Here is a 144179-nt window from a genome sequence, read left to right on the forward strand (position 1 = left end):
TGAGTCTATTATTGTCATATCTGTTGATTACTGAAGCTTCTAATCCTTTGTAACAAAATATTTTATCTATTTATTTCCTAGAGACAAAGAGAAATCAAGGGGAGATAGGGAGAGAGACAAAGATAAAACCTGTGACATTATTTCACTGCTTGTGAAGCTCCTCACCTACTTTTTTATATGTGATTGATATCACTCAGACAAATTAACTTCATTGAAGAGATTGTCCTACTCAAAGCAATATACAGAGTCAATATAACCCCTGTCAACAAAATAGAACACGTCCTGTAGAATTGTGTGTGGAGAGGTCAGGTGGTAATGCACCTGATAGCATACACATGTTACATGCACAAAAAGTTGGGTTCAAGTCTTCACTTGCAGGGGGAAATTTTCATGAGAAGTGAATCAGTGCTGCAGTGCCTCTCTCTCTCTCCCTCTCCCTCTCCCTCTCCCTCTCCCTCTCTATCTCTCTCTCTATCTCTCTCTTTCCACACTTCCCCATCACCTAACAAATAAAAAATGACATATTTAAATAGAAGTTTGTGTGGAACCATCAGAAAGAAGAATAAAAGAAACCATGAAGGAAGAAAAATAAGAATGAAGATGCTAAACTTCCTGACTTAAAACTATATTACAGGAGTCAAACAATATGTGGTACTAGAATAAAAAAGATGCATTGGAATGAATGAAATAGAATGGGCCCCCTTGGAATATACCTAAAATAGACTTCCTAGCTTTTCCAAAAGGGAGACCCCCAAATCTCATCTGTTCTATTCTTACCTTTTGGTTCCTGACCATTAAGCAATTTGTTCTGCTTTATATTTTAAAGCTTTTCAGCCACCAAGTTGCAGGTGTTACCAAGATGCCAACCTGATTTCCTTGGGCAGATGACCTCACCAATGTGTCATCTGGAGCCCCACTTCCCCAGATCCCTGCCCCATTAGGGAAAGACAGAAACAGGTTGGGAGTATGGATCGACCTGCCAATACCCATGTCCAGCAGAGAAGCAATTACAGAAGCTGGACCTTCCACCTCCTCCACCCCATAATGATCTTGAGCCCATATTCCCAGAGGGATAAAGAATAAAGAAGCTTCCATTGGAGGGAGTGGTATGAAGAATTCTGTTGGTGGGAATCATGTGGAATTGTACCCCTCTTATCCAAAAAAAAAATTAAAAAGAATTAAGAGGGGAGTTGGTGCAAAGCACAAGGACCAGCGTAGGGATCCTGGTTCGAGCCCCCAGCTCCCCACCTGCAGATGAGTCGCTTGCTTCACAAGCGGTGAAGCAGGTCTGCAGGTGTCTGTCTTTCTCTCCCCCTCTCTGTTCCCCTCCTCTCTCCATTTCTCTCTGTCCTATCCAACAATGAGGGCATCAATAACTACAACAATAAAACAACAAGGGCAACAAAAAGGAATAAATAAATATTTTTTTTAATTTTAAAAAAGAATTTAGAGCTCAGAAATTACTACTCACCACTATGGATAGTTAATTTATGACAAGTTGGCTCAGAACATACAGTGGAAGAAGAAATACCTTTTCTAGTAAATGATGTTTAGTAGCTACATGTAGAAGAATGAAAGAATCACTACTTTTCTTGTGCACAGAAGCCAACTAAAAATGGATCAAAGTCTTAGATTTTAGACTGGAAACTATATAACACATGGAAGAAAACATTGGTGGGGCACTCATGAGTATCTTCTTTGAAAATGCCTTTTCAGACAAATGACAAACAGCAATGAAAATAGAAGAAAAAAATCAGCCAATAAGACTAAATCAAACTGGAAGTCTGCCCTGCTAAAGAAAACATCCCTGAAACAAAAAAGACCATTGAACAGAAGATACTTACAAGCCAGATACATAAAGATGTCACAAAATTCAGCAGCAACACCAAAACAGCTGCATAATTGATTTGCTTTTGCAAGTGAAAAATTAGTAGTTTACTACATGGTTACTATTTATGAGACTTCTTGATTTGAAAATTACTTAAGTCCGGGTTTTTGCTTATCACAAAAGAAAGAGTAGCAGAGCCATTCCTTTGGTTTTTAGAATTTCTTATGATTTTAATTTTAGTTATATATACATATATATGGAGAGAGAGGGGGGAGAGAGGTAGAGATACAGAGAGAGGGAGAGAGAGAGGGAGACCAGAGCACTGCTCATCTCTGGCTAGGGTGGTAATGAGGATTGAATCTGGGGCCTCAGATTCTCCAGCATGAGAGTCCTATGTATAAATCTTTATGCTGTCTTCCCAGTGCCATACTATTATTTTCTATTAACATGTTCTGATTTAGGTTTATGAAACTTTAAAATTGTGTTTTTTATCAGAACTAAGATTAAATTCAATTAGGCTTCAGTAGCAATCAGTAGTCTTCATGACATCTCACCTAGAGATCAGGCTATAGGTTGTGGGGTTCTAGGATGGCCTTTTACACTCTGGAATATGCCCTGGGGATGTTATGATTCTAATGTATCAGGTAATACAAATCTTCTTGCAACAATGATTGTATAAATGTGAGTGAAAATACTATACATCATGAAATGCACAATACTCCAGCATCTTCAGCATGTGAACAGCTTCTCACACCCCATTTTTTAATATTACATTCTTCAATAATGGATTCTCTCCCAAAACAAAACACGTCACTCAGCCATATTGGACCAGTACCTGAAAAAAGTCAGATACAAATGTATTAGTAAGTGTAGCTTAATGTTTGTGTTTGAATGGGACAAACTCATTAAAACTAGGTTTACAAATATCTATTGATCAGTTTTGTGCTATTAGGAATCAAAACTTAATTCCCAACCTGAGTAAACATTATACTTGTATACTGCATGTGTGTATATGTATGTGTGTGTGTGTGTACACTTCTAAAATACAAATAAAAAAGCATAAAGAACCATAGATTAAAAAGTATTTTTTTCTTTTTGTTATAAAGATATATTTGTAAGAAAGAGAGAGAGAGAAACAGAATATCACTCTAACACAGGGTGATGTCAACAAACTCAGAACCTCATGAGTTCAATTTGGACTTTTCTGCTCCACCTTCCAAACTATAAGAATTAACTTTTTTCCCTAAGGATTTAACAAATTAGTTTTTTTTTTTAAAGTAACAAAGGAAATATGATTCATAGAAATGAATAAATGTCATGGCCTACTGATTTAAATGGGTTTATATGAGGCATAGATATGTCCTGGAATTGCTTGATTACTTGCCAGTATTTTTCAGCTTACATGTGCCTCGTTTACCAACTTTGTTATCTATGTTTATTAAACTTAAAAAAAATACCATCAGTAAAGTTTTACAATGAAAACCAATGATTATTAATTGTAAGCATGAGCAAACAAGAAAATGACAAGACCAACACTTACACTCTGTGAGCTCTGTTACAGATTCATTAGAAAGGAAAAATAGAGGTGTCAGCAGTTAGCTCGTTAACAGATAATTAACAGGAAAAACTAAACTAACTTTTAAGATAAAGACATTACTTTACCACTTGCAAAAAATAAGGAAAGATAGAGAGAAAGAAATAGAGAAAGAAAAGAGAGAAAGAAAGGATACACCCTCCCCCCTTTTAAAAAGTAAGTTATTCCAAGAAAATATAATTAAAAAAATAATGTTTGGAAATACTTTCCTAACATATTCTAAAACTTCCTAAAGCTCACATATAAGTTTTCCTTCCTCCTATGTTTAAAATGTAAGTGAATAGAACATTTAAAAAACTTCTAAATGAGGCTAACAATGGGCTAGCAATCTGCTTTACCATGTGCACAATCCAGGCTCATGTCTGACCCAGCTCACTGGGGAAACATTAGTGATGTGGTGTCCTCCACCCACTGTCTCTCTCTGTCTCCTTCTTTATATCCAGAAAAGATGGCCAGGAGTGCTAGCACTGGCAATGGCAACAACAGCAACAACAACAACAAAAACTTCTAAGTAAAAGATTTTCCCTATGTCATATGTTTTGTTAAAGAACTAATATTGAAAACCCCCAATGAATTTTGCAGCTATCCAGTAGATGATAATGAAATGTAATACTGTAAGCATAATCAATATGGCATTTTCTTATTTCAATCAATACACTATTGATAAATCATCTTTCAGTTCTAATAACTAAATAAAGGTATTAAATACATTTAACTTAAAAACAGAACTTTGGTAGTTATAAAACAACTTTTTAACTTTAATTTTGTTTTATTTTGATATGAAAGAAAGAAATTTAGAGAAGGGGAAATAGAGAAGGCATGAGAGAGATACAGCAATGATTCCCTGCTCATGAAGCTTCTCCCCTGCAGGTGGGGACCAGGGGCTTGAACTCATGTTCTTGTGTGTGGTAATATGTGCTGAACCAGGTGCATCACAGACTGACTTTTCCTTCTTTTCAGGTTTTTTGTTTTATTTTTAAAGGTGTGTTTATTATGATAGAGACCAAAGTACTGCTCATATCTGACATGTGTAATGCCAGAGATCGAATAATGGCTTTTGGGGCCTCAGGCATCAAAGTTTTGTATTTTAGAAGACCAAGCTATTTTCCTGGCACAGAACAGAGGTTTTCTTAACGCACAAGAAAGACCTTATTCTTCATTGTGTGAGATGCATGGAAATATTTGATGTATTAGAACAATTACTACTCATGTGGCATCTAAATCCCAGTTTATTAATGAGGGGAGGGTGACTCATTGAGAAGACTGAAGGGAAAGTTGGGACCATGTTATAACTTTTCAAGTTTTATATCATGAGTTATCAGTAACTCACAATGTCTGACAGGGTGCCCAACAACAGATGAATGGATGAGAAAGCTGTGGTATATATACACAATGGAATACTATGCAGCTTCTAAGAACAATGAACTCAACTTCTCTGACCCATCTTGGTCAGAGCTAGAAGGAATTATGTTAAGGGAGCTAAGTCAGAAAGATAAAGATGAGTATGGGATGATCCCACTCATCAACAGAAGTTGAGAAAGAAGATCTGAAAGAGAAACTAAAAAGCAGGATCTGACTAAATTGAAAGTAGGGCACCAAAGTAAAAACCCTGTGGTGAGGGGGAGGATGGACAGGCAGCTTCCTGGGCCTGTGGGGGGAGGGGAGGTTGGAATGGGATGGGGGTGGGTTGGTGGGATGGGACACAATCTTTTGGTGATGGGAATGGTGTTTATGTACACACCTATTAAATTGTAGTCATATAAATCACTATTTAATTAATATGAGGGGGAAAATTGATTGTATGTCTAACAAAGAGACTTTTCAAAGCTAACCCAATTACCAAATAATGTGATGATAACAATAACTATCCATTGTCTTCTTGCACCCTAAGATAGCAGGAACCTCACATTTCCACAATAGAGCCTAAACTTCCCCCAGTCCTGGGACCCTAGGGTAGGGCCCACTTTCCCTCATGCTTCTCTCAATTCTTATCAAATAATATTGCATCCACTGATTGCAACCTAATCAATGCAATGAGTGCCACCCCAGCATGCTTCACTTCAGACTGTGTCCAGAGACTTCAGGTGTGGAAAGATAACCCTTCAGCTTCATCACTTGGGTGAGACCTTTCCTTTCATAGTATTTGCTAATTCCATCCCAGGTGGTTCACTTCTTAACAAAGTCCCAAAACCTAGATATAGACCAGGTTCCAGGAGATAGAGCATATGTTCACAGGTATCCATAAACTAGGGCAAATATATACCTGAAAGCAATAGTACACTAGAGTTTGCAGTGAGTACCCCCCAACACTTCATCTCCACTATTCTATTCTTTGGGTCCATGATTCTTCAACAATTTGTTTGGCTTTGTATGTTAACTCTCTTTTCAGGTTCCAGATGCCATCAGGATGCCGACCAGGCTTCCCTGGACTGAAGACCCCACCAATGTGTCCTGGATCTCGGCTTCCCCAGAGTCTCACCCTACTAGGGAAAGAGAGAGGCAGACTGGGAGTATGGATCAACCAGTCAATGCCCATGTTCAGCAGGGAAGCAATTACAGAAGCCAGACCTCCCACCTTCTGCAACCCACAGAGGGATAGAGAATGGGAAAGCTATTGGGGAGGGGAGGGGATATGGAGATTGGGTGGCGGGAATTGTGTGGAGTTGTACCCCCATCCTATGATTTTGTTAATATCTCCTTTCTTAAATAAAATAAAAAAAACATTATCAGAACTGCACTTTAGAGTTGTTTGTTACAAGTGTGGGAGTTGGATCTTTCACATATAATTTTTAAAATGTACTTCTTATATAAGAAGTATAATCTTCTAAAATAATAGTAGGTATTTTCTCTATAGGTAAACTGAGACTCAGAAAAGATGAGCTACTTTCTTAAAATAGCAAAGAAAAATGTCAGGAAACAGAACATGATGGTATTAAAAAACTTTTTATAATTCACTTACCAAAAATAGACCAGGTAGACTTATAAAAATATTTTCCAAATATTTTTTTATTATTATAATAGTATATTCAGGACTATTGAACCTAAGAGGAAATTTATTTATTGTACATTTCCTATTTCATTTCAAACTGTTTTCTATATTAAAAAGTAATGCAAAGGTAGCATAAAGTTTTTTGGGGGTATTTTTTTTTCCTCCTCCAGGGTTATTGCTGGGCTCAGTGCCTGCACCATGAATCCACCACTCCTGCAGGCCATTTTTTTCCCCCTTTTGTTCCCCTTGTTGTAGCTTCGTTGTGGTTATTATTATTGCCCTTGTTGACACAATTCGTTGTTGGATAGGACAGAGAGAAATGGAGAGAGGAGGGGAAGACAGAGAAGGGGAGAGAAAGACAAACACCTGCAGACCTGCTTCACTGCCTGTGAAGCGACTTCCCTGCAGGTGGGGAGCCGAGGGCTCGAACTGGGATCCTTACGCCGGTCCCTGCGCTTTGCTCCATATGCGCTTAACCCACTGCGCCACCGCCCGACCCCCTTGGGGGGTATTTTTTAAATTATTTTAATTAATTTATTTATAAAATGGTAACACTGACAAGACCATAGGATAAAAGGGGTACAATTCCCACCACCAGAACTCTGATTAGCATAAAATTTTATCTTCATGTAATCCCTAATGATTAAAAGATAAATTTGCTTTTCTTTAGGTAATAATTATTACTCAAGTTTTTTTGCTGCTGCTGTCATTGATTTTTTACTTTGAACTTTCCTTTTTATTTGGTGGAAACTTATGCAAAATTTATGTGTGTAGTTTATATGCTTTTATTATCTTATTTTATCTATCAAATATCTCCTTTTTAAACTACCTATATACTTATCATTTCTGTTGTAATCTGAAAGTTAGAGGGACACTAAATTGATCAACTTTGTGCTTCTGAAAACAAGTCTCCAAAACTTTATGCACAAACTTGGTCTGTGATATTTGAGGATACCTTGACAAATAATACCACTTATACCTAATCTCTTTTTAAGAGATAGTGATATATCTTTAAGAATTAGGTTCTCTTTAATCTGATCTTCAGTATTCTATTACTTTTATGAAAAATGTATCAGATTTCATACATTAGCTAGATACACAGTGAAGTGATGAAATTTAAGATTAGCTACTAGATCGTTTTCTGTAGGTTACAGAAAATGGAAAGCAAAAATCACTAATGATTAAAAATTTCAGAATGAATTCTACTTATATTGACCTAATGGTTTAGTGATATGAGAAAATAGCACTTATGAGATTTCTTATGCAGAGGGCTTTGTCAACAATTTCTCCTCCATACAAACATTGTATTTGGAATTGAAGTTAAACATGACATGAGCATCAGATTAGAGAATGGGTAAATTTAGGTTATAGTTATCAGTTCTAGATTTGTGGTCCTAAATAAACCACTTATATTAAAACTCTATAGTTTTAAGATTCAATGAAACAAATATTTTAGAGCTGAAGTTTTTTTTTTTTGTTTGTTTGTTTTTTGTACAGAGTGAAGCTCTGAAGTGTCCTTCAATATGGTGGGGACTAGGTTTGAACATAAAGAATGCTAGTATTCCAAAATCAATATTGTCTTTGTTACAAGGAACAAAGCAGATGTTAATAACTCCATATTAGGTTCCATAATATACAATAATTAAGCATGGATTTAAAAAATTAAGTTTTCAGGGAACATTATATAAAAATTTTAAGTTCTGATCCATTGATATATATGTATATATATTTTTCTTTATGAATAGATGTTTTTCTTTATTGGGGAATTAATGGTTTACAGTTGACAAAAAAATGCAGTAGTTTGTACATGTGTAACATTTCTCCATTTTCCACATAACCAGCTAACCCATTCTAGGTCCTCCTTTGCCATCATGTTCCAGGGCCGTCCCCTACCTCCCACCCCAGAGTCTCATACTTTGGTGCAATACACCAACTCATTGCTATATTTTGCTTATGCTTGAGATTATGTTTACTTGACTCATTAAAGGTACTTCAGAAATGCAGTTATATACTTCATGTCCTTCATCTTATTCTTTTTTAAATACTTTTACTTATTATTGTTTTCCATTTTATTGAGGCACTAATGGTTTGCAGCACAATTGTCTACAAGTGGGCACATTTTTTCACCTTATTCTTTTATTTTATTTTATTTTTAATCACAGCACTGTTTAGCTCTGATTTAGAGTGTTTGTAGAAACTGAAGAAAGTTTCAGACATGAGATTTTGTTGTGCACACCATAATGCTACTTTCCAGGCCCCAACTTAATCTTGTATATCTTGCAAATCCGCTTAGAAAACTGAGGAGACAGAGCCAAAGTAACTTGTAGAGTTAGCTTTCCTTTACCTTTGCAATAACAGCAAAATTACTAGATCCATGGAAAACCCTTGTAAGAAATGGGCTTAGATCCCAAACTTCTTCAGCAGAAAACAAAATCTCAGCATCTAGATGGTGAGAATGAAGAGAGAAACTCTCACCAAAGAGACACTCATACCAGTCAGCCCTACTCTTCATAATAAAATCCACAATCAGGAAGTGACCCATCACAGAAAGAACTTTAACTGGGCAAGAAGGGCACAGGCTGAATTGAAATCCTGGTATCCTAATCCTATTTCAGTTTTTAAATTTTTTATTAGCTTTATTTACTTAGTGGATAGAGACAGCCAGAAATTGAGAGGGAAGAAGAAGATAGAGAGTAAGAGAGACAGAGAGACAGCCTGTTTCACCACTTGTGAAGCTTTCCCTCTGCAGGTGGGGATCAGGGGCTCAAACCTGGGTCCTTGTGCATTGTAATATGTGTGCTCAACCAGGTGCACCACCACCTGGCCCCTATTTCAGTTTTGTGCCCAGAGTTTTTCAACGGTGGCTACAGGAAACAAAAGTCATAAACTACTTGGAGATGCAGTTGCCTTTTTCCCTAGACCACAGTACCTTGCTAGAGATTAGCATACAGATATTTTGGATTTCACTTGCTCAAATGTCAGATCCTGTGGGGTACAGCATGAAAAAAACTTCTATCTGCTCTTGCCTGTGAGAGTTTATTTCTAGCCAATTTGCTGTTCCTTCACAACCACAAACCTCTGGTCACTATCCAAATCAGGAGAGCCTCATGCATCAGCCTCAATCAGGCACTTAGAGACAATCCCTGCTCATTGCTTGAGCCCACTGGAACACAGGCCCGAGGCTCTGATCTTAACAGATGTAATGAGGAGACAGAAGAAATCACCAAAAAAGATGGATCAATAAAGCAACTTGAGAAACTCCATAATTTATCAGAGATATTTGCAATTCTGTCTTCTCTCTAACCACTCTAGCCCCTTCTGCCAAAAAGCAGCTTTAGTGCTGTAAACCTGAGAGTCCTCACTGGAAAATGTTTATGGAAGACGAAAACTTCAGCAAAGTCAGGAAAAGTATGAAAAAAGTTCTAACAAATCACATAAAGTATACTGAACTAAAAAGTACAATAGGGGAAGAACAAAACAAGTGATGAATGGCAGGACAAGGTAGAGGAAACTATAAAAGAATAGCAAAAAGAAACTAGAGCAAAAACAAATGAAGATAATAAAAGAGGTTCATTAAACAACATCAAGAGAGGAAATATTTGCATCATGGAGGTGTCAGAAGGAAAGGATAAAAGATAGAGAATGGCTAAAATATTTGAAGAAATATTAGCCAGGAATTTTCCTATATTTAAGAAAGAAATAGAATATCATTACACTGTATATTTCACCATAATCAAGGGTACTGGCTTGAGCCCCACAAACACGCTCTCCCATCCTCATCACCTTTCCTTGTCACCATAAGGGCATACCATACAAAGGAGAAGCTTCACAAATAGTAGAATAATGCTATCATGTCTCTCTTATTCTCTGTCTTTCCCTCTTTTTCTGCCTCTTTTTTTTAAAACCCTCTAAGAAAATGAAAACTAGAGAGAGAAATAGAGAGGCAGAGAACACTGGAGAACAGTGGAACTGTATAGACAGAAAGTCCCAGAGAAATCCTGGCAAAAAAATAAAGAATGCTGGATTCAGGAATAATTATGACTTTAAATGATTCACTGCACGGATGCTAGAACCAAGATAAGAGACATGAGCAGTCACATGTAAATAAATAAATAGAGAAAAGGAACCCTTTGAAATAATAAAAACTGATTATGAAATGAGAAAGATAATGTATAAATGAGGCACTTTAATGCTTAGAATTATCTTTTCTCTTTGTCATGGCCTAGTTTTCACTGATTCAGCTTAACTTTTCAGGAATATATTTATATATATGTAGAGAGATGGAGACAGAGAGACATAGAGAGCCAGGGAAAGACACAACAGGACTAAAAGTTTCTCCAGTGGGCCAGGCTCAAATAGGGGTATCTAGAATGGCAAAACAAACACTATCCAAGTGAGCTGTTTTGCTGCCCCTTATTTTTTGTAATTAATTTTCTAAAAATTATTTATTATCTTTACTTATTTATTGGATAGAGACAGTCATAAATCAAGAGGGAAGTGGTATACAGAAAGGGAGAGAAACAGGGAGACACCCACCCAGGTCCTTGTAACATGCACACAACCAGATGCCTCACCTCCCAGCAATACTGCCCCTTAATTTTCTTTCCATTTTGCTTTAACGGTTGACATTCCAGAGAATAAATACAGTGAACTTGGATAAGACAGTAACTCCAAGACTAGTTCATACTTCCTGCATAAGTTTACAGTCTCATCTACACTTGTAACAAATTCCCAGAGATGGCACAATTGTCTGATGAAACTCATCCAAATTTGCTACAAGGGCAACCTCCAGTAAACAAGAGGTTGGAAAGTCTACATAGAGAGAGGTAACTCACCCCAGCTCCCCCACCCCACTTCCCCATCCCATCCAGTGACAAATACCAGCAGTCTCTCAGTGCTTTCTTTTGGTCTGCTGGGGGTAGAGGTTGTGGGGGGAGGGCATTCCACTTTATGAAGAAGGTGATTCCAAATGAAAGAACAAATTTAAAGGAACAAACTTTATTCCTATGAATCTTTTTGCTTGCAGTTGTAAAACTAACTGTTCCTAAAACTAACAAAGATTATCTCTAGTAAGCCAGATTTGCTATTTTAAAACTAAAATAAAAAAAAAGAAGAAAGAGAAAAGGAAAACTGTGTACAGAAAACTATATTCTTTAATAAGGAAATTATATACAGGAGATAAAGTTAATTTCTTTTCTTCTTGCTTCAAATTTAGTAATGACATCCATTATAGTATGTATTAATTTTATTCTTCTGAAGAACAGTGCCAAATAATAGAAACTATAATGTCTTCTTCATTTCTATTTCTAAATCGTCTCACTTGCCTTTACTACTGTATTCAGAATATCTTTTGTTTCCTTCACTTTCTGAGTGAAATTACAAATGTAAGTTAGATGAGCTTCTTAACAAAAGTAAGGAGTTTGAACAGCTTTACCTGAAAAGATTTCTTTATTGTTATTATTATTATTTTTTACCACATCTAATCTAAAATCTGTTTACCATTGTAGGAACTGTTCCATTTCCAAATGGAGGTTGGACAACATATTCTACCACTCGAGGAAGGTGGGTCCTGAAATTAGTGCAGCCTGGAATGTTCCTAGCTGTGACTACGGAATGTGATCTCAGACCTACAGGGATACAGAGGTTATACAATCTCCTGTGCTGAATATCGGCCTCAGGATCAAATTGATGGGGTTTACAGTTAACAATATTTAAATACTTTTCCTGGGGGTCTGTGAAGCAGGTCTGCAAGTGTCTCTTTTTCCCCACCCATGTTCAGTGGGGAAGCAATTCCGGAAGCCAGACCTTTATCCCAGAGGGATAAAGAATAGGAAAGCTGTCAGGGGAGGGGATGGGATGCAGAGTTCTGGTGGTGGGAATTGTGTGGAGTTGTACCCCTCTTATGTTATGGTTTTGTCAGTGTTTCCTTTTTATAAATAAAATTTAAAAATAAATAAAAGAACAACAACAAGGATAACTACAACAATAAAACAACAAGGGCAACAAAAGGGAATAAATAAATAAAATAAATACTAAAAATAAATAAATAAAGAAAGAAAGAAAGAAAGAAAAGAAAAGCAATTACAGAAGCCAGACCTTCCACCTTTTGCACCCCATAATGACCTTGATCCATACTCCCAGAAGGATAAAGAATAGTAAAGCTTTCAAGTGAGGGGATGGGAAACAGAGTTCTGGTGGTGGGAACTATGTGGAATTGTACCCCTCTTATCCTATGGTCTTGTCAATATTTCCATTTTATAAATAAAATTTAAAAATCTGTTTACCATAGACATGTATTTCTTAAAATATAAAGACAATAAACAGATAATAAAATTTATTTTTCAGGTTCTTTTACTCTAGCACAAAGAATCTTCATTCTATTATTTCTCCCAGCTCATTGTGCTTTAATGTTTTAAATTGTTCATAATTAGTCTTTAATTGTTTTCTTCTGAATGAACAAGAAGAGTGCAATAAGAGCTGGGTCTATACCAAGTGTGTGTGTGTGTGTGTGTGTGTGTGTGGTGGAGATATTAGAGGACCTAAACAGTATGTTTCTTTAATTCTAAACTGAGTACAAATGTGTACACACACACACACACACACACACACACACACACACACACACACACACCACTGTTAAGATCCTTGGAACACCACCCATACCATCTCCAATATCATACTGATCTGAATCTTGTACATTTCAAAGAGAAGGCAAATAAATCAGTACTGTGGCTATTTAAGAGGTAATGCAGTAGATGAAGCATTGAATTTTCAACCATAAGGTCTTGAGTTCAAACCCTGGCATTGGATGTGCCAGGGTAGTAGTCTGGCTCTCTCTCCTTTTTCCATGTACATAAATAAGTAAATCTTTTAAAAAAAATGGTTCTGGTACTACCACCAGCAGTGACATCTGCTACTAGAGCAGTTACAGGCTCAGCTTCATAGTGGACCCTTACTATATGCCACCTCATTTAAAATTCAAAATAAACTTGCTGGGTTGATATTATTTTTCTTTTTTAAATTTTTTAATATTGATTTATTTATTTTCCCTTTTATTGCCCTTGTTTTTTATTGTTGTTGTAGTTATTATTGTTGTTGTTACTGATGTTATTGTTAGAGAGGACAGAGAGAAATGGAGAGAGGAGAGGAAGATAGAGAGGGGGAGAGAAAGAGACACCTGCAGACTTACTTCACCCCATGTGAAGCAACTACGAGCCACCCGCACTTAACCCACTATGCTACCGCCACAACTCCCCATACAGTTTTCCTTTTTTGTTGGAAAGTAAATTTAAGTCTAGGTCATAAGTAACAGAGCGAAAGTTTCAACTCACAACTACCTTGTTATAAAAATCCTAGCTTCCCAGGTTACTTTATTAGACACTAAAAAAATGTTAAAGGAAAACATGAAAAAGCAAAATACTAATATATCTTTTTTTATAATAAAACTCTACCACAATGTATAGAATCTCCAACTAACATAAAAATATAGTCTTACTAAAAATACTGAAATATTAGAAAGATAGTTATCTGAAGAAAAGAGAGATCTCCATATAGCCAAATAAATATTTTTCTTGTATGGCTAACCTCAATTTCTTCATTATTTATTTAGAAAGAAAATATGTCTTGCCAGTATTTCAAAATACTCACTTGCTTCCTGTATTTTAGTCTAGAAATTCTGAGAGATTTAAATTAGTATGACAAATTAAAGTTACGAGGAAAGAACGTTTTACTTCTAGACTAGGCTTTAGAGTTAATATAATTTTAACATAATGGGTTCTAATTTTTTATATATTTAATGTATTTTTTTTAATTTATTGTTTGGGACTTCAGTGTAAAAACACAGCTTTGAAGTTCACAGCAAGGCTTCATGTTTAGAGGATAAATAAAAAGGAATCTAGTTTATTTTCCTACTATAGATGTTTGCATTTTTATTAAACTTTATCAGTTTACTTAGGTATACATGCTACTTCTGTTGCTCTATTGCTTTATCCTTTGTAAGAGTAATATTTACTTTAATATAAAAGATATTAATCTAATATCTTATCCAAATAACTATCTAGGACACAAAGCTAGTACAGAATTGTTATTATTAACTCACTGTCTAAGATAAGATAGAAAGTAGTGGGACTCCAGAGGTAGCACAGAGGCTTAAGCCCATGTGGTGGAAAGCACAAGGACTGGCATAAAGATCCCTATTCCAGCCCCCTGCTCCCCAACTGCAGGGGAGACACTTCATAGGTGTTGAAGCAGGTGTCTGCAGGTGTCTCTCTTTCTCTCCCACTCTCTGTCTTCTCCTCCTCTCTCCATTTCTCTCTGTCCTATCCAACAATGACAACAACACTAAGAACAACAATAACTACAACAAGGGCAACAAAAGGGAATAAATACTTCCTAAAAAGAAAGTAGCTCATTTTGATTGAAGATTGTTTAAGAATTTTTTCTGTTTTTTATTTTTGTTTGTTTTTTTTCTGTTTTTATACAATTGAACTGTTGAGCTATTCAGCAGTAGCTAAAGTATCTGAATTAGTGAGCTGCATTTCATTTTGAAAAAAAAAAGACACATTCTAGCAATTTGATATTTATCTTTATGTTGTTATCATCCAAACACAGATTTTTGTTTCCTCTAGATGAGTAGTGTATGATGAAGAAGACTTATAAGTCTTTTTATGAGAACTTTGGCTGTCCACTTCATAAATATTGGCAGTGTGTATTATATAATTTTATATTTTAAAAATGTCCTTTTATGCTATAAATCTTAGTTAGCATAGAAATATATTCTTTTCCCACATAACACTGTAGAGTCTTAGGCTGAATATTTAGTCTTTCTAAATGATTGGCATTCATTTGACACTAGTGACCAAGAATAATTATATTTTCTTCTTTCTCCTTTTTCTGGAAAAAAATCTAGCTTATTGATGTTTGAAATATTTTACTTTATGTGTGTGTGTGTGTGTGCGCACTTGTGTGTGTAGTGGGCGTGTTTGGTGCCTGGACCTTGCACATGTGTGGTTTCACTGCTGATTTCTTTTCTAATTTCTGTCATTCAGAATAGAAGAACATTTATATGTTTACTTATGCTTAATTATCCATAAGAGCTTTATTGTGTGCCAATTTCCTAAAAAATGAGACATTGAAAATACCATAAGCATATTCTGTCCCCTGAAATTTATCTACCTATGTTTCTCAACACATTCATAGCACAGTTTCAGAATAATCAAGGTGAAAATACACAAATAATGCATACAATAGTATAATCCAACTTTTTATTAACCTTAAAAATGGGAAATATCCTTTCTCTTATTTCCTACCATACTTTTTAAAGGAGAATAAATGTTAAGGAATCAAAATAGATATTCTTTCTTGCTCATAGCTTTCCTCTCTTCTTCAGAGAACACAAGTGCTTTGTCATGATCTAGTGATATGTCTCTTTCCTGTGGAACTTCGCTGAGGTAAATTCAGAAGTTAGCACTCAGCTCAGAAATTTTACAGATGAAAGAATACAAATGAGAACATGGATATCCACAAGACTCAGCTAACATAAACTGAGCTTTCTAAAATATATCATGACTTATGAATAATGTAATTAGTACTATTTCACTTATTTTGCTTACCCATAATTTTCCCCATTACTACTTTTCTCCCAATTAACCAGTTTAGTTTAAATGAAATTTAAACTTTAAAGGTCATCCAGAGCATAAGCTCTTTATTTTTAATATTATTTTTTCACTTCTATTTTTAGGAAAATCCATTTTAAAAAAAAGTCCTACATAAATTTGTGCCACTCTTGTATAAGCACCATTTTCTATCTGGCTACTTCTAGTTAGACAATAGCTTCTTTTCATGTTGCTAAGAAAGATATTGTCTTTACAGTACCTTCTCCAAAATAAGCTCCTTTGTGTACACTTCGGACACCTGAGTATCCCAAGCTCCTACAGATGACTTGTCCATTACGTAATTCCCAGTGGTCATCACAAATTGTACCCCACTGACCATCATGAAAAACTTCCACTCTGCCCTCATGAGGACCACCACCACCAACAAGGCGAACTGTTTTGGATGCAGCTGCAACAAAAATAGCCAGGATTAATAATACAATTAATATCTTATAATGCTCTTTTAAAATCACATTTTTTCCAATAAGTTCAACTACTAAGACAAATGTTAAACTTTCTAGCACCACCTATTGGTAATAAAAAGTGCAAACATAGTATTAGATCTGAATAAAATCTCTGCTTTAACATTTATGTAAATGATTTATGTGAACATTTCAAAGATTATGCTTGAGTGATTTTAAATTTCAACAGCCACAAGTTTGTTAGAGTCAAATAGATTTTTCATGCTTGCTAGAAATTTTCACAATAAAGTTATTTTCTTAACAGAAAAACACAAACGAAACTACTGACTGTCAGTGATATAGGAGGTTGAACAGAAAGTATTTTATAATATAATCACAAATCTAGATGAAGAGACAGCCTATGGTTCACCAAAGGATCCAAATAATTAAATAACTACCAAAATTATACCTATTTAAAAATGCCAAATAATTCCTTTATATAGACTTCTGAATTTTGTCCTAATGTGACTTCCCCCCCTTTTTTGAAGAAAAGAATTAATGATTTATAACTCAGTATGTTTGAATACTATGTAAAGTCACCAAAGTCATATTTTTGTGAAAAAAATATAGGCATTTATAACTATAAAAGTAATTTTGTCCAGCAACGTCTAATAAAACTGTCATATCTAAAATAAACTTTCTATAAAATACTTATCATGAAAAAAGATGTGCATAAAGGTGAGATAGCTCTTATTTATATAATGAGAATATGCATTGTGAATCTAGGCAGCTATAAACAAAAATTTATGATTACTCTTATAAAAAGTAATTCTGTGTAGCTAGGAAAAATCATTCAGATGGTAGGTCTAGTGCATGACTTTCATGTCTGAGGATCCTTGTTTGATCTAAAATGATTCTCTGGTTTCTTTCTCTTTCATGGGAATCTCTCTTGTATGAGTTAAGTGATAAAATAAACTTGAAGAATATAAAAAAAAAATACTTGGGATTTCAAAAATTTATAAAAAGTACACTGTGCCCATCAATAATAATTTCTCATAATTTGACTAAAGAGCAGAGTCATAATTTTAAAAACTATAAAATAAAATAAAATAATAATAATAAAAACCACTATATAGTTATATTATTATTATTTTGAGGATTATACAGGAACACTAAAGTATAAAAAAAAAGTTGTGATCATTACATAGTTACCTAATGTAAAAATGTTTCAGAATAAGGGTTTTCAGAGATCAATAAATTGATCTGTTTGCTTCTAGGTTTTGGCTATTACAAATTGTGTTGCTAAGTATATATGTGTACACAGATCTCTTTGGATGGATGTGTTGGGTTCCTTACGATATATTCCCAGGAAAGGAATTGCAGAATCATAGAGTAGGTCCATTTCTAGCCTTCTGAGAGTTCTCCAGACTGTTCTCCACAGAGGCTGGACCAATTTACATTCCCACCAGAAGTGCAGGAGGGTTCCTTTGACCCCACAACCTCTCCAGCATTTGTTGCTGTTACCTCTTCTGATGTATGACATTCTCACAGGAGTGAAGTGGTATCTCATTGTTGTCTTTATTTGCATTTCTCTGACAATCAAAGACTTGCACATTTTTTCCTGTGTTTCTTGGCGTTTTGTATCTCTTCTGTAGTGAATAATCTGACCATGTCCTCTCCCCACTTTTGGATAGGGTTATTTGTTTTCTTGTTGTTGAGTTTAGCAAACTACTTATATACTTTTGACTATTAAACTCTTATCTGATGTAAGCCCTCACATCTATGGACATCAAATCTTTGACAATGGTGCCCAACAGTTAAATGGGGAAAGCAGAGTCTCTTCAACAAATGGTATTGGAAAAAATGGGTTGAAACATGCAGAAGAATGAAATTGAACCACTGTATATCACCAAATACAAAAGTAAATTCCAAGTGGATCAAGGACTTAAATGTTAGACCAGAAAATATCAGATACTTAGAGGAAAATATTGCCAGAACTCTTTTCTGCATAAATTTTAAAGACATCTTCAATGAAACGAATCTAATTACAAAGAAGACTAAGGCAAATATAAACCTATGGGACTACATCAAATTAAAAGTTTCTACACAGCAAAAGAAACCACTACCCAAACCAAGAGACCCCTCACAGAATGGGAGAAGATCTTTACATGTTTAAAGTATTTATTGTTTAGTGGCAGACTGATGTTAAAAGAAACTCTTAGAACTAAATGTCAATTCAACTTACAATGATAAATGTAATTGTCTCAAAAACTGGAGTATTGACATCTGTTTAACAAGGTCATTTTCTCCCTGTGCACAAACTATACAGGAAGTCAAGTCACAATGATTGAATTTTCTGTTTAATATGTATTAATGTAAGTAAGATTTTGACTGTTTTAGTTAAAATTGCATTTCTAAAAAAATAGATACATAAAGTCTGTATCATAAAATGTCAGCATCATTAATTTGCAGGTGGCATGTACATGACAATGTCTAAGCTATTTATATTAAATGTTATTTCTTTGTTGTACACTTGAAATATTTTCAAGATGAAAATAACGACAGTAGTGCTGATAGAAATATTTAAATTCTAAAAAACTTACAAAAGGGTTTCATATGTAGTTCTTTTCCTAAAGATTAGAAAAAAATAGGACTGGAAAAATAGCTCACTTAGATAGATTGCTGCTTTGCCATGTGTGCAACCCAGAATCGAGCCTACTCTCACCACCACTTTGAAGGAAGCTCCAGTGCTGGTTTTTTTTTTTTTTTTTTTTCTCTTTCTCTTTCTCTTTCCCTCTCAGTCTTTATCTGGAAAAAATGTTTTGGAGCAGTAGAGCTCTAGATATGACAAAAACAAATTATAAAATATAAATTTACTAAACCCACATAAATGAACAAAATCCTACTTTCAAAAAGGAAATGAGAAAGGACATGAACTCTGGGAGTTTCTTTGCATATGTCCATCCCTATTATCTGAAAAGAAGTAAGGAACTAAGATTAAGTGTACACATTACAGTGTGCAAGGACCTGGGTTTAAGACCCTGGTTCCCATCTGCAAGGGGAAAGCTTCATAAGTAGTGAAGCAGGGCTATAGGTGTAGTGGTAAATACTCCTTATACTTTCCTGTTACATCCAGTCCTTTAGTAAGTTCTCTGGGGGTAATGAAGAGAGAAAAGTATTCATTTTAGGAATGAGTAGTGAAGATTAAAAAGTAGCAGCCAAAATGACTGCTTATCTAATTACTGACTACTATTACAAAGAATCCCAAATTGTGTGATGTAAAACAACAGAGGTTTATTCTCTTACAGTTCTGGAGATTTGATGCTTGATAAATGATTAGATGTTTGAAATTAAAATGTCAATAGGTTTAAATTCTCTTTGAAGACTTTCAGAAGAAAGCTTTCTGCATCTTCTTTTTAGAATAGATATATTTTATTTATTATTGGATAGAGACAGAAATAGAGAGGGCCGGGGAGATAGAGAGGGAGAGAGATAGGGAAACACCTGCAGACCTGCTTTACCACTCATGAAGTTTCCTTCCAGCAGGTGGGGAACAGGGCTTGAACCCAGGTTTCTACACATGGAAACTCATGTGCTCAACCAGGTGCACCACTCCTGCCCCCTCCATATCATTTTTAGTTTATAGTGGCTCCTAATTCTTGGATTTCTTGGGCTTGCAGCACTTCAATCCTTGCCTCCATCTTCTCATTATCTCCCTCACTGTTTCTGTGTATCTCATTCTTATAAAGACCACAGTCATTGTACTTAGGTTCCAGATGAATCCAACATGACCTTACCTTAGCTTAATAATATCTGTATAGATAACACCTTTAAATAACAGCTCATGTGGACATTTAAAGTGGCCATAAGTTTTGGAAATACTTTTAAATGTCCTATCATGGAGGTGGCCATGACTTGACTAAATAAACACAAATGAATAAAGAATGTTTTCATTGTTATCAAATTGTTAAAAGAAGCATTAGAATTGTCTTAAAAATGGGATTGATTCTTGAGTAATTATATTTTCATGTTAATGAACAAAATGAAGCCTACTTTTTTGAGTATAGTTAAGAAGTATTTTGCTTACATAGAAATTAGCAAAGAAAAAGAAATTCACCAAGTCAGCTATTATTATATTGAATGTCCATATTTCATATGTTGAAAAAGTATGATAAGTATTAAAAAATTGTTTCAATATGAACTGTACTAACTCAGATGATCAGTCTAACTTAACTGTGAAGAGTGTGATTTTTAATTCAATTTTTTACTATTTGTATTATTTATTGGATAGAGACAGCCAGAAATTGACTAGGACTACTCTGAGAACCCACCAAGTAACCACCACTAGGTTCTCGATGATGCCAGCTGTACTTCCCTGGGCAGACAACCCCAACCTCACCAATGTGTCCTGGAGCCCTGCTCCCCAGAGCCCTGCCTCACTAGGGAAAGAGAGGCAGAATGGGAATATGGATCTACCTGCCAATCCCCATGTTCAGCAGAAAAGCAACTACAGAAGCCAGATCTTCCACCTTCTGCACCCCATAATGATCCTGGGTCCATGCTCCCACAGGGATAAGGAATAGGAAAGCTTTTAGGGAGGGGCTGGGATAGGGAGCTCTGGTGGTGGGAATTGTGTGGAATTGTAACCCTCTTATCCTATGGTCTTGTCAATATTTCCAGTTTATAAATAATAAATAAATAAGTATAGGTGATAGACATACAACCGGCAGGGAGGGGGACAGAGGGACGATTAAAGGTGAAATCTGGACTGAGTATGATGTGCCTCAGCAAAGTAAAGGACTCTGGGGAGAAGGGCATGAGAGTGGGTAGAGAGGGAACTAGGGTCCAGCTGCAAAATGGTGAAAAAATACCTAAGTTGGGACTGATGATGTTTTGTAACTTTAAAAAAAAAAATCTTTACTTATTAGATAGGAACATTCAGAAATTGAGAGGGAAGGGTGTAATAGAGGGGGAGAGAGAGACAGAGAGACGCCTGCAACACTGCTTCACCACTCAAAAAGCTTTCCACCTGCAGGTGAAGACCAGGGACATGTACACAGGTCCTTGTGCATTGTGACAAGTGTTCTCAACCAGGTGCACCACCACCACCTGGCCCCAGAATAAGAATTTTTTGCAGATGAGAAGAGAAAAATTGAACTCATGTGTCAACAACTATACTGTAAACAACTATCTTCCCAATAAAATGATTTGGGAGAAAAGTATTTTTGAAAGAATATTCTTAGCATGTGGAATAAACACTATACACTTATATAAGAGGAAGGAGGAGGGGGAGGAGAAAGGAGAGGAGAAGAAAGAGAAGATGAAGGAAAATGTAACATATCAAACACAGTAGGATTTGAGCTTCCTGGAGTGTAATGGAGACCAGACTTGAACCTGGGTCACATCCAGGACAAAGCAGGCTTTTAATTTACCTCCCAATACATTTAAAGGCACAAACAGTTACTCTAGAAAATTGTTTTTCTTTGTAAAAAGTGAGGGAATTTATACTGACTTGTCAATTCTGCCAATAACTACAGAGATTAAACTTTAGTGGGACCAATTTGGGACATTTTTCTCCGTAAGATTTTCAACTCAAATCCCCCGTAGTCTATTATGTCACAAGACAACAAAGTAACTTTAAAATATTTTTTTTCCAAAAACTGTCATATTTGAAACATCAAATGTAGGGTCTATTATTTACTTTATAAATGTATAAGTGAAAGATCAGAGAAGATACGTCAATTATCAAGGTCTCAACATAACATATAAAAGGATCTGAGGACTTTTAAGAGGTTTTTAGAAATCAGAAAGAATTATAATGCAATGTATGAGTTCTATAATCTGAATTTTCTAAGCACCATTTAAATATATTAACAGTGGACTTGATTATCTTTGCACCCTAGTGTTTTAAGTGGGAAATAAAAATCTAAGAACTCTAAAAAACAGGTCATTAAAATTCCTTTTTATACAATTTTAAAAGTTCTCCTTGTAACTTTAGATTTACAAATAATATATTAAGTCATATATTTTTTCTAAAATTATAATAGCCCAATATATAAACTCTTGAAGAAGGCAATAGTCTCTCTGAAATACATATATTTTTATTTAATTAGATGTTTAAAAATTCAGTGGTAGAAGTATAGAAACAACATAGTATAATTAATGGCATTCATGAGAAAACTTACAGTAATAAGCATAATCTGCTTTTCTTATCTCACTGTACTTCTTAATTTTTCTTTCCATTCTTCAGTCTCCATAGACTTTTCAATCATTACATTTCCATGGGGATCTGCACAGCTACAGTGATGGGGTTTTGTTTGGTTTGTTTGTTTCATTTTTAACACTGGGTTCTCTAAAGAAGAGATACACATGACCCACAGACATACGTGGAAATTCTCCAATTCACTCATCACCAAAGAAGTGCAAATTAAATTACACTGAAATTCTGCCTCACACCTGTGAGAATGGGCTTCATCAACAAAGCAAGAAAGTTAAGTGTTGGAGAAAATATGGAGAAAGAGGAACTCTACTACACTGCTGGTAGGAATGCAAACTTGTGAAGCCATTAAATGGAGAACAGTATGGAGACTCCTTAAACAAATACAAATATAAATACCTTACAACTCAGCAATTCTACTCCTAGACATTTACCCAAAAGATAGAATAACACTGGTTCAAAGGGATATATGGTGCGCACCCCCATATTCATAGCGGCATTATTTATAATAGCCAAATTTTATAAACAACCAAAATGCCCATTGGAAGATGACTGGATTAAAAAATATATATATTATGGCACATACAGAGTATTACTCAGCATTTAAAAAGATGATATTATGTCCTTTGGGATAAAATGGATGGAAATGCAGAAGATTATATCTAGTTAAGTAAACAAGGTGCAAAAGACAAACTCCAGGATGGTTTCACTCATATATGAAATATAGAAAATTGAACACACTAATTAAATTTTTAAAAAGTAAGCCTAAATCTAAGACTGGTAGAACTATAGTGGTTATCTAAGGAGATAGGGGTATGGACATAGACTTTTGGTGATGGGACTAGTGGAAAACTGTACTCCTTTCTTTATTTCTTTTTTTTTTTAGAAGCTATACTTTTTTTTTAAAAAGATTTTATTTACTTATGACAAAGATAGGAAGAAAGAGAAAGAACTAGACATCACTCTGGCACATGTGCTGCCAGGGATTGAACTCAGGACGTCATGCTTGAGAGTTCAAAGCTTTGTCACTGTACCCCAGACCACAACTAGAAACTATAGTTCTAATGAGGAAAAAAAAAAACTCAGAAAACTGAGAAGTATTATACATGTACCAACAACTGTATTTATTATAAATCATAAATCCTGTCCCCCCAAAAAAAACCCCACATACTTTCACCTTAAATATTCACTGTTTCTCCTAGCAAGATTATTTAGTGATTTAGCAATCCACATGTGATGATTCAATCCAAAGAAATCTCTTTTACTTAGTACTCTGAAATTCTAAATGGATGATCCCACTTGTCCATCACTTTGAGTGGAAATAGATGTGCATTATTTCCTAGACACATTAGTAGTCAAATGTAAATTTTAGAATCCAAGATTAGAGTTAATTTGAAGGAAAATGGATGCTATTATCTACAATGAATGCCGTAAGGAGGAGAATGACAAATATAGTTCAGAGAACATACTTTGAGCTAGAATCTGCCATATCTGATAAAAAAAAAATGATCTCTTGGGTCCTTAATCATATGAAGTGATACAGTCTGTTTCAGCACATTTTGTTAATTTCTCTTTTAAAAGTTCTTACAAACATATGTGGTAATTATTTGATAAAAAATATTAGAAGTTATTTTCCAGGTCAGGTCATTCTCTTTTTCATCAATCATATTTTTATTAATCATATTACCACAGGCTAATGACTATAAGCTTAATGTTCTGGTGAATTTATCCATTACATATACTGCTGAAATGTGAAAATATAATATTGACAAAACGAAAATAAAAGTTAAGTTATACTAGGATGACTTCTACTTATTTAGAGTAAAATTTAAGTGCTTTTAAAGATTTTTGACCTGTCACCTAAAGAAACTGAAAACAACTTTTTTTTTTTTTTTGTCTCAAGGGTTATTGCTGGAGCTCAGTGCCTGCACTAGGAATCCAATGCTCCTGGAGGCTATTTTTCCCATTTTGTTGTCCTTGTTGTTTGCTTGTAGCTGTTGCTCTTGTCATAGCTGTTGTTGTTGTTGGATAGGACAGAGAGAAATGAAGAGAGGAGGGGAAGACAGAGAGGAGGAGAGAAAGATAGACAGCTGCAGACCTGCTTCACTGCTTGCAAAGCAACCTCCTGCAGATGGGGAGCTGGGGCTTGAACAGGGATCCTTACACAGGTCCTTGAGCTTTGTGCCATGTGCGCTTAACCCCCTGTGCTACCGCCTGACTCCCAAGTACAACTCTTGAGTGCATATTGCTTCATATTACACAACTAAAATATAGCCTACCAAGTTCATATGCTAAAGTCCTAATCCCAGTGTGAATATAGAGTCTCTAAAAAGATAGAGTTCAATAAAACCATAATTACAAAATATTCTAATCCAATAGGATTATATCCTGACAGCTCTTTGGTCTTATATCTCCAGTATTTCTGAATTAGTATTCTTAATAACATTATTAAGGATAAAATATAAGTCACAATTTACAGCTATTTACTGATATTAAAACTATAGATGTATAATTTATAATATATTATTAAGCTGTCCTATGATTAATTTTTAAATTTTTTTTTGTTCTGAAGTAATGTTTCTTAGTACAGGTTATATAGTAGGTTGTAGAGTTAAGTAGGGGTATAACAAAAGAGTATAGGGCAGAAAATGTTTTCTGATGGAGCAGAAAATCATCTTTACAGAGGATAGATTATTCTGTACATATTTTATAAAAATATAATGCACAAAAACTCAATATTTGTATTTCATTAAAACAATTTTTTTGTCTTTCAGAATTCCTAGGGCACCTAAGTTCAGAATTATTCTAAACATCACTGAGAAATAATTTTCTTTCAATTTTGCTGAAATATTCATATTGCCATTTCTTTAAGTAATGTCTGTAGTGAGCATCCAACCAAGTGTTGAGATCCTAATCCAATGCATTTTCAAGGAATCAAACAGGATTTAAAAGTAGGAAAACTGAATTACTTGAACATCCTAAGAATGATTCAAGAATCTGTAAGCTAAATCACTATTAGCAATATTTCATAGCTTGAGAAGTTACACAGTAAGTAGAGCATAGGACTTGCAGACATGTGCTCAGACTTATACCTCAACATCTAGTGCGTCAGAGTGATACTCTGGTTCTCTCTCATAAACAAATACATATATTCACTTATGCATCGATGCAAACATATATACATGAAGTTTCCAAAAATCTGTGCTTAACAGAGTTGTTATTCAAGCACAAGTGACTGTGTTGTTCTAGGAAATGTTATTCGGGGAATCACATTGTAGGTAGTCATTTTTGGAGGAAAGGGTAAGTGATAAACTATGAGCCTATCCATACTTGCAAGGTGTTTCAGCTAAATATAAAAACATATGATCTTTCATAAGTGTATTTTTCTTGCTATAAAACAGGAAGCCAAAGTACACTTCTTCAGAGAAGAAAGATGAGTTATTTGGTCATGTAACATTATGGAGAAATGAGAAGCAGAGTGTCATGTCTGCGTACTAGTATATATCTGAATGAAGGTCCAATTTTCCTGGTGGAGTTCTGTAAGTAGAGCTTTACTGATTTTTTATCACTTCTGATGGTTTCTGTTGAATCAAGTTGTGAAAGTCAGCTGGGATAGGTGCTAAACATACTAGAACTGTAATGTACTTACATCTCCTTTCAGTTTCTAATATGTATTAGTTATATATGTTATTAAAGGACACATCTATTGTCTTATGGAACACTATGTTTTTTTAGTCACTATTTATGGAACCATATAAATCTGTAAAAATATATAATTATCAAGAATGAGCAGCATTTACCTAAGTTTTTGTGCAGTCTTCCCTGTTCAATTGTACTCTATTCTGCTAAATCATAACCAGCTACAGAGAAAAGCACAGAGTAGATTTTTTTTAAAGGCACAATAGAATATAAGTGACACCAAAACAGTCAAATTATATTGAATAATGTTCAAAGTGAACCAGTTACTAAAAGAAAGGTAGAACATTAACAAATATTTCCTTCGCTTAGAGCACATAAATGATGCTCATTACAGATAATGGCAATTCTGTGAGAATTCCAGGAAAATTATGCTTTTGATACTTGGGGGACAGACTGGTAATAAGAGACAGAGTAGCATTTGATGCTGGAAACATAAATATCAATGCTTTTTCAAAAAATTTTACTAAGTCTAAGTTGTATTATAATATTTTTCTTCTTAGGGACTTCAAGTTACTAAACACATGTTAAAAGTTAAACTTCTGGGGTCCAGCAGTAGCCCAGCTGGTTAAGCACACAACATTCAAAGCACAAGGACCAGCTTAAGGAACCTGGTTTAAGCCCCGGCTCCCCACCTGTAGGGGAGTCGCTTCACAAGTGGTGAAACAGGTTTGTAGGTATCTGTTTTTCTCTCCCCCCTCTGTCTTCCCCTCCTCTCTCCATTTCTCTCTGTCCTATCCAACAACAACATCAATGACAACAAAAAGGGGAACAAAATGGGAAAAAATGGCCTCCAGGAGGGAAAAGGAAGGGGGAGATAGAGAGGGAGAAAGACAGAGAGAAACCTAGAGCCCTGTAAAGTGTGCTTAGCCAGTTATGTCGCCGCCCAACCCCTCCTTTGACTTATAATTGAGCTTCTTTGTTCAATTTATAGATTTCTGATAAGTTTTTATTTGAATTCTCTATGTAGGGTAAAATGTTACTTGTGGTATTTACATATATATACATTTGGATAAGGATATTTAGTGTAATCCTAGTTACAAACAGGGATAAGTGCCTTTGAAATTTTGTTCTTCTGTTTAATTGCAGCCAGAAAGCTTCAGTTTCTAAATTGATGAAATAGTTCTCACCTCAAAAGCTTTTCTCAGGATTAGATGTCAAATTCTCTTGATATACAGCAACTTTATAATGTTATTATAATGTTAATCATAATAGTTCTCTATTATAATTATTTAGTGACTGGAAATGGTTTTATTTTGGCAAATGGAATACTTTGAAAAAATCTGAAGTCTTCTAAACTTGAGCTGAGTCCTCATTAGAAGTCAAATGACATAAAGTAATATATCTGGAAGGCATGATAGCTCACCAGGCCATGCATATGACCCAGGTTTGAGCTCACAGGAACTAGGGAAAACCTCCAGTGAATATGAGAGCTTTCCCTCTATTTCTCTGTCTCTGTTGTCTTATTTGAAAAAAGTCCCAGAGCAGTGAAACTCCAGGGATGACAAAATAATGGCACTATTATGAACAAGTACAACAAAATACAGATAGATCTTTGTATGAGTTTCAAAATAAAATACTCTATTCACATCCTAGTTATCGTCTCATTGGACATAAACAATGCACTTTAAAAAATACAAATTACACACTAGGAAAATTGTATGTTTGAGATAGAACTTCACGCAAAGTATTTAATTATATGGTTGAAACTTTTTCTCTTGATTGAAACACCCTTTCAAGCAACCATAGAGACCATAGCAGGTAAACTATTGTGACTAATGTTAGATTTTGGTATAGACTTAACTTTCTCATTATGCATTATTAAAGTTGGTACAAGTTGTGCATTTAAACAGAGCACTCAACATATTTTCTGTTTGTTTTTCTCTAAAATAGATGAGAAACAAGCCCTTTTTCATAATGTGTAAAGTTTGAATTAGTATTTAAGAGTCTATCTCTAGTCTTTCAAATTGAATCTCTGTATTTTTTTCCCCAGGAACTTTGGGATCAGGATCACAAATGTAAACCAAAACCTGCAGGCAAGAAGTAAGAACTTCCAGCTGAAATCTAGTGTTAACTCAAGTAGGAAGTCACATCTAATTAAACCAAAAACAAAAAGATTCAGCTAATCTCTAGATGTTCCATTAACTATCTAGAGAACATTACCAGTTTGCTAATATTGACGTTATCTGGAAGATTCAAAAATGCCATCCTCTCTCCTTTTGAGACTTTGATATCAGCCAGGCATAAACCTGGAGTACAGCTACAAATTGAATTTGTTTCAACCTTTCTTAAAGCTTTCTCATCAGCAGCATCTCGGGCTCATGTTTTGTCCTTCAGAGCCTGGGCTCTTGTTTTATTAGCCTGACATTTTGTTCTGACCTCTGTTGACAGCTCCTGGCCTCTGGCGTGTGCTCTTGTTTAGTCGCTCCATTTATTTTTAACTTACACTCTTCTGCTCAGCTCAGGCAAACTCATTGATTTGTGATCTGGTCACACTTGCATTGCTCTATCTAATGTAAAGTTTTATCTTATTCCCTAGCATATTTTCTTTTGTCCATGACATTTATTTGGCTTTTTGTGTTTTCATTTTCTTGCATCTCTATTCTGATTACATATTTAAAATGTCTGCATTATATCGACATAGTACAGCAGCTCCTTTTTAGAGAGTTCACTATGAACAAAACCTTATATGTTAAAAGCACTTTATGATTTTACAGAGCATCTTTAAACATATTGCATCTTAAAGCCTCACAACAACCCTGTGAGGTAGGTGTTAAGAAGTCCGTTAAATAGGGGAGAGGATAGAAGTGGTAAGATAGAAACACATAAAAGTGCTACTTAGAATTCACAAATGCTATGAATCCTGGGACTATGTTTTAAACCTTGAAGTAATGAAGACTTTTGAAAACCTTGCCTATTAATAAGTAAATGATAAAATTAATGTGGAATTCTTTATTTTTCATATTCCTTTTTTTTGTTTTCTCTTACTATAGCTTTAACCCTTTCTTTTAATAGACAGAAGAGCTCCAGTTACATTGAAATACATTTTTTCTAGAATTGTGTATACTTAACACATAAAATATACACAGATTTTTAGAATAGAAAAAAGCATTATTTTAATGACCAAAATATCTTTGCTTGAAATTACCTCAAAATTTAATAAGTTAGACAGAGCAAATCATTTCTTTTTTTTAATATTCTAAATAATTTGACATTTTGATCTCCTCTGGGCACCTACATAGATTTATTTTTCCTCCAATATAGCTCATTATAATATAAACTTGCCTTTTGCATGTCTATGTTTTTCAGACATAATGAACTCTGTAAGGATAGAGAAAATAAATACATTACTAGCTGTTGTGTCTAGTTCCTGCAGATATAGAGTGAAAATACGTGTAAGGAGTGAATGTATGAATGAATTTTATGGTATGTAACTCCTATGTGTGGCAGAGAATAATGCTTTTTTAAAAATATCAAAAGCCACATATTACCAGTGTCTGTAAGACTTCTAGAGCATATGGATTTAATTGGGTTCAGCAAAACACCAGGATGGGTGCTGGATGAAATAGCCTGTCAGTCAGTACATGAGAGGTGTCCCATCTGGTAGGGCTAGGGGATAATAAAGATGTTGAATATTGGAGTAGGGAGAAGAATGAGCACAGGAGCAGAGGTCTAACAGCACCAAGGATCAGAAGAGGAAGCGGAAGTCTGGTACCACAGGAGAGCAAAGGTTGTTTGGCGGAACCACAAAGGGATCTTGGATTCAGCTGTGCTGATGACTTGTCCAGAAGTGAAGGGCCTTTTAATGAGATGACAGTAGAAGGTGTCCTGCCCAACCCCCCTGATCTTTAAGGGCCCTGCCCTAATTGGATCAGTGGGCTGTAACTTGGCCTGACATGTATAAAAGAGGAAATCAACAATTACTTATGTTGTATTTAAATCATGCTTAAGTTATAAAAAAATGCACATTAAAATAATCCATTATTAATGTTCATATCAGAATTAATAGAAGATGTGGGGAATTAGGTACTTTCATACAGAGAAGATGGATACAAGCTTTTAAGTGTGATTCGTAAGAATCTGCTAGGTTGTAAAATATATATTACTTTGGAACATCCTCTGCCTAAAAAATCCTCTGAAAATATTGATACATAATAATGTATAAGAAAGCTGGATATAACCTTTTTATGAAGAAAAAGATCATCAAGTATGCATATTTGTAGGATTTAATAATTAGATTATGGAAAATATGATATAGCTGTATTATGTAATGATCTATAGGAACTGAGAGAGAAAAGAGACAATCATAGGTACTGGCATTTATTTGTACCAGGGCTATGAAGAATAATCAGAATGTCATATATGATTATTTTAAATATTGTATAAGGTTAATAATTTTCTTTGGAGGGTTCATGGGGAAACTTTGGAGACACAACACAGAGGACATTTTTCTTACACTTTTTTTCACAGAAATAATGCATATAAACTTCAAAGCAGTCATGAAAATATCTGCATCTGAAAACAATTCTGAACATATCTGAAAGCAATATTCAAAAGATGTGGTAACCTCAGGTAACGAAAGACAGTATGGCTGTTCATATTATAGACTACAAAATAAATTTTACGGTATGTAACTCCTATGTGTGGCAGAGAATAATGCTTTTTTAAAAATATCAAAAGCCACATATTACCAGTGTCTATAAGACTTCTAGAGCATATGGATTTAATTGGGTTCAGCAAAACACCAGGATGGGTGCTGGATGAAATAGCCTGTCAGTCAGTACATGAGAGGTATCCCATCTGGTAGGGCTAGGGGATAATAAAGATATTGAATATTGGAGTAGGGAGAAGAATGAGCACAGGAGCAGAGGTCTAACAGCACCAAGGATCAGAAGAGGAAGCGGAAGTCTGGTACCACAGGAGAGCAAAGGTTGAACAAAATAAAGATGTCTTATTTGCTAAGCTTGACCAGAAACAAGGTAAAAGAGTTTAGAGAAAGTCTTAGGAAAATGAGAAAAGGAGTTAAAATAACCAAAAATAAATACAACTTGAACATGGGGAAAAGAGTTCCATAAGGAAATCAACTAACAATAAATGGAGTGACAAGAAGAAAGGCAAATAAATGGAATTACAGTCATACATTTTCCTGGAGATAGTACATGCCTTTCAGACATAGGCCTCAACTAAAGTATATTGAGAAGAAACAGAGTATTCTATGTTTAATATAGGAAAATCATAGTTCATAAACAAAATAGTTGCTGGGAGAATGTGGTTATACATTATTCTAATGGCTAGCATTTATAAAGACACTCTAAGTGGTCTAAGTGATGCATATGAAATAGAACTAGGTTAAAATAATTATTTTTGCTATGGCATAAAATTAGTATTACATTTTTAAACAATAATTATAACTGAAAATTGCTAAATGTTTTCGTACACTAGAGGATTTTTGATCATCTGTCTAATAAATACTCCTAGTGGGTAAAGATTAGTTGTATATCAATTTTTCCCTGAGGTATAGACACAAATTGCATTTATCTAATCATGGGAATATGGTGGAGGGATTCTAGGATTCTGAGAAGTCAAATTAAGATTTTCATTTCTTTTCATTATCCATTCATTATATCTGGCTTGTTTGGGTCTACACATACACCAATTGGTTTATGGTATGGCATGTTGATGACTTCTCATGTAATGTTTACAACTAAAATTTTTTTGGGTGTGTGTGTATTATTATGTAGAAATATTATGCATGTACAAATGACTGTATTTTACTGTTGACTGTAAACCATTAATCCCCCAATACATAAATTAATCTCCCAATAAAGAAATTAAAAGAAAAACAACTTAAGTTTTGATATACAGGTTCTCTACACTGCAACAGGAGGTCAAAATGCCATGTGTAGGCATCTTTGTTGTGAAATATTTTTAATGTAGTTATGAAGATATATGGCATAGAATACCACTTTTCAAATTCTTAGTAAACAATGAACACATGTACACAAACCAGTTTGTCAAAGAATAATGTTGTCAGGGGTCTTAGCTTGTCCAAATTTCTATGTATAACATTTCAGTTAGTTCATTTAGTAGAGAAGGACTAGCCAATTGTTTCTATTCCTAAGTTTGATATTCCTTCAACTGATAGAAATTGCATTGAAAGTTGAACAATTTTCTACATAGATTTTTTTAGAAAATCATGTTCATGACAAAAAAATGTATAATGAGATCCAAGTATTAAGAAAATTTCAATATATTTGTTTTACTCCAATTAGCATACTTCATTTGAAGAAAACTGAGACTATCAACAGAATTTCTACAGATCAACACTAACATATTAAACATTTGCCTGAAATCCATGCCACTGCTATCACAAATTTATTACAAAAGCACACATAAAAAATTAAGAAAAACGTAAACTTACCTAGCATGCCTCTATTCCCAACTTCCCCCTTCTGACCTTTTGGTCCAGTATTTCCTTGTAAAAGAAAAAGAAAGGAAAATTTTTAATTAGGGAAATTAAAAGTGCTGGCTTTAAATAGACTCACAGGATCACTAGGTAATCTATAATATTAATTTATAACAACATACTGTTGTTTAAATATAATTAAAATAGCTATTTTTTCAGAAACTTTATATGAACCTGGTGTTGCTCTTACTAAGTCCTATACACACTATTTTGAATTATTTATAAAGGTATTAAATGCCCCAATTTTCTAAAGTAGACCAAACTGAGGTGAAAGCAGATTGTTTTTATTTATTTATCCTTATTTCCTTTCTTGATTACTTGTCTTCCCTCCTGCCAGGAAATCTGCTGTCTTTTCGCTAATCTTCAACCTTGTTTTTCTATTCCTGTAGCAATTTGTCCATCTTATTTTTCACTTATTTGGAGTAAGAAACTCCAAAGTCTGAGCTCTGATGAATCTTGGAGAACTTTAGATTCTAATCATTTCATTAATGGAGGAAACCACAAAGGCTTAAGGGACATCCAAACCTCAAAGCTACCTACCTTTCACTTTGAGAAATCTCTATTTAACTAGGACTGTGGTACATCTGACATCACTTAAATGAGGGTCAAAGTTTCAAATAACATGGAAATATTACTGGAATCAAATTCTTTGAACTGTATTGCTACTTCACTAAAAGTGTCATAGCTGAAAAGTTATCCAGAAGTTCTCTCTTCAGTACCAAGAGTGCTAAGTACAATAGTAAATTCAATAATGACAAGTAAGCAGTACAGTTCTTTACCAGATTATTGTTTAACTCTGGCTTGCTAGGATACTAGAAATTAAGCCTTGAGACACTGGTGCTCATACAAAAAAGTATTTTTGCATAATCACCGTGCCTTGTCTTCAGCCCAGCACTACTATTTTTTTTTTTATGAATTCTTTTAGTAGTATTTAGATCTGTTCTGCAGGTAATCATATTCTGGGCATAAAAATATCACTGGGCTGTGCTGAGAAAATGGCCTAATGATTTGCTAAAGACCTTCATATCTAAGCTCCTTAGGTCTAGGTTCAGTTCCAATAATCTCCAAAATCCAGAGTTGAGCATGCTCTGTTTTATCTTTTTATCTCTCGCTCTCTCACTGAAATAAATGAAAAGTTTTTAAAAGATAAATTATAGAAATGGTTAGCTAAAGATTAAAAAATTTTAAAATAAAAGTTGGACTGGATTGAGTACTACTTGTCTCTAAGTTATTATTTTTTTAATGGAGGGGGACTGTTTATAGTAAAGAGTAAATACAATTGTGGATACATGTGCAAAATTTTTCAGTTTTCTGCAAAATACTTTAGCCTCCCATTTAGTTCCACCTTCACCATCATGCACCAGCACCTGAAATCTTAATGTTCTGGACTCCCTTTAATACAATCAAGAACTTCTATTCTTCCTTTAAAGAGCTCAGAGGATAAATTTTTGAAATCATAGATTTTGGGATAGCAATTTTTTAAACTCTATCTTCTATTATTTTGCACTGTTACTTATTAAGCATGTATTTGGGACAAGCTTTAATATTTTCTTAAGCTAAAGTTAATTCTCCTGTCAAATGAAAAAAAACTTTCCAATTATGTTTACTTGAAAATTAGTAATAATATTCTTAAAGAACTTTGTCTACAAAACACATTGTAAGATGGTCTTATTTCATAGAACCTCTTTAAAATAACTATATTTGGCTCTACTTGGTTTATTCTTAAAGAATGAGAAAGGATATTTTTATTTCAGTTCACTTTTTATGGTATAATGATTTTTCCCTATGTTAAAAATTTTAATCTCATGGTACAGCAGGTGAAACAGTGTAGGACATAAAAGTGTAGGACAATAGAGTGTAGGACATAAAAGCACAAGATTATGAGTTCAGTCTCTGCCGTCTAATTTGCTAAAGTGATGGTCTGATTTCTCCCTCTCACTAACCTAAAAATAAATCTTTAAAAAGATTTTAATCTCTCTCTTGTGTACTAATTGCCACGTCCCTATCAAACCAGAAACGAAGGGTCTGACAAAGTCGACACCCGGGAACCACATCTTCAAGGAAGAGTGATTCTGGGAATGGGACATGGCATGCCGATCAAATTTAGATTACAATTCCTTATTCTTATGATTACAATGAGTCTTATGTTTGGCGGGAACAGGTGGGGATAAGCTCCCCTGGTCTATAGATTAGTAACAAATGACCAGGACACTCAGTCACTAATTCCAGCCTGGCATACAGTCCCTGATGACTCACATTTTCAAGATATAGAAACTGAAGAAAAACCCAGAGTTCAGCAAGTTAGAAAACCAGACAGAGGGTCCTACCACAGACCAGCACCTACAGTTATGACCAAATGGGGACCAGCTTACCCCACAGGTAGTGGACTGTGATTTCTTCCCTATCTTTACCGCAAATATTTACCTAAGCCCACTGACCGCCCTTTGCACTATACCAGTGCTTACCTGCAGGGTGACAGAAAAGTCAGTATTAATGATACTCATGTATCCTGATACAGTTTGCCCTTTTTAAGAAAGATTAGCAAGAAGCAAACCTCGTGGTGTTTGCTTCCTCTCAGTACACGTTATAAATTATATACCCAATTGACACATTTGTGGAGCACACAGGTACAGAGACTGCAATAGATCTAGAGTCCCTAATGTAGATAAATTAAAATTAGTAAATATATTAAAAATGAGCCAAAAGAGGTATCAGGAGAAGACATACATACACTTTTAAGAAAATTCCTCAATCAGACATATGTTGCCCCCCTTAGAAGCCAAAGCCTTAGCTTACGCTGCCCCCCCAACATTAAGGAGGGAGTTAGATTTTCACAATAGGGAGAAAGTTAAACTTTTACAGAGAGCTCCTACTCATTAATGCATTGCAGGTTACTACTGCAGGGCTTGACACTCCCTTGAAATAACCACAATTTTCAAAAATGCTTTACTTTTTGTTCCAGATTCCTGCTTTCAAAATATCATGTAAATGCTAAAAAAAACAGTATATAAATGCTTGCCTGTCTAATAAACATTGAGTTCAGATTCACTCTCCAATAGAGTGTGGTTAAACATTGAGTTCAGATTCACTCTCCAATAGAGTGTGGTGTCTATCAGCTCTCCCTCGCGCAGACTCCTGACCCACCTGGGGCTCTCTTCAGCAGACCCTGACAACTCCTGCTGCTCCCCTGCCTGAGCGGTCCATCGCAACTAATAAATAAATAAATAAATGTATCTTTAAAAATATTTTAATCTTTCACTATGAGTTCTATATTTTCGTTTGTTTCTCTACTTTGCAAATTTCATCAGTATTTTCATTTTGAATTTTTTTTTCTTTAACCATTTTTTTTTTTTTTTTTTGCCTCCAGAGTTATTGCTGGGGCTCAGTGCCTGCACTATGGATCCACTGCTCCTGGAGGCTATTTTTCCCATTTTGTTGCCCTTATTGTGCATGACATATGAATTGAGGTTTTTTTTTTTTTGAAATTTTATTTTTATTTGAAGTTCTATTATTTTGATTTTTTAAACTTATATTACTCTTCTGTCTTGATGGTGCTGAAATAAAACTTTTATTTTTAGAAATAAGTAAACACATTTGTTATGTAATTTTAGCAAGATATAGAACTTCACAGATGAAATTTGGAAATCTTTTCTCACACTTAAATATATCAAAAACTTTTTTCTTCAGAAAAAAATGAGTGTATTTTTTTTCTTAAAATGATACTTCTAGCTCAAAATAAGACCCAAAGTTAGTCAACATCTTAACTTAACCATTGCCTGTCATATATTATTTTTCAATTACAATAAAAAAAAAAAACCTTTCGGAAAGTCATTGAAAAAGTGAAACAATATGTAATCTATGAAATTCTAAAGTTAATATGAATGAGATATTTTCAGTAACATCATTATGACTTTAAGTACTTTCAGTACTTATTTTCTAAAGTAGTCACTATATTAGACATTTTTTGCATAAAAACCATAATCTGTCCAGTCAAATTTATCACATTGTAGGCCCACTGCAACTTTTTTAGTCATTTGATTTCAGTTTTGACCATAATTCCTTTTAAACTTAATGCTTTCTCTTTAACCCTTCACTTCAACGTCTCCTTAATTTGACATTATCACTTTATTTTGTTATCCTCCCCAATATTTTGCTATCATATCTGCTCACCCACATTTAAGTAGTATTCACATATCTTAATAAAAAATAAATTAAAAAATTACAACAGCAACAGCAAACTAATCTCTTTCTCCACCTCTGGAGTGTCATATTGATCAAGGACCAGCTTCATTTTCATATGCAATCTATATTACACACTTAACTCTGAGCAATCCTCAATCTAGTTGACAACCCTTCTATTCCACAGAAAAGACTGAATAAAGTCTACGTCCTCCTGGATGCAAATAGTAGACTGTTATATGGGTGTCTTTTGAAACTTCTTCAACCTTTGACTTTTTCACAACACAATGTCTGGATTTTTGTTTGTTGCTTGTTTTCTCTCATTCTGACTATTTTATTTTCTCTAATGCCTTATTTTTATTACTCAGTCTGTAATTCTTAAGGCTTTACCTTAACTCCTCCCTTTACACCTTCTTCTAGTCTATCCATATAATATTAAAGTCTTAGTAATATTATAAGGTTAATCTGTATAAATATTTCAAACACTGATTCCAATTAATATAAAATGAATATCATCATAGCTACACTTTTTATCTCTCTGACTACAGCTCACATTTTAGAATCAGACTTTGAACAGATTCCCAGGAACTAATTGGCAAGAAGCACATGACAGACATGCTAGAAAATCTACTTCCTTTTACAAGGTTATAACAGAATTCTCTAAGGGTTTTTATTCTCTTCTTTCAAGTATGCGTACTCATTATTTAAGGGTTGTGTCTTACTCAACTCTTATCTCCCTCTACCTAACATCATATCTTGTATATTTTATGAATAATTAATGTGCATAAAACAAAGTGGGGCAGAAAAGGAAAATAAAATAGTACTAGGAGTGTTTTTTTTACAAATATTTTGCTTTAAAATAGATTACTCCTTTTTAAATCATTAATAAATTTCAAACTGTGACATTAGTTAGAAAATGAATGTTTTAGGTTATTTTAACCTGCAATATAATTAAAATAGCACCAGGCTCTGTTATTTACTCAAATTTCTATCAAATTTAAGTCTTATGATAAGGTTATGATAACCTAAGCATATCTTTTGCCAAGAAATTATCTCCTCCTTACATTATTTTTTTTGCAGAATTTTCCTTTTTTTTTTTTTTTTTTCTGTTTCTTTCTCTGAGAATGATGTTCTCAAAGTGTAGATTCTAGGTCAGCATCACTGTCAACTGGGAACATACTAAGAAGAAAAACTCTTGAGAAAATCAAACCCTAGACCTAATGAAACAGAAGCTTTGGTGATCAAATCCAGTTCACTGTTTTTGCAACCCTACAGATGATTCTAATTTCTGCTAAAGTTTGAAAGACCTAAATGTATTTATGTATCTTTTAGGCCATCAGTAACACCACTTCCTGGGTAATAGATTGTCTTTCTGAAATTAATTACTCTAATCTTTATGATGATAGCAGTTTGTCTTTCTAAATAAATGTTTCTTACCACATTGCGTTCTATCTTTCTGTTTCTGCGTTTTTCTGTTCCTTGCTTCTAGAGAGAATTAGCTATACTGTGAGTATTGCACGTCACAGTGAAATTGGCAAGGTTATATTGACTGAAACAATAAACCAATGGATGCTTTCTACACTTTCCTAGAATTTGTTGAACTCTAAAAGATTGAGAGTATAAAAGAAAGCTAGAGTTTCCAGAGGCTGTAGATATTAACCAAAACAATTGTTATGTGACAGAACTGTTTGATGCACTTTAAGATAACTGTTAATTCATTTAATTTTTACAGGTATTCTAAACTGTGTATAGTAATTTATTAGTACTTATTAGTACTCTTGCAAGTGTAAATTTCTAACAGGCACACAGAAGAGATAAAAAGTTCAGTTCTTACAATAAAATATGCACCATGTTCTCTGTATTTCCTAAGAGAGCCGAGAAAGTAATATAAGAGCCCTCACTATGTGTCACCATGAAATTCAAGTAAAAAAAAAAAAGCTTTATTATTTTTTTCTTTGCCAATCTTTCTACACTCTTTGTTCTTCAATACCATTCTTCATGGTGATTTATGGCTTATGAAACTTTTCAGTCTTCTGGTATTTGCTTTGTTTTGTTATTACCTATTTCCTTCAGGACATAGGAACTGTTCTCAAATGGACAGACACTACTTTCAAACTATAAAGTAAACTTTATGTGAATGTTACTATTCCGTCAATGGTTACCATCATTTCTGTTATCCAAGAATTTGATAAAAATGTATGCCCTTACATTAATGTCGCACATTTTAATAGGAACATAAACAGCATCACAATACCTGGCCTCCCAACTCTTCCTGGTGGTCCTGGTAGCCCTCTACTTCCTGGAAAGCCTGTTAGCCCTTGATCACCTTTAAGGCCTGGAGGACCTATATTGGTTAATGAAGAAAAGCACAATGGTAACAATTTATTTTTCTTACAGACTTGAGAGTACAGTGAAATAATTCAATTTAATCCATGTAAACAGGAGAATATCCAATTGGCAGAAAGATACTTTCCTAAAGTGTCATGTGTGTCACTGATAGTATAAACAATAAGTAGAGTCATTAGTGTATTTAGTACACTAATATTTATTCAGTAGATGGGATATTGTCATCATAAATAAACATGAGAAAATAAATCTTGTAATTTTAACAAGAAAGTTATATACTTGAAGCAGAATCTTCAAATAACAGGATGTTACTGTCATTGAAATGATAACTTTGAAGCTGAAATTTGAATTCCTTGGATTGTCTCCAGAATAGTCACTACTGAAGTAATGAGAAGTATCAAAAAATGTTTGTTTAAAAACCAGGGATCTGGGAGTCGGGCTGTAGCGCAGTGGGTTAAGCGCAAGTGGCTCAAAGCACAAGGACCAGCATAAGGATCCCGGTTCGAACCCCGGCTCCCCACCTGCAGGGGAGACACTTCACAGGCAGTGAAGCAGGTCTGCAGGTATCTATCTTTCTCTCCTCCTCTCTGTGTTCCCCTCCTCTCTCCATTTCTCTCTGTCCTATCCAACAACAACAACAATAATAACTACAACAATAAAACAACAAGGGCAACAAAAGGGAATAAATAAATTATATATATATATATATATATATATATATATATATATATATATATATATATATATATATAAAGAAAGGCCTGCTTTAAAAAAATAAAAAAAAACCAGGGATCCTTGTTCTGGAATATTATCTTTTAAAAATTTGCTTTTAAATGCAAACAACTATATAAATGTCTGTGGGCATGATTTACAAACTTTTGTTTCTGAGTTTATGTTATTTAAATATGTAAACCCAGGATGTTACATGATCAAGTGCAAATAGCCATTTTTAACCACAATCAGTGGATAACTATAAAAATACATATAAAAGTTAATATTGGGAGTCAAGTGGTAGCACAGAGGGTTAAGCACATGTGATGAGAAGTGCAAGGACCAGCATAAAGATCCGAGTTCGTGCCCCCAGGTCCCCACCTGCCAGGGAGTCACTTCACAGGAGGTGAAGCAGGTCTGCAGATGTCTATCCTCTTTCCCCTTCTCTGTCTTCCCCTCCTCTCTGCATTTCTCCCTGCCCTATATAACAATGATGACATCAATAACAATAATAACTACAACAACAATAAAAAAACAAGGGCAACTAGAGGGAAAATGAATAAATAAAATATTTTTTAAAAGTTAATATTATTTTCAGAGTAAAAATTTTCATTCTAGAGTTCAGCAGTTTGAAATGAACCTCTGTAAAAATCTGAGACACTTCCCAGCTTAATCAGTGCAGCGAGTACCACCTCAGTATGCTTCACTTCAGACTGTGTCCAGAGATGTCAGGCATGGAATGTCAACCCTTCAACCTCATTACTTGGGTGAGACCTTTCCTTTCATAGTATTCTCTACTCCATTCCAGGAGGTTCACTTCCTAATAAAGTCCCAAAACCTAGATATAGACTAGGTCCCATAATATAGAGCATATGTTCACATGTATCCATAAATTAGGGCAAAATATATACATGAAAGCAAAAATACACAATAGTTTGTAGTGAATCAGTATCAAGTTCAAAAGGAAATAGTGTCTACTGCCGGTCTAGCTTTGCAGGTGGGAGACAGACGACCAGGGACTCATGGCTGAGCTGGGAAGCAGTATCTCTTTATTCATGTGGAACGCAGCGCAATCTAAGCTATCTCTAATCACAATCCTGTCCTTATATATCCTGAGGTGGAACCCTCAGGTCAGAAGAGGATGTACGTAGGATAGGGGTGGGGAGAAGGAAAAAGCGCAAACCAGTGAGGATTAAACCAATGCCTTGTAGGCAGGGTGGTGCTTAGTTAACAGTGTTATGTAAATAGACAGCAGTGTTAAGCCAGCAGGGCGGTGCTTAGTTAAGCAGGATTAGAGAAGAGGCTTTAAACAGGGGGGAGCTGGCTTACTGCCCAACAGTATACTTAGACCTAGATACCCTCTTCCCCTACTTCCTATTACAGTTTTCTCACTCACTCAAAAGCTAACCTCATCAAGGACTGCAAAAGCTGAATAAGGGCAAGAGACTGGCATACTTTAACGATGATTCTTTCATCAGTATCAGGCCACCCCATTAGCTGGGGCCTTAATTGGGGAGTCCAGAGATTTCCAAACAGACATGATGGGCCTAGACCTCAAATAAATCCCTCTCTGCATTGTTAATTGTCATCTCTATCAAAAAACACAATAGACTACATTGCTGGCCTCCATAGGACCTTGCCCTCAACTTGGATCAGCATAGGTAGAGAATGTTCCATCCTCTGAAGAGAGGCTGGACAATATTGTCTATGCTACACCTGAGGAAAATGGGTCCTGATATTGGGGCAGCTTGGAATGTTCCTACTCATGACCACAGAATGTGAGCTCAGATCTACAGGGATTCAGCTCCTAAGCTGAATATGGGCCCCAGATCACATCAAATCAATGGGTGTTACAGTCAACAATATTTTTATATCTTTCTCATATTTGGGAGCTACTCTCTTCCCTGATCCAGCTTTCTGGTCCTTTTTCCAGCCATGACATCATCTCCTCAGACAATAATTAGGATCCACCTGCATATCAGAATTCAAGCTCAGGCAAAAAAAAAAAAAAAAAAAGTATAGTCACAGGCCCTTTGGAATTTAACTAAAATATGCCTACTAGCTGGCTACAAAATGGAGGACCCCCCACCCCCCGCCCCAACTCTTCAGCTGCACTATTCCAGCCTTAGGTCCATGATTGGTCAACAATTTGTTTGGCTTTGTAAGTTAACTTCTTCTCAACCACCACATTCCAGATGCTAGCATGATGCCAACCATACTACCCTTAACAGACAACCCCACCAATGTGTCCTGGAGCTCTGCTTCCCCAGAGCCCTTCTGAAAGAGAGAGACAGGTTGGGAGTATGGATTGACCTATCAACACCCATGTTCAGCAGGGAAGCAATTACAGAAGCCAGACTTTCCACCTTCTGCATCCCATGGTGACCTTGGTTCCATACTCCTGGAGGGTTAAAGAATAGGAAGGCTATGGGGGTGGAGAGGGCAGTACAGAGTTCTGTTGGTGGGAATTGTGTGGAGTTGTACCCCTCTTATCTTATGGTTTAGTCTATGTTTCCTTTTTATAAATAAAAAATAAAATTGTAGACATTATTATCAGCTTGCCTGACAGATACTAATAGAGAAGCTTTCACTCCAGTTTTAGCACTGAGAAATATTGCCCTTAGTTTAAAGGGACTAGAGGGCAAGATTTATACACAATCCATTAACAGTATTTTGTTAAGGTTTTTTTCATATAAAAACCTAAAATTGTTCTCTAAAATATTCAAGAAGAGTACTATTTTAAATAGATAAGAAACATTCAATTCCACAAATAATTAGATTTTAATGTAAATTAAACAAATATCTTAAGTAATAAAATCATCAACTCTGTTTAAAATCAGGTTATTTCAGTTCAATTTCTAGGGGTTTTTTGTGTGTGTGTCTGTGTGTGTGTGTATGTTTGTGTATGTGTGTGTGTGTTTTACCAGTGTACTGCTCAACTCTGGCTTATGATGACACTGAAGACAGAAAAATGAACCTGACACCTCAGAGGTTCAGGAATGAAAGTCTGTTGTATAACCACTATGCTTTCTTCAAATCCTAATATTTAACTACTTTTATGCTGTCTTGTAGCATGTTGTAATTTGAAGAATATTTCTGGAACATATCTAGCATCAGTATTCAATATAACCTGATTGTTTAATATTTATAACTTTCTCCAATATTTAAGCTAGACTACTACATATTTGCACTTGTCATCAGTAAGATATGCCTGTCTAATTAGAAATAAAATTACTGGCTCTAAATTATTTCCTTTGTTTATTTATTATCTTTTTTAATCTTCTTATTGAGGGGGTAGATGGATTGTAATATAGTCAATTCAGTAATTTTCAATAGTCACTCATTGGCGGCTCACATTAGTCTCTCTATTAATTCAACAAAAGCATGTTAATAATTATGCCAGCCCCTATATAACTCTAAAGTTACAAATGTTTGTACCCAAATAGATCTCTCAATGGGGTGACAGATGGCAAGAAAGGTAACATATCAAGAGAGAAAATAATTTGGGAAGTTATAATTTTAGAAAAATGCAGCAATATCATAGAGAAGATTTGAGATGTTTAATAAGGTGGTAGACCAGAAAGAACCTCTCTGATGTTGACTCACTGAGTTCTTCTTATAGTAACACTTAGAATTTAGCTGTTTGACTAGTATTATTAATGAATAAATTCATGAATGAATAATTATATATTATTTCACACAAATCACTATATCAATAGCATGGAACATGTTGAAGCAGGCCCTGTTGTCCATAAAATTATATGACTTGATTGTTCAGTAGTGTTTAAAAACCACAATAAATACCACAAGTGAATTTAATTCCAGCACACTGTATCAATCTAAGTCTTCCAGGAGGCAATTAGTTAATTTTCTGTAATAATCTATGTTGAAGACCAATGGCCACCCTCCCCTTCACCACAGGGTTTTTACTTTGGTGGCCTACTCTCGATTTTAATCAGATCCTGCTTTTAGTTTCCCCTTTCTGTTCTTCTTCCTGGCGTGGCGGGGGTGGGGGGACGGGGGTGGGTGGATGGGATGGGACATAGTCTTTTGGTGGTGGGAATGGTGTTTATGTATTTTTAAAATAATAATAATAATAATAATCTGTGGTAATAGAAAAGTACCTGGTATCTGCTTCTAACTCAACAGGAAACTGAAGTATATTTTACATAAAATTCACCTGAATAAGGTAGTGCAGTGGGTTAAGCGCAGGTGGTTGCAAAGCGCAAGGATCAAGGACCAGCTTAAGGATCCTGGTTGGAGCCCTGGCTCCCCACCTGCAGGGGAGTCACTTCACAGGCAGTGAAGCAGGTCTGCAGATGTCTGTCTTTCTCTCCTCCTCTCTGTCTTCCCCTCCTCTCTCCATTTCTCTCTGTCCTATCCAACAACTACTACAACAATAAAACAACAAGGCAACAAAAGTGAATAAATAAATAAATAAACTTAAAAAAAAAGAATATTATGTTTTTAAGAGACTTTAAATATCTCGTCTAAATCTATCATTTTTTAGAGGCAGGAATAGAATTCCACACAGATCAATCCATTCATATGTTTTATTAGATCATTATTCACATATATGGGTTCTCAAACTTTTTTTTTCTGTTCTCTAAGAGACTGTTAAAGCATATATCCATCTTACAATATTATAAACCACTACTCAATCACTAATAAATTAACATAAGATATATATCCATCTGGCTTGAAATATTGGCTCAATCACTTCATATGTGTCTCTCCATTGTAAGTCTGATATGATGATTAAAATAACTAATATAAATAAAATATATAAAAAAGGCCCGTACAAAATAAATGCAGTGAGTAAGCTCTTCTTTTTCTCTCTCTGCCCCTCCCCTCCCCTCCTTTTCCCTCTGCCCTGGCCATCCTCTTTCTCTTCTTTCTTCTTAACTTTCATAGTAATATAACCATTATTTTCACCAATCTTTAGTCAAGCCTAATAAATTTGCTTTTATTTAATGACATGCATATAGTTACCAGTGAATATTTTTGATTCATTGGAACAATTTGTTACCCCCAAAGGACCCTGTTTTTTTTTAATTTTTTAAGAAAAAACGTTTTATTTTTGTTTTATTTATTTATTTATTTTTTTTTCTGCATAAATTTTTAGTATTTAATTGGTTAGGATTTTATCAACATCACAACTGTCCTCATTACTAGTTGTTCTATTTTCTTTTTTTTTTAAATTTTTTATTTAAGAAAGGATTAATGAAGAAAAACATAAGGTAGGAGGGGTACAACTCTACACAATTCCCACCACCCAATCCCCATAACCCACCCCCTCCCCTGACAGCTTTCCCATTCTCTATCCCTCTGGGAGCATGGACCCAGGGTCATTGTGGGTTGCAGAAGGTGGAAGGTCTGGCTTCTGTAATTGCTTCCCCACTGAACATGGGCGTTGACTGGTCGGTCCATACTCCCAGTCTGCCTCTCTCTTTCCCTAGTAAGGAGTACCTCCCTAACACTTCCTCTCCACTATTCCAAGCTTGGGATCCATGATTGCTCAACAAATTGTTTGGCTTCATATGTTAACTCTCTTTTCAATCACCAGGTTCCAGATGCTACCAGGATGCTGGCCAGGCTTCCCTGGATTGAAGACCCCACCAATGTGTCCTGGAGCTCAGCTTCCCCAGAAAAAAACGTTTTAAATTCAAAGCTACATCAGTTTGTTCTCTAGTCCTTTTGACAAACCAATAAACATACTTTGACATATTTCTGTTTGAATCTGAAAAGCAAAACAATCTTTCTGCAATGAAAAGAATAATAAAATTTCTTTAGACTTAGCTTGTTGGTCCCATATGTCATTTTTCAATATATTTACTGTTATTACAAATATAAATGTATGTTACTATTAACAGTGAAGGATCTTCACACATCTTTTGGTAAATCCCAGTCTCTATTTTAGTTCATATATTAACCTTGATTATACATAAGTCTTAATTTTTGAGCTACATGGTAAATTTTTCTGTAAGTTTAATGAGCTTTTTGTCTTTTATTAATTGGGAAAATACTATTTACTATAGGAAAAACACTTCATTTTTTAAGGTTGAGGAAAATGAATGGCAAAGCTGCCTACACAGTGAGATGATGCTCTAATCTTGTTCTGTCTTTTCATTTGACCACTACCTTTCATTCCTGCAACAATGGATAGAGACTACAAAAAAGTCTGAAAATAAAATATTCTACACTCAAATTACAGAAACTGTAAAATGTTATTAAGCTTTTTATTAGTCATGTCTAAGATGTTTTAAGAAAATGACTTATTGCCCAGTTATGCCTTTAAAACAGCTCAAACAAAAGCTCAGCTTCCTTCTTAAACCTTCATCACATTATAATCAGATCTTAACTAGCCAGACTGAAGAGCTCTGGGCCAGTATAAACAGTGTAAACTGAACTTTAATTAATTATACTTTTCTCTCAAAGAAAGCTCTTTGTGCTGACATTTCCAGTGATGGGAAGTACAAACATAGTAATCATCCTCACCAAAACATTCTCTCTCCATCTTGCTTTCAGTGATAAACACAAGTTTGAGGTACACATTTTAGAATATAAATGACAACATCAAGACCCTCCCCCCCCCCATGTTTATCCTCACAGTCTATACACCGCTGCCACACATGACCCATTGTCAATGATGCAGTAATGCAGCTCATCTTAACCAGTAATACAGATAAGGTTCCTCTTTCACAGGCAAAACGGGAAAAAGTTTCCAGTATACCAGTTTCTCATCTGGGAACTCAAGACTTTATCCAAATGACACACTTTCAGATACAGAGCAACCTGAAGGTAGCAACAATAATTTAATATATATTTAGGGAACATTAGTCTTCTTGTAGCCAAAGAGAAAGAGGCCTTTCTGAGTCAATGGTTGGGAAAATGAGGGTGAGATACAGACACGATGACTGATAAAAATAAGGTTTCTATTCTCCAATATACACTGTTAGGATGAATTTTGTTTTCTTCTCCAGAGACATAATTTCACTAGTAGTAAATTTGGACTATTTAAGCAAAAAAAAAGAACAATAATAGATTATGCTTTTACAGACAGAAGAAACTTCAGTTTCCTCGAAAGGTACTTGCGTAGGCTGCCCTCCCAAGCCTACAGACTCAATGGCACTGTTATTGATATCAAGTGGGGGAAATAGCACATTAAATGGTTTTTGAAGGACTCCTTTAGGAATTAAGGACGTGTCCTATCTTCAAAGCATTACTTTCATGGGAAAGTAACATCAGAGTGGTACTGAAGAGGAACTCAAATAAGATATGAACTTCTGATAATGATATTTATGATCCTTATGTAATTATTTATAATAAATAATAATTTATGTAAGTTATTTGAAGCTTGAAGTTATATTTGTGCGCAGGATAGAACCTTGTGTATCGTTGGACAGAGTAAAAATGCTCAGTAGTGTGTGTGTGTGTGTGTGTGTGTGTGTGTGTGTGTGTGTGTGTGTGTGAAAATGTTACCTAGTCATTATTCCTGGAATACGTCCAAAGAAATTATCCTCTGAAATTAATTTCTACTGTATTTTCTGAGATAAATCATATTTTATCATTTCATTTACTCCACTAACAATGTTAAATATTAAAGACCCTTAACATAACTCAACTTAGATAACCACTTAATCTTAGCTTTTCATGTGATGATTGTAAGTTTAGGTGCTTTTAACTTAGTCAAGATGATCTGAGTGAATAAACTGTATGTGTATGCATGTGTGTGTGTGTAATATATTTGCTCAAATAAGAAAATTTTTAATTATCATGTTTTTTCATCATATACTCTTTACCACCTACTGTCATTAGCAAGTATAGGTCAATTAGACAGTCTAGGAGAGGATAAAATAAATATCAGCAATTATGTAAGAAAAATCCATTAGAAAGCTGCCTGACAGCCTGATTACTTTTGCTACAGTGCATCAAATCAAATAATCTAAGAGTTAACTTAGTATCCCCAAAATTAAATCTAACTATTTTTATACCAAATACCAATACCCAATCCATACCAAATAATATTGCATCCGCCGATTACAACCTAACCAACGCAACGATTGCCACCTCAATATGCTTCACCTCAGACTGTGTCCAGAGACTTCACGTGTGGAATGACAACCTTTCAGCTTCATTACTTGGGTGAGACCTTTCCTTTTATAGTACACTCTAATTTCATCTCAGGTGGTTCACTTTCTAACAAAGTCCCATAACCTAGATATACACCAGTTTCTGTGAGAGAGAGCTTATGTTCACACGTATCCATAAACTACTGCAAAATATATACCTGAAAGCAGAAGTACACTAGAGTTTGCAGTGAGTACCTCCCTAACACTTCCTCTCCACTATTCCAAGCTTTGGGCCCATGATTGCTCAACAGTTTGTTTGGCCTCGTATGTTAACTCTCTTTTCAGTCACCAGGTTCCAGATGCCACCAGGATGCTGGCCAGGCTTCCCTGGATTGAAGACCCCACCAATGTGTCCTGGAGATCAGCTTCCCCAGAGACACACCCTACTAGGGAAAGAGAGAGGCAGACTGGGAGTATGGACCGACCAGTCAACGCCCATGTTCAGAGGGGAAGCAATTACAGAAGCCAGACCTTCTACCTTCTGCAACCCTCAATGACCCTGGGTCCATGCTCCCAGAGGGATAGAGAATGGGAAAGCTATCAGAGGAGGGGGTGGGTTATGGAGATTGGGTGGTGGGAATTGTGTGGAGTTGTACCCCTCCTACCTTATGGTTTTGTTAATTAATCCTTTCTTAAATTAAAAAAATAAAAATAAATATATATATTTATTTTATTTATTTATTCCCTTTTGTTGCCCTTTTTTATTGTTGTAGTTATTATTGTTGTTGTAGTTGTTGGATAGAACAGAGAGAAATGGAGAGAGGAGGGGAAGACAGAAAGAAGGAGAGAAAGATAGACACCTGCAGACCTGCTTCACCGCCTGTGAAGCGACTCCCCTGCAGGTGGGGAGCCAGGGTTCGAACCGGGATCCTTATGCCGATCTTTGTGCTTTGCACCACCTGCGCTTAACCTGCTGCACTACAGCCCAACTCCCAACATCACCCTTCTGTCACATATATATTTGTGTTTATGCATATATATGCTATTATATTCACACACATTCACACATTATAATTTAATATATTTTAAATGTAAACTCTGTATTGGCTTTATAATTATATGTAATTATAATAATAATGTAAAAGTCAAGCAGCTGTCAAATTCTTGCTTTAGTTGTTTTGCTTTTTTTAATATATGAGACTACAAGTTAATAAGAGTATACATCAATACCCTTCCCACCACCAAAGGACTTTGTCCTGATCCCCGCACCCCTAGTGAAGCTGAACATCTACTCTCACCTTCCACCCAGAGATCTTTACTTTAGATCAAGGAATGTACATCTCAGTTTAAAAAAATATGCAGAGTGATGATTATTGAAGAATAACATGACAATCACATTATTTTCATTGTTGTCAATTTTTAGAGTGCAAAGAGTTCATGCTCTTCTTCTTTTTCTGTTTCCTGTTACTTTCTTTCAAAATACTGCTTTCAAGATTACAAAATATAAAGTGATATGAAACCATTTTGCTCTAAGTAAAATATAGAGTGCAAGTGACAGGAAAAGTAAAGATCTTTATCTTGGTCCATTTTGATAATGTGCTTTGTTGTTTTAGGCAGATGAATTGCTGCCAATAACTACTGAAGAAATAAAGAAATTTGCCTCTGATTAATACTAGCATATTTTTTGGTATCTTAAAAACTAAATAACTGGGGCAGGAGGGTAGCGCAACTGCAAAGTACATGTTACCATGCACAAGGACCCAGGTTCAATTCCTCATCTCTGGCTGCAGGGGGGAAGGTTCACCCGCAGCAGTGGAGCAGTGCAGCAGGTGTCTTTATTTCCCTCTCCTTCTCTCCCTCTCCATACCCTATCAAATTATCTCTATACTAACAAGTGAGAAAATAAAATTTTAAAATACAAAATATGACTGCCTAGATTAGTGAATTCCTCTTGCAGGCACTGAACTCCAACAATAGCCCTGGAAGCCAAAAAACAAAACACCTAACCAAATAAATAAGTAGCCTGAAAAATCTATTCAATGTAAAGGAAATTTTTATATTCTTTTTCACTTGTGATCTAAAGCTGGGCCTACCGTATAATGTTTGTAGTCAATGTAATAAACAAACATAACTGCCTAGACTTATGAACAATCCCATGTAGTGGTTCTAAGTGATGCATTTAACTTTCATAAAATAATCAAATCAGGGAGTCCAGCGGTAGTGCAGTGGGTTAAGCACACATGGCGCAAAGCGCAAAGCCCCTCATAAAGATCCTGGTTAGAGACACCGGCTCCCCACCTGCAGGGGAGTCACTTCACAGGCGGTGAAGCAAGTCTGCAGGTGTCTATCTTTCTCTCCCCCTCTCTGTCTTCCCCTCCTCTCTCCATTTCTCTCTGTCCTATCCAACAATGACAACTTCAATAACAACAATAATAACTACTACAACAATAAAAAAACAACAAGGGCAACAAAAGGGAAAATAAGTAAATATTAAAAAAATAATAATAATCAAATCAGTGTTTACCACTTAGTATATTATAGTGATTAGAATAAAATTATGCCATTCCACCCAGCATCTCATAGAGAACAAATCTAATATCTTTTTCATTCTATATAAATATCCAGATGTATATTACCTAGCTATGTAGTACAAGATTAAGTAACTAATATTGCCATACCTATGGGACCTTGCAAGCCTGCTGGACCTTGAGCTCCAGTGAAACCTCTATCTCCTTTTTGACCTGGGGGACCAGGAGGACCTTTAAAAATGAATCACAATAAATCACAGTTAGGCATTTTAAAATTAATTTATCATTAAGACAGTTTCAGAAGTAAACACAAAGTATTTTATTTGCTGTTCAAAAATAATGAAATTTACTTTGATAAATGGAGAAATACTCTGCCATTTATGTATGTAGTACAATGTCCTATATGGATAAGAATGAGAGATCCCTAAATGAGACATCCCAATTATATACTGATATTTATGTATGACTAGCAATTTTCTAGATGTTTAGAACTTGAGAACAACAGAGAAAAGACAATGATGGTTCAAGTTTACATTTATAATGCATAAAGCTAGACTATACACTATATTGAGTTAGAGTTAAGGGTTTATAGTCACACAATGCAATACAAATAGAGGACAACCAGTAGTTATAATATTGTAAATGTCTAGGAACTCAGAAACTTGTCAGAGATCAGTATGAATGCTAATGATTGAAAAGATATTGGTATATTGAGGAATGCAACTTAAAGGCTACCTTGAAGAATGGTTAGCATGTAAAGAATGAGAATTCTGTGTGGAAAAAAAAGGAGAGAGAAATATGGGAAAAGGCAGACAGGTGAAATTGAATAGAAGAAATTTTTTTAGTAAAATATTATGTACATAAACAATGACTGCATTGCAAAGCACTAATCCCCTCAGAAAAAAGACAAGAAGAAAATATCATGTACTATATCTAGAAAGATAATATAAAATAAATTAGTGTTGAAGGAATTATAATTGAGAATTTTTTTATTTGACCTCAAGATTTTCCAGGTACTGAATTCAGCAAGACTGATTGCCATTTGAATTTTCTGTGACCAGCAAGTTTACATCTAATCATCACGTCTTCATAATGGGTTTTCTTTTTTTATTTTTTTAAGTATTTCATTTATTTTTGAGAGAGATGCAAGGAGAGAAAGACACAGAGAAACACCAAAGCACTGCTCAGCTCTGGATTATGGTGGTGCAGGGGATTGAACCTGGGACTTCAAAGCCTCAGGCATGACAGTCTCTTTGCAAAACCACTATACTACCTACCCCTGCCCTTAGAATGGGTTTTCTATTTCATTTTGTTCCTCCCAATTACTTTTTTGGGAAATGTTGCTTTACATGTTGTTGTTTCAGTGGTATGGTATCACACCACTTCCCATGTCTACAGGGAGCATACACAATAAATATTTTTCTCTTTATTTAAATAAGGACATGTAGAAACTCCTTTTTAATGCCAAAACATAGAAATAAATGTAGATACACCCTGGAATCATTAAGTTAAAATAGCGTTTTATTTTTGTGGATGTGTTTGCTGTATCTCATGAGCTGTCTCTTTGATTCCAGTAGTAATGCTTTAAATGAACATCACCCAAGGAAACACAACTATATTTAACATTATTTGTTAAATATGTTCACAACTTCTAATCCAGTGAATATAATATTATCTAAAAGGTTGTATGAAGATCACAAGGTAATCGGTAGAGATTAATTCAGAATACTTAGAGACTCCCTATTTTTTTATTCTTTTGAATTCCTTTGTTCTTTCTTCTCTCCATTTTTTTCTGATATGTTCATTTTTTTCTATCAAGAAATACAAATTGGGTGGGTCCAGGTGGTGGCACACCTGGTTGAGTGCACAGTTACAGTGCACAAGGACCTGGGTTCAAGCCCCTGCTCCCCACCTGAAGGGGGGAAAGTTTCATGAGTGGTGAAGCAGGGCTGCAGGTGTCTCTGTCCCCCCCGCACCCTTCTCAATCTCCCCCCTTCCCTCTCAATTTCTAGCTGTTTCTATCCAATAAACTTTTTTTTTAAAAAAATGAAAGAAATATAAATTGGGCTTAAGAATTTTTCCTTTTCTGGTTACTCATCAATAGCATATTATCTCTTTCCTGTGCTAACTGAACATGGGTTTTATAATTTCATTACAAAAACAACACCTATTACAGGAATTATGAAAACATAACAGTAAAATGAAATGTAAATGCTATCATGCCAAGAAATAACCATTAACACTTATTTTAAGTACTTACTTTTGTCAAATAACTACCATGCAAACTACATAAAATTGGGCATTAAGTAATTTACTGACATATTCTTCTAAACCATAACTTAATACTGAAGGCATATATTTATGTATTGTGGTATAAATATTTATGGAAGTCTGTATGCATCCCTATTCTATTCAGAATGTAGTTCTCCAAACAAAGGGTGTTTATCTTCCATAGCCAGGAACAGAGCTGCAGTTCATTCATTGCTACACAGTGATAAAGGAGGTGGCAAGTAGAACAGAAAGACTCAATTTGCAGCCTGGATGTTGCTGAGCAAATTCAAGGGAAGCAAATGCACAGTACCCAAGGATAGTGTTTTGGGGGAAAAATAAAGTGCACATGCAGAGACTTTTGATTTAGCTAGTTCTCTGGAAAAAAAAAAAAGACTCATATATTCTAGGAAACAAGAAAAAAAATAGAATGTGTGGAACACAATATAAGGGATCCACAGACTAGATATACATTCTTAGCCTTTGAGAGTTAGAATTTTCAGCATTTTGTTATTAAGTAAGTAGCAATCACTAACTCTCCTTTGAGAAATTTGCAAGTCACTGTGTCTAGTAAATGAATACTATTCTGTCGTGGTTAGTTAAAAACATAATAAACATTTCAATATTTTATGACCCTGAGATTTTTCTTTTTTATAATTTTTGTCATGATGTTGTTTGTTACAAAACTGTTAAAATTAGAGTATGTAGTTCCACACCCACCACCAGAATTTTATAGTCTCACTGGACCACCACCCAGAGATAAACACCATGATTCTCACAAAACTTACAAGTAGTTTGCTAGCTTCTGTTTTGTTTGGATTTTTTTTGTTGTTGTGTTCATGTAAATTAGATTTCTAGATGAAAATGAATATGTGAATATAAGTGAGATTACCAAGTAGCTGTCTTTTCATTTCTTTGTTTATTTTGCTAAGCAGAATCACATCCAATTCCATCCACTTCATCCCAAAGGACACAATAATGTTTTGATTGCATAGTAATATTCCATGAAATATAGATTCAATACTTCAGCCAGTATCTGTCATTTAGGCTGTTTCCACTCTTTGGCTACTGTGAGTAATGCAGATATGAACATGGCTGTTGTTGTTGTATGCCTGGTTCTATTCTAATACTGATCATCTCATCAAAAGTTGGAATTCCTTTGCTTCTTCACTTCATGTGAGAATCCTCTCAGTAATTTTTGCAAGGCAGGTTTGGTAGTTGCAAATTCCTTCAGTTTCTGAATTTTTGAAAATATCTTTTATTTCTCCCTCATAGTTGAAGGGTGTTTTAGACAGATACAGAACTTATAGCTGGCAATTCTTATTTTAAACAACTTTAAATATGCCATTATACTTCCTCCTTGTCTCTAGGGTTTGTGATGAGAAATATGATGAAAGCCATTTTTATGCAAGTTCATTTGCTTTAGTCATTTATATCCTATAGCTGAATGAAACCATTCAGTAGTTGTCCTTCACCTCTTTATTTATTTCATTTCATTTAGCATAATCACCTTGGATGTTATGGGAGGTATGACTATCCTCAGGGTGAGTGGAGAGCACAAGACTTTAATGGAGAGTGTATGACTCACATACACCATGTATGTTAATGTACAGGTTAATTTATAGGTTAGATTATAACCAGGTTAAATTATAACCTTGAAATCTTTTTTTTAGATTTTACATTTTTAGATTTTGTGGTTTTATTTTTTTTCTCTTTTATAGTTTTATTTATTGAACCAAGACAGAAAGAAATTGAGAGGGAAGAGGAAGACAGAAAGGGAGAGAACACCTACAGCATTGCCTCACTGCTTGTGAAGCTTCCCCGTGCACCTGGGAACTGAGGACTTGAACCTGGGTCCTTAAACACTGTAAAGTGTGCAGTCAGCCAGGTGCACCATCATATAACCCCTGAAATAGAATAATTTTCCAAAAGTCTGTTAAGTCACTAATAATAATGAGAAAAAGTAAAACAGGAGCCAGGCAATGGTGTACCTGGTTAAGCACATACAGCACTAAGCGCAAGAACCCATTTAAGGATTCAAGTTGGAATCCCTGGCTCCCCACCTGCAGCCGCGGTGTTTTACAAGTAGTAAAGCAGGTTTGCAGGTGTCCTTCTCTCTCCCTCTTTATATCCCCCTCCTTTCTCAATCACTCTCTGTGGGGGGGGGAGGGGGAACTAGATGTGAGGAGTAGTAAAAAAAGAGAGAGAAAGAAAGAAGACACAAAAATGCTCAATATTCAATAGTAAGCAAGATGTATAAACAGCAAGAGCATTACTGTGATGAAGGATAAATCTTAGTGCAAGAGAAAATGAATCATAGATAAGATACAGTATGATAGATATTTTCAGATACAAATAAAAGTAGGAGTACTTAATTTTAATTGAATGAAAAGACAAGATGAAGAATGTAGTTTGCAAGTTTGAATCCTAGTAAAAGCAAATTAAAAGTAGCTGGTATCAAAAGAGAGTGGGAATGAGATATTTAGAAGAAACTAAAATTATAAAATGACTAAAAGACAACATAGAAGATCTTGAGTGCAGGGGTCATGCAGTGGTGCACACAGTAGCTTTCACATGTTACCAGGCATACGGACCCAGGTTTAAGCACCTGATCTCCATCTGAAAGGAGGAAGCTTCATAAGCAGAGAAGCAGTAGTGCAGGTGACAATTAACAGCAGTATTAAAATATGAAATATATATTGTTTTAAAACTTGCTGGACTAGAAAATTATCTCTGTTTGTAGAGTACTACTTTATATCCATGATATTCTGGATCTCACCCTAGCATCAAAAAACTAAAATACAACAAGGGTTGGTAGATTGGTGTTCTCCTCTTTTTTTTTTTTTAATTTCTCTAATCTCATGTTCTCAGATTTTCTTTGAAGTGATCTGGATAAGTATCTATGGGTTTCTTAAATGTATAACAATCAGTAAACCTCATGAAAGATGAATGAACATCCTACCCTTGGAATGAGAGTGCATAATTTTATTGATTTGGTTTTGAAAAGAAGTTTCTTATTTTAAATTGCACATGGACAGTTCTATTATATCACATTTAAAGTTTAACCACAGAAAACATCCTTCAGTAAATGTTTGTATACTGAAAAAAATGAATGAAATTTATGTCAAATAGAAACTGAGTAAATCACGTTAAGTGAAATAAGTCAGAAACAGAAGGATGAATATGGGATGATCTCACATACAGAAGCTGAAAAACAAGATCAGAAGAGAAAAGATAAGTAGACTCTGAACTGGAGTTGGTGTATTACATGCACCAAAGTAAAAGACTCTGTTGTGTGGGGGAGAGGGAGAGGACAGGTCCTGGAAAAGGATGACAGAGGACCTAGTGGGGGATTGCATTGTTATGTGGAAAAATGAGAAATGTTATGCATGTTCAAATTATTGTATTTACTGTCGAATGTAAAACATTAATCCCCCAATAAAGAAATTTAAAAAAAGTGAAAAAAAAATGAAAAAAAAAGTGAATCAGTAAGTTTAACTCAGCTTTATTAATATAAACTGAAGTGTTCTTAACTATTTCTACTTATAGAAGTAAGATAAGTAAGAAAGAATCTGTCTGTAAAGATAGCTCACTTGAACAGTATGTTTGCATTGTTACATACATGATCCAGGTTCTGGTGCAGTCATAAAGTATAAAAAGAAAGACGAGTGCTGTGGTATCTTTCTTTTAGTCTCTCTATATTTGCCTCTATCTTTCTACTTGAGAAAGTCAGCCTGAAGTGGTGAAACCCCAATGATGACAGAAAAGAAAGGAAGGAAGAGAGAGAGAGAGAGAGAGAGAGAGAGGGAGAGGGAGAACCTCACCACTGTATCCCAGAATCTCATCTCTCCAGAGCCCTCCCCCACTAGGGGAAGATAGAAACAGGCTGGGGTATGAGTCAACCTACAATGCTCATGTCCAGCAGAGAAGCAGTTATAGAAGCCATACCTTTCACCTTCAGCATTCCATAAAAAATTTTGGTCCATACTCCCAGAGGGGTAACTATTATGAGAAGATAGCCAGAGGGTTCTGAACTTCAATTCCAGGACCCAGAGAGAGAAGAGGGAAAAAAGGGAGGGGGGGTAGAGTAGGGGAAAGGACACTCAGAAATAGTAGATGTGACTTAGAAAGGAAGAGAAAGCAAGACCATAGGAAAAAATGGGTAAAATATAAATATGAACATAGATAGTTATTGAAATAATAGTCATATTTGTGATCTTGGGAGATCTACTGCAATTTCCAGTGGAGGGAGTAGGGACACAGAACTCTGGTGGTGGGAAAGCTGTGGAATTATATCCATCTTGTAATTTTGCAAATCAATATTCAATCATTAATAAGGATTTTAAGAAAGAAAGAAAAGAAAGAAGGGAGGGAGGGACGGATTGGAGGAAAAAGGAAGGGGAAGAAAGGAGGAAAGAAGAAGAAAAAAATCTGGAAACTTTGAAAAATCAGAATTAACAAACTTGATTTATAGATGGGTAGAAAACTATCTGACAGAAGACTTTTATTTGTATTTTTAGGCAAGTTCATTTACTCTAGTTACTTACATTCCACATATGAGTGAAACAATTTGGTAGTTGTTCTTTACCATTTACTTCACTTGATAACCCCCTTTATATATAGCCCATCCATTTCATTCCAAATGACACAGTTTAATCTCTCTTGTAGTACAAATGGAACATTTCAAACAAGAACACATTTTTTAATTGCCACCATGGTTATCTCTGGGGTTCAGTACCTACAATACAAATCCACTACTCCTGACTGCTATTTTCTTCCTTCCTTCCTTTCCTCCTTTCTCTCTTTCTTCCTTCCTTCCTTTCTTCCATCCTTCCTTCCTTCTTTATTTTATTTTAATTTTTTTATAGGATTGAGAGAAATTGATATGAGAAAGGGAGGTAGTGAGGAAGAGAGAAAAGAGAAATACTTCCAGCACTGCTTCATCATTGGTGAAGTTTCCCCCTTGCAGGTAGAACCATGTTTTTGAATTCAGGTTCTTGTATGTGGTACCAAATGAGCTGAGCTCTACCATGTGTACCAACATGCAGTCGACCAGATTAGTTCACAGAGATTTAATTTTTGGTGATGAGGCTGTGACACACCAAGTTAAGTGCATATAGTAACAAGCGCAAGGACCCACACAAGTATACCAGTGAGTCCCTGGCTCCCCACCTGCAGGGGGGTCGCTTCACAAATGTCTTTCCTTATATTTCCCTCCTCAATTTCTCTCTTTCCTATACAAGTATATATATATATACAGGAGCAGTGGATTCATAGTACAGGTTCCAAGCCCCAAAGATACCCTGGAGGCAAAAAGAAGAAGAAGAATGAGGAGGAGGAAGTGGGGGAGGAAGAGGAGGAGGAGGAGGAGGAGGAGGAGAAGAAGAAAAGAAAGAAGGAAGGAAGGAAGGAAGGAAGGAAGGAAGGAAGGAAGGAAGGAAGGAAGGAAGGGATATTTAATTTTTAAAATTCCATTCAATTTAAAGGATATCGAAATACTGTTACCACACATAATCTCAAGATTTTCTCTGGATATTTGTAATATATAAATACATGCCCAACCCCTATTTTAAGCTATAGGGTTTCAAATACCTGATCTATGTATACATCAGCACATTATAATCTATCATTTTCAAGAAAAATAGGAACACATTTTACCTTGAACCAAAGTGATATTTTTCAATGTCTGAGAATGTTCCCAGTCTTTCAGTCTGAGATCACTAGTGATGTTATTCAAAAGTTTCACTTCTTCTTTTATTTCCTGTTCCAAATATACTTGCTTTTCTTTCACAGACATAATTTCTGCTGATGCATTACGCACACGCTCCTCTAATTCATTACTATCCTGTTAAACAGAAATAAGCATCTGCAATCGCTTACATGTATAATTATCAAATATGTTTAAAAATCTCTAACATTCAGTTTTTATAAAAACACATTCATTATGTTAAAATAATATAAAAGACTATAAAGTGTGAAATTCAAGAATGATTTTGAATAGTAACACTTGTGTTTTGAAACTTTTTCTCTTTTTTAATTCAACTGGTAGAATTTTCATCTCTCTCTCTAACCAAATTTGTTGAAAATATTTAAGTTCTGCTTATCTTCATAAGTGTATTGATGCTAAAAAAAAGGTAAAAATTAAATTTGAAACTGTCACATGTTCTCTAAGTTGAAGATAAACTATACTATTCTTAGACTTAATGCATAGGCCAATTTGGTAGACAGGTTTATATATTAAATAATTTTATGGCAATAACCAAGATGAGAGTAAGAACATGCACCCCAATTAGCACATTAATAATAATTTACTTTCAGTTTTAATACATTCATATTTGATGTTCATGATTATTTAAAAATAGAAATATAATTTATTTATATTTTTGTACACATGTACCTATGCATAAATGAGACTGTGAGCAAAAGTATATGCTATGGAATGTATATATGCTATGGAATGTGTCTTACAGTTTTACAAATGTATATATTAAGGATATTTAATGAAAATTTAGAAACTACCTTATTATTATTTTTGGAGGTCGATACACATTTTTATTCACTTCTTTTTTTATTAAGGAAATAGATTCTTTGCGTACAATCTCATTATGCATCAGGACCCCACAGTTCTCTTTCACCATTCCCTCCTTCCCCCTTCTTCCTCCCAGTCCTTTGCTTTGATGCAATACAAACAACCAGTCCACATTTCATTTCATGCACATGGCAAAGCAGCACAATGTGCAAGTGAGCTATTTCACTGACTTTAGTGATGACATTTTTATGAATTTCACATTAATTATGATTGTAGACCTTACATAATTTGCAATAAAATAGCTTTTCTTATGAAATATAAAGTTTTAGTCATTATTTTTTTCATAGAAAAGACACAGTGGAAACAAGCAGTGGTACAACCAGGAAAGCACAAGTTACCATGTGTGAAGACCAGGGTTAAAGGATTAACCCGATCCCCACCTAGAAAGGGGAAGCTTCAATAGTGATAGAGCAAGTGTCCCTCCTGCAAATATCCTTCTTTCTGCATATTTCTCCCCTCCCTATTTCTCTCTGTTTCTATAATAATGAAAGGAAGGAAGGAAGGAAGAAAGGAAGGAAGGAAGGAAGGGAGGGAGGGAGGGAGGGAGGGAGGAAGGAAGGAAGGAAGGAAGGAAGGAAGGAAGGAAGGAAAGAAGGAATAGAGAGAAGGAGCAGGGAAAAAGATTAAAAAAAAAAAAAAAGAGGGGCTAGGCAGTAGCACAGCAGGTTAAGCACACATGGCAGGAAGCACAAGGACCAGCATAAGGATCCTGGTTGGAGCCCTGCCCCTACCCGCCTTGCTCCCCACCTGCCTGGATCACTTCACAAGCAGTGAAGCACATCTGCAGGTGTCTATCATTCTCTTCTCCTCTCTGTCTTCCCCTCCTCTCTCCATTTCTTTCTGTCCTATCCAATGACAGCAATAACAACAACAACAATAATAATGATAAACAACAAGGGCAACAAAAGGGTAAAAATTGCCTCCAGGAGCAGTGGATTCATACTGAAGGGAGGGAGGGAGGGAGAGAGGAGAGAGGGAGGGAGAGAGGGAGGGAGGGAGGCAGAGAGAGAGAGAGAGAGAGAGAGAAGAAAGAAAGGGAGAAAAGAAGGAAGGAGGAAGGAAAGAAAAGTGGTTGCTAGGAGAAGTAAAGTTTTCATGTAAGGTGCAAAAAAAAAAAAAGGAAACAATTATAATTACACAATAAGAAATGTGCAATTTTCAAACAAATAACTTTTTTCCTCAATTTCATTCTTAGAAGTGAAAAGTAATCCAGAGGCTGACCACTAAGGAGTCTATAACAGAAGTTAAAATACTGATCCATAGGTCAAAGTCTATTATTATAAATAAAAATGAATTGCATCACAGTTTCAGCATCTGTCTACATCTTGCCTGTAGCTGCATTTGTGTACTATTATGGCAGGTTTGAATAATTGTTACAAATATAATGGTCTCCAAAGCCTAAAATATTTATATCTAGTCTTTTACAAAGAAATGTTTGCCAACTTGCTCAAATTGTGTCTTCTTCTCTAACATTTGCTATTTGATCACATGATGATAATATGATATATACTTTACTCATATATTTTTTAAATTTTTTTATATTTATTTTATTTATTTATTCCCTTTTGTTGCCCTTGTTGTTTTATTGTTGTAGTTATTATTGTTGTCATTGTTGGATAGGACAGAGAGAAATGGAGAGAGGGAGGGGAAGACAGAGAGGAGGAAAGACAGACACTTGCAGACCTGCTTCACCGCCTGTGAAGCGATTCCTCTGCAGGTGGGGAGCCGGGGTTCGAACCGGGATCCTTATGCCGGTCCTTGTGCTTTGCGCCACCTGTGCTTAGCCCGCTGCACTACAGCCCGACTCCCTTTACTAATATTTTTAATTCTTTAAATACAGCTATATTTACACATAAACATATGTATACATCATGTGTAGATGAAACTACTTTAAAATTTAGATTTTTGTATTATAAATGCAAATAAAATTTCTATCCATTTGATGAGGAAGATATTTTTGATCTGTTGTAAAATGTAAAAATACAGAAGCCTGGAGGCATAATAGGGAATTAATTACTGAACACTTCAAAATAAGATCCCCAGTTAAATATTTAGTACTTCATATAGCAGAGTGATTCTCTAGTTCTTTCTCTCTCTTTAACCTCTTTCTCTCTCTCATAAATAAATAAAATGTTGATGAAAAAATTATGGATATTATCTCTCGAGCTAAATAACCTAAATTATCTATTCAGATATTCTCAAGATATATAACAGTTTTTACAAAATTTAAATACTTTAAGATAGCCTATATATAATATACCACTTGTAAACAACTTATTAAACCACCAATAAAATGTTTTGAAAAAAGTTAAAATAAATAAATATGATAACCTATATGTATAATTTTAAAAAACAGCTTTTCTAGAATTCTGGAGGATATTTATTCATTTGAAATCTGTTAAGATTGCTCGAGGTACCAGGATAAATAGAATTATGATTAAAAGCATTTTTCAACTTTCCTGTTTCAATACTCAGAGGAAAATCTAGACAGAATCAATCCCAACATGTTGCCTTTCATTACAAAAACTCTTACCTCTTGTTGTTTTAATGTGTTCTGCCTGATTTTGTTACTCAATAATACACTTTTGAACTTCAAAACAAGTAATGTAATATTCAAACTTATTTGTGACTTGAGGATTTCATCTATTATGTGCTCATTTTCAGTGACTGAAGAATTCAAGATTCCTAGCTGTAGGAGGACATCATTAAATCTTTGATCACTCATCATACTGAAATTTTGAAAATGCTCTGAATTAAGAGCTGCTGATTCTGAAATATATTGGATTTTCTTCTCCATGTTGCTTATTTTTTCTGTAACCATTTCCTGAAATCTCACTTCATCTTCAATACTGCTTCCTTTTCCCGTGAGATTCTGAGAGCTATCATTTGCATTAATTGAATCGACTGTACAACTCTTCGTTTTCCATTGCAGAAGCTGAGCTATATTTTTAAGCAAAGATAAGAGTGTCATGGCCTATAACTCTAAATGTATATAACATTCCATTCCATACCATTTATTCACTATAACTTAATTGCATCCCATTCTAATATTTAAATGATATTCTAAATTAAGTGCTTATTGTATACAACCTTTGAATCACACTAGGCATGAGGTCAAAAAGGAAATAGTCTCCTTTTCCCATGTTTCATCAGAGTGTATTCCAGGTTTAACTCATTATTTCTGAATTTATAAATGATATGAATCTTTTTTACCATTGTATTTACTTTATCAATAAGTAAAACGTCTACAAAGTAAGAAGCACATTATATATGACCCTTCATGTACAACATAGAATCAAATGAGGAAATGAATAATATAGTAACTGAAATAAATGGGTTGAGTCATGCTAATTGTTATAAAGATAAAATGAAGATGACAAAAACAATAATATATAGCCACAGTAGAAATATTAGTGTTATACACTTTATGCCTAAAGAACCATTTCATCATCATTCATTTACTTGCTGGCAGAGAATTGTCATTTTCCTTACACAAGCCTAATTTATAGTTGGTGAACAGGAAATTGAGCAAATAAAATTTTTCCCTTAACATTTTACTTTATAGGAATCCATTAATTGTAAATATATATTTAAAACAAAAATTTAGAAGAAACAGAAAAAAATAATATACCATTTATCTCACCACTCTGAGTTAAATTCTAATATTTTAGTGTATATATAGCAAATCTGGCTCTTTGTTTTCATTACTATTAATTTAAAAAAACTATGATATTTCATATATAACCCAGACATTACTTTTAATTAATATTAATGAAAATTTCATATAGCTTATAAAAAACAATGTAATAGTAACATTGTATTCTATACACAGATCTATAAGATTTATTTAACAAAATCTTTATATTTAGTTTGACTCTGCTTTCACCAATATATTCAATGTTTTGATGAACATTATTACCACTATTATCTGAAAGGAAAAATTTGATTAAACAGTAATTTTGAGACACAATGCTGATCTATATTGGGTATATACTACTAATAAGCTAATTATCTTTCTGAAAAATATTTAGAAAAAATAATTTCATCCCTCCCATCTATAGTCAGTTAATTTTTTACAAGTGGGCTCAAACCATTAAATGGTAAAAGGAGTATCTCTTCAACAAATGGTGCTGGGGAAATTGGAATGAAACATGCAAGCAGATGAAACTGAACCATCACTTAACACCACACACAAAAGTCAACTCTAAGTAGTTTAGGCCAGAAACTATCAAATATGTTGAAGAAAACATTGGCAGGATACTTCACAACCTATGCTTCAAAAAAACCTTCTAGGATTCAAATTCAACAGCAATGAAACAAAAGCAAAAATAAACCAATGGGGCTACATCAAACTAAAAAAGTTTCTTCACAGCAAAGAGTAAAATCACCCAAACAGAAAGAAACCCAACAGCATGTGAAAAAAAAATCTTTATACAACACACATCAGGCAAAGGACTAATAACCAAAATACATAAAGAGTTCAGTAAACAAAACACCAAAAAACAAGCAACCTCATTTGAAAATGGGGACAGGACATGGACAGACATTTCACCAACAAAGATATGCAGAGGACCAACAGATATATGAGAAGGTGCTCAGAGTCACTGATCATCAAGAAATGCAAAGAAAGGCAACAATAAGACAACTTTACAACTGTGAGTATGTCATACATCAAAAATGGCAAATGTTAGAAAGAATATTGAGAAAACGGGACACTTCTTCACTGCTGGTGGGAGCTCAACATGACAGGGAAAGAAAAAAAAAAAAGGAGACTAACTGGGACATGAGGAAAGGACCTGTCCTATGACCCAGCAATTCCTCTCCTGTGGATTTACCCAAAGTAGAAAGAAACACCTATCAGAAGACATCTATTTATACCTATGGTCATAGCAGAATAGTTTATAATTGCCAGAACCTAGAAGCAACCCAGATGTCCAACATTAGATGAGTGCTTAAAAAAATGTGGTATATAGACAGGATAGAATACTACTCAGCTAAACTGAACCAAGAAGAACTACAAAATCTAAATGCACCAATCACAGACAAATAAATTAAAACCGTTATTAAGAATCTCCCCAACAACAAAAGTCCTGGACCAGATGGCTTCACAAACGAATTCTACAAAACTTTCAGGAAACAGTTAGCACCCATACTTCTTAAGCTTTTCCATAAGATTGAAGAAACAGGAATACTCCCTTCCACCTTCTATGAAGCCAACATCACCCTGACACGAAAAGCTGATAGGGACAGAACAAAAAAGGAAAACTACAGACCAATATCTCTGATGAACATAGATGCCAAAATATTAAACAAGATCTTGGCCAACCAGATACAGAAACATATCAAAAAAATTGTTCATCACAACCATGCGGGATTCATCCCAGGAAAGCAAGGCTGGTTCAACATCCGTAAGTCAATCAATGTCATTCACCACATCAATAAATGCAAAGCCAAAAAAAACATGAGTATCTCAATACATGCAGAGAAAGCCTTTGACAAAATCCAACACCCATTCATGCTCAAAAATCTACAAAAAATGGGAATAGATGGGAAATTCCTCAAGATAGTGGAGTCTATATATAGCAAACCTACAGCCAACATCATACTCAATGGACAGAAGCTGAAAGCATTCCCCCTCAGATCGGGGACTAGACAGGGCTGTCCACAGTCACCGTTACTCTTCAACATAGTATTGGAAGTTCTCGCCATAGCAATCAGGCAAGAGAAAGGAATCAAAGAAATACAGATTGGAAGGGAAGAAGTCGAGCTCTCACTATTTGTAGATGATATGATAGTATACATAGAAAAACCTAAAGAATCCAGCAGAAAACCACTGGAAGTTATTAGGCAATATAGCAAGGTATCAGGCTACAAAATCAATGTACAAAAATCAGTGGCATTTATTTATGCAAACACTAAATCTGAAGAAGAAGACATCCAGAAATCACTCCCATTCACTGTTGCAGCAAAATCAATCAAATACCTAGGAATAAAGTTGACCAAAGAAGTGAAACACTTGTATGCTGAAAACTATGAGTCGCTACTCAAGGAAATAGAAACTGATACCAAGAAATGGAAAGATATCCCATGCTCATGGATTGGAAGAATAAATATCATCAAAATGAATATTCTCCCCAGAGCCATATACAAATTTAATGCAATACCCATCAAAGTTCCACCAAGCTTCTTTAAGAGAATAGAAAAAACACTGCAAGCATTTATCTGGAACATGAAAACATCTAGAACTGACAAAACCATCTTGAGGAAAAGAAACAGAAAAGGAGGCATCACACTCCCAGACCTTAAACTATATTATAAAGCCATCATCATCAAAACAGTATGGTACTGGAACAAAAATAGGCACACAGACCAGTGGAACAGAATTGAAAGCCCAGAAATAAATCCTCACACCTATGGACATCTAATCTTTGATAAGGGGGCCCAAATTCAATAAATGGTGCTGGGAGAACTGGGTTGTAACATGCAGAAGAATGAAATAGAACCACTTTATCTCACCAGAAACAAAAATCAACTCCAAATGGATCAAAGACCTAGATGTCAGACGAGAAACCATCAAGTACTTAGAGGAAAACATTGGTAAAACACTTTCCCACCTAAACCTCAAGGACATCTTTGATGAATCAAACCCAACTGCAAGGAAGACAACCAATGTGACTACATCAAATTGAAAAGCTTCTGTACATCCAAAGAAACTATTAAACAAACAAAGAGACCCCTCACAGAATGGGAGAAGATCTTCATATGCCAGACATCAGACAAGAAACTAATGACCAAAATATATAAAGAGCTCAGCAAACTTAGCACCAAAAAAAGCAAACGACCCCATCCAAAAATGGGCAGAGGATATGAACAAAACATTCACTTCAGAGGAGATCCAAAAGGCTAACAAACATATGAAAAACTGCTCTAGGTTACTGATTGTCAGAGAAATGCAAATTAAGACAACACTAAGATACCACCTCACTCCTGTAAGAATGGCATACATCAAAAAGGACAGCAGCAACAAATGCTGGAGAGGTTGTGGGGACAGAGGAACACTTTTACATTGCTGGTGGGAATGTAAATTGGTACAGCCTCTGTGGAGAGCAGTCTGGAAAACTTTCAGAAGGCTAGACCTTTCATATGATCCAGTAATTCCTCTCCTGGGGTTATACCCCAAGGACTCCATAACACCTAACCAAAAAGAGGTGTGTACTCCTATGTTCATAGCAGCACAATTCATAATAGCTAAAACCTGGAAGCAACCCAGGTGCCCAGCAACAGATGAGTGGCTGAGAAAGCTGTGGTATATATACACAATGGAATACTATGCAGCTATCAAGAACAATGAACCCACCTCCTCTGACCCATCTTGAACACAGCTAGAAGGAATTATGTTAACTGAGCTAAGTCAGAAAGATAAAGATGAGTATGGGATGATCCCACTCATCAACAGAAGTTGAGGAAGAAGATCTGAAAGGGAAACTAAAAGCAGAACCTGACCAAATTGTAAATAGGGCACCAAAGTAAAAACCCTGTGGTGAGGGGTAGACATGCAGCTTCCTGGGCCATTGGGGGGTGGGAGTGGGTGGGAGGGATGGGCCACAGTCTTTTGGTGGTGGGAATGGTGTTTATGTACACTCCTAGGAAAATGTAGTCATATAAATCACTAGTTAATTAATATGAGAGGGGGAAAATTAATTGTATGTCTCGAAGTTTTTCAAAACACTAACTGAATTTTTTTAATATATAGGCTGTGTAATTGATATGCAGACTCTCTCAAAAGCCTAGACCAAGTAGTTCAGAAGCAACCAATAGCACAGCTATATCCAAGATACTGGGTACTGTACAGCAAACCATAACAAAAGGAGTCCATGCTCTCAGAGGGATAGATAATGGGAAAGCTACCAGGGGAGGGGGTGGGATATGGAGATTGGGTGGTGGGAATTGTGTGGAGTTGTACCCCTTTTACCCTATGGTTTTGTTAATTAATCCTTTCTTAAATAAAAAAGAAAAAAAAAAGAAAATTATGTTTATCTTTCACATTGGCAATTAAGATTTTAGTGTGAAATTTGTTGCCTATCATTAGACACACCTAGGAATTCAAGGATTATATATTTGAAATAGTTTAATACTTTTCCTCTTACATTCATTATCATTATTCTTGTATGTATCTTCCATTGTCGTTTTTTTTTTTACTTAGTGACTGTAGAATCTATTTTTACATTTAATAAATTGAGGAATACAGATTATTGATACAGTTTTCCATATGAAACTTTTTGAAAAAGGATATCAAATTCTTTTTGCTTCATAATAAGTAATTCATAAAATGAGTTGCTGAGTTTAAGAAATGTAAAATACAGTACCTGCCACTATTCCAATGATAGGTATGAGAATCACAAACACAAAGAGGTAAAGAGCAATCAGTGCAGTTTTGAATGACTTCAACTTCTCTTGAAGGGCAGGGACATTTTTAGAACCTAAAACAAACCCAGAAGTCCAACAAAGGGTTAGAAAAAAAATTTTTTTTCTTAGCTAAATATTTGTAATCTTCATTCATCCTTCTGTTATCAAATATATTGGAATGGAAATTATATTTAATAATATAGTTAATATATTGCTATTAACAAGCCTATCTACAGTGGAAAAAATAGAACTTATTTATTCAGTAGGAAGTAAAAGGAGCATTCAGAAAAAATACATATATGTATTACATATATATATATATATATATATACAGATAACTATGTCACAATCTCATAACAGTTATACTTTTATCATTTCAGGGCACCAGTTGTAAAATTTTAATACTGTAATAGTACATGCAAACTTATTTTACTCCCCTGTTTCCCCGGGTAATATATTCTAGGTGTAAATAAAATCTCTCAGGTATAATTATGCTTTTTTTCATATGTTAAATTAAATAAGAAATTGTTATTTCAATGAAAATAACAATAATACAAAATATTTTTTAAAATTCATCTCACAATTTGGTATTTAGATATATTTTATAACTTAAGTATAATGGAAAATGAAAATAACATTTCATTCATATCTTGGCTAAACTCGAGTGGGTCAACAAAGTTTACTTTCTGGATATTTCATAATATATTACAATTTTGGTATTAAACAAGATGGGATAATCTGTGTGGGATTGACAGCATAGTAGTTACATAAATGAATTTCATGACTAAGGCTCTGTGACCTCAGATTCAAACCCTGGCACCACCATTAATCAAAGCTGAGCAGTGCTTTTGGTACAGCTGAAAAGATGGTACAAATTAGTAAGTTGAGATATTCCATCTATGTGCCTAACTGAGTCTGAAGGCCAAGTTCTCTTGCTTATCTTCATTTTATAATGATTAGGTATAATCAAATTAAGATGAAGTCACTGAATTAAGGTGTACCATAAACCAGTGGTTAAAAGTCCTTATAAGATAAAGAAAAAGGCTGGCTAGCCACTGGGCTGTAGCACTGTGGGTTAAGCACAGGTGGTTCGGAGTGCAAGGACCAGCTTAAGGATCCCGGTTCTAGACCCTGGCTCCCCACCTGCAGGGAAGTCGCTTCACAGGTGGTGAAGCAGGTCTGCAGGTGTCTATCTTTCTCTCCCCTTCTCTGTCTTCCCTTCCTCTCTCCATTACTCTCTGTCCTATCCAACAACAACGACATCAATAACAACAACAATAAAACAACAAGGGCAACAAAAGGGAATAAATAAAATAAAAAATAAGTTTAAAAAAATTTAAAAAAAAAGAAAAAAGAAAGAAAAAGGCTGGCAAGATAGTTCATTTTGTCTGCCTGCTTTGCGCCAAGGCTTCACTGACCAAAATGATAGGGGATGAAGCTTTGATGCTGTGATGTCTTTCCTCCCTCTCTCTGTTTCTTTCTATCTGAAAAGGTCATCCTTCTAAGAGGTAAAGTTCTGTCAATAACAAAAAAAAAAAAAAGTGCAAATAAAGACCAAAGAAAAATCTATACTGTGAAAACAAAGACAGTGATTATAATGATGTAGCCACATTAAAGAACACTAAGAATTGCTAGAAGCTGCTTAAAGCTAGGAAAATGCAAGAAAGGATTATTCCCAAGGAACTTCAAAGGAAGCATAGTCTTGATTTTAGCCTTCTGATCTTCAGAACTATAAGATAATTAATATCTGTTCTTTTAAGTCATCTAGCTTGTGGCAATTTGCTAGTCATCCTAATAAGTTGATCTGAGTACTTACCCCAATGATTTTCTCAGTCTCCCCAGCTCCTCCCTTTCTTCTCTCTCCCCCTCTCTCTTGTCACTGTTACTGATATCACTCAGTACCTGAAATTCCACTGTTCTCAGTGGCAATATTTTCTCCTTTTCTTTGATGGAAGAGGGCGATGGGGGAGAAAGAAAGATATGGAGGGAGGAAAAAGAGGGACATAGAAAGAAAGTGAGGTAACTGCTGCATTGCTTCACTGTTTGTGAAGCTTCCCCCCCTGCAAGTGGGGACTGAAGGCTTGAATATTGGTCTTTGGACATGTCGATGTGTGTGTTCTACCAGATTCATCACTGCTCAGCCCCTGCATCTATGATTTTTAAACATTAGTTCATAAAATTAGGGTCACATTCATGTCTAGGATGATGTCCAGAGAATAGGAAATCAGATGACTTAATGTAAACTATGTGAATCTATTCATTTTATCTTATTGTTATTAGCTTTTAAAGAACCTCTTTCAGCCACAACTTTATCTTATCAGAGCATCAGTCAGCTCTGGTTTATGGTAGTGCAGGAGACTGAACCTAATGCCTCAGAGCCTCAGGCATGAGAGTCTATTTGCATAACCATTATGCTATCTATCCCTACCTGAATCTATCACAACTGGTTTTACTTCAACTTTAGTTTATTTGCTAAATTCTGTCTGAGAAAAAGGGGAAGAGTTATTTATCAAAATAAGTATTATTTTAAGATGCATACACATTTAAATAAATCTCTATACTATAATTTCATCTAGTAGGTAATAAGGATAACCTCCATGAATATTCCACCTTTTACTTACTCAGAGGAAGAAGTGTTGTCATTGACTGAGCATCAAATTTCACAGATTCTGAACAGATATCAGCATCCTCCTGATTGAAAAAGTTCTTGCAATCTTCCATACTGCTAGAAAATACATGGACATATATTTATGGCTCATAAAAGTACAAAGATATTTGTCATGAAGCTGCAAGTTAAAATGTATAATTAAATTTGTTATAGCAAAGAGGTGAATGTAATTTATGCATTAACTTTATATACCTTCCATTTATAGATATATGTTTCACATTCACTTACATTCTAATTGTATCACTAAAAGTCATACATAGAACCCAATCAAGAATATTTCTACACAGAAATGTGTAGTTGTTTTTATATGATATTTGCTTTTATGAGTGAAATGCAGCCTTTCTTCCTTAGAAAAACAAATGTATTTTCCTAATTGACAGAAAAAAAAAGTTTAGTTAAAGATTAAAAACAAAATTTTTTTGTTGTTGTTGTTCCAGGTTCTGGATGGAGCAAATAATTATGAAAAATTTCATCTCAGGTGGTTCACTTTCTAACAAAGTCCCAAAACCTAGATATACACCAGTTTCTGTGAGAGAGAGCATATGTTCACACATATCCGTAAACTACTGCAAAATATAAACCTGAAAGCAGAAGTACACTAGAGTTTGCAGTGAGTACCTCCCTAACACTTCCTCTCCACTATTCCAAGCTTTGGATCCATGATTGCTCAACAATTTGTTCGGCTTCGTATGTTAACTCTCTTTGCAGTCACCAGGTTCCAGATGCCATCAGGATGCTGGCCAGGTTTCCCTGGATTGAAGACCCCACCAATGTGTCCTGGAGCTCAGCTTCCCCAGAGACACACCCTACTAGGGAAAGAGAGAGGCAGACTGGGAGTATGGACTGACCAGTCAACACCCATGTTCAGAGGGGAAGCAGTTACAGAAGCCAGACCTTCTACCTTCTGCAACCCACAATGACCCTGGGTCCATGCTCCCAGAGGGATAGAGAATGGGAAAGCTATCAGGGGAGGGGTGGGATTTGGAGATTGGGTGGTGGGAATTGTGTGGAGTTGTATCCCTCCTACCCTATGGTTTTGTTAATTAATCCTTTCTTAAATTAAAAAAAAAATTGGAAGCAAAGAGTTACTGTGACTTTTTTTTTTTTTTCAGAGCACTGCTCAGCTCAGGTTTATGGTGGTGGTGTGGGGATTGAACCTGGGACTTTAGAGCTTCAGCCATGGGAGTCTCTTTACATAACCATTATGCTATTTTTTCCCACCCCCTGTGATATTATATCAGAGCTTCATAAATCAGTTTTTGTTTTTCTTAGACAACTATTATTAGAGTATAAGTTTTCCTTTTCCACTTGTATTTAGCTTTAGGAATTATTATATATTGAGGCTCAATAAATATATTCTGAACAGGCTAATCAGTAGTGTGGAAATTAATTAAAGCAGTGATCAAACATCTCCAAAAATAAAGGCCCAGGAGCAGATGGCTTTACTAATGAGCAGTAAACAAGGACAGAAAACAGAATAAAACTTGGACTGGGTGTAGTGTATTGTACAGAAGCAATGAACTCATGGGGGGGATGAGGAAAAAGGAGGGGGTTACAGGGAGTCTTGGGGTCCTAGTTGGGGTGAGAGTGTTTTGCAAGTCTATATCACAGGGAGATTAGAAATGGTATCCATGTGTCAACAAATGTACTATAAATAGACTGATTCTGGGATAAGAAAAGACTTTCAAAGAAGCAACACTCATCCTCTTCAACACTCATCCTCTTATGTTCTTAAAAAGTCATAATCTGGGAGTCAGGCTGTAACACAGTGGGTTAAGCACAAAGTGCACAAAGCGCAAGGACCGGCTTAAGGATCCCGGTTCGAGACCCAGGCTCCCCACCTGCAGGGGAGTCGCTTCAAAAGTGGTGAAGTAGGTCTGCAGGTGTCTTTCTCTCCCCCTCTCTGTCTTCCCCTCCTCTCTCCATTTCTCTCTGTCCTGTCCAACAACGACGACATTAATAACTACAACAACAAGGGCAACACAAGGAAAAATAAATAAATATTAATTAAAAAAAAAATCATAATCTATGTATCTTTATAATGCATCCGAATTATACAAAAGATGGTTAAAAACAGATTGTTGGGATAGACCTTCAGAATTTTCTGATATGTTGGGTAGGAGTCAAGAACTTACAGCTGCAATAAATTCACAAGTGCCGCTAGCTACTAGTCTAAACTTTCTTTTTCCCTTTCTATTTCTCTTTCTTTCTTCCTTTTTTTTTTTCTTTTTTGTGAACTCATAAAGACTTCCCATCTGAGTGACTCCATAGCTCTCAATTATTTTTCTTTTCTTTTTTCCCCCTAGATCAAGGAAGAGAGAAAGAAACTGACTGAAAGATAGACAACATAGCACTGTTTCACATTTCATGAATTTTTCTGTTTATATGTTTCTCCAGTATGATGCCTAGGTACACAAACATAGGTAAAGTGTGCTCTCTGAAGAGTGAGCCATCTCCTGGTCCCAAAGGATTACATTTTAAGAATGTTTTCCATATGGGGAAAATACATAACTTTGTCGAAAGCAGTTTTAGTTCATTTGACCAAGATATATAGTCTTTACTCAGTATCTTCTGATCATTTCTTATTTTCATTAATGCTAAGTTATAGATTTACTACAATTAAAATTGTGAATGACCTAACAATACCAGCTCACCAAACACATATCCTGTCATGGAAGTGAAGGATAATCATTCATGTATATGTAAATATTCATCCTGTTTTTGATCCATTTATTGATGGTCATTTGTCAAGCAGATTTTCTTTGGGTGTCAACCAGGTGGTGATTTAAAAAATTGCTTTTTATACTCTTAATAATTCTTTTATTAATGAATGAAAGGAAGAGGAACAGAGAACAAACTTAAGACTACAGACTCAAGAGTCCAATGTTTTTATCAATCACTGTTCTACCTTTTGGGCTGCCTATTCTTGTAATAATTCTTTCTGTTGATGATATAGTCATGTTTTACACACACACACACACACACACACACACACACACACACACAACAAAAAGTAGAATTCTGTGAGTGGCAAAACAGAGCTTGCAAACTCTTTCTTTTTTTTTAAATTCTTTTTAAATTTATTTATATTCCCTTTTGTTGCCCTTGTTTATCGTTGTTGTTGTTATTGCTGTCGTTGTTGGGATAGGACAGAGAGAAATGGAAAGAGGAGGGGAAGACAGAGAGGGGGAGAGAAAGGGAGACACCTGCAGACCTGCTTCACTGCCTGTGAAGCGACTCCCCTGAAGGTGGGAAGCCAGTGGCTCAAACAGGTCCCTGCGCCCTGCTCCACCTGCACTTAACCCCTGCGCTAATCCCGACTCCCCTAAACTTTCTTTCTATATCATATTATCATTATTTTAAAACACAAATGAGGGGCCAGGTAGTGGTACACTCTTTTAAGTGCATATATCACTATACACAAGGGCCATGGTTTGAGCCCCAGATCCCCACCTGCAAGGGGGAACACTTCATGAGCAATGAAGCAGGTCTACAGGTGTCTCTTTTTCTCTGTCTCCTCACCCTCTCAATTTCTTTCTGTCTTGTCAAATAAAATCAGAAAAAAAAAAGGAAAAAAGATATCCATTGGGGATGGTGGATATATAGTGCAGGCACCTAGCCCCAGTGATGACCCTAGTATACATACATACATACATACATACATACATACATACATACATACATACATATAAAACCACATTGTGATATTGTCTGATTCTTACCAAACTATTTCAGGGAAATATGTAAGATAAAACGATAATATTCGGAGTCGGTCAGTTGTGCAACAGGTTAAGTACACGTGGTTCAAAGCACAAGGACCAGCATATGCATACCAGTTTGAGCCCCTGGCTCCCCACCTTCAGGAGAGTTGCTTCCCAGGCAGTGAAGCAGGTCTGCAGGTGTCTTTCTCTCCCTCTCTCTGTCTTCCCCTCCTCTCTCCATTTCTCTCTGTCCTATCCAACGACAATAATTACAACAATAAAACAAGGGCAACAAAAGAGAATAAAATAAATGAATATTTATCTCTACTTATCTTTAATAATATAACAAAATGCAAAAAATAAAGGGTTTATCTTCAAACAATTTAAAACTGAAATTCTAACTAATTGAATTTAAATTCAACTAAATCTAAAGTGAAATTTCTTCAGTATGGTTTTCCTGTTGTAGCTTCTTTCAACTTTTCACCCAGCTTACAAAAAGCTGATATTGCAGAGATGTGTTTCACTTCTCATGAGAACTTGTTTTTAATAGACTATACAAAACCAAGTATTTCACAGTTCTTTGTCAGTACATTGACATTTGGTCACGTTTGTACCTATGTGATGTTACTTCTATTTTAACTTTGGCAATGACATTAGAAAGTACATTTAAATAATATGAATTCTTCACTGTATGCTAACAAAACTTCACATGTATGTATGTTCTCTGAAATCAAAATTAGTGACTGAGTATGGAGCACTCTAGGAAAAACTCATTCCTTGTAAGTGTGAGACATCAACACCACATATAATGGATCAGCACTCTTGTATCTGTTTTCATGAAATAAACAAATCTATAAAAATGTAATATAAAAATTAAATAAATGATATCAAAATATGTTTGACATATTTTGAATAATACAAATACTTTAAGTCAGCATAATAACATGCAAAACTTTTTCAAGTTGAAATTAGTATATCATATATACATATGTATATATATATATATATATATATATACTCACACATACATATTTAACTAATGAAAAAACTTTATAGAAATTTGCACTACGTATTATTATTATTAAGGCAACCAAAACAAATTGTTAGTAGATAAAATATTATATCAGAAATCACTGTTTTATATAACTATATACATCACATCTGTACAGGCATGCAGACAGATAAGCACACACAGAGTAAACACATATTAATAAAAATAATGTAGAAACATTTTAAAATAAGATTTTTGTACCTTTAGTCCTAAAGAAGACTGCCCTGATTTTTCCACTTCCTTCTCTTTATAATTGGAAGCTGAAATCCTTATCACATACTATATCAGGATCTGGTCCATTAAGAAAGGAAATGATGTATTAGTATGTTGAAAATATTACTTAATAGTGCATGTGAATTGTACTTTCATCAATGTACACGTTTGCAAAATCTAAATTTGTTGGATAACTCATTCCCCTTTACAATGAGGACATTACAAAGAAAAAGAGAAGTAAAATAAGCAAAGAGGTCATTGTAACAGAGTACATATATATGGCAGGCTAACCTTTCTCTTTATATAAAATACCTTCTCTAACATTCACTAATCTTCATAATCTCTTTAAATTACTTAAGCTTATATACTTTAGTATATTTACTCTATACAATGCATATGCTATATATCTGAATGGTTTAGAATTTATACAGAAAAAAAAGAATTTAAACAGTATATATTACAGTCCTGGTCCACATTATAGTAAAGACTTCATGTCTAAGTAACATTTTTTTTTAATTATCCCAATATATTCAGTCACTAGATTCAAATGTAAAAAGCACAGGAAATATTTAGATACCTAACAAATGAAAGTGCTAATCTAATAAAACTCACTATAGCTGTATGTTTCTCTTAAATTATCAGTCTGTTAGAATTACCTTTAGATCTATTTAGAGTACCTGGCAATTTATTTTGCTAGAGGTCTAGTTGGAGAAATGGGTCTCTGGTGTGAGAGGACAAAGAATATGCTCTATAGCCCACTGAGTCCTTTAGAAAGTGGTCAAACCCTCTAAAAAATCACTCTCTCCACCATCACTGGTCACTTCCATCAAGAAATCACTAAAGGCCCTTTTTTAGGCCTCTTAAAGACCTTGCCCTCAATATAATGTAAAAGTGGTAAGGACTGCCCACTCTCAGAAGGGAGACTGAGTCATCCTACTTTACTACTAGAGAAATATTGGTCCTGAAATGAGTACAGCCTAAAATGTTTCCAGCTGTGATCATAGTTCAAACTGGCAGGGACTCGGAGTTTACACAGGTACCTGTACTAAATGTGAATATATATGGGCCCTGGGTCAAATTGATAGGGTATATAGTTAATTGTATTTGTATATTTCCTTCAAATTTGGGTGCTACCCTCTGCCCTAATCCAGATTTCTAGCTCTATTCTCATCTCTGGCACCATGCTCCTAGTCAATACTTTTGGTCCATGGACATGTTAGCTATCAAGTTTAGGCAAAATTTACTGAAGTCATGGGCCCCTAATAACATACCTATAATAAACTTCCTAGCTTCTTTATACCGCCAAATCCCTAATCTCATCTGCTTGTCGTTTTGCGCGCAGAGAAGAGAGAGAGGAGGTCCAGAGCGAAGAGGGAACACAAATCTTTATTTGCTCTGGCACCTCAGAGTTGGGTGCTAGAGAAGCAGGTTGGGCCACGTGGAGGTAGTGAAAATGGCCGCCTCATGCAGTAACCTTTCCTGCGTCTGAACACCAAAGTGAAGTGCTGGCAAGAGAGCGAGGTGCGGAAGAAGAAGGACTTTTATAGGAGCAGCTTTCGGAGAATGGGAAGGGGGAGGAGTAACCATAGCACTCCAGGATAGGATAATAACTCTCATGAGAATGGGAAGGGGGAGGAGTAACCAAAGCACTTCAACTATGGTGGGAAATAGACAATGCCCTGAGGGCACAACATGGTGGAACAGGCGCTCCAAGAATGTCCCAACTCTTGCAGGAACTAGCAATAGCCCGAGGGGACAATATGGCAGATGTGACTGCACAATTTCCCAGCATCTGCTCTATTCTTATTTTTAATTTCCTGTTTATTAAATACTTTGCCCTGCTTTATGGTTAACCACCTTTCAGCCACCAAGTCACAGATGTTACTATGATAGATCCAGAACTCTATGGGCAGATGACATCACCAACGTGTCCTGGAATTTTACCTCCCCAGAGCCCTAGCCTACTAGGGAAAGACAGAAATAGCATGGGATTATGGATTGAACTGCCAATGCTCATATTCAGCAGAGAAGCAGTTACAGAAGACAGAACTCTCACCTTCTTTACCCATATAGAATTTTGGTCCATACTTTCAGAGAAGGAGAAATGTTAGGGTAAGATAAACAGAGGACTCTGAACTCAATTCTATTAGGATCTGAAAAGGGAAGAGGTAACAAATATTAAAAAAAATTAAAAATAATATTTGGAAGTATTAATAGCTATGAATTAGAAAGGAAGAGAAAAGAGGAACAATAGAAAAAATGAGCAAATATATATATAAATATAGACAGATAGTCATAGAAATAATAGTCAACCCACATCTGTGACATTGGGAGAACTACTGCAATTTTCAGTGGAGGGACTGAGGACACATAACTCTGGTGGTGGAAATGGTATGGAATTGTACCCCTATTATACCATAATTTTGTAAATCAATATTTAATAAAAAATACAAAAGAAAATGGTCAATCAAAAAAGTTTAAAATGGGTGATATGAGAAATTAATGGCAACTATACCTCTTATACACAATGAGTTATAGAAAGTATTCTGAATAACCCTATGGCTTAAGATATATATTAAATACCTTTGGAAATACAGAGGAATTTATAGGCAGAAGAAAGCTAGGGTTAGAAAATACCAGGATGTCTATCAAATGGGCAAAATATGTGAAGTCTACATATATGAAAATATGTAGACTAAAGAAACAAATCACTGTACCGATTAGAAATAAGATTTTGAGGGAGTCAGGCAGTGGCGCAGTGGGTTAAGCACAGGTGACACAAAGAGCAAGGACCGGAGTAAAGTTCCCAGTTCGAGTCCCCGGCTCTCCACCTGCAGGGGAGTTGTTTCATAGGCAGTGTAGCAGGTCTGCAAATTTCTATCTTTCTCTCTCTCTTTCTGTCTTCCCCTCCTCGCTCCATTTCTCTCTGTCCTATAGACAAAAGCAAAATAACTACAACAATGCAACAAAAAGGGAATAAATAATTATAAAACAAATTTTAAAAAAAGAAATAAATTTTCTTATCCGGTAAAGGTAAATATGACCTTCTAGAATATATATATATATATATATATGAAATTCAAAAGTAGCCTCCACTCCTCTTCTATGAAATGAACCTTCTACCAAGGACAAATTTTGGAGATGTCAGATTTTTATTTTCCTACATAGGCAGGAGGTCAGAGGCAAACAATGCTCATTACCTCTATCACCATAAGAGGGTCTTATACTTAACCTACATTACTTTAAACAAGTTCTGGCATTATAAATTAAAAATATACCTTGCATTAATGAGCTAATATCTAGACACCATACTTCTAGTGATAGTGGCTAATGCTAGAAGTAGAGAGGGATCATAGTGTCTATTAAAAAAGGCCAAAGTTATCAGACCTAAGTTTCCTCCAGTAGAAAAACAAACTTATGGGAGCTGGGCAGTGGTACATCAGGTTAAGTGCACATGGAAAAGTACAAGGACTTGTGGCAGGATCCCGGTTCAAGCCCCCAGCTCCCCACCTGCAGGGGGTTCACTTCACAGGCGATGAAGCAGGTTTGCGGGTGTCTTTCTCTCCACCTCTGTCTTTCCCTCCTCTCTCTATTTCTCTCTGTCCTATCCAGCAACGACAGCAATAACAACAATAATAACAACAATGACGATAAACAACAAGGGCAACAAAAGGGGAAAAATTAAAAATAAAATTTCTTTAAAAAAAAAAAGAAAGAAAAACAAGATTATGCCTTCTAGGAACAACGAGGGAAATTCCCTTACAGAGAAAGGTCTTTCTTTGTATATGTAAAGCTCTTTACCAAAAGCAACTTCCACTCAAAGTTTAGCGTCATCATGAACTCAATCTTTTGCCAGTGACATACTTTCTGTGACCTATTTTATTTTTCCACAGTACAAACTGATGGTTAAAATGATAATGCCACTTACCAGTATCATAGAAAACTATCTTTAAGAAAACCTATATGCTTTGCAGGGCGAATGCTGGAAGAGTACAATGTCTGTGTTTGAGAGACAGAAAGTTACAGTATTACAAGGTATTGTTAAGGTAACCCGTGAAGGGTCATGGAAATAATAATAGAGGCACTGAAGCAAGAACAACCTTTAATCATGGAGCTTTGGTTGAAAGAGTCAGATGATGAGTCTGCTTCAAATTCACAAGGTCATTCCTTAATCATAGTGGTTAAAGTTTATTTCCAAATTTTGAATAAAGAGGAACTGAAAACTAAAATCACAACTCACTCATTTTCCTTTATAATTAGTTATATATTCATCTTACAGAATATAATTTTATCATCTTTTTAATAGGTCTGGGGTAAAGAACTCGATTGTTAAACACAGAGACCCGTGATACTTATGTAAGCTCACATCAACTTTCCAAAATTTTAATTTAATGTAGTTTAATTTTGTCAGAGTAAGCTATATTTCTAAGATGTCTCCGTGATGTTACATCTTTCCTTCTAAATGCTCGCCACTTCTCCTTTTGATTAATTCCACATTTTCAGCAAATCTAAATGTTCACTGTAAATAATATTCTATCTGCCATGTGTGAATAATATTATGCCATATATCATGTTACATGATATATGGCATAAAACCTCACTTTTTATTTTTTATAATTTTTTATTCATAAAATGGAAACACCAACAAGACCATAGTATAAGAGGGGTACAATTCCACACAATTCCCACAACCAGAACTCTGTATCCCAGCCCCTCCCTTGATGGCTTTCCTATTCTTTATCCCTCTGGGAGCATGGACCCAGGATTATTATGGGTTGCAGAAGGTGGAAGGTCTGGCTTCTGTAATTGCTTCCCCACTGAACATGGGCATTGACAGGTCGATCCATACTCCCAGCTTGTCTCTCTCTTTCTCTAGTAGAGTGGGGCTCTGGGGAAGCAAAGCTCTAGGACACATTGGTGGAGTTGTCTGTCCAGGGCAGTCTGGTTGGCATCATGTTAGCATCTAGAATCTGGTAGCTGAAAAATAGCTGGCATATGAAGCCAAAAAAAAAAAAAAAAAGTTGAACTACTCTCTTCCCTGATCCAGCTTTCTGGTCCTTTGTTGCAGCCATGACATCATCTCCCCAGATAATAACTTGGATCCACCTGCGTATGTGGCTCAGAAAACAAACAAGCAAATGTATAATCACAGACCCTTTGGAATATAACTAAAATATGCCTAATAACTATCTACAAAATGGAGACCCCCCCCCAACTCTTCATCTGAATTATTCGAGCCTTTAGGTTCATGTTTAGTCAACAATTTGTTTGGGTTTATATTTTAACTAGATTCTTATAAAGTTTATTCCTCTCCCCCAACCCCCATTAACCCCCCCCACAGAGGCCATCTATAAAATTACCCAAGGAATTTATCCACAATAAATCTCCACTTTGATGAAAATCCTTATTTTACAAAGAAGCTGAAGACTATTACCAATCTCAACTTCTCTAGTTTTCTGGTCCAACTTAAAAGGGCTTAGAAAATTGTGGAGGTCATAGTCTAAAAACATGTGTCCTTTAAAAGATTGGAAATTAATAATATGATTTAGAACATTTTCCTCATCCTGTATCTGACTACTATATGAGCAGGATTTCAAATTTATTAAGAGTGAATTATAGTTGAAAGAGCTATATAAAAAATTTTCCCCTTCTTGGGAATTCATTGCTAAAAAACCAATTCTTTTTTTGTTTTGTTGGTTGTTTTGTTTTGTTTCTCAGATAGTAACAGACACAGAGGGGACATCTGGCTAAGTGCATGCACTACAATGTGCAAGGCCTTGGGTTCAAGCCCCTGGTCGCCACCTGCAGGGGGAAAGCTTCACAAGTGGTGAAGTAGAGCTGCAGGTGTCTCTCTGTCTCTCTCTCCCTCTCTGTCTTCCTCCCCTCTCAATTTCTCTCTGTCTCTATTCAATAATAAATAAATAAAATTTAAAAAAAATAAACAGACAGAGAGAAGAGAGGAGGAAAGACATCACAGTATCAAAGTTTTCTTGAGTGCAGTAGACCTAAGACTCAAACCTAGGTAGCTAGTTTGAGAAGGCAGTCGCACTAGCCAGGTGAAATATTTTGCTTAATTTTTTAAAGGTAGTTTAATCAAAGATATTAGAGGAGAAAAATCATGGATGTTAAAGAAACGTATAGATTTCAAGCTACAATATTCATTAAATATGGCTCAATACCTAGCCATATTACAAAAAGCTCGTAATGGAAAACATATTTAATTCAGTCGCTGTTACCTGATATAACATGTCTGGCTTTCAACACAAAATTAGAAAGTACAGTAAGAGTCAAGATATATATGCCAGATATCAAATGTTACCTCTTCCTTGGACAGTTAGGGAAGTGAAGGGGATAAAATATACAAAAATCAGTGGTCCAAAATGGTAGAGAATGTTCTTTCAATCTCAGCTATCTACCCAAAGCAATATTAACAATTCACCCTTTTCTAATGATTCATGCCCTACTAAAAGACACAGACTTGCCAATTAAGGAAAAAAAAAAAACACATGTGCATTTATTTTTAAGTGATATTTTTAAAACACGAATGTAAGTTGCCTTCAGTTTAGGGAAGTATGGCTTCAGAATTAAAGTGAAAGATTATGTGGTTTAAATAATCTTAGCAGCAGTAAAAAGTGTCAATTTAATCCTGAACAAAATTTTACCCAGAATCATGATGAGATACCAGCCTAAGGGCTTAAAAAATGAGAGCAGAATTCATGCCATAGTCAGGTGAATTGTAGCAAGGTTTAATATTACTTATGTTGTAGTAATTTTCATGCTCTATATCCTTCCTTCTCATAGAAAACCACTTCATTTTTAACATGAGATTTTTAAAGGTAACTTAAAAGCTCTTTAAAAATAATTTAGGGCCACCTGTCCAGAGACAAAACATGAACTAAAATCTATATTCTGTCATCCACTTTCAATCTTGCCACATGGGTCACTAAGTTCAATTACTTTATGTATCTCCACCTTCCTCTATAATATTTTCAGAGACCACTGATACTAATTATCAGAACCCACCCACCCCCCCAAAAAATAGACCTACCTTTTGTTGTTTTATCTACTGGCAATAACTCTCAAAGACTAAATACTCTCTCTCCTTTGTTGTCTATCTCTTGAAAGCATCACTCACTAGCAAACTCTCCCTAGGAAACATATGAGGAAGATGATTCTAAGTAATATATTTCTTAGATGTTCCCCTGGAGCATAAAATACAGAAAAGGCATGCGGGGGAAGTGGGGTGTTATGGTGATATAAGGAAAGAAAAGAGCAATACTTCCTAACCCTCATACTCTGATATAGATTTGGCTTTTCTGCTTGCTACACTTTTCCCAGATCATTGTCAGCAATGCACTATTTTCCTTATTAAACACTGATTTATGCCAAACAATAGTACTTCTGACAAAACATATTTTATTAGTGGATCCAAGTCTGAGGACTTCAGGAAAGGGCTCTGATTGGCTGTGCTCGGTGAACAGCTTACTCTAGAGCTGTTTCTTCTAGAGGTGAAGCTTTATAAGCATGTCAACACTCTGGCAAAACCATCAATCACAGTAGTAGGAGAAGGAATGTAATGACAGAAGGAGTGGTGAGACAGCCAAATTTAAATCTGGCAAAGAACAGCAAGAGATAAAGTATTGCCATACTCAATGTCTCAGAGTACTCAGAGCACATAAACAATTACCATACTGGCAATGTGCATTACTACCCAGCAATCTAGAATTTAGTATTATCTCCCACTCAACAGTCTTGCTCTGTTACTTAATTTCCCTTCCCCAAAGCAAGCTCCACACAAAAATGGGTACACAGCTCATAGTTGAGAATTATCAATAAGATCATGAGCACTTTTATATTTTTCTACAGTTTTAAATTAAGTATTAAATAATTCCATTCTTTAGTCATATTTTTTTCTCACATAATGAATGTTTACCCATAATACTTTTTTATTGGAAAAATTGTAAGAAATCTTATGGATCATATCATTTTGTCCTCATAATGATTTTGCATTATAGACCAACTATTATCCTGGCTTAAAACTGAGGGATCAAAGACTAAGAGAAAATAGATTTCTCAGTCAAGATTATGAGACTGGTAAAAGAACATGTTTTAATTCTGCCTAGGTTCCAATTCTTAAGAAAATTAGACTGATCATAGAAACTGCACCATTTCATTGCCTGAGCCACCATTGATCCTAGGCTTAATCTTCTTCACATCTCTATAACCATAAATCAGTACTTTGATAAAGATGTGAGCAGGGGGAGAAGAGACACACACGGGGGGAGCATTAGGATAGGCAACACATGAATTGGTTTTAAAAAATAGAAAGAAAAAAAGAAAGAAAATAAAGTTCTTAATCTTTTTTCTTTTTAATTGCTGGGGTTCAGTGTCAGCACTATGAATCCACTGCTCTTGGTGGCCATTTTTTTTCTTTTTTCTTTTTCTTTTTCTTTTTGTTGGATAGAACAGACAGAATTTGAGCATGAAGGGGGGGAGAGAAAGATGCCTACAGACCTGCTTCACCACTCTGAAATGTACCTTCTACAGGTGGTGAGTGGGGCCCTTGTGCATTGTAATATGTGTGCTCAGCTGAGTACACCACTGCCCTCCCTCCTAGAGTTCTTAATCTTAAAAATAAAATAATCAGATATTTTATCAGTAAAATGTGGTTACTTCAGTAGGAGGACAGGAGTTGCTGTATAAGAAATGCAGGATATAACTGAACTATGGGCAAATACTGAGAAACAATATAGGACATCATGTTTTTTACAGGACTAAAAGGGGTGGGGCGAGAGTAGTGAGGGATCATCCTAAAAGAAAAGCCTTTGGAGGAGAGAAGGAGTTCCAGGTGTAGGTTTCTTCACGGCTGGGCAACAGTACTTCTTGATGAAGTTATTTCTGGAAATAGTAAATCTTTTTGTTTATTATATTTAAAAATAAATAAATAAATAGAAACAGCCAGAAAGGGAAGGAGTTGATAGGGAGAGAGACAGAGAGACACCTATAACACTGTTTCACCACTTGCAAAGCTTTCCCCCTGCAGGCGGGGATCAGGGGCCCAAAACCAGATCCTTGATCATTGTAATGTGTGTGCTCAACCAGGTATGCCAACACCTGGCCCTGGAATAGTACATCATTTGTAGTAATAGTCTCCTTCCAATTTAGAATTGCATAGCTCTGCTCTCTTCTACTGAGACATGTCATGAAGACAAGTGCAGCTATATAAGGGCAAGTGATAATGTACAGAAGATGGCTCTCTCTACAGGTTTTCCTCACTCTAATATTAGTTGAGGTTTCCTTTATTTTTACAGAATTCAAAGTTATATCCATAATGAAGAATTCTGTTAGTTGTATTATTATTATTAATTGAAATGGTCTCTTAGACCTGTATTCTTAGCTGTTATTACTGTATACCTTTTTCATAAGCTTTGTTCTCCATTTTCCTCACTAGCCTATGAGGGAGCAAGTAATTGATGAGAGAGAGTGAGAGAGAGAGAGACCAGAACATCAATTTGGTACATGTGGTGCTGAGGCCTGAACTATGAACCATAGTCAGATAAGTCCCATGCTCTACCAGCTAAGCTACTTCCCCAGCTGCAGTTTTTTTTCCCTCTTTATTGCGGGGGATGGGGGTGAGAATGATTGTTTACATTACAGTTGTTGTTACTTAGGTACAACCTCTCATCTCCTCAAGATGTGTTAGTAATACACTCTCTAACCCAATCTAGTTCTATCAAAATGCCCCAGGACCCAGGACCCCTCTATTACATTCCTTCCCCCTCCTTCCCCAGAGTCCTGTACTTTGGTACAATGCACGAGGTATATTTTTTACACCAAATAGGAATGTATGTAGAAAAGACAGATGGTCTCAAGAATGTAGGTTACCCTTCCCTAACAGTCACTATCTAGTGCATTTGTTTTTTTTCTTTATTTCCTTCCTTCCTTTCCTTCTGTTCCTTCCTTCCTTCCTTCCTGTTCTTCCTCCTTCCATCTGCCTCCCTACCTTTCTTTCATGAATACAAATTATCTTATTTGAATATAAATTATCTTATATATTTTTTAAAAGTAAGTGAGTTCTTTTCCATCTTTCATAATGTTACAAAAAATCACAGACTTTGTCTCGTAATAATTTTAACCAAAAGAAGTAATATTATTTTGGCTTTTTATATCAGATGGAAGAGAACTTTTTTAATGTGGTCATTTTATTTGCTTTACTATAGTTGACATTGGAAATGAACTTTCCCGTTTGTTTTCAAAACCTATGCCGACAGTACTATTTCATTACATTTAATAATATCTATTACCTAAGGAAGATTAAAAGAATTGTTAAAATCTTTAATACTAAAAGTATTATATTTACCTCTTAAAATGAACTCACTGTAATATGCCAAATGTGGGAATATCCCCTATAAGGAAACATGAAATATTCTTATAAACAGTTGCCTAACTTAGACTGAAGTTGGTGTATGTTGCACCAAAGTAAAAGATTCAGGAATGAGAGGAAGATTTCAGGTCCTGGAACATGATGTCAGAGGAAGACGTAATGGGGGTTGAATTGTTATGTGGAAAACTGAGAAATGTCATGCATGTACAAACTATTGTATTTCATTGTCAAGTGTAAGTCATTAATCCCACAATAAAGAAATAAATTAAGAAGACAACAATTGTCTAATGCAGGAAGGATCAGCAAGAGGTATTTTCATAGATCATTTTCCAAGTATATACGGAATTAGGATTACTCAGAGAAATGGACAGACATGTTAAAAGGAATTGGCTCACATGATTATGGAGACTGAGAAGTCTCATGATCTGTCTGGAAGCTGGAGGATCAGAATAGTCAGTGTTGTAATACAGTATGAGTTTCAAGGCCGGAGAATTTGAGGGAACTAAGGGCATAAAACTATAATCTCTGGTTTAAAGGAGATATTCTAGCTTAATAAGTGAGGTAAAAATAAAAGACTGACTTTCTCTCCCCACTGTCATTTGTTCTATTCAGATCTCCAATGAATGGGAAGAAATCCAAATGTTACATTGGGGATGATAATTAAAGAAATCACCAATCAAATGCTAATGTAAACTAGCAACATTTTCACAGGTATAGCCATAAAGAATGTTTACCCAACACCTATTCATGCTCAAAACCCTGCAAAAAATGGGAATAGATGGGAAATTCCTCAAGATAGTGGAATCCATATATAGCAAACCTACAGCCAACTACATACTCAATGGACAGAAGCTGACAGCATTCCCCCTCAGATCGAGGACTAGATAGGGCTATCCACTGTCACCATTACTCTTCAACATAGTGTTGGAAGTTCTTGCCATAGCAATCAGGCAAGAGAAAGAAATCAAAGGAATACAGATGGGAAGGGAAGAAGTCAAGCTCTCACTATTTGCAGATGATATGATAGTATACATAGAAAAACCTAAAGAATCCAGCAGAAAACTACTGGAAGTTATGATTATATTGCAATATAGCAAAGTGTCAGGCTACAAAATCGATGTACAAAAATCAGTGGCATTTCTTTATGCAAACACTAAATCTGAAGAAGAAGACATCCAGAAATCACTCCCATTCACTGTTGCAGCAAAATCAATAAAATACCTAGGAGTAAAGCTGACCAAAGAAGTGAAAGACTTGTATACTGAAAACTACGAGTCACTATTCAAGGAAATTGAAACTGATACCAAGAAATGGAAAGACATGCTCATGGATCAGAAAATCAATATCATCAAAATGAATATTCTATCCAGAGAAATATACAAATTTAATGCAATAACCATCAAAGTTCCACCAAGCTTCTTTGAGAGAATAGAACAAAAACTACAATCATTTATATGGAACCAGAAATCACCAAGAATTGCCAAAACCATCTTGAGAAAAAGAAGCAGAAAAGGAGGCATCACACTCCCAGACCTCAAACTTTATTATAAAGTCATCATAATCAAAACAGCATGGTATTGGAACAAAAATAGGCATACAGACGAGTAGAACAGAATTGAAAGAACAGAACTATACCCGCACACCTATGGACATCTAATCTTTGATAAGGGGTCCCAAAGGATTAAATAGAAGAAGGAGGCTCTCTTCAATAAATGGTGCTGGGAAAACTGGGTTGTAACATGCAGAAGAATGAAATTGAACCACTTTATCTCACCAGAAACAAAAATCAACTCCAAATGGATTAAAGACCTAGATGTCAGACCAGAAACAATCAAATACTAAGAGGAAAACATTGGTAAAACACTTTCCCACCTAAACCTCAAGGACATTTTTGATGAATCAAACCCAATTGCAAGGAAGACTAAAGCAGAAACAAACAAATGGGACTATATCAAATTGGAAAGCTTCTGCACAGCCAAAGAAACTATCACACAAGCAAAGAGACCCTTCACAGAATGGGAGAAGATCTTTACATAAAATACATCAGACAAGAGACTAATCACCAAAATATACAAAGAACTTAGCAAACTTAGCACCAAAAAAGCAAATGACCCCATCCATAAATGGGCAGAGCATATGAACAGAACATTCACTCCAGAGGAGATCCAATAGGCTAACAACAATACAAAAAACTGCTCCAGGTCGCTGATTGTCAGAGAAATGCAAATAAAGTCAACACTGAGATACCACCTCACCCCTGTGAGAATGGCATACATCTAAAAGGACAGCAGCAACAAATGTTGGAGAGACTGTGGGGACAGAGGAACCCTTCTGCACTGCTGGTGGGAATGTAAATTGGTCCATCCTCTGTGGAGAGCAGTCTGGAGAACTCTCACAAGGCTAGACATGGACCTTCTATATGATCCAGTAATTCCTCTCCTGGGGTTATACCCCAAGGACTCCATAACACCCAACCACAAAGAGGTATGTACTCCTATGTTCATAGCAGCACAGTTTATAATAGCTAAAACCTGGAAGCAACCCAGGGGCCCAACAACAGATGAGTGGCTGAGAAAGCTGTGGTATATATACACAATGGAATACTATGAGGCTTCTAAGAACAATGAAATCAACTTCTCTGACCCATCTTAGTCAGAGCTAGAAGGAATTATGTTAAGTGAGCTAAGTCAGAAAGATAAAGATGCCACAGCTATATACAAGATACTGGGTACTGTACAGCAAACCATAACAAAAGGACTTTTCAAAGTTAATCCAATTACCAAATAATGTGATGATAACATTAACTATCGATTGTCTTTTGGAACCCTAAGACAGCAGGAACCTCACATCTCTACTATAGAGCCTCTACTTCCCCCAGTCCTGGAACCCTTGGATAGGGCCCACTTTCCCGTATGCCTCTCCCAATCCATATCAAATAATATTGCATCTGCCGATCACAACCTAACCAACACAACGATTGCCACCTCAACATGCTTCACTTCAGACTGTGTCCAGAGACTTCACGTGTGGAATGACAACCCTTCAGCTTCATTACTCGGGTGAGGCCTTTCCTTTCATAGCATACTCTAATTCCATCTCAGGTGGTTCACTTTCTAACAAAGTCCCAAAACCTAGATATACACCAGTTTCTGTGAGAGAGAGCATATGGTCACACGTATCCGTAAACTACTGCAAAATATATACCTGAAAGCAGAAGTACACTAGAGTTTGCAGTGAGTACCCCCTAACACTTCCTCTCCACTATTCCAAGCTTTGGGTCCATGATTGCTCAACAATATGGTTGGCTTCATATGTTAAATCTGTTTTCAGTTACCAGGTTCCAAATGTCATTAGGATGCCGGCCAGGCTTCCCTGGATTGAAGAGCCCACCAATGTGTCCTGGAGCTCCGCTTCCCCAGAGACGCACCCTACTAGGGAAAGAGAGAGGCAGACTGGGAGTATGGACCGACCAGTCAACGTCCATGTTCAGCCTGGAAGCATTTACAGAAGCCAGACCTTCTACCTTCTGCAACCCACAAGGACCCTGGGTCCATGCTCCCAGAGGGATAGAGAATGGGAAAGCTATCAGGGGAGGGGGTGGGATATGGAGATTGGGTGGTGGGAACTGTGTGGAATTGTACCCCTCCTACCCTATGGTTTTGTTAATTAATCTTTTCTTAAATAAAAATGAAAAAAAACTCAATTAAAATAAAAAAAAAAGAAGAAAGATAAAGGTGGATGTGGAATGATCCCACTTATCAATAGAGGTTGAGAAAGATCAGAAAGGGAAACTAAAGGCAGGATCTGACTAAACTGAAAGTAGGGTATCAAAGTAAAAACCCTATGGTGAGCGGGAGGGTGGACATGAGGCTTCCTGGGCCGGCAGGGGGGGTGGGGGTGGGGGTGGGGTCGGTTTGGTGGGTTGGGACACAATCTTTTGGTGATGGAAATGGTGTTTATGTACACACCTATTAAATTGTGGTCATATAAGTCACTAATTAATATGAGAGGGAAAAAATTGATTGTATGTCTAACAACGGACTTTTCAAAGCTAACCCAGTTACCAAATAATGTGATGATAATCGTAACTATCCATTGTCTTCTTGAACCCTAAGACAGCAGGAACCTCACATTTCCACAATAGAGCCTAAACTTCCCGCAGTCCTGGGACCCTAGGGTAGGGCCCACTTACCCGCATGCTTCTCCCAATTCTTATCAAATAATATTGCATCCACTAATTGCAACCTAATCAATGTAATGAGTGCCACCCCAGCATGCTTCACTTCAGACTGTGTCCAGAGACTTCAAGTGTGGAATGACAACCCTTCAGCTTCATTAGTCGGGTGAGACCTTCCCTTTCATAGTATTCTCTAATTGCATCCCAGGTGGTTCACTTCCTAACAAAGTCCCAAAACCTAGATATAGACCAGGTTCAAGGAGATAGAGCATATGTCCACACTTATCAATAAACTAGGGCAAATATATACCTGAAAGCAGTAGTACACTAGAGTTTGCAATGAGTTCCCCCCCAACACTTCATCTCTGCTATTCCAACCTTTGGGTCCATGATTCTTCAACAATTTGTTTGGCTTCGTATGTTAACTCTCTTTGCAGTCATCAGGTTCCAGATGCCATCAGGATGCCGGCCAGGCTCTCCTGGACTGAAGACCCCACCAATTTGTCCTGGAGCTCAGTTTCCCTAGAGACTCACCCTACTAGGGAAAGAGAGAGGCAGACTGGGAGTATGGATCAACCAGTCAATGCCCATGTTCAGCAGGGAAGGAATTAAAGAAGCCAGACCTCCCACCTTCTGCAACCCACAATGACCCTGGGTCCATACTCCCAGAGCGATGGAGAATGGGAAAGCTATCAGGGGAGGGGATGGGATGTTGGTATGTTTTATTGGTTTGCTCCCCTTCCCCCTGACCTCTGAGAGAATTGGTTTGGTCCTTGCCAGTTTCACACCCCACTTTCTCCCTGCCCCCTATGCTAAGGACGTCCAGAGTCCCAGCAGGAGCCGCGGAGGGAGAATGATGGGGAAGCACATGGTGTGGTGATTTGCCATTTGTGAATAAAGACTAAACTGCAGTTTCTCAAGCCAGCCATGTGTCTCTGGTCATCTCTGTCTACCGCCGTGAAGCTAGCCTGGCCTGCTGGAGCCCCCGAACTTTAACAACAAATGGTGCCCACGTGGACCTGACCTGCGCATCTCTCAGATAAGTGAAGACAATTTGGCTACCTATGCACTATGTCCTTCTCTTCTGCTTGTGAAGAGATCTCCAAAGGCCTCTGCCCTTTCCTCACAAGACTGTTTTGCTGTTTCTGGAACATTTATCTCTGGACCACTCTGGGGTTTCCACCCAATGTCAGCCCGCATGAGCCGGCTTTTCACCACGTAGCGCAAGTCATTGGGCGTGGGCTCCTCACACACTGCTCGGCCACTGAGATCAGGGCACCAGACATGGCAGGCAAAGCTGCAGCCTCTCATGGTCGCGCACCTCGGCCCGCACCTTCTGCACGGCTGGCCTGCCCGCCCTCCTGCTATGAAGTCTGGACAGATCCCGGACCACCTGGAGACCGCAGGCTCCCTGCTGAAACTGGGCCCCCTGGCTGAGATCTCCAGCTTGGGTCTGAAGGCAGACGAGCTAGAATTCTCAGAGATTTGTCCAGAGATCACAACCTACAATTCCTGAAGCTGAAGTTGCTCAAGAAATCACCACTGGACAATGTACTCCACGAATGGCTAAGACAGTACAAATCTAAATTTGTGTTTAAAATGACATGTCTTCGTAACAAAGGTTTCTCTCCTTGTGTATTAAAGACCATGTTTATGTGTGTGTTTAAAGTTTGGTAACATTAACTTTAAGGTTATGAATGTAACTTTAAGGCTATATTCTTACCAGACAAAGTTAAATGAAAAAGGTTTTCAACGTAATTCTCATACAGATAAAATTAACTTACATTTAAGGTCTGAGGTAAAAATTAGTTAACAATCAATACATTTTAACTAAGTTGGCCTAAAAAAAAAAAACCTGTGCACACCTAGGGTGTGTCTCCATCTTGAATGGGTGTAACAAATGGTTAAAAAGATGTTGTTGATATGTAAAAGTCTCAAATTCCTTCTCAATTAGAAGCGTTAGATTGCGCTATGGTTATGCTAATGAGTCTCATGCCTGAAGCTTTTTTCTTTCTATGGTTCTTATGTTTGCCTTTCCACATTCTATTGTTTGAACTTTAAACAGCCTTAGAATCATGCTGGAAGGGACTTCCAATTGTAATAGAGTTATCAATTGTGGTAAACTTCTAACCTGCTACAAGTTTTGTTTCATAGTAAGTGAATTATAGCTGTCAAGTTCTCTACAGAAAAGCGAAATTCCGATGGCTGACATTCCCCATCGAGACAGATGTACAACAATTCACCCCCTGGAAATTCTCTGGTGGACATCTGCTTTGGACTTCTATCGGACTCACTGGTACACCTAGGACACTTTGCACAAAACTAGCAGCTTCCCTTATGCTGCTGGGTTTCTCAAAGATTGACTGCAGCCATGCATTGGGACTCTAGGCCTCACCCTCCCTCTATGCTAGAAAATACCCCTCGAGGCAAGTAAGGTCCCCCAGAGGCAGGAAATGTTATTTTTTAAACTGATAAAGTTTTGCCCACAGAGGCAAAAAATGGCCCCCTCAGGCCTTCCCTTGGCAGCACACTGGTTCTTGTTACTCACTTACATGTTTCTCCATGTCTGTGCCAGTTGCTATTTTGAAAATACCTGTACGATATAGGTTTCTGTTCACCCCACACCCCTGATACTGTGGTCATTTAGTTAAAAACAGAAGGGGTAATTGCTGGTATGTTTCATATTGGTTTGCTCCCCTTCCCCCAACCTCTAAGAGAATTGGTTTGGCCCTTGCCAGTTTCACGCCCCGCTTTCTCCCCGCCACCTATGCTAAGGACGTCCAGAGTCCCAGCAGGAGCCGCGGAGGGAGACTGATGGGGAAGCACATGGTGTGGTGATTTGCCATTTGTGAATAAAGATTAAACTGCAGCTTCTCAACCCAGCCGTGTGTCTCTGGTCGTCTCTGTCTACCGCCGTGAAGCTAGCCTGGCCTGCTGGAGCCCCCGAACTTTAACAACAATGGGATATGGAGACTGGGTGGTGCGAATTGTGTGGAGTTGTACCCCCCATCCTATTATTTTAATGTCTCCTTTTAAAAATATATAAATATTTTTTTAAAAAAAGGGAAAAAAAGAATGTTTACTCCACACATCTTGTACCCAGTCAAGTTGACACATAAAATTAACTATTATTTCATAACAGGCCAAAACAGAACTAACTCAAAAATTCATTAAAAATAGAATCAACAGATACCTTAGCACATTGGTATTTAAAGTTTTTCATCTAAGGAACCATTTATACTTTAACCAATTATTGATGACTCAAAGGCTTCCCATTATGTAAGTTATGCCTATTTATATTTACCAACAGAAATTAAAAATGGATATGAAAACTACTTACATGAGTAAATCAGTTGCATATCCATGACTTATTTGATGAAAAATAACTACTTTATACATACAAAAGACTTAGCTTTCATGTATATAATTTAAACTTTCATTAATGTCTGACAGAAAATGACTATTTTCCTATGCGTTTTTTACATTAAATTGAGCCAATATGTTATATGATTTATGTAAAAAATTACAATTTTATAATTTATAATAGGAAAAGTGATAAGTATTTTAAAAGAATATTTTAAATGTAGTCAACAGGGTTTCACTATTCCAGGCCAACTCTTTTGGATAGAGTAAGAGAGAGAAGACACCAGAACACTGAAGCCCCCACTGAAGCAAAAAGGGGGCTGGGCTGGAATATGGCCATATAACAGACCAGGTACCCTCCTAGGTAAGGGATCTTGCTAGTCTTTGCAAGGCATTCTTTTTTTCTCTTCAAAAATATTTTTGATCTTACATCAAAATTTGATTTTAGTGAAACTATGCTAGTAAACTTCTATATTGTTACTTTGAAAAATATTTATCGTCTTCTAATTTGAATTTCATTTTATTCTGTTTTATTTTGCAGTACTATATAGGATCATTTGGAAAATATGCTTTTTCATGTCAGCCTTCTGAATAGTTATATCTCTTCTGAAACAATATTCTCATAACTCACACTTTAAAATACCACTGTGGATCTCTTTAGAAAAGTAAAAAAATATTAAGGACTTTCCAGGTTTTTATATTCAAGATTTTGAATTTGCTTATTATTTTATTATATCATGACCAACAAATAATAGTCACCTTCCCCTTAAAGTGGGAAACTACTTTATTCTTTAACTACTTTGTTTCCTTTTTTGTTGTGTCTCTTTCTGCTTTTGGTATAAGGTTGATGTTGACTTCATAGAGGGTGGAAGGGAGTGTTCCTGTTTCTTTGATCTTGTGGAAAAGCTTTTTAAGTATAGGTATTAATGGTTTCCTGAAGGTTTTGTAGAATTCATTTGTGAAGCCATCTGGTCCAGGACTTTTGTTGTTTGGAAGATTCTTAATAACTGTTTTTATTTCTTTGTCTGTGATGGGTGCATTTAGGTTTTGTAGTTCTTCTTGATTAAGTTTTGGAGGGGCATATGTTTCTAGGAATTATTCCATTTCTTCCAGATTCTCTAGCCTGGTGGCATATAGTTCTTTGTTAAAATTCGGAGGCTCCAGCTGGCTGGGCTAGCTTCACGGGCGGGTAACAGAGACGACCAGAGACGTACGGCTAGGCAGGGAAGCTGTATTTCTTTATTTAGGATCAACGATTCATAAACTAAACCAAACTAATCACCAAACAGAAATCTGCTGCCTCTTTCCCCCATGGCAGCGCCAAGCACTCTTGAACTCTGCAACTCTGGAACTCTCTCGGGGTTCCTTGGGGCGGGGCCAAGCGGGCCCGCAAAACTAGCAGGACTGATCCAATTTTCTTGGCAGGGGGAGAGCTAGAACAACCCAATGTAAAGCATACAACAGTTCTTCATAGCAATTGCACATGATTTGCTGGATTTCTGTGGTGTCAGTTGTGATATCTCCTCTATCGTTTACAATTTTATTTGAGTTCCCCACCCTTTGTTTTTTTCTTTTTAGTGAGTCTCGCTAGGGGCTTGTCAATCTTCTTTAATTTTTCAGAGAACCAACATTTGGTTTCATTGATCTTTTGTATGGTTTTCTTATTTTTGATGTTGTTTATTTCTGCTCTAATTTTAGTGATTTTCATCCTTCTGGTTGCTTTAGGGTTCCTTTGTTCCTCTTCCTCTAAGTCCTTAAGGTATGCAGTAAAGTCGTTTATTTGAGCTTTTTCTTGTTCTCTAATATGTGATTGTACGGCTATGAGTTTCCCTCTCAGTACTGCTTTAGCTGTGTCCCAAATATTATGATAGCTTATGTCTTAATTTTCATTTGATTCCAGGAACATCTGAATTTCTTGCTTGAGTGTCTCTCTGACCCAGCAGTTCTTAAGCAGCATGATATTTAGTTTCCAAATTCTGTGACTTTTAGTAATTTTCTGTTTGTTGTTGAATGTTAGCTTTACACTACTGTGGTCTGAGAAGATACTTGGGATGATTTCAATGCTCTTGAATTGGTTGATACTGTCTTTGTGGCCTAACATGTGGTTTATCCTTGAGTATGTGCTGTGTGGCTTTGAAAAGAATGTGTATTCCAGTTTTTGGGTGACAAACTCTGAAAATGTCCAGGAGGTCTAGTCTGTCCTCTTCATTTAATTCTCTTGTTTCTTTGTTGATTGTCTGCTTCCTTGATCTAAGTGTGAGAGTAGGATATTAAAATCTCCCAGTATTATTGTATTACTATTGATGTACTTTTGTAATTCTTTCAGTAGATGTTTGATGTATTTAGATGGGCCCTCACTGGATGCATACATGTTAATAAATGTTAAATCTTCTTGGTTGATTGATCCTCTAATCATTATATAATGGCCCTTCCTTTTATTTAATTTAAATTCTATTGTGTCAGAGATGAGAATGGCTGTTCCTGCCCTTTTTGTGGTACATTAGCCTGTAGGATAGTTTTCCATCCTTTCACTTTAAGCCTGTGTGTGTGTTGTTGGGTTAGACGGGCTTCTTGCAAGCAGCATATGGTCAGGTTGTGTTTTCTGATCCATCCTCCCACACTATGCCTTTTAATGGGTGAATTTAAGCCATTGATATTTTTTTATATTATGGTTTTAATGTATTGTAGAGCCATTATTCTACATTTTTTATTTGCTCTGATCTATGGAAAATATTATGGTGATGTTCTTGTATATAAGATATATATATTTTTAAATACTTATTTATTCACTTTTGTTGCCCTTGTTTTATTATTGTAGTTATGACTGTTGTAGTTATTGATGTTGTCATTGCTGGATAGGACAGAGAGAAATGCAGAGAGGAAGGGTAGATAGAAAGGAGGAGAGAAAGATAGACACCTGCAGACCTGCTTCATGATTTGTGAAGCAACTCCCCTGCAAGTGGGGTGCCGGGGCCTCTAACTGGGATCCTTATGCTGGTCCTTAAACTTTGTGCCATGTGCACTTAACGCTCTATACTACCACTTGACTCCCCATAAGAGATCTTTTAGAACCTCTTTCAGGGAAGGTTTGGTGATCCTTTAACTGTTGTCTATCTGGGAAGGTTTTGATCCCTCCATCTTTTTGATTTGAATGAAAGTATAACAGGATATATTATCCTTGGTTAAAACTCTTTTTCATTCAGGTCTCGATAGATATCTTGCCATTCTCTTCTGGAGTTTAGAGTCTGAGTAGAGAAGTCTGATAATCTTGTGAGTTTTCCCCTGTATGTGAGTATTTTTTTTTCTTGTAGCCTTTAGGATCATTTCTTTGTTCTTACTTCTTTTCATTATAACTATGATGTGTCTTGGTGTCTTCAGGTCTGGGTTGATTCTATTTGGGACTCTCTGAGCCTCTTGAATCTTAATATCCTTTCTGTTGTTTATGTCTGGGAAGTTTTCTTCAATAATTTCTCTAGAATGTTTACTTTCCCTTCCTCTCTTCCTCAGGCAGACCAATTATACCAATATTACTTCTTTTAAGATCATCCCATGTCTCTGTTGTTGTTTTCAGTGTCTCTCAATCTCTTTTTGAGCTCTTTTACCTCTTTCTTTGTTTTCTCTAGATCATCCTCTGTCTGGCTAATTCTGTTTTTTGCTTCAGTTAGCCTATTTTCCCTTCCCTCAGCTTCTTTCTTCAGTTCAGTTATAGTATTAGCTTGTTCTGCTAATTGACCTTTTAGTTCAGCTATTTCAGCTTTCACTGCTCTAATTACCTCAAGGTAGCTTGTGTTTTCCTTGAGGGTCTCATCTGTAGTTTCCCTAATTCTGATAGCCCTTTCCTCCATAGTTGTCTTTATTTCTGTGATTATTAGGTTTATTATTGCTTGCATACTTTTCTTATATATAACTTCTGACTGATTTGGAGTTTGGCGTTTATTCTAGGCTCCTGTCCTGATTCACTGTGGTAGCAGTTTTATTTGCTCTTGATTTAACCATTTCTTTTTTTTAATGTGCTTTTTATTTTTCTGTTCTGTCATTCTTCAATTGTAGTATTTTGACTACAAGCCATGCTATATTAAATACCTTTATGAAAAATGGAGTCACCCAATCTCAGAAATTACAACAATAGTAACTTAAGCAAGGTTTGATGCAGTTCAGCCAATACCAGTTAGCCAAACAACTCCAGTCCAAGAAAAAATAGCAACGAAATCCAAAAGAAAAAGAATGGGAAAAAAGGGAAAGCAAGAATAGACAATCATGCAAATCTATAATCTACTGTAAATTCTAGGTATAGCAAGAGGAGAAAGGGAAGTAGAAAAGAGAGACACACACACACAAAACAAAGAGTGACCACTCTGAGTCAGATTTCTTCCCCAAAATAATTCACAAACGAGTATCAGTGAATTCAGAAATCAGAAGGAGGAAGGAAGAAAAGATGACAAGAACAAGAAAAAAGGAAAAGAAACAAAAAAAGAGAAGTGGGAGTTGGGCGGTAGTGCAGCGGGTTAAACACAGGTGGCACAAAGCGCAAAGACCGGCATAAGGATCCCGGTTCGAGCCCCCAGCTCCCCACCTGCCAGGGAGTCACTTCACAAGTGGTTGAAGCAGGTCTGCAGGTGTCTATCTTTCTCTCCCCATCTCTGTCTTCCTCTACTCTCTCCATTTTTCTCTGTCCTATCCAACAATGGCTACATCAATAAAACAACAAGGGCAACAAAAGAGAATAAATAAATTAATTAATTAAAAAAAAAGAGAAGTGACAGTCATTCTGCAGCTTGAACCTCTCAGGATCAGGCAGCCTGAGCATAGACAGCCAATTGTAAGAATTATCAAAGAAAAGAAAAAAACCTCCAGGTAGTCTTTCCCAGGCAGGGGTGAGTTTCTGATTGGTCAGGTATTTTGTCACTCAAACAGAGCTCCAGCCACTTAAAAAAGAGAAGGAAAACAAAGAGGGAAATGGTTTGGAATGACACCTATTGTCAGTCAGGAAACTTGGTAAAGATAGCTCACAGTGTAGCCTGCTAGGAGAGTATCTCCAGCCCCTGGGGGCTTATTCTGGGGTGGGTGGAGGGATGGAATTCAGAAATAATAAAAATATTTCCTTTCTATTACCCCCAGGCCTCCGTTTTCTAACCCAAGAGAGGTCTAACCCTTAGGACCCCTATTCACCCTCCTGCTGCAGTCCCAGTATGCTACCCTATCCAGATAATCGCCAATCACAAGCTTCTGCTTGTTGGAGCTCACGCCAGTCACTGCTTGCAAGTCGTCATTGGCTTCTCCCTCTACAGACCAATAACTCTGATGAACATAGATCCCAAAATATTAACCAAGATCCTGGCCAGCCGGTTACGGCAGTATATCAACAAGATTCTTCGTCATGACCAAGTGGGATTTATCCCAGGAATGCAAGGCTGGTTCAACATATGTAAGTAAATCAATGTCATTAACCACATCAATAAAAGCAAAATCAAAAACCACATGATTATCTCAACAGATGCAGAAAAAGCCTTTGACAAAATCCAACACCCGTTCATGCTCAAAACACTACAAAAAGGGGTAATAGATGGGAAATTTCTCAAGATAGTATAATGGAGTCCATATATAGCAAACCTACAGCCAATTTCATAATCAATGGACAGAAGCTGAAAGCATTCCCCCTCAGATCAGGGACTTCATAGGGCTGTCCACTATCACCAGTACTCTTCAACATGATATTGGAAATTCTTGCCATAGCAATCAGGAAAGAGAAAGAAATCAAAGGAATACAGATTGAAAGGGAAGAAGTCAAGCTCTCACTATTTGCAGATGATATGATAGCATACATAGAAAAACCTAACGAATCCAGCAGAAAACTACTGGAAGTTATTAGGCAATATAACAAGGTGTCAGGCTACAAAATCAATGTACAAAAATAAGAGGTATTTATTTATGCAAACACTAAGTCTGAAGAAGACATCCAGAAATCACTTCCATTCACTGTTGCAGCAAAATCAATTAAAAAAAACATAAGAATAAAGCTGAACAAAGAAGTGAAAGACTTGTATACTGAAAACTATGAGTTTTCAAGGAAATAAACTGAAACCAAGTAATGGAAAGACATCCCATGCTGATGGATTGGAAGAATAAATATCATCGTAATGAATATTCTCCCCAGGGCATGTACAAATTTAGCATGATACCCACCAGAGTTCTAACAAGCTTCTTTAAGAGAATAGAAGAAATACTTCAATAATTTATCTGGAACCAGAAAACACCTAGAATTTCCAAAACTATCTTGAGGAAAAGAAACATAAATGGAACATCACACTCCTAGACCTCAAACTATATTATAAGGCCATCATCATCAAAACAGCATGGTACTGGAACAAAAATAGGCACACAGACCAGTGAAACAGAACTGAAAGCCCAGAACTAAACCCTCACACCTATGGACATCTAATCTTTGATAAGGGGGCCCAAAGGATTAAATGGAAAAAGGAGGCTCTCTTCAATAAATGGTGCTGGAAAAACTGTGTTGAAACACGCAGAAGAATGAAACAGAACTACCTTATCTCACCAGAAACAAAAATCAACTCCAAATGGATCAAGGACATGGATGTTAGACCATAAAGTATTAAATACTTAGAGTAAAACACTGGTCAAATACTTTCCTACCTAAATCTCAAGGACATCTTTGATGAAACAAACCCAATTACAAGGAAGACTAAAGCATAAACAAACCAATGGAACTACATCAAATTGAAAAGCTTCTGCACAGCCAAAGAAACTATCACACAAACAAATAGGCCCCTCACAGAATGGGAGAAGATCTTCACATGCCATACATCAGACAAGAGACTAATCACTAAAATATACAAAGAGCTGAGCAAACTTAGCACCAAAAAGCCAAATGACCCCATCCAAAAATGGAAGAGGATATGAACAGGACATTCACTGTAGAAGAGATCCAAAGGCTAGCAAACACATGAAAAATTGCTCCAGGTTGCTGATTGTCAGAGAAATGCAAATAAAGGCAACAATGAGATACCACTTTACTCCTGTGAGAATAGCATACAGATATAGACCAGGTCCCCTGAGATAGAGCATATGTTCACACGTGTCCATAAACCTCTGTCTTCCCCTCCTCTCTCCATTTCTCTCTGTCCTATCTAACAACAACAACATTAATAACAACAACAATAAAAAAAATAAATAAAGGCAACAAAAAGGAAAAGAAAGAAATAATCAATAGTCAACCTATATCTATAACCTTGGGAGAACTGCTATAGTTTCCAATAGAGGAAATGGTGACAAAATTTTGGTGGTGGGAATGGTGCGGAATGGTGTGGAATTGTACCCATGTTATCTTATAATTTTGTAAATCAATAACAAATCACTAATAATTTTTTTAGTTTTTTCCATGTTGAGAGAATTTCAGTGCTAATAAATGAAGACATAAGGAAAAACTTACTGTGATGAGATAATGTTGTGTGAAGGCTGAAATTTGTGAATTATTAATATTTCTATAAGAATATTCTCTTACAAATTTCCATGAGTACCAACAAGCATATTTTAATATTAATCAAGCTAGTAGATATACATCTGAAAGCTGTTCTTTTTATATGTAAATTAAATCAAATCAGACAAAATTTTTTCTAATGTTTTAAAACATGGAATTTAAAAGTATGATAATATGTTGTTTTTGTTATATTTTAACATATTGATATATATTTTATTTAGGTAGAGTGTAGGATTTGTAAGCATAAAGTCTTGAGTCCAATCCATGGCATTGCATATGCTAGAGTCATGCTCTGATTCTTTGTCTCTATCTACCTTTATTTTCTGAAATAAATAAAATAAATCTTATTAAATAAAAGAAAACTGAAAAAATGACTTTGAACTTCAGGATAATGTTTAATATAGACTTGATATATGATGCATGGCATCATCTAGATATGAATAGTAAACAGATGGATGGACGCCAAATTAAATAGGTGAGGAACACAAATAATTCATAAAAAGGTCATGAAATAGTTGCCCTGCTAGAATAAGCACTTTTCCATGCCTGAGACTTTAGGTTTAAGATACTAGTACCACAAATGAGTACCATGACATCACTGGGGAACATCATGGATTAAAAAAGAGTGGTGTTGTGATGTTGTTGACGTTTTCATCTAACCCTACCTCTCTCCTTTCTCTGCCTATCTCTCCTTCTCTTTCTCTCTAAAAATAATAAAATAATGAGCAGGTTAAGCGCACATGGTGCCAAGTGCAAGGACCCTTGTAAGGATCCCGGTTCAAGCCCCCGGCTCCCCACCTGCAGGGGAATTGCTTCACAGGTGATGAAGCAGGTCTGCAGGTGTCTATCTCTCTCCCTCTCTGTCTTCCCCTCCTCTCTCCATTTCTCTCTGTCCTATCCAACAACGATGACATCAACAACAACAATAATAACTAAAACAATAAAACAACAAGGGCAACAAAAGGGAATAAATAATAAAATAATGAAAAAAATGCCCCAGGGAAGCAACTTAGTGGTGGTGTCACACTTGTGGGGAAGCCCTTCATTTATCCCTGACAAAATACACACACACACACACACACACACACACACACACACACACTTCATTAATGAGCAAAACATCAATATAATACTGACATTATACAAAGTTTTTTTCTTTACAAATATATAAAATACTGCTTTGTAATTATTTCAGTTTTTTGTGGCATGAGTATCAGAATTACTTTATCTATTAAAACCAAGTTTAAAACAAAAAGTGAAACTTTTTCATTATTCAAAGTAAAAAAATGGGTTTCTTTTTTTTTTTTTTTTTGCCTCCAGGGTTATCGCTGGGACTTCCTGCTTGCACTATGAATGCACTGCTCCTGGAGGCCATTTTTTCCCTTTTGTTGCCCTTGTTGTCTATCGTTATTGTTATTGCTTCGTTGTTGTTGGATAGGACAGAGAGAAATTGAGAGAGGGGAAGAGAAAGATAGACAACTACAGACCTGCTTCACTGCCTGAAAAGGGACTTCCCTGAAGGTGGGGAGCTGGGGGCTCGAACCGGGATTCTTGAGATGATCCTTGAGCTTCACACCATGTGTACTTAACTCGCTGCACCACTGCCCAGCTCCCAAGAAATGGGTTTCTTAAATTCACTATCTTGACTATCAACTACTCCTAAACTTAAACAATCTAGCTATTCTCTAAGTGCAATATAATGTTTCAAGTTCTCACTTGCAGCAGAGGGAACTGAAAATTTCTAAATTTTTTCTTTCTTAATTCACTAATGCCTATCAAAAATTTTGCATATCTATATGAACAACTTAAATATATTGTCCCATGAGTTACTCTAACATGCTACACTACAACCGATTAATAATTGTACTTCTGGTACTTGGCAGTAGTATATCCATTAGAGCACACATGTTACCATGTTTAATAACCTGGTTCAAATCTCCAATTCCCACCTGCAGGGGTAAACCTTCATGAATTGTGAATGAGTGTTTCAAGTGTCTCTCTTTCTCTCTATCTCTCTATCTTCCTCTCTCAATTATTCTCTCACTTAGCAAACTGGGGAATAAAGAAAGTAAGTGACATAAAAAGGCTACCAGGAGCATGGATTTGTTGTGCAGATCTCAAGACCCAGTGATAGCTCAGATGGCAATAAAAGTAAAATGAAATAAGATAAAAAAGTAATTATTAACTGACTATTATAAAGCCCTCATAATCCAAGTAAAATACATGCTCAAGGATGATGAAATGCATTGACACATTATGTAATATTTCACAGATTCCATTTCCATTCTAAAAGTTTTGAGAGAATGTGTCTTTGTCCAGGGTTTGTGTGTTTTTCCAGGGTTTGTTCTTGCATGATTTTTCTATTTTAGCTACAATTTCTTTTTGGGAAACATAGAAAACTAAAGAGAGAACACATAGCACCAGAGTTTCCTCCACTGCCCTAGCATGCCCTCCCTGCGGTACCTTAGCTCAAATCTGGGCTGTATAAACTGCAAGGGGTGTCTCCTGAGCTTTCTCTCTGATCCTAAAACAAAAATAAAAAAAAATTGACAGACAATATCATCCCATTTACATACACATACCTTAGTATTGGAGAAGAAGAATTGAAAATGAAAGAAACAGTTGATTCTACACCAATCGCTAGACTATCACCTTTGTAATACATTGTTAGCTAAGTTTCTATCTATCTGTGTATGGCATCAGATACCATAGAATAAGGACTCTATCTCTTAATACTGAGATCTACTTTAGATGCCAAGTTGTAATCTATACTTCTGACCCATGGATTGCAAATCTTACTTTCCCAGCACCTGTTGTTTTTTTTTTTAACTTCTGTGCCCATTTAATTACTTCACTAGAGAAGTTCATAGAATTTAGGAAACAAATTCACTTGCTAAATAACAAATTTTTTACAACAGATAATATTCAGAAACAACCAGATGGAAATACATGCTAACACAGCATAGTGATGGCACTCAGGCATTTTATGATTTGTAAGCAAAAACATAAAATGTTGAAAGTGAATTTAATCTCTGAAATGAGTTTAGAAATGCCAAGATTGAAAAAAGCCTCTTCTGTATATTATTCATTCAGTAGAAAGCAAGCATTATTTAACTATTCCTGACAAATCTGTTTTATAAACAAACACATAAACAAATGTTTGTCTTTACAACAAAGTAAAATACTTAAAACTTTAATGATTCTAATGTTTATTATTACTGTTTCTGAATTAACAATATTACTATTTTTCATTTCCCTACATGTATATAACTTACTATAAAAGAATAACGGAAAGAAGAATATAGAATTTTGCTATTTTTTTCCTCACTGATTAAACTTATCACCTTTCAATTGGTACAATTGTTTCCATATACTAAATAAGAATCAAAGCAAAGACTGACTATACTTAAGATAGGGGTTTTAGAAACTGAAAGATAGCTTACCTGATAAAGTATATGTCTTATAAGAAAGACTGTGGGACTAAGCCTGGCATCACATGGAGGTACCATGAAAAAGCACTAGGGGAATTCATATATAATGCAGCTGTGCTGAGGTATCTCTCCTTCCTGTCTCTTTTTGTGCTCCCCCCTTCTCTTTATGCAGATGAGAAGTAGGGGATGTTCTGCCTGTGGCAGTATAGGGCTTATGAAATCATTTGTTCTGGCAACCACAGGTACAATTGAAATTCAATAAATCTAAGGCTATTTTCATAGCAACATTAAATGTTAATTTTTAAGTTTATATTTTTATATGAACTATTGAGGATTTTACAAATATTTAAATGGTCCTTGGTAGGAAAAAAGCTCCCCATCCCTGTTCAAAAAGAAAAGAATATAAAAAAAAAAATTGGGCCTGAAAGCCTTCTTGGAAACATCTAGCGTCCATAAAATCTTGAGTTCATTATCTGAATTATATTAAAAAAAAACTATAAATAACAACAACAATAATAATAATATGGTCAATTTCAGAGACAGCAAAATGCTATTATGTTCAGTTGACAGATGTACACATTCTGAAAGCACAACAGCAATAAAAATGTTAAGAATCTACATGAAACACTTCATATGCAGACACATTTTTAATGTGTCTATTAGAGCTATAGAGATAGAACTTAAAGACACTGCTGTTTGAACTCTGCAAACATGATAGCATAACTTCCAAAGTTGTGATCTAAAATATTATTATTAAGAAACTATGTATAAACAGATCATTTTAAAAGTCAAACACTTTATAATCAAAATAAGATATATTTAATGATAATTTAATAAAAGTCATGACAAATAGACATACAGAAAAGGTTTAAAAATTATTATAATTAGAATTCTTTGACACAGGTAAGCTGATTTGCTTAGTCTGTTTTTACATGGTGAATTCCGTTTATCTATAAACAATTTCAATATTGACAGTTCCCATGAAGCCTGCATAGCATTTGATCAACGTTTTGCAGATGTGTGCACACAGATTAAAAGAAAAAAGTTACAGCTTTTCTCCCTATATTCTGAAATTGCTTTCTTTCCATCCTGCTTTAATGTCACAGAATTGTCAAATTCTAGTTTTGTCTCGGTTATTAATGATTTTTCCAAGCTTTGGTTTCTTTCTAACAGTTGCTTATACATTGTATCTACTATTTAAAAATGATTTCACTGTTACGTAAATATTCAGAACATAACATAGAAAATCACATACATGAACCCTACAAAATAAATTTTTTCTATTTATTTATTTTTTAATTTATTTATAAAATGGAAACACTGACAAAACCATAGGATAAGAGGGGTGCAACTCCACACAATTCCCAACATCAAAACTCCATATCCCATCCCCTCCCCCAATGGCATTCCTATTCTTTAACCCTCTGGAGTATGGACCCAAGGTCACTGTGGGATGCAGAAGGTGGAAGGTCTGGCTTCTGTAATTGCCTCCCCCCTGAACATGGACGTTGAAGGGTCAATCCATACTCTCAACCTGCCTCTCTTTTTTCCTAATGGAGTGGGCCTCTGGGGAATGGGAGCTTGGGACACATTGGTGGGGTTGTCTGTCCAGAGAAGTCTGGTTGGCATTGTGCTAGCATCTGGAACCTGGTGGTTGAAAAGAGTTAACATACAAAGCCAAACAAGTTGTTGACTAATCATGAACCTAAAGGCTGGAGTAGTGTAAATGAAGAGTTGGGGGGGGGGGGCGATCAGTTCCATTTTGTAGATAGCTAGTAGGCATATTTTAATTATAGCCCCCCAAAAAGGGTCTGTGGCTATACTAGTTTTTTTTTTTTTCCTGAGCCTGAAATCTGATATGCAGGTGGATCCAAGTTATTGTCTTGGGAGATGATGTGATATCATGGCTGGAAAAAGGACCAGAACTACAGGGATACAGAGGTCACATAGGCTCCTAAGCTGAATATGGGCCCCAGATCAGATCAAATCGATGGGGTTTACAGTCAACAATATTTAAAATTAATTTTATTGGGAATTGAGTGGTAGTGCAGCAGGTTAAGCACACGTGGCACCAAGCAGCAAGGACCTGCATAAGGATCCTGGTTTGAGCCCCCCGGCACCCCACCTGCAGGGGAGTCACTTCACAAGAGATGAAGCAGGTCTGCAGGTGTCTATTTTTCTCTTCCCCTCCACTCTCCATTTTTCTCTGTTCTATCCAACAACAACATCAGTAATAACTACAACAATAAAACAAGAGCACCAATAAATAAATAAATAAAAATTAATTTTATTTCAGTTTTTGTTTTAAATTTTCAAATAATATTCAGAAATGCATTGAAGGAAGAAATATCAAATACCTATTAACAAGAAAGCAGTTTCTCTTGGTTCCCATGAAATGGATTATTGCTCTTTAAAGCAGAAGATACAACAGAACTAACTCTACAATGTAAAGATACAAAATTATCTATGGGCAAGAAAAACCCTCCCAGACAATCCACTATACTAGCACTGTAATTTTAATATTTTAGTCTTTGAAAAACAAAGTGTCTATTGTTAAAAGTCACTCAGTATTTTATTATGAAGGCAGCCCAAGAATACATTGCATATACCTTTTCTTTTTAAAGATAATCTCACTTATCCTTGAAATATATATGTATCCTCCTTATCTAGGTGTTTCATAGTATACATATCATTTTAAAAATTAAATTATTTTTATTTGGGAGGCTAAGCAGTGGTGTACAAGTATTACCACCACCAAGGACTCAGGTTTGAGCTTCAGCCACCCACTTGTGGGAGCAGGGAGCCTTCACAAGTGGTGAAGCAGGTCTACAGGTGTCTCCTTCTCTATTTCCTCCTGCCTTCAATTTCTATCTGTTCTACCTTTAGAAAAAAATATTTTTATTTATTTTTTGTCATATAAGTTATTTCTGTAGCTATGTGCATGCATGAGTACACTATTCCCAGTGACTATTATCTCCTTTCAATATTTTCTTCTTTTTATATCTTATTTTTTTAATTGATTTAATAATGATCAACAAGGCCATAGGATATGAGGAGAATAATTACACATAATTCCCATTGCCAGAGTCCATATCCTATCCCCTCCATGGGAAGTTTCCTATACTTTATCCTTCTGGGAGTATGAACCCAGAATCATTATAAGGTGCAGAAGGTGTAAGTTCTAGCTTCTGTAATTGCTTCTCTGCTGGACATGGGTATTGACAGATCAAGCCATACTCTCAGCCTGCTTCTGTCTTTCCTTAGTTGGGTGTGGCTCTGGAGAGATGGGGTTCCAGGATAAATTGGTAAGTCTGCCCAGGGAAGTCAGGTTGGCATCATGGTAGCATCTGCAACCTGATGGCTAAAAAAGCATTAAGATATAAAACAGAATAAATATTTTAATAATCAGGAACCTAAAGGTAAGAACAGAGCAGATGAGATTTGTAGTCTCCATTCTGAAAAAAGCCAGGAAGTCTATTTTAGGTATATTCCCAGGGGCCAATGACTTTACTAATTTTTCAGTCTGACAGCTAACATGCAAGTGGGATAAAAGTGTTGTCTGGGGAGATGGTGTCAGAGTTGGAAATAGGATCAGAAAGCTGGGTCAGGGAAGATAGTAGCACCCAAATATGGGAAAATTATATAAATATTATTAACTGTAAACCCCATTGAACTGATATAGGGCCCATATTCAACACAACCTTTGCATCTCTGTACCTCTGAGCTCGCATTCTATGCTCAGACTACAAACATTCTAGGCTGCACTCAAAACCATCCTTCTCAAGTGGAAGAGTATGCTGCCTCAGTCTCCCTTTGAAGAGTGGGGCAGTCCCTACCATTGTTGTTCCACATTGAGAGCAAGGTCCTATAGAGGACTATAAGAGAGTTTATGATGTTGTCCCTGATATAGATGACCAGAAATGATGGAGAAATGAATCTGTTAGAGGTCTAGACCCATCATATCCATGTAGGGATCCCAGGATCCCCTGACTAGGGTCCCAGATGATAGGGTGGCCTGTAGTGAACAAAAGAACTACCAATAAGATTTATTAATTAATATATTTACATATTATTGGGTAAAGGCAGAGAGAAATTGAGAACAGTGGGGAGATAGAGAGGAAAAGAGACAGAGAAACACTGCAGCTCAGCTTTACCACTTGTAAAACATTCCCCCTGTATGTAGGTGGAGACCAGGGGTTTGTGCCGGGCTAGCGCTGGGGTGGGAGAGAGGATCCAGGAACTCATGGAGCATGGTAATATAATTCTTTATTCACAGGGGAATGCCCCAGAGTCAGGTGTGAGCACAGCGGGTTAAGCCAAGTGGTGCCAAACTGCAATGGCCTCCTCCTGCTCTGCATGCCAGTCCTTCTCCAGGTCAAGATGAGGGAGAGAAACAAAGAACAAAACCAGGAACGGAAGTGGGTTTTATGGGATAAAACCAGAAGTGGCAAGTCCAGAACAGAGATGGCTAGGACAGGGGGTGGAGAGAAGCAAAAGGCATGCTGGAAAGGTAGAAGCCTCCTTAGCAACTGTTGTGATGGTTTTAACTGGTGGGATTAACATACCCTGCAGGCAGGGTGGGTATCTAGGTAGAAAGAAGATAGATCAGGCAAAATAATGATTATGTAAATAGGCCATACTATCAGCAATGCAGCATGAAGCAGGGGGAGCTGGTCTAATACCCTGCCTGACAGGTTTGAAGTCCTTGTGTATTATAATGTGTGAGCTTAACCAGATAAGCCACTGCTTGGCCAACCCTTCCCACATTTTCTTTCCTTTAGTAGAGGTGAGAGTCATAGATATAGAGAGAAATAGAGAAGCCAAAAGGAGATGTACCTGCAGCTGTGCTCTATCATTTGTGAGCCCCCCTCACCTCATCAAGTATAGTCAGGTATTGTGAGCAAGTTGAACCCAGTTACTCACAAAGGGTAAAGGATGCACTCAACTTGGTGAGCCACAACCCAAATTAATTCTTACTATTTCTAAGTGTTCTTATCAAGGAAGATACAGAAGGAATGTTATATGGAAGCATCTTCGGGTAAAATGGTGCTATTAAAAGTTCAAGGTCATTGATGAAAGTGTCAGGTCAAAGACTTTATCAAAGTATTTATAACAATCCCAGAGATATTACTGTCATGCTTAATTTTAATTAGGGGGTAGTTTATATAAGAAGCTGTGCTATCAATAAGACAGTTTGGATGTCAGAGGAGAAGTCTAGGTCTCAAATTTGATTCTTGCAGTCAGAGATCAGAGACATTCATTTCATGACACCAACCATGTCAGGCTATTACAGATGTTCCCATTTTAGAAATATATGTGACAGAAGTTGCAGTTCTCTGATATTATGCATTCCTTGAATGTGTGAGAACGTGAGTTCAATCACTAATGTCACATAAAAGAATGAAAATTTAAAGAGAGAGACCTCAGAGGTAGAACACAAACCATGCATGCACATGACTAATTGAGATTGCTAGCACCACATAAAAAGTAGAAAGGCAAAACAAATAAAAGTCATAAATGGTCGAGCAGTGTTCTGGTCTCTTTCTCTCAGACGTATACACTTAAGAAAGCAGACAACTATACTATCCAAAAACAACAATTGCATGTTTAAGTCACATCTTCCTATACCCAGCAAATCTAGACAAATAAAAACATAGGTTGAAAAATAAACATGTAATTTCATAAATCAGAAGTTGAGACAGGTTAGAATCTGAAAGTATATCTTAAAGAATAGAAAATAAAATTTCGAGCTCAGTATTCTTTTATGTTTTCCTCTAAAGGATATTTTCTTTAAAATTAGACAAGTACAGCTGGAACTGTGTGTGTTTAAGTATGTTTTGTGTAGAAGATATTAGATTTTGTCTTTCCATGTAGATGCTAATTAGCCTAGCATCACTTATTAAGTGACTTTCCTTTTCCAGTGCATCCCAATGTAAACCAAAGTTTATCTGCTCATAATAACTAGAATACCTAGCTGTCTGAGTGATTCTATATAAAATCCATTAGTTTTGTCATCTAAAAAGTAAAATAAAAGTGAATCAAAATGTAATTATCTGTTAGAAAATAATAATTTTATATGGGATACACTTTTTACTTTCCATCCCTTTTTCATCAAAAATAAGCAATTGGTGATGGAGAGAACTGGTTTTGGAAAACAGAACTAATCTAAGAAGTAGAGGTGTCACCATAGGACTTTTCCCTCAACGTGGATTAACAATGGTAGAGAATTTTCCATCCTCTGAAGGGAGGCTGGACAACATACTCTATCTTCCACCTGAGGAAGATGGGTCCTGAAATTGGGTCAGCTTGGAGCGCTCCTACTCATGACCATAGAATGTGAGCTCAGATCTACAGAAATGCAGAGGTCACATGGGGTCTTAAGCTGAATATGAGCCTCAGATCAGATCAGATTGATGGGGTTTACAGTCAACAGTATTTATATACCTTTCCCATATTTGGGAGCTACTCTCTTCCCTGATACAGCTTTCTGGTCTTTTCTCCAGCCATGACATCATCTCCCTAGACAATAATTTCGATCCACCTGCATATCAGGTGTCAGGGTCATGGAAAAAAAAAACAAAACAGAAACTAGTATAGTCATGGGCTCTTTGGAATATAACTAAAATAGGCCTACTAACTGTCTACAAAATGGAGACACCCCTCCCCCCAACTCTTCATCTTTACTATTCCAGCCTATAGATTCATGATTAGTCAACACTTTGTTTGGTTTTATATGTTCACTCTTTTTTCAGCCACCAGGTTCCAGATGCCAAAATGATGCCAACCGGACTTCCCTGGACAGACGACCCCACCAATGTGTCCTAGAGCCTTCCTTCCCCAGAGCCCCACCCCACTAAGGAGAGAGATAGTCTGGGAGTATGGATCAACCTATCAATGCGCATATTCAGCTGGAAGCAATTACAGAAATCAGACATTCCACCTTCTGCATCCCACAATGACCCTGGGTCCATACTCCCAGACAGTTAAAAAAAAGGAAAGCTATCAGGGGAGGGGAAGGGATTGGAGTTCTGGTGGTGGGAATTGTGTAGAGTTATACCCCCCCTTATTCTATGGTTTTCATCAATGTTTCCTTTTTACAAATAAAAACTAAAAAAGTAAATACATAATAAGTGAGTCTGGGTTTGCTTTTTCATACTTTTATTAAAGTATGGAAGGACAGAGAGCTGCAAAATTCTTCCAGGAAGAGTTGCTTTCTTGGGAAACCTGAGCTTGTCAGAGCTAATGCTGCTGCAGTAGCATTTGCTATTGTGAAACATTTTTTTAGTATTTATTTATTCTCTACTGTTGCCCTTATTTTATTATTGTAGTTATTATTGTAGTTATTATTGATGTTGTTGTCAGATAGGATGGAGAGAAATGGAGAGAGGAGGGAAAGACAGAGAGGGGGAGAGAAAGATAGACACCTGCAGATCTGCTTCACCACCTGTGAAGTGACTCCCCTGCAGGTGGGGAGCCGGGGCTCGAACCTGGATCCTTATACTAGTCTGTGTGCTTCTTGCCACTTGCGCTTAACTCGCTGCGCCACTGCCCCACCCTCTTAATTAAATCGTTATCCAAATCAAAGTAATATTCTTCAAAGAATCAGAACAAAAAATATTCACAAAAAGTAGTTGGTGCTAAAAAGTGACTAAAGAGCAAAAACAATTTGGGGGAGGTGGTGGTGGTGATGGTGGCAGATAAAGATAGTGGTATCTGCAGAGGTGTTAGGTTCAGCCATAGGAACAGGAGACTTCCCCTAGATACTGTTATGGTCAATAAGGAGATGGCTACCAAGATGGGCAGAAAGAGGAGACTTTTATTACACCAGAGGGCCAGAGTCAGAGAAAGTGCTACCCTCAAACCTTGGGTTAAAGTGCCTTTTATTCAGAATATAATACCTTTTCCCAAATTAGAGACCTCAAATCTCATCTGCTATATTCTTGCCTTTAGGTTCCTGGTTATTATTTAAACAATTTGTTCTGCTTTGTATCTTAATGCTTTTTCAACCATAGAGGTGCAGATGCTACCATGACACCAACCTGACTTCTCTGGGGAAGATGACCTCACTAATGTAACCTGGAACTTCATCTCTCCAGAGCCCTGCCCCAATAGGGAAAGACAGAAACAGGCTGGGACTGTGGATCGACCTTCCAATAGCATGTTCAGCAGAGAGGCAATTACAGAAGCCAGACCTCCCACCTTTTGCACTCCATAATTATCATGGGTCCCTGCTCCCAGTGGGATAAAGAATAAGAAAACCTCCAATGGATGGGATAGGATATGGTAGTCTGGTAGTGAGAATTGTGTGGAATTATACCCCTCTTATCCTATGGTTTTGTTGGTATATTTTTATTTTATAAATACATTTTTAAAATAAGTAAATAAAAATAAAATAAATAAACTGCCTTTTATAGACTATTCCAAATCTATTCCAAGTCTATAAGCACAAACAAGCAAGCCAGGAAGTATAGATGCAGAATTCAAAGCAGATAGCTCTTGCAGCTATAATTACAGGGGATTTTGTAACCCACCACCATAATTAACTATGACATTTTTAATTAGTAAGTACATTATTTGGAGGATGGAATATTTCACTCTACATATGAGGGAATAGTCTGATTTAACCTGTTTTTATACATTCCAATTCTCTTTCTTTTCTGTTTTCCGAATCTACTTTTAATCTGCTTTCAATCTGCTTTCTTATCTCTTTTTGGTTACATCTCTACTACAATACAACCTGCAAGAGATGATGCTTCCTTCCTCTTTTTTGAATTCCAACCTTCTCATCTTAAAGGGCAGCCTTGAAAACACCTACAATGAGTCTTCTGCTCCAGGTCATAGTGTGAGTCATTCAGGAAACATTCTTTTATTAACTCACACAGATGCTTCTTCTTCTTCTAGCGTTTGCCACACAGATGCTAATACAAGCCATCACAGACACACTTCTATCATGCAAATTTCCCCCGTTTATCTTATAAAAACACTTGCTGCTGAGTCAGATTTGAAGAAGGGTGTCAATACATTGCATATTATCTAGGTGCACCTTTCTCTAGGACAAAAGTAATAACAACTTTCAAATTATAATTAAGTTCATTTATTTTCTCCCCACACAATGGTGGTAATTGGGTCAAGGAGGGGGTAAAGTAAAAAGGAGTTATTTAATATAAGAAAACAAAATCAGGACTTGATTTTGCCTATAACAAGCTTGCAGTATCAGTTTCTGGATATATCAATAGTGGCTTTTACAAATGCCTGTTGTTGGCTAGTGAGTAAGACCAGGAGAAAGGCATATATTAATATACTCATATGCATTTCTATAAAAAAAAACACAGTTAATCTCTGTGAAATGGAGGACAAGTGTTCCAGAACTCACTCTGTAGAAGCATGACAAAGATTTGTGAGGCAAGATTTCTTCACAGTTAATCCTAAATGCTTACAGTGATCCCCAAGATTCCAGATATACTCCAAAATGGACCCCATAGATCAGGGAGTATGGAATTTATGATTCTCAAATTTTCTTTCAAGTTACAAACCTTTGAATTCCTGTGGGCATTTTATTGAAGTTCCCTTTGTAATAATAACATGCATTAGAAATGCAATAAAAGCTTAAACCTCTCTTCCTTGTTTTTAGGTAAGAGGCTGAAAAAGTCTCAGAAATATTTGATGAACATCTCAGCTGGTATGAAGCTGCCAAGTCATAGGTAAAAGGAATTGTCTTAGAGCTATATTACAAGATATTTTTGAGAGATATTTAAGAGTGATGGTGATGTTAAATATCATGCTCAGGCAAGAGTCACTAAAGTCATGTACTCCTAGGTAGACACATAAAAGATAATTTCTAACTTCTAACCACCCTAAGGTCCCTATTCTCATCTGGTCTATTCCTACTTTCTGGTTCCTATTTATTAAGCATTTTGTCCTGCCTCATATCTTACTGCCTGTCAGATACCAACTTTCAAATGCTACTATGATTCTACCATGAACTCTATGGGCAGATGACCTCACCAATGCTTCCTGGAACTTCACCTCTCTAGAGGCCCTACTAGGGAAGGAACAAGCTGGGGGTATGAGCTGATCTGCCAATGCCCATGTCCAGCAGAGAAGCAATAACAGAAGCCAGAACTCCCACCTTCTGCATCCCGAAAATAATATTGGTCCATATACTCATGTGAAGGAATAAGTCCCCCAAGCTGATTCAATTAGGAATCCCTCATATAGAAAGCTAGGTGATTTAAGTTATTAACAGCAAACTTTTAGAGGACCAGATAATGAAGAAATTTCCCCTTTTCCCCATCCAAGGACAGCAGAGAGTTTCTGATTAACTAAGAATGTTTATAGAAGAGATACCCAAACCCATCTGCCTTGTAACCTTTATGCCTTGAAGTTATATGATAACCTGCATATTTCTGCTTCTGTAATCTTGCTTGCTTACCTAAACCACATGGTAGTTTCGAATGTTTATTCTAGTAATGTACTCATGTGACCCCCCTTGAGACCCCCACTCCTTTTCCCTTTAAAAGGGAGCCAAGTTCCAGACCTCAACGTCTCAGAGCTACAGGTCCACATTGGCACACTGGACTGGGATCTCCTAGCTATGATTTGTCTATTTGTCTCTTGTTTTTGTCTGTGTAAGTCTGTGTAATGGCCTTATTTTCACTCTTTCAAGCTTAATAATAAATTCCTTATAGTACACTTATATACGGGAGTTGTGTCAGTTTGTATGGGTTTGGATCAGAAGTGCTCTTTCACTCAGAAGGGGGAAAATGTTAGGGAAAGATGAATAGAGGATTCTGAAACTCAATTCCATCAGGCCCCAGAGAGAGAAAAGAAAAATAAAAAAAATAAGGACAATAAGAAATAATAATAAGTGTAGGTGTGACTTAGGAAGGAACAGAGGACATAGAAAAATGGGCAAATACACACACACACACACACACACACACACACACATAGTTGTAGAAATAATAGTCAAACCATATTTGTGACCTTGGGAGAACCACTACAATTTCCAACAGAGGGAATGAGGGGACAGAACTCTAGTAGTGGGAAATGTGTGGAATTGTGCCACTATTACTTGTAATTTTGTAAATTTCAAAATCAACTTAAAAAAAAGAAAAAAAAAGAGTGATGATGAGACCAAATAAAGAAAGCATCTTTTACCACTGTTGCCTGTAAGTTACATAGAAGCAAATGATCCTGCGTATTACAACTTACACAAGGAAAAAAAAATGCTACTACTACCTGAACACTATGTGAGAACTATTTTACAAGGAGGATTTTAGTGTTTCTCCCTGGGAATTCAGGTATAAGAATGATCACATTCTTTAGAAAACATGGTGGGACCAAAGAGAGTAGATGAGTTGCAGAGGGAGAACAAGTCTTAAAGATCTGGACCTACTGGAGAAGAAAAGAAATACCTTTTAAAAAGTATTTTTACAGGTGGAAGGGATTAACAGTTTATAGTGTAGACATTAATACATGAGTACAATTTCATTATGTGCCAGCACACAAATATTCTCTCCCACTCTCCTGTCCCTTCTTCCCTAGATTCCTTTGTTTTGATACAATAAACCATACCCAGTCCATGTTTCACTTTGTGTTCTCCCTCCCTATCTCTATTTAGTAAGTCCCATTTATAAATTAGATCATTCTGTAATTGTCCTTGTCTTGGCTTATCTCACTTAACAAGATGTCTTCAGATTCCATCCAAGATGATGCAGAGAAGAAAACAATTTTAACAGCTGGATAGTATTCCATTATGTATAGATACTCATCTGTCCTTGGACACTCATCTGTCCTTGGATATTAGTGTTGCTTCTAAGTTTTGCCTAATGCAAATTGTGCTGCAATGAATATAGGTATGCATTGATTTCTTCTGATAGGTGTTTTTGTGTTCTTGAGTAAATCCCTGGGAGAGACATTGCTGGGACTTAGGTCAGATCCACTTTTACTGTTCTGAGAAATCTCCAAAATGTTTTCCATAGGGTTAGATCAAATGGTCTCCAGTAGTGCATCCTTTCCAATATTTGTTGTAACTGTTCTTTATGACATCTTTACAGGTGTAATGTGGCATCTCATTGTTGTCTTTATCTGTATTTCTTTGATTATCAGTGGCTCAGCACTTTTCATGTGTCTGTTGGTCCTTTGGATCTCTTCCTCTATGAAGTTTCTGTCCATGTACTCATCCCATTTTCTAATTTGTGTGCGTGTGTGTGTGTGTGTGTGTGTGTATGGTGTTGATTTTACTGAGCATTGTGTGTTATGGTTAGTAGTCCTTATCTGAACTATGTTGTATAAAGACCTTCTTCTCCAAGACTGTAGGAGGTCTTTCTGTTTGGGTGATGGTATCTTTGGTATTCTTAGCTGATGATATCCAAACTTTTCTTGTTGATGCAGTTCCATTAACTTATTTTTGTTTTAGTTTTCTTTGCTGTTGGATTTGGATATTTGAAGACATATTTATTTATTTATTTATTGCCTCCTAAGTTACTGCTGGACTCGGTGTCTGTACTAGAAATCCACTGTTCCTGGAGGCTAGCTCTTCCCTTTTGTTGCTCTTGTTGTTTTCACTGTTGTTGTTGTTATTATTGCTATCATTGCTATTGTTGTTGGAAAGGACAGAGAGAAATTGAGAAATTGAGAGAAGACAGGAAGACAGAAATCTTTTGAAGCATAACTTGCATAACTTGTGATGTGTCCTGTCACTGTTCTCTTCTATGTATCAGATGGTTTCTGGTTTAATGACCATGCCTTTGATCCACTTGGAATAGCTTTTTTGCACACTGATATGTGGTGGCCCAATTTTACTTGTTTGTATGTTTCAATCAATTTTCCCAATACCACTTATTGAAGAGACTTTGCTTTACATTTAATGGTTTGGGCCCCCTTGTCAAAAATTAGATGTGGAGGCTTATTTCTTGGTTTTTAATTCTGGACTAGTACATTGGAAAGTCATGGGAATAATTAAAAACAGGAATGACATTTTCTGGTATATATTTTTTTACTTTTCAAAAGACCTGGTTATTTATTTTTATGAGAAAGAAAATGAGACCAGAGCACTTCTTTGCTATGGTATTTGTTCATGAAAGTGACAGAGACTGAACCTGGGTCCTCAGGCATGTAAGTGCTCTGCTCTGAAGCACCAAGCTATTTCTTCTGTAGATATGTGTTTTTATTTTTTTAATATTTATTTACTCATTTTCCCTTTTTGTTGCCCTTGTTTTATTGTTGTAGTTATTACTGTTATTGTTATTGACGTCATCATTGCTAAATAGGACAAAGAGAAATGGAGAGAGGAGGGGGAGACAGAGAGAGGGAGGGAAAGATAGACACCTGCAGACCTGCTTCACCACTTGTGAAGCAACTGCCTTGTAGGTGGGGAGTCTGGGGCTTGATTCCGGATCCTTATGGTCCTTGTGCTTTGCACCACCTGCGCTTAACCCCTGCACTACCTCCCAACTCCCAGATATGTTTTTTAAAAGTCCATTAATGGGTTGTAAAAAGGAAAAAAAAAATCTAAGACAAAGGTCAGTCAAAAAATGTTAGGAGGCCAGGCAGTAGCCGGTGGGCTAAGTGCACATGGTGCAAAGCACAGAGACTGAAGTAAGGATCCTGGTTTGAGTGCCTGGCTCCCCATCTGCAGGGGGAGTCACTTCCCAAGCAGTGAAGCAGGTCTGCAGGTGTCTATTTTACTCTCCACCTCTCTGTCTATCCCAATCTCTAGATTTCTCTTTGTCCTATCCAACAACAGCAATGGCAACAGTAACAATAAGGGCAACAACAGGGGCAACAAAAATGGGAAAAAATATGAAGTATATAAAAAATTAAAAAAAATATTCCTAATTAATTCTTACTTGCTAGTACATAATAGGTGTTCAATATTTATTAAGTAAAGAAAATTAATTCCAGCTTATAATTTAAAAGCATGAAGAGTCTGTGAAATCACATATTTAAAAAGTAATTTTTTAAAAGTATACCAACAGACATATCTCTCTGGGTTGCATGGACAATGAACATTTCTGGAGATTTGGAACTGTAATTTGAGCAATGACAGCTAATATTCATATTAGTAAAATATACAAAAGAAAAGAAATGAAGGAAAGATGAAGAAAATGACACAAATACACCATTAATTTATAAGACCTATGCATCAGAGATAGCAGCATGTGAATTTTTAATTGACTCTTATACTTCTCTGAAATTATACATCTACTATGTATGTGTCCCTGAGGATAATACTACTTTTCAGTTAATGATGATTAAAATAGAAAACATATTTTACCTCATTAAAATTCATTAAATGAACAATCATTCAGCTCTTAATTTTTCCAGGGACTATAAAAATATGAATTAAAGTCTTACTTCTTGTACTTAGTGTTATCTAAGAACAATGCTTCAGACCCAGACATGGAGTTAAGGATGGGGAAGTGAGGCTTCTTATCTTGTGTTTTTCACATTAGGGAGTCCCATATTTTTCAAACATTAAAACACCTCCCTCCCTCAAAAAATAAATAAATAAATAAAACCAGTAATTTGGCCCTGTAAGAAAACTATGTGAAAGTTTATCAGTCTGTTCAGCCAAGAAAAAGTAGAGTGAGAAGAAGCCCCTTTGTCATAAGGGAAGAGGATGAACTGAGGATATGAACTGAGGGAAATATGGATTTACCTGAGTAGACTTTGAAGCATGATCCACATAGAGAGAAAGACTGGGTTTCACAGTTGACCATCCCACATCACTTCAAATAATGTGTAAGCAGAATAGCTCTGATAACCATGTGCCTTCTAACTGTCCACAATCAAGGCATTTAAAATTGCCAGGAAGACTTAAGATAAGGTTTACAGCGCACAATATTTATACACTTTGCCCATATTTGGGAATTACTCTTTTCCCTGACCCAGTTTTCTAGCCCCTTTTCCAGCCATGACATCATCTCCCCAGACAATTACCTGGGTTTACCTGTATATTAGATGTCAGGTTCAGGAAAAACCTATTAAAGTCATGGGCCCTTTCGAATATACCTAAAATATACCTACTAGCTATTTCCAAAATGGAGACACCAAATCTTCACCTGCAATATTCCAGCCTTTAGGTTTGTCATTAGTCAACAATTGTTTCTGCTTTATATCTTAACTGTTTTTCAACCACCAGGCTCCATGATGCCAACCAGACTTCTCTGGGCAGATGAATCCACCAATGTGTCCTAGAGCCCTGCTTTTCCACAACCCCACCCCACTAGGGAAAGAGAGAGACAGACTGGGAGTATGGATCAACCTGCCAATACCTGTGTTTAGTGGGGAAGCAATTACAACAGCCAGACCTTCTACCTTCTGCAAACCATAATAATCCTGGGTCCATACTCCCAGAGGGATAAAGAATAGAAAGTTATCAAGGGAGGGTCTGTGATATGGAGTTCTGGTGGTGGGAATTATGTGGAATTGTACCCTTCTTATCCTATGGTCTTGTTGGTGTTTCCATTTTATAAATAAAAATTATAAAAAATAAAAAGTGAGGTTTTAGGTAATAAAGACCACCTGCCTTACCTCTAGTTTTTCTGTTTTAATTCAAGAAGATTCAGTCCAGGCTCAGCCTTATTTTTGGCTGCTCATAGCCTGTAGGCAAGAGCCAATTGGTTCAATTTGTTTCTTCAAAATTTGATTCTAGATTAAACAGGTCAAGCTATTTAAGCTGGTTGAGTTACATACTAGACACTGAGTTCAAGCTTATGGAGAGCACTGAAGATCACTTGAGCATTTACTATTTTCCTCAGAAATATGTGGGTTTCATTCTTTTACTATAAAAGTAATAAGCATACTAAGCTTATTAGAAAAAGAACCAGGATAAAATAATAGGGTGGAGCTGGAATTAGCCAAAATTGTGACTTCCCATTATTCTTTCCCCCTTTTTTCCAAACAGTCTATAAAGCTTTTTAAGTGCTCAGTGTCTTTCTGAATTTCATAAATTAAGCTATAGAGTGGAAGAAACAACAGTTACTCCATACAATGTGATCCTGATTGCTGTCACAAAAGATATCAATAACCCAAATACAGTGCTGGAAGTAAGCTAATATCTCTGAACTTGGGTGTTAAGTAACTAAGCAGGGGAAATTAATTTTTCACCAGGAAATCACAGTCCTGGTGAAATGAAATGAGGGCAGTTAATATGGCCTTAGTAAGGAAACACAAAAAGAGAAATAAAAATGAGCAAAGTGCAAGTGACAGTTTAGAACTGATTAGACTGTTTAGAGCTGATTATGGGGCTGGTATTGGAAATTTAAAAAATAGATTTATAATGCATGACATACTAAGATGTTTCACCTTGTGGCAACTGGATATTATGGGAGGGGGGGATGAGAACAATGACCTATTTTTAAAATGTGTTAGAAAGCTACCCCATATCATGGTAACTCTCCACAAATAATCATTTACTGTCAGTTACTCCTAATGGTAAAATTGTCTCATACCCAACATAAGAATTCTTGAAGTAGTGTCTTTTAAAAGGATTGAAAGTGGGAACAGAATAATTATTTTCCAGTAAAATTCAAGGTCTAGTTTCAGAATGTGCAAAATGTGTGATATTTAGATTATTCCCTATTGCTTGCATTTATGCTCACAGTTTATTATCATATACATTTTGCATTAAGCTCTGTATCATTTATATTTTAGACTTTTTATATCACTAAGGATAAAATACTGAAAAAAATCAGAAGAAAACTGTGTTACTCTAACTACAGCAAATTTGTAAATATCAAACCATCAAAAATTGCCAAGAGCAAATATATGACTTGGTTCCTAGAAAAATTCAATGGGTTTGGATTTCTGAGATTTTTTTTTAAATACTCTCAATTTTCATGCCAATAATTTTTCAGCCTTTCAGAACTCTGGTAGAAGTAAGCTGCTTCATTCTTTATTTGCTCTCCCTTTTCAGTTCCCATTTTGAATAATTAAAGCCTTAGCTACAAAGTAGTTAAGGAAAGTAGTAATAGATGGAATAGAAGAGAAAGATATTCAGTACTTCAGTGCTTTAACTTTTATAACCCAGTGGTTTTAAATAATTTATTATCAATAAAATAATGCTGTCTTTTCTGCTGCTAAGCACCAGATGCCAAACAGCAAATATGAATAACAAAATTCTAGTCATTTTTATCACAGTTTTATTGGTCCTGTGTAACACTTTTCTGGGCATTTTATCACTTTTCCACTTTTGTCCAAGATAATAAAAAGAGTCTGATACCTCTTTCCTATCTAAACAGTTTATGAAAAATGATTTATAATCCATTTGAATAATTTATTGAAGCAGGTTTACAACAGTCTCATAAGTCACAATTTAATAAAAAATAGTATAATTCAAAATACCCCAATACTGGAGTGGAACTGAGAAAGAGAGCTAGTGCTAAGTGTCATATACTCAGGTAGAGTTATACTAAAATAATTTAATTAGTTTTTTTCTCTATTGTGAAAAACAGAATACTTTGCATGTACTTGTTATTTCTTTTCTTTATTTGCATAGATGTTAAGTATTAACAATATCTATTCAAAGTCCTTTAAAATACAAGACATTCTTTAGAAAATACAATGTTAAAAAGTATGGCTTCAAAATTTTAAGTATGTGATCTAGAGGGGTGGATAGTAATAAGAAATTTGTATAGATTAGTATACAATCACAATTACTACAAATGCTACAAATACCTACATGAAATGATAAGATTATTATATAAAGAAGTGATTTATACATACCAGTATCTATTGCATAAGTGATGCAATTAATGCATAGTTTATAAAGCCTCATTGCTTAGACTTTTTCTTCTTTAAATATTGAGTGAATACACATTCATGTCTGCAACATATGCCAAAGAAGTGAGGTATAACAGTCTCTATTTCTTTATTTTTTTCAATTTTTATTTGCTAGGCTAGAGAAAAATTGAGAGCAATGGGGGATTTAGAGATAGTGAGAGAAAGAAAGACACTTGCAGACATGCTTCACTGCTTTCAGAAGCTCCTCCAGTCCCCACAAAGGGGAAGAAGGGACTTGAACCTGGGTCTTTGCATATGGTAATGTATGCATTCTGTTGGGTGTACAACTTCCCAGCCCCTACCTTCTACTTTTCATGGTTCTATTTTCTTGTTTGTATCCACAAGCAAGTAGAAATAAATAAAGATTAATATGAATGTGAATGAACATAAAATCAGTATGGTATTCTTACTAAAGTTCAATTTTAACAAATAAAAATGAGAACTCCAGAAACATCCTTGCCATCTATTTAATTGAATTGGGGTATGATGCAAAAAAATAGTTGAAGTATTTATATGTGATAAAAATAGTTTGTATGTTTCTAGGAAGGTAATTGTGATATCATGCTAATGCCAGTATATACAATGTACATTAAAGTATTTTTAGAAGCTTATTTCCAAGAAATGATGAGAAAGTAATGTCAAATAGAATTTACTTTGTCATTATTACTGTGAGATATATTCACTAGTAGTTCACATTCCATTTTTTTTTTTGCTAGTTCAGCTATCTAACAAGACCAGAAGATCCTTCATATACCAAAATTCTTAGAGATATAAACTCAGTAGAAAATAATCTCAAAGGAATTCCTCCAAAGATAAATATAATAGGAAAGAACTATGGGTTCAAACTGAATTTGGTTGTGGTCACAAACAAGGAAGATAGAACCAAATTTGGCTGATGACAAATGTTCCTGACAATATTCTGATAAAAAACACTGAGCCTTGGGCTAGTAGACAGAAATGGAAATAAAATCTAAAAGTCCCCATTATTTTAAGACATTTGAAGAAAGTTAAAGTGCTGTCACTCTCCGCCAGATAGTTTAACTTGAACTTCTCTAACTTCTAGCACATATGAAGAATAAATTTCTATGATTGATTCCCATATGAGTTCACAAGTATCACCAAGATGATAGAGAGAGAAACCACCAGGAATGAATAAGGATAGATATCAAACAACTATTAGGCCTACAAAGGAACTGGAGCATGCCAGAGAACATACAGTTATTATGTAGGGTATGCACACGGTGCTTTATAAAGTGACAATTGGAGAATATCCAAAGAGAAGAGGCATAAATGAAAAGTATCATTTATAGTATAGAAATAAAAAACAAAATCTTAATTACTAGAAAATTATAAAAAGTCCTACTAGAGAGAGTACAATATGAAACAAAGCTGGAGAGAAATATTCAACAAAAATATTTATCTAAATACTCTAAGCTTAATGCAGGAATTAGAACTTATTAATGAATAGTGGAATTGAAATGTCTAACATCTACTTTATTTGATACTATTCATTTTATTGAAGTTTCAAAGGAGACAATTTGTAATTTTGTAAAATCGGTGAAACTTCTCTTAATTATATTGTTTTAATTAATTTAATTTTAAAATATACAACATAAATATCTTGGGTAAAGGAAATAAAAATATTATTTATATTGAGTATTACCATTTTAGTCATTGCAGGGGATTTGCCTCACTTTTCTGGTATGATATTTGTGCCGATTAGTATTACTTCAGTCACAAAAAAATGTCCTCAGTGCTTTATATTCTACTGTGTGCCATTCTATTTATTTCTTTCACATAAATATCAACATTTGATTCATATAGTTCCCAAAATGTTTGATATTATCAGAAAATCTAGGATTTGAAAGGAAATTTAGAAGCTCTTCTATACCCTGATAGATCTTAAAGCTACTCTCAAATTCACTGACATCTGCTTCATCCTTTTTTTTTTTTCATCAAATCAGAATAATATAAAGTCAGGACATTTAAACTATGTACTTTATCAAAATAAAGACACTTTTGATGCTCAAGAACTTGATATAAATAGTGCTTAAAATTTATGATTGCACGGTTTTCAACAAACCTTAATTTCTATATTATGACAATCGTACCTGATGTGTTCAGTGAAATGTTTATTTCAAAAGACATTTTAAAGGTTATAAAACATCTAAAATTGACATAATAACAGTGAAAGCAAAATTACCACAAAAATATAAATTGAAGATATCTTTTTTTGTCTCAAAATTTGTATGTAAACTTTAATTTTATTACAGCCACTCAAAAATGCATACTGAATGTATGGGTGAACATTATTGACTAACAGAAAAATTATGACTGATATTCTTTGGATATCTGATATATATAATTACATCTTTGAAACAACTCTCTTTAGAGGACAAAGAGATTGTTTATTGTAAGGCAGCCTCAAATTGAGCGATTAAATGGCAATAAAGCTTTTTTTTTTTCATTTTGCAAAATGAGAAGTGACATAACATTACCTTCTGTGGTGTCAAGCAGCAGGCTCATGGTTAGCTTCAGTTATAAGTTTTAATACCAAGATAAACCAACAAAATTCATGTAAAATTAAATTAATTTTGACAATGTTGGCAAAAGATGCTCCAGAAGACTAGAGTGAGACACAGTGTCAGTTCTCATAAGAACCCACATTTCATAGATGCAAAGAAGCAGGGGCAGAACATTAGCACAACACATGACCAACAGAGAAACTAGTGCCTTTACTATGGATAAATCATGGAAAGAAAGAGAAAAAAAAAAGAATAAAGAAAGAAAGAAGGAAAGAAAGAAAAAAGAAAGGAAGGAAGGAAGGAAGGAAGGAAGAAAGAAAGAAAGAAAGAAAGAAAGAAAGAAAGGGAGGAACAGAGAGAGAGAGAGAGACTGTAACTACCTGTAGGAAAATTGAACAAAGTCAGTCTTCATTTGTACACAGTAAACAACAGTAGACAGTCATTTTTAGCGACCTTATTAAACCACACTTGCACATGCCAACAGTAATGCTACTTATATATGCTATTTCAAATAGTATATTATTTGAAAACAAAAAGGCACTAGTGCATATATAAATCTACTTTTACACTATTGCTTTGGAATTTTTCCTTAAAAAATAAACAACTTTAATTCACCAATACTCTTCATGTGTCTAAGAGACAAATGAAGCTTATAAAACTGTATGACAGTTGAAAAATATGCTATCCCTGATTATGTAAGAATAAAGTTTAATGACAGACAAGAAGCTTTCTATATAGGAATATGAATTTTATTTGGCATTGTAATTATTTTGACTACATTCATCCCTGTGACATTTCTCTTTGCTCTCAATTTTCTGTTCTGCTTATGAACTGTTGTTAAATTCAGCTTATTTCTATGTAAGTGCAAAATCACATTCTGACAAACTGTTCCTCCTCAAACTTCAGTTTAACACTGCTATTAAATTTAAATCTGTATAAGTAGATAGAGGAAACTACAATGCAAAGGCTATGACTGAGAAGAGGTGATCGAATCTGCTTCATTCTTCAGAGCATCAAAGGAAGAAATATATACTGCTATTGAAAAATCCCTAAATCATTCTGATAGTTAAGTTACCAGTACTGATAAACATATTTCTGATGCCATCTGCTTGCTCTGTAACAAATTTCATAAGAGAGGAGAAAATAAAATTAAATGACAGTAATGTGAAATCATTGACTTTTTTTTTCTTCAATAGGAAGTGTCTTCATTTATATGATAAAGAACATCCCCTATTTCTCTAACTGGAGGGCTTAGCGAATTCTCTGTTCAAGTGTTTTTATTTCCTGATTAATTGGCAATTGGACAAAATTATATTTTCAATTTCACTCTAATTTCTTTATATTCAATTTAGGATAAATTGCCTTCAAAAACAAATAAAACAGTTGAAAGTAGATGAAAAGTGTTTTATGCTATATAAAAGGTCTTTTTCTCTGTAAATGAAATAATCACATTAACAATAAAAGAGAAAACAAAGGCTCTAACAATTTGTCTTGCAATGGTCTATTCAAAATTCCATATAAAGCCAGATGAAAAAGATGTCTGCAACAGGCCCTGGGAGGCACTGGCATGTTTCATTATGACACTTGCTGGCAGTTCATCCTTTGTGCTGAGGAAGTGATGGCCTCCCAGCAAGCCAAATGAATTTGTTACCTTTCTTGGCTTTTTCTTTTTCTATTATTTTTTGGATCTCTACCCTCTGGCCTAGAATTTCTCTTTTCCTAAATTTGACATAGTGATAATTTCTCACATGTTTGTAAGAACCTCATCCTATCAAAATTAAAAAGAAATCAAGATTTTCTTCATTATCAAGGATTGCTTAAAACTAGTGAATAACTTAAATGGAACTGTCAGAAAATTGAGTAATTTTTGTTTAAATAATGAGCATGAATAAATATTATGTTTATAAAGAGTTATGGGGGAATTGATTATGATATACTGATTTTACACAATGAAATACATGTGACTATGAAAAGCAATGAATACCCTCTCAGAAGAAATAAAAAGGGAGTGGGGGGGGTAGCATAGCGGGCTAAGCGCAAGTAGTGAGAAGCACAAGGACCAGTGTAATTATCCAGGTTCAAGCCCCTGGCTCTCCACCTGCAGGGAAGTCGCTTCACAGGCAGGTGAAGCAGGTCTGCAGATGTCTATCTTTCTCTCTCCCTCTCTGTCTTCCCCTCCTCTCTCCATTTCTCTCTGTCCTATCCAACGATGACATCACTAATAATAATAATAATAACTACAACAACAATAAAAAGACAAGGGCAACAAAAGGGAAAATAAATAAAATTTAAAAAATCTTTTAAAAAAGAAGAAATAAAATTATTTGTTTCATTGAGTTTACAAAAAAAAAAGTACTTCTGGGTATTTAGAATCAAAGAAAATGTCCTTATGCTTAATTTGCTAATACACACACACACACACACACACACACACACACACACACACACACACAGAATTTTAACCAGAGAACTGCTGAGCTCTGTCTACAGTGGTGTATGGGATTGAACCAGGGACTATGGAGCCTCAGGTATGAGAGTTTGTTTGCATAACCATTATACTATCTACCCCTGCCAAATTTACTAATATTTGTTTGTGTCATTCTATTTTATCTAACTACTCTGTACATTTTATTATGCTAATTATTAAAAGCCAGATAAAATCAAAAGTATTAGAGATATGATCCACTGTGTTCTGAATGAGACTGTGCTTTGTTATAATATAGCCTACAGAACTTCTTGTTTTTCTCGTGTTTTAATGAAGTAGTTGTGCTATTCACTGGGGTCTGAATTCTACCTGTCAGAGTTTTCTCTGCTTGCATTTCTATCAATTTTTTTGTGAATGTTCTATCGGGTGGATAGCAGAGATTATATTAGAATGAAGTTGTAGATTTTCCATGTGTAAAATGTGGATACTGGTTCTATTCCAGAGATAAAGGATCTTGGACCTTTTAGCATTTGATTACTTGCACAGCTTTAAATTTGTAGAATGTTGTAGGTTAAGTGCTACATGAGCTTCAGCTGGTGAAATAGCTTAGTTGAGTAGTGTGCTGCTTTGCAATATGCACAACCCAGGTTTGAGCCTGTTCCCCACCACACTGAAGTAAGCTTCACTTCTGTGGTTTTTCTCACTCTCTCTCAACCTTCTGTTTCTACTTGAAAAAAAAAAAAAGCAACAGAAGGAAAAAAATACAACATGACTTAACTATAGTTGTCTTTTTTTCCTTCTGTTGTTTTTTTTTAATTTTGTTGACAAATTATATAGAATACTCATATTAGTAATATGTAATAAGAAAGAAACATTGACACTACACTATAGTATTAATCATGTGCAAGTACTGTATTAGGCACATTGTCTCTGCTAAATCAGTTCTTATTTACCAATTATCTATGAGCAGGTAGGGTATACGCACTGCAGAGATGAAACATTTCTGTGAAAAAAGGCTATATGCTCAGTTTCAGATCACCATTAAATTTTGTAGTCTATATGTAATCTAAATCTCCCTGGTCTCAATGGTCAGATAAAATGCTGCCTGAAAGCTCATTAGATGAATAATTATTTAATTGTGACTAAAATAAAAAGTAATTACTGGAGCCAGGTGGTGTTGTACCTTGCTGAGTGCACATGTTACAATGCACAAGAACCCAGGTTTGAGCCCCTGGTCCCCATCTGCAGGGAGAAAGCTTCACAAGTGGCGAAACAGTTCTGCAAGTGTCTGCCTGTCTCTCACCCTCTCTATCATCCCTTTCTCTCTCAATTAATGGCTGTCTCTATCCAATAAATAAATAAAGATAATTTTTAAGTAATTACTAAGAAAATGTAGTAGAACGTTAAGAAAGAAAGAAAGAAAATGTTCCAGGTCTTGCAAATAACATTTTCATGATTTATATATTTATAGCTGTTTTTATTATATTCCATGTATGGGAAATAAATATCTCCTTCTCTCTCTGTAGTGAAGATATTACTTACTAAGTTTATCTGGTTAAATTTATTCCTAGTTATTTTTTGTGACTAAGCAACTGGTACTTAAAAAAAACACAACAATAACATATTTTTAGCAATCAAGGAGATAGTCCAGCCTGTAAAAGTACCAGCTTCTATAACTGAGACCCCAGACATATTCTCTAGTACCAAGCCAGAGCTGAGCAATTCTCTGCTTCTCTACCTCTTTTTTTTCCCTTCTGTCCTCCTCCTTCTGCCTCATTATAAAGCTATCTTCTAATAAAGTATTATTAGCTCTTGTTTTCAGGTTGATTCATAATGTTTTAAGAGCAATTAGAAATATATATATATATCTACTATACATCCTATAACTTTTCATATTCTGAGAAATTCTGTGTACAATATATTTTGAAGAATGAATACTCTCCCCAGAGCCATATACAAATTTAATGCAATACCCATCAAAGTTCCACCAAGCTTCTTTAAGAGAATAGAACAAACACTACAATCATTTATCTGGAACATGAAAACACCTAGAATTGCCAAAACCATCTTAAGGAAAAGAAACAGAAATGGAGGCATCACACTCCCAGACCTTAAACTATATTATAAAGCCATCATCATCAAAACAGTATGGTACTGGAACAAAAATAGGCACACAGAGCATTGGAACAGAATTGAAAGCCCAGAAATAAATCTCCACACCTATGGACATCTAATCTTTGATAAGGGGTCCCAAAGGATTAAATGGAAAAAGAGGCTCTCTTCAATAAATGGTGCTGGGAAAACTGGGTTGTAACATGCAGAAGAATGAAATAGAACCACTTTATCTCACAAGAAACAAAAAACAACTCCAAATGGATCAAAGACCTAGATGTCAGACCAGAAACAATCAAATACATAGAGGAAAACATTGGTAAAACAGTTTCCCACCTACACCTTAAGGACATCTTTGATGAATCAAACCCAATTGCAAGGAAGATTAAAGCAGAAACAAACCAATGGGACTACATCAAATTGAAAAGCTTCTGCACATCCAAAGAAACTATTAAACAAACAAAGAGACCCCTCACAGAATGGGAGAAGATCTTCAGACAAGAAACTAATCACCAAAATATATAAAGAGCTCAGCAAACTTAGCACCAAAAAAGCAAACGACCCCATCCAAAATGGGCAGAGGATATGAACAAAACATTCACTTCAGAGGAGATCCAAAAGGCTAACAAACATATGAAAAACTGTTCTAGGTCACTGATTGTCAGAGAAATGCAAATTAAGACCACACTAAGATACCACCTCACTCCTGTAAGAATGGCATACATCAAAAAGGACAGCAGCAACAAATGCTGCAGAGGTTGTGGGGACAGAGGAACCCTTTTGCATTGCTGGTGGGAATGTAAATTGGTCCAGCCTCTGTGGAGAGCAGTCTGGAAAACTCTCAGAAGGCTAGACATGGACCTTTCATATGATCCAGTAATTCCTCTACTGGGGTTATACCCCAAGGACTCCATAACACCTAACCAAAAAGAGGTGTGTACTCCTATGTTCATAGCAGCACAATTCATAATAGCTAAAACCTGGAAGCAACCCAGGTGCCCAACAACAGATGAGTGGCTGAGAAAGCTGTGGTATATATACACAATAGAATACTATGCAGCTATCAAGAACAATGAACCCACCTCCTCTGACCCATCTTGGACAGAGCTAGAAGGAATTATGTTAAGTGAGCTAAGTCAGAAAGATAAAGATGAGTATGGGATGATCCCACTCATCAACAGGAGTTGAGGAAGAAGATCTGAAAGGGAAACTAAAAGCAGGACCTGACCAAATTGTAAGTAGGGCACCAAAGTAAAAACCCTGTGGTGAGGGGTAGACATGCAGCTTCCTGGGCCAGTGGGGGGTGTGAGTGGGTGGGAGGGATGGGACACAGTCTTTTGGTGGTGGGAATGGTGCTTATGTACACTCCTAGTAAAATGTAGTCATATAAATCACTAGTTAATTAATATGAGAGGGGGAAAATTAATTGTATGTCTCGAAGTTTTTCAAAACACAAACTGAATCTTTTCAATATGTAGGCTGTGTAATTGATGTGCCAACTCTCTTAAAAGCCTAGACCAAGTAGATCAGAAGCAACCAATGGCACAGCTATAAATAAGATACTGGGTACTGTACAGCAAACCCTAACAAAAGGACTTTTCAAAGTAAACCCAATTACCAAATAATGTGATGATAACATTAACTATCGATTGTCTTTTGGAACCCTAAGACAGCAGGAACCTCATATCTCCACTATAGAGCCCCTACTTCCCCCAGTCCTGGAACCCTTGGATAGGGCCCACTTTCCGTATGCTCTCCCAATCTATATAAAATAATAGTGCATCTGCCGATCACAACCTAACCAACGCAACGATTGCCACCTCAACATGCTTCACTTCAGACTGTGTCCAGAGACTTCACGTGTGGAATGACAACCCTTCAGCTTCATTACTCGGGTGAGACCTTTCCTTTCATAGTATACTCTAATTCCATCTCAGGTGGTTCACTTTCTAACAAAGTCCCAAAACCTAGATAAACACCAGTTTCTGTGAGAGAGAGCATATGTTCACACGTATCCGTAAACTACTGCAAAATATATACCTGAAAGCAGAAGTACACTAGAGTTTGCAGTGAGTACCCCCCTAACACTATTCCAAGCTTTGGGTCCACGATTGCTCAACAATTTGTTTGGCTTCATATGTTGACTTTCTTTTCAGCCACCAGTTTCCAGATACCATCAGGATTCTGGCCAGGCTTCCCTGGACTAAAGACCCCACCAATGTGTCCTGGAGCTCCGCTTCCCCAGAGACCCACCTTACTAGGGAAAGAGAGAGGCAGACTGGGAGTATGGACCGATCAGTCAATGCCCGTGTTCAGCAGGGAAGCAATTACAGAAGCCAGACCTTCTACCTTCTGCAACCCACAGTGACCCTGGGTCCATGCTCCCAGAGGGATAGAGAATGGGAAAGCTATCAGGGGAGGGGGTGGGATATGGAGATTGGGTGGTGGGAATTGTGTGGAATTGTACCCCTCCTACCCTATGGTTTTGTAATTAATCCTTTCTTAAATAAATAATAATAATAATAATAAACAATATATTTTGAAGAGCTTATACTCTTCTAATAAGTTGAAAACAATATCCTTGAAAACGCACTTTCCTTAATATTTACTGTGCTGATTCTTTACAGAGTCTGTATGGAATTCTTTTACACACTGTTCTCATTAGTTAATCCGGTCTCCTATAAAATCTGAACAAAATGGATATTCACACACACTAAAATTATTAACGGATTTAATTAACAAAATATTAAAGAGTCATGTCACATTAGGCATTAAAATGGGTCAATACATTTTTTCTCATTTATAAAAAAGCAATTGCTAATATACTGGTATTGTTTTTCTTTATTTTTTATTTATAATAATGAAACATTGACAAGACTATTGGATAAGAGGGGTACAACTCACACAATTCACACCACCAGAACTCCGTATCCCATCCCCTCCCCTGATAGCTTTCCTATTCTTTATCATCCCTCTGGGAGTATGGACCCAAAGTCATTGTAGGATGCAGAAGGTGGAAAGTCTGCCTTCTATAATTGCTTCCCCGCTGAACATGGGCATTGACTAGTCAATCCATACTCCCACCCTGTCTCTCTCTTTCCCTACTGGTACGGGGTTCTGGGGAAGCGGAGCTCCAGGACACATTGGTGCGGTCATCTGTCCAGGGAAGTCTGGTCGGTATCATTCTAGCATCTGGAACCCGGTGGCTGAAAAGAGAGTTAACATACAAAGCCAAACAAATTGTTGAACAATCATGGACCTAAAGGCTGGAATAGTGCAGATGAAGAGTTAGGGGGGTTTCCTCCATTTTGTAGACAGCTAGTAGGCATATTTTAGGTATATTACAAAGTGCATGTGGCTATACTAGTTTTTTTTTTTTTTTCCCTGAGCCTGAAATCTGAAATGCAGGCGGATCTAAGTTATTGTCTAGGGAGATGATGTCATGGCTGGAAAAGGAACAGAAAGCTGGACAAGGGAAGAGAGCAGTTCCCTAACATGGGAAAGGGGTATAAATATTGTTGACTGTAAACCCCATCAATTTTATTGGTCTGGGGTCCATATTCTGCTTAGGAGCCTATGTGACTTCTGCATCCCTGTAGATCTGAGCTCACATTCTGTGGTCATAATAGCCTTTCATAATATATTCCTTTCAATATAGCCTTGATATAAAAAGGATTTTTTTTCAATTTATTGGGAGTGGAGGAGCTTATAGTACAGTTGTTGACACATAGCTACAACCTCTGATCTCCCCATAATAGGTGTATGCAAGGCCACTCTCTCACCTAACCTAGGTCATTTTCCATCATTCTGCTTCAGGACCTCAGAGCCCCTATATCCCAACTCTTTGTCTACTTCCCCAACATTCATTGCTTTGAATGACACCTCATCTAGTCCAAATTTCTTCTTATGTTTTCCTTTATTATCCGTGCTACTTAATTTTCACCTATGAGTGAGATCACCCAGTATTCATTCTTTTATTTCTGGTGTATCTCACTCAGCAAGAAGATAAGCTCGATAACCCATAACTGACCTGAGTAATAAATAGCTTGGTTATTGGGATACATTATGATCCAGTTTTATTCCCAAGGCAAAACTTAATTAGTAATTAGTAACTTTTGGAAACTGTTTTAAATTCTCAAAGCACCATGAATGCCCCAGTGTGGGATCTAAATGGGAACTATATACTTGAAAAACTAAGGCTGATTATTATCATTATTTTTTTAAAGATTTTATTTTTATTTATGAGAAAGATAGGAGGAGAGAGAAAGAACCAGACATCACTCTGGCACATGTGCTGCCAGGGATTGAACTTGGGACCTCATGCTTGAGAGTCCAAAGTTTTATCACTGCACCACCTCTCGGACCACAAGGCTGATTATTAATAAAATATTTGAAGCAACATGAGTCTAATTTTCTAAGTGTGTACTTATCACTTAGGAAAAAAAAAAGTGATAAGGGTTGGAGATAAGGTGGGGAAGATAGCATAGTGGTTATGCAAATAGACTTTCATGCCTGAGGCTCCAACATTTTAAATTCAATCTCCTACAATAGCAAATTCAGAGCTGAGCAGTGCTCTGATAGATCTCTCTCTCTCTCTCTCTCTCCCTCTCTCTCTGTATTTTTCTCTCATTTATATAGAACACATAAAATATAAAAATATTTCATATTTATATGAGAAATAAACTACTTCATCCATAGCTCAATTAAAGTATGAAATTGTATTTAGTAATTGTTTAAAATTATTTCTGGGGGCTTCACTACTGTGGGATATAAACGCGGAATGGGGGAGGAGAGAGAGAGCAAAAGAGACCACAAGACCGAAAAAAAAAATGTTGTTGCCTTTAAGAAATTTATGGGCACAGAGAAAATAGGGTTAAAATTTTAGACATTTCCCTAAATAAGACTAGAAAAGAACCTGGAAATACATTTGGACCAGGTCCCATGAGATAGGGCAGATGTACATATTTATCCATAAATTAGGACAAAATATATACCCTAAAGCAAAAGTGCACAATAGTTTGCAGCAAGTCAATAAATGAAGCAAGCAAGTAGAAAGACCTAAAAAGACACCTTAAAGTATCTAATGAGATAGTTCCTACTTAGACCTAAGTACCCTCCTCACCTATTTCCTATTACACTTCCCTCAGTTACTGCAAAGCTAACCTTATCAAAGTAAGGACTACAAAACCTGAATAAGGGCAAGAGACTAGTATACTTTACTGATGACTATCAGGCCACACAATCATCTGGGGCCCTAGTCAGGGAGTCCTGGGATTCCCACACAACCACGATGAGCCTAGACCTCGAATATCCCTCTCTCCATTATCACTTGTCATCTCTATCAGGAATAACATAATAGACTCCTTTGGGGACCCCCATAGGACCTTGACATCAATTTAGATAAAAAAATGGTAGAGAATGTTCCATCCACAGAAGGTGGTTGGATAACATACTCTATCCACCATCTGAAGAAGATAGGTCCTGAAATTGGTGCAACTCAGAATGTTTCCACTGAAGACTACAGAATGCAAGTTTGAACCTACAGGGATGTAGAGGTTACATAGGGTCCAGTGCTGAATATGGGTCCCAGATCAAATCAATGGGGTTTACATTCTACACTTTTTTTGTATTTGGGAGCTACTCTTGTCTCTGATCCAGATTTCTAACCCTTTTTCCAACCATGACATCATCTCCATAAACAATAACTTAGGTCCACCTGCATATAAAATGTCAGGCTCAGGCAATAAAGTCATGGGCCCTTTGGAATATACCTAAAATAGACACCCAATAGCTATGTCCAAAACAGAAACCCCAAATCTTCATCTGAAATACTCTAGCATTAGGCTCATGATTAAACAACAATTTGTATGTCTTTATATGTTAACTCTTTTTCAGCCACCAAGTTCCAGATGCTACCATGATGCCAAATGAACCTCCCTGGGTATAGGACCCCACCAATGTGTCCTGGAGCTCCACTTCCTCAGAGTCCTGCCCCACTAGAGAAAGGGAAAGGCAGGCTGGGAGTATGGATCGGCCAGTCAATGCCCATGTTCAGTGGGGAAGTAATTACAGAAGCCAGACCTTCCACCTTCTGCACCCCATAATGACCCTGGGTCCATACTCCCATGGGGTTAAAGAATAGGAAAGCTATCAGGGGAGGGGATGTGATATGGAATTCTGGCGGTGGGAACTATGTGGAATTATACCCCTCTTATCCTATGGTCTTGTCAGTATTTCCATTTTATAAATAAATACATTAAAATAAAAAAATATTCATAGTGGCAAAACTAACTAAAATGAAAATAAGAGCAGTTTGATATTTTATTTCATGTATTGAGTCAAAATTTAGACTTCTTCTTCTAGCATTTGCCCTTCTTCCGTAGCCAGTCAACAACGTCAGGTTGAGCCTGTTGTAAAGTTTCGAGACCTCCTTTGAATCTGGAGAGGTGGCAGTCATTGACTGTGTGGGTCATAGTCTGTCTGTAGCCATAAGGGCAGTTCGGGTTGTCTCTGGCTCCCCAGCGATGGAACATAGCGGCGTACTGGCCATGGCCTGTTCGATAGCGATTGAGGAGGGCCCAATCATAACGTGCTAGGTCAAAGCCGGGTTGACACTTGCAGGGGTCTGTGATGAGGTGTTTGTTCTTGACCTCAGCTGACTGCCAACTCTGTTTCCAAGAGTCTGGAACAGAGAAGTTCAGTGTAGGCATAGGGGACCAGATTGGATGACGAGACGTCAAGCGTTGGACAGGGTGGGCGAAGATATCCGTGTATATTGGCAGGTCCGGTCGAGCGTAGACGTGGGAAATGAACTTAGATGATGCCGCATCCCGACGAATATCTGGCGGGGCGATGTTGCTAAGAACTGGCAGCCATGGAACCGGGGTGGAACGGATGGTTCCAGAAATTATCCTCATGGAGGAATATAATTTGGAATCGACCAAGTGGACATGGGGGCTACGGAACCATACTGGGGCACAGTATTCTGCAGTGGAATAGCATAATGCCAGAGATGATGATCGTAGTGTGGAAGCGCTCGCGCCCCATGAGGAGCTGGCCAGTCTTGCAATGATGTTATTCCTCGCGCCCACCTTTGCTGCAGTTTTTATGAGATGTTCGTGAAATGACAGGGTGCGATGGAGAGTAATGCCAAGATAGACTGGCTGGGCTTCATGCCGGATTCTCGTATCGTCAAGCTGCACATTAAGCTCACGGGAGGCCGAGGCATGGTGTAGATGGAAAACAGATGATACCGTTTTTGCAGTGCTAGGGATTAGTCGCCATTTTTTACAGTAATCAGATATCAGAGACATGTCTTTCGTGAGTGTTTCCTCGAGGATGTCAAACTTGGATGCCTGAGTTGCACAGCAGATGTCATCGGCGTAGATGAACTTCCAGAAGAAGTTTCTGGAAGGTCATTGATGTAAATATTAAATAGCATAGGAGCCAGAACAGAGCCCTGGGGGAGGCCACTTGAGACAAGTCTCCATCTGCTAGACTTGTCACCCAGATGCACCCGGAATCTTCTGTTTTGGAGAAGAAACAATATAGTGTTGGCCACCCATGGAGGCAGGCATCTTGAGATCTTGACTAGGAGACCACAGTGACAGACCGTGTCATAGGCTGCTGTGAGATCTACAAAGACAGCACCCGTCTTTAAATTCTTCTGGAATCCGTTTTCAATGTAAGTTGAGAGGGCCAGGGCTTGTTCGCAGGTAGTTCGTAGGGCGGAAACCAGCTTGGGCGGGTGACAGGAATTTCTCTGTAAGATGAGAAATACGTGACAGAAGCAGCCTCTCAGTTATTAATATACACAGGGATATTCATTTGTGACAGTGCTTATATCCTTTATAAGAAAAAAAGATGAGTTTTTATGTAGTGATGAATTTCAGTTAAAATATACTTGCCATAAGGAGGAGAAATATAACCTATAATGCATGTATTTTAAGTAATACCCTATCATTTGAATATAATGTTTATTGTTAAAAATTTAGAAAAATCAAAGAAACTATCATTGTGCTCTACTAAACAGATGTAAGAGTATGAGGAAATAATTTACAGTATTCCTGTATGAATATAGGTTTACTTGCATTTTTTAATTTCATAATACTAAAAATATTCATCAAATTTTATGCACTTAAAATATTTTTAACTTAACAAATATTTAAGAAATTATTTTTACCATTCATTTTCTAAATCACGCTATAATATTTTATTGAGAATTTCTGTGCTTGTTGAGTATTTGGTTCTGATGCTACCCATTTAATAACACCAGGTCATATAGTTATTATTTTTCTTAAGGAAATGATTAGTGATTTAATAATGATTAACACAATTGAAAGATAAACAGGGATAATAATTCCATACAGCTCCCACCATCAAAATACCGTGTCCCATCCCCTTCATTGAAAGCTTCCCTATTTTTTATTCTCTGGTAACCAAAATTCTTTATGAGGTGCAGAAAATGGGAGTTCTGGCATCTGTGATTGCTTCTCTGATGAACACAGACGTTGGCAGGCCACTTTTTCATTCAGATATACAGAAAGAGACAGACTGTAGCACCAGAGCTTCTTCCAGTGTCGTAGCACCTCTTGTGTGGTGCTGGGGCTTGGACCTGGGCTGCCTGCATGTCAAAGCATCCAGCTTACCAAGTGAGTTAAGTTTCCAGCCATTTACATAATTTAAAAAAATATCTATGAGATAAATAAAGAAAGTGACTAAGCAGAGCCTGGTTCTGAAATATTTAGTGCTAGAGACTGAGCCCAGGGACCAACACAGCAAGTCTTGTGCTCTACCCATTGAGCCACCTTTCTGGCTGCTGATATATATATATATATATGTGTGTGTGTGTAGACTACATGCATTTGTATAATAACCACATGAATCCAATATATTAACATATATCACAATAATATGTAGTTATATATGATGCAATCTTCATTTACTACTACAGTAAATATATATATATATATATATATATATATATATTTAAACTTCTTTCTTGTGGGATTAATGGTCTACAATTGACAATAAAAGTACACTAGTTTCTACATGCATAACATTTCCCAGTTTTCCACATAACAATTCAACCCCCACTAGGTCCTCCTCTGCCATCGTGATCCAAGACCAGAACCTTTCCCCCTATCCAGAGTCTTTTTGGAGTAAAACACTAACTCCAGAAATTATTTTCACCATTCCTTTTCTAAATCAGGCTATAATATTTAATTGAGGATTTCTCTGCTTGTTGAGTATTTAGTGCTGATGATATCCATTTAATAACAACATGTCACATATTTAACAGGGATTTTGCATACAATGTCATAAGTATAAATAGAAAAGTAGAGTTAGTCATGGAGATTGAGAATTTTCATATTATAATATTTAAAAGTAGAGGTGAAGAAGTGAATTGGTACTAGCTACTTATATTTAAGTCAAAATAAATGTTATGTTACTTTGCTTCAATTCAGAATATTACAAGGTCAAAGGTTGAATCTGTATCTTAAAGAACAAGAATATTTGTAATTTAATGAATGCAGGAAAAGAATAAATTGTAGAGCTAGATTAAAAAGGGAAATAAGTAATCTGAAAAATGTGGAAGAGCTTCTCGTATATGATGGAAGAGTACATGAAGAGAGTCAAGTTGTCTACTTAGTATGGAAGGTAGAAAATATCCTAATAGTTTAAAAATTATCAAGGTTGACAAATTCAGAGGAAAGTAAACTATTCTGGGGAAAATAAATAAATTTTGTAACTCAATCTAGAATTAATTATTTAAAGCATATTTCGTTTACCACTATAGGTAACCTTATTGCCTATTAAAGTTTTGCCATACAGAGTTGCTTTAGAAGTCAATGACATGTTACTACTCAGAAGAATATGAGTAGTGAAAAAAAAAAGCCTTTTTGATAATCACAAAATTTTCCATTTAAAAATGTCATGTTTTTCTAGAAAAATGTGAAGTAATTATAAGTCCTATTAAACAAAACTCTTTTCTTGAGAACTTTTAATTAGTTTTGAGATCAGAATGTTTGCTCCTTGGTTCAAATAAACAGGGAGGGGAGATTTGCATTATCTTTCCTCTAGTCACAAATCCTTTATCTAATGTGTTGCTGTTGTCCAGGTCTCATTAATTCTATTGTTTCCCTTGTTGTTAATGTTCATTACTTTGCTCATTTGAAATCAGAACAGGTCTAGAAAGGTTGAAAACTTTTTTGTTTAAATGTGTGTCCTGAAAATAAACAACCTATGAGATAAAGATGAACACCTGAGCACTTGATGTATTACATCTCAGTAGTATCTGACAACCCTTACTCCCTGGTGATACAATTTTTTTCTAATAATTTAGTCTCAGTCTATTAAAAGACAATTACAGATAATGCGCACAGGCAAGTGATGAAGGATGCCCAGAATAGTTTTTGCACAGAGGTTATCAAACCGCAATTTACTAAAAGGATTTTTTGCATTGATTCTTTAAAAAAATCCTTTCAAAAACAGAGATTTTTTAAAATAACTAAACAAAACAACAAAGTTGAAAAGGATTTTCTCCTAGATATTTTGTGTATGTAATGATTTTTTTAAAAACCATAAGGTAAATGTTTTAATAGTTACTTTGTTGTATTATTTACAAATAGTACTTGCCTCACTGATCTATGCAGTCTTAAAACATTAATATATGAGGACATCAATGTAATTTTTTAATTGTCCTATTGCTCCTTCGCTTGAAATCACTCCATGACTGTAAAAATAAGAAATTAGGTCATAATAGCAGTCACTATCAAGTGTTTAGACAGTTGTATTACAGTATCCTCCAGCAAAATAAAGAAAAATCTTATGGGGGTGTTTGAGTTTATTCAGTAAAAACTATAGTCATATTTATGTAATATCATTATCTCAATCTATTAAAGCCTTTCAAATACATTTAAAAGTATAGCAAGTAGCAGTGAATGTGTATAGTATGGGAAATACTCTTACAGAAAAATGTTTGATTATTAATTTTTATATCATATGTTATGATATTGTTTTTAAAATATATATTTATTTATTTATTCCCTTTTGTTGCCCTTGATGTTTTAGTGTTGTAGCTATTATTATTGTTGTTATTGATGCCATCATTGTTAGATAGGACAGAGAGAAATGGAGAGAGGAGGGGAAGACAGAAAGGGGGAGAGAAAGACACCTGCAGACCTGCTTCACCTCCTGTGAAGTGACCCTGACAGTTACCTTCAGGTGGGCAGCCAGCCAGGGGTTTGAACTGGGATCCTTATGCAGGTCCTTGCACTTTGTGCCACATGTGCTTAACCCGCTGTGTTACTGCCAGAATCCTATGGTACTGTTATGTTGATTGGAAAGGTATAGTAGAGAGAATCACCATGTGTATTATTTCCTGACCTGTGTAAATATGATAACTTCTGTGCTGATGAAATAGTTTGCTTGGATAGTGTTCTGCTTTACCATGTGCATAACCCAGAGTTGAGTCCAGTCTGGCCTTGACCATATTGGAGTAAGCATTAATGCTATAGTATCACTCTCTATCTGACCCTAACTCCTTCCCTCTCTCTCTTTCTCTCTCACTGTCTCTCTCATTTAATAGCCTAAATAATGTAGGATGCTTTTCTAGGTTAAGCTTCACTGTATCTGGACTGACTTCAGAAAAATCAAAACATGTCTTCCGTACATGTTTATTTTAGTTGGATCATGCATTAATAAAAGCAAACCTCTTGTAACCATCAGGATACATGCTTTTAAAGTGTTAAGCAAAGCATACAATACCACTGCAGAACGTAGTAAGGAATCAAATGACTTTGCCTCTTACCCCTTTGCCAATCTCTCTAAATAATTATTTTCTGCATTTTGAAATAAAGAGGGTACAGGGACACCTTCTGTGCTAAAATATGAGAAACATCAAGTAACCTTACTTTCCAATAACAACAATAAAAATAAGAAAATTATAATATGCTACTATATAGTAGAAGTAGGGGCTGGGCATTGGCGCATCTGGTTTAGTGCACATGTTACAATGAACAAGGACTTAGGTTCAAGCTTCTGGTCACAAACTGGAGGAAGAGGTTTCATAAGTGAAGCAGAGCTACAGGTGTCTCTTTCTCTCCCTCTCTATTTCTCCCTATTTCAGATTTTCTCTGTCTCTTCAATAAATAAATTGAAAAATATTTGAAAATATATTAAGAAGGGTTAGAAATATATCTGACTATATTATCAACTAGTTTTGAAATCTCAAGTCATAGAAAGTCTCTGTATTGGGAGTCGGGTGGTGGTGCAGCGGGTTAAGCACATGTGGCGCAAATGGCAAGAACCTGCATAAGGATCCCAGTTCGAGCCCCCGGCTCCCCACCTGCAGGGGAATCGCTTCACGAGCAGTGAAGCAGGTTTGCAGGTGTCTGTCTTTCTCTCCCCCTCTCTGTCTTCCCCTCCTCTCTCCATTTCTCCCTGTCCTATCCAACAACAATGACATTAATAACCACAACAATGTTAAACAACAAGGGCAACAAAAGGGAAAATAAATAAATAAATATTTTTTTTAAAAAAAGAATGTCTCTGTATCAATCTGCACACCTACAAAATAATGAAATTGAACAAGAGCATTGCCTTTCAAGTAATTTTCAGCAAACTCTTACCAACAGGAAAATTACAGGAAGAATCTTGGTATATCAAACAGAAGATGAAAGCTGCTTTGGAGAAAGATGAATTGGGACTAATAAGGGAAGTCTGGGTCTATGTAACTCAAACTTGCTTTTTACTTAAATCCATAAATATGTGTCAAAACACTAGTGAGATGCTTTTCATAACAATGACATTGACATACACCTATTGACTAAAGTGTGGTTATTTCTGTTGTATTTTTCTCTCTCTTTATCATCCATGCATATGCAGACAGACACAACACACACACACACACACACACACACACACACACACACTGGACTATAACTTGAGGATACCTAAACACTTGACTTAGAAGGAAATAAGATTGCAGCTAACTTTCCAGCCCTCAAGGTCTTGAATTTATGAATTCTTTCTATTGCTTGCTGCAAAGACCCAGAAGTCTGAAATGAACCCTTTCTTGTCTCAACTGCTCAGCTGCGGTTTATGGTGTTTTTTGGTATTTTCTCTATATGCACACTTTTTTTTTCCCTCTTAGACATAGGTTCATAGTTTAATGTTGGCTTGTTCTTTATCTTTGATCCAATGTTTTATATAAGTCTCTTAGCTCAATATTCAATTCAAAAAGTTGTTCTTTAGTAATTCAGCCTACCTACTGTTTGCATATTCATATATATATATATATATACATATATATTTCTTTTATTTATAAAAAAGGAAACATTGACAAAACCATACGATAAGAGGGGTACAACTCCACACAATTACCACCACCAGAACTCCCTATCCCATCCCATACCCTGATAGCTTTCCTATTTATTACCCCTCTGGAAGTATGGACCCAGGGTCATTATGTGGAGCAGAAGGTAGAAGGTCTGGCTTCTGTAATTGCTTCCTGCTGAACATGGGTGTGACAGGTCGATCCATACTCCCAGTCTGTCTCTCTCTTCCTAGTGCAGCAGTGCTCTGGGTAAGTGGGGCTCCAGGACAACTTGTTGGGTTGTCTGTCCAGGGAAGTCTGGTTGGCCTCATGGTAGCATCTGGAACCTGGTGGCTGAAAACAGAGTTAACATATAAAACCAAACAAGTTGTTGACTAATTATGATCCTAAAGGCTGGAATAGTGCAGATGAATAGTTAGGGGGTCTCTGTTTTATAGATAGCTGCCAGTCTCTTGTCCTTAATCAGCTTTTGCAGGCCTTACTTTCATTTTTAGTTTTTAAGTGAGTGAGGGAAGTATAATAGGAAGTAGGTGAGGAGGGTAACTAAGTCAAAGTACATACTATTTCATTATGAACTTTATACTGACTCACTGCAGACTATTGTGTACTTCTGCTTTCAGGTATATATTTTGCCCTAATTTACGGATACATGTGAACATATGCTCTATCTTATAGGGTCTGGCCTATATCTAGGTTTTGAGACTTTGTTAGGAAGTGAACCACCTGTTAGGGAGTTAGAGAATCCTATGAAAGGCAAGGTCTTACCCCAGTAATGTGGCTGAAGGGTTGACATTCCAAGCCTGATGTCTCCGGACACAGTCTGAAGTGAAGCATGCTGGGGTGGTACTCCTTGCATTGATTAGGTTGGGATCAGCAGATGCAGTATCATTTGGTATGACTTGAGAGAAGCATGCAGCAAAGTGAGCCCTACCCTAGAGGTTCTAGGACTAGGGGAAATATAGCCTCTAAAGAGGAAGTGGGAAGTTCCTGCTGTCTTAGGGTTTTATAAGGCAATAGATAGTTATTGCTATAATTACATTATTGGCAATTGGGTTAACTTTAAAATATCTCTTAGTTAGGATTTGCTGTATCATACAAAGCATCACCAAAATTTATGTCTTTTAAAAATATTTGTATATAGCTGTGCCACCGGTTACTTCTGTTCTCCCTGGTGTAAGCTTTTTTTTTTTTTTTTAAGATTTTATTTCATTAATGAGAAAGACAGGAGGAGAGAGAAAGAACCAGACGTCACTCTGGCACATGTGCTGCTGGGGATTGAACTCAGGACCTCCTGCTTTAGAGTCCAAAGCTTTATCACTGAGCCACCTCCCAGACTGGTCTAAGCTTTTAAATTATTTTTTAATATTTATTTTATTTATTTATTCCCTTTTGTTGCCCTTGTTTTATTGTTGTAGTTATTATTGTTGTTGTTGGATAGGACAGAGAGAAATGGAGAGAGGAGGGGAAGACAGAGAGGAGGAGAGAAAGATAGACACCTGCAGACCTGCTTCACCGCCTGTGAAGTGACTCCCCTGCAGGTGGGGAGCCGGGGTTCGAAC

General features: G+C 36.1%; 1 protein-coding gene across 3 annotated transcripts; it reads right to left on the reverse strand.

Moving 5' to 3' along the window:
* Positions 1-2032: 2032 nt before the first annotated feature.
* Positions 2033-75624, reverse strand: MSR1 (macrophage scavenger receptor 1). Of its 3 annotated transcripts, none has more exons than XM_016185231.2 (10): positions 75565-75620; positions 70565-70668; positions 67904-68017; positions 62071-62477; positions 58607-58793; positions 50831-50911; positions 39278-39367; positions 32800-32853; positions 16285-16473; positions 2033-2663 (listed from the first exon to the last, which is right to left on the reverse strand). In XM_016185231.2, exons 2-10 carry the CDS (start codon positions 70662-70664, stop codon positions 2530-2532), a joined length of 1356 nt encoding a protein of 451 aa, XP_016040717.1. In that variant the 5' UTR covers positions 70665-70668; positions 75565-75620; the 3' UTR covers positions 2033-2529. The 3 variants fall into 3 exon arrangements, with proteins under 3 accessions (XP_016040717.1, XP_016040718.1, XP_060039338.1); XM_016185232.2 differs by having other exon boundaries at positions 70565-70665; positions 75565-75610; XM_060183355.1 differs by lacking the exons at positions 2033-2663; positions 16285-16473 and adding an exon at positions 29064-30269 and having other exon boundaries at positions 75565-75624.
* Between the last annotated feature and the right edge of the window lie 68555 nt (positions 75625-144179).

The sequence above is a fragment of the Erinaceus europaeus genome, chromosome 2 (genome assembly GCF_950295315.1).
Source record: "Erinaceus europaeus chromosome 2, mEriEur2.1, whole genome shotgun sequence".
Classification (NCBI taxonomy): Eukaryota; Metazoa; Chordata; class Mammalia; order Eulipotyphla; family Erinaceidae; genus Erinaceus; species Erinaceus europaeus.

What these genes read in the sequence shown, in the direction of transcription:
- MSR1 (XM_016185231.2), bottom strand. Translation starts at nt 70,664, where the DNA reads ATGGAAGATTGCAAGAACTTTTTCAATCAGGAGGATGCTGATATCTGT. An exon ending in AAATATCACTTTGGTTCAAG is followed by an intron (nt 50,912 to 58,606) that starts GTAAAATGTGTT and finishes TCATTTTTAAAG; the next exon opens with GTCCTCCTGGTCCCCCAGGT. An exon ending in AGGAGCTTATTTTGGAGAAG is followed by an intron (nt 2,664 to 16,284) that starts GTACTGTAAAGA and finishes GACTTTTTTCAG; the next exon opens with GTACTGGTCCAATATGGCTG.